At 43.1% G+C, this 144,179-nt stretch overlaps 2 protein-coding genes across 2 annotated transcripts; both read right to left on the bottom strand.

Moving 5' to 3' along the window:
* Positions 1–59,303: 59,303 nt before the first annotated feature.
* SPAG6 (sperm associated antigen 6) lies at positions 59,304–119,007 on the bottom strand. The gene is made up of 11 exons (XM_065399434.1): positions 118,983–119,007; positions 118,773–118,868; positions 100,847–101,013; positions 92,593–92,776; positions 85,942–86,147; positions 84,802–84,975; positions 82,195–82,347; positions 80,265–80,456; positions 79,056–79,172; positions 62,901–63,046; positions 59,304–59,370 (listed from the first exon to the last, which is right to left on the bottom strand). Exons 1-11 carry the CDS (start codon positions 119,005–119,007, stop codon positions 59,304–59,306), a joined length of 1,527 nt encoding a protein of 508 aa, XP_065255506.1.
* Positions 119,008–136,244: 17,237 nt separating this feature from the next.
* On the bottom strand, positions 136,245–139,982 carry BMI1 (BMI1 proto-oncogene, polycomb ring finger). Its single transcript, XM_065397748.1, has 9 exons — positions 139,871–139,982; positions 139,406–139,502; positions 138,612–138,667; positions 138,462–138,512; positions 138,074–138,182; positions 137,942–137,987; positions 137,253–137,351; positions 136,660–136,740; positions 136,245–136,574 (listed from the first exon to the last, which is right to left on the bottom strand). The coding sequence occupies exons 1-9, from the start codon at positions 139,980–139,982 to the stop codon at positions 136,245–136,247; spliced, it is 981 nt and encodes a 326-aa protein (XP_065253820.1).
* Between the last annotated feature and the right edge of the window lie 4,197 nt (positions 139,983–144,179).

Raw genomic sequence — 144,179 nt, 5'->3', positions numbered from 1 at the left:
TCCCGGAAGTGGACCAAACCCGGCTGTCTTTGCTCACCCAGTGATAGTCCCACTGACATCACTTGTGAGTAAAAGTGCCTGTGCAGTACCTATGCACTATTTAAGTCCCACTGAAGCTCTCAAAATAGGCAAGTAAGATGTTTCTTACAGCTACTGAGACAAAGGAGCGCATACTAAAAGTAGCATGAGAAATTCTGTCTCCCAAAGTTCCTTTATTTCAGAGTATTTTCCTTTCTGCACAAAGTATTCTGGCCCAGGATCGTTCTTTTTTATACATCTTGGGTACTCCCACCCATTAAAAAAAAAAAAGAGTAAACAGGAGCCTCTCCCTCAAATTCTGAGTGAGCTGGGTGTTTACCAAATCCTATTGCATAACATTTTCCTTTATCCAAGCACAAAAACAAATGCTATGTTCCAGGATGTCAGAATAAGTTCTATTCCTAACATGATATGGGGCTTCTTGACAGACCTCACCTCACCTCACTGTCAGTTGCATAGGTGGCGGTGGAGCTGCCTCAAAGTTTACCACCAAGCTTGGTTGCTGAGAGCCTGCACTGTGCTGGTTATATATGCTGTCTGTTTGTGAAAACTATTCCATACTTCAAGACCCACTGCAGAGGTAAAGTTGCTAGCATGCCTACAGCCATACCACCTTGTCCTGACAAGTCTTCCATGCCACCAGAAGTAGTGATGATAATTTAGTAAGTAGCATTCTTCTCTCTACACGTTGATATGGAACTAATGCACCAGTCAGATATTAAGGAGCATTGTGCTTTTATAGGGATGAGATGTAAAACAGAGGATCTGACTGCTTGCTGTCATCAAGGATCCCAAGGTAGTTTTTGCAAAAGTAGGTTTGTTAACAGTGTTTTTATGTAAAACTTGAGAAATGACATTCTGCCTCCTGCAATTTCAGTTGGATACAGGATTCCTCTGTGTCCTGTTCTAAACTGTTGTTTAGTGTTGCTATGCTCTGGTAAACAGCTGCTGTTTTCCACCCCAGAGAAAGATGCACTTCTGCCTAGCTGGTAAAGTGCTAGGCTCTGGGGATGAGTGAGGTACAATTGCTTAGACAGACAGAATCTCCTACCTACCCCATTAGTTAGTGGTTGCACAGCTTTTTGAGGTCCTCTGGTGAAAGTTGTTATATGCTCAGCACTGATATTTGTGGGGAAATTTGAGAATCGGGGAATGGAGTTCCCTTCACTAGGAGGCTCATTCTCAACCTTCAGCTGCTGAGGTGGTAACATGAGCAAGGAGGCACCATGAATTATTGCATAGTTTGCACGCTTTTAGGAATGGCTCTGGCTACTACAGAAGCACTATTATCACTGTTCTCATTTCTTCAAATCAAGTTTACTCACCAAATTTTGGGCTAGTTGGAATCTTCTTAGCAGTTTGGCATTATGGCAAGGGACGTTACCCTCACACATCAAGGTGTTGTCTAATCAGGTGTATTTTATTAGTACAGTACATCTGCAACTCAATAGACAATATAGTGTTATAAGAACTCAAACTCCCACAGCAAATCCCTTCTTTGTACAGTAAGACACATATTTACAACTGTAAATTAAACGATTATCACAAGGCAAAATGGCAAAGGTAAATAATATTTCACAAAGAACGTGTCTTCAGCATTACCTAGAATTACATTTATGCCAGCTGCACTGACTAGAACTGTTATCAAAGATCACAATGCACTTTCTTAAGATTTAGTTCTACACTGCTACCAAACTTCCCTGCTAAACAAAATACCATTCTTTACATAACAGTAGCAAAAATCATTCTGGGTACTAAGCTAAGTCAGAATGTTTCCCCATGTGCTGCAGTTTTCTGATGAGACCAACAAATATTCAGTTTCCCAGTCACAATCTGTGACTATCACATCTGTAATTCATATTTAAACTTTATAACAAAGAATGTTTATCTAAAAGGGTCACAATATCTGCAAACTCAAAGAAACAGTTCCCTATGGAAGTATTACAGAAAGCCCAAACACCAGAGCAAAGCACTTCCTGCTGACCAAAGCTGAACTGACCTTGGCTCAATTTAAAGAGACAAGAAGGTGAAATTCTAGAGCTCTGGGGGTGAATTCCTGACTATTGCAGTAAATGGTACTTGACTTTAATAGGACCAAATTTCACCCTTAGCGTTTTACCCAGCTTTGAACAACCCTGGCTTCTTCTCTTTCAAAAAAATAGGCAACATTTACATTGAAAGAATATTACAGTGTGCAGTATCAGTTTTGAGTGCTACAGGAAGTCTAGCATTGCTGGTGCCTTTCAAAGCACCCTCCTGGCTTTCAATCAATGGAGAGCTTGAGGACTGCAGCAAAGAATGAGGAAACATTCCGCTGTTCTTCACTCCTGTGCAGTTATTTTAAGAAAAGAACTTCTGGTTTTATGTTTAAATGCAGATTCTCCAACCTTCTCTGGACATTGAATTAATAATTTCCTGATGGGCTATTCTATGGTGCTCTCATTTTGGTACCATAATTCTTTATAACCATTAATGAAATTATTTTCACAACACCCCTGGGAGGGGAGGTAGGGTTACGATCCCCATGTTAAACATGGGGAACTGAGTCACAGAGATTAAAGCCAAAATTGTCTAACAGTTTTGGGTGCCCAATTTGAGCAGCGGAGGGCCTCATTTTTCAGAGTACTTAACATTTTATAGCACTTCAGATGTGCAAATCCCAGCTCCCCTTGACTTCAATTGCACATATGAGAGCTCAGCAATTCTGTAAATCAGACCCCAGGGTTAGGTGCCCAGAAAATGAAAAACACACACTGACCATCTGTGAGGAGTTTGGTTTAAGTGATTTTTATTGCATGCTCTGCAGCAGAGGCAACGATAAAATTTTTCTCCAAGGCAGCATTCAACTGCCTAAGTCAAAAGACCCTCCTTTCTTTTCCTATCCATGGATGGGGCTTACCATTGCTGCGGGAGGTAGAGGCTGGAGCCCTCCCCCATGGTCCATCCACTCCACTACCAACAGTGAAGACCACCTGTAGACTGCCTCTACTTGCTTGCCTCCACCCAGCCACCCTTGGAGTGCAGCAGCAGCACCAGCACCAGCAGAGACTCTAATTGCAAGCACATGTGAGAGCACATGTTCCCCCACCCCCTTGGACTTTCCTTATCTGCTCCCCTCAGTTTGCAGTGGGCCGCCACCACTGCCTTCCCACTAGTCCCCCCACCCCCTTGCGGCTTGTTCCCTTTGCTACTTGTCCTGCTCAGTCCCATGCTTTGCTACTTGCTGCCTGTCCTAACAGTCCTGCCCAGGCCCCTTTCATTGTTTGTAACCTGCCCAGCCCCCTCCCCCCTTTGTGTTTGTTACCTGCCTCCCTTATACCCATCAAACCCCTTGTTGTTTGTTTCCTTGCCTCTCCTGCCCCACCCAGTCCTTCTCACTTCACTGTTCCCCACACCGCCCAGGGCCACCTTGCAGTTTTTCCATGCCCCACATGCCGCATATACCTGTGCTTTCCCATCTCACCATTTTCTTTTACCCCCTGCTTACTGCACCACCTCACACCTACTGCTGACCCTCATCCAGTGCAGCTGGAGGAGCTGGTGCCCTGCATCCTTCCCTAATTTTATTACTCCCCTCATGCTATAGTTTGCACTCTCCTCCCCCACACATAGCTTAGTGGGGAGATGGGATTAACCTCCATTTTTCCCTGCCCCCACCCTTCCCTTTCTTATTTCTATCCCCCCACCTGTCCGGTGACTCTTCTCATCCTCTGCCCTCAATGGTGGACCCCTGATTTCGCCACACACAAGACTTCAGCTGCAGGAGCTTTGCCTATGAGGGAACTGAAGGAGGAGGATGCTGGCCACCATTGTTGCCCAGCCTCTATTCTTGCCCCCATCCATCCCAATGGCAACCACCACCAACAGCACTGCCAATACCATCAGTGCCCCCTCCGGGGCAGTGGCAGCAGGCACAGGCTGGGACCTTGTGGCCAAACCTCCTGACACCACCAACGGAGCCCCTGTGGTCGGCAGAAAGGGCCGGGGAAAGAAAAAGTCTAAGACCTGCCCAAAAGGCTTCTTCTGCAGCAGCTGTTACTACTGCCATGGCCCCAGCATCGGCCATGGCTCCCCCTCTCCTGCCATCCTTCCACCAGCTCTGGGGGCACTCACTCCTCAGCAGCCAGAGTGTTCACCCGGGGGGCCGTGGCTCCTCCACCCACCCCTGCCTCCTGGCAAGGCTCCTTCCCCCACCCTGACCAGGGGCTCGGTGTCTGTTTGTAAGGGGGCTGTTCTCCCCTTACTGAAACTTAGTGGGTTTTTTGGTTAGCCCTCTCCCGAGAAAGGGGAAGGGCTAAAGAAAAATCAGGATCCCAAGACTGACAGTCCTCTGGGCCAATGGGGAGATGGCAGTGCTCCAAATCAGCCAGATTGACAGGGCAGGCAGGCCAATGAGGGCATCAAGAGCCCAAGGCCTGTCCTCCGTGTGAGCTTGAGCAGTGCAGACCAGCTATGCTGAAGGGAAGCCGGGGCTGAGCTATAGTGGGGAACTGTGGGGCCAGAGCCTGCATGGCGGATGTGGCTGTGCCACAAGTAACCCCGAGGCCGGGATGGCAGATTCCCACTGGGCCACAAGTAACACCGGGACCAGGATGGCAGACGCCTGCTGTGCCATGAGTAACACTGGAGCCAAGTGTGGCGAGTGGCTGGGGAAAGAGAGGTGAGGCCCTGGCAGCAAGGCCCTGGCATACAGAGACATTACCAGACAATAGGGCCTTGAAGGCCAGACTTAGGGGGGAACACGACTCAGATGGAAGGGCTGATATTGGGGAGAACAGTCCCACCACCTAGAGCCTACGTTTTTTAAAACTAAAAATACAAAAAGTTCATCTTGTCGAAACATATTGCCCCCACCCTATCGGTCGGCAGTAGAGATGAGATCTTTAGATCCACCTCACGGTTCTGTACCAGTTGAGCTAACAGAGTAACTGGTAGCAAAAGGATGCTGTTATCTTCTGCGTAGACCTGCCAATCCAGGAGGATGAAAGCACATTTTGTTAGGGGGCATCACACCTAGCAGCAAGACAACAAAGGAATGTTGAAACTCAGGAACAATGGGTTCAATTTCAGATTCTGCAGGAAGTGCGCTCCAGTGCAGTGCATCTCAACAGGCAGGCTGAAAGGCAATTGGGCACAAGGCCGGCGCTTCCATTTAGGTGACCTAGGTGGTCACCTAGGGCGCCAGGATTTGGGGGGGCGGCATTTTGCCGCCATTGGCGGCAATTTGGCGGCGGGGGGTCCTTCCGCGCTCCAGGTCTTTGGCGGCAATTCTGCAGCGGGTCCTTCACTCGCTCTGGGACCCGCCACCGAAGTGCCCTGAAGACCGGGAGCACGGAAGGACCCCCCCACCACAGAATTGACAACGACGACCGGGAGCGCGGAAGGACCCCCGCCTAGGGCGCCAAAAACCCTGGCGCTGCTCCTGATTGGGCACAGGGCATTTAAAATTTTATTATAGTCTGAAGTAAGGAAAATCTTGCTCTCTCGCTCTCTCTCCCCCCACAAACCCCTACCTGCAATGGCAAGTATTCTCTGTCAGTCTCTCAACACACACACACACACACACACACAATTTTGTAGGCTTTATTGTGAACTTGATGCATTTTCCCTCTTATTTTTATAATAAAAGTGAGGGGATCACACAATTTTTTGATTTCTCTGCCTTCCCTGTCCCTTCCCCTCCCTCTCCCCTGTCAGCTTCTGCCCCAACCCCATTTTCCTTTCCCTGCTCATGATCTCTCCCTCCGCAGTTCCTGCCCTCCCCCTCCCACTGGTTCTATCTTTTCCTTCCCCCCTCATGTCTGCTGCCCACTCTGCTCCTGGCCCTAACCCACCCCCCGCTCCTGCTCCTGTCCCCTACCACTTTGCTTCTCATCCTTCTGCATGCAAGTGAGGCTGCCTTCTCCTTCCCCTCCAGGAGTCAGCAGGGGGAAGCATGAATTTGAGCACACAGGAAAGCCAGTCTCCCTACTCTCAGTGTCTGTGCCCCACCCCACAGCAGCAGCTGCTGCATGCCAGGAGGAGCAATTGTAGGAAAAGTCCTGCTCAAGGCCTGCAGCTCCAGGCTGGGACGTACTCAATGCAGAGTGAACTTTTGAAGAATTTAGCTGTCAAACTCTAACGAGCAAGTGCAAATGGAGATTTTTCAGAGGCTTATAAATTGGTCAGATTGGGTGAATTTTCACAGTCATGGCAAAATGCACATCTCTGACAATAGGGCAACCACGCTGCCAAATTTCAAGTTCCTACTCCAAAGCGTGGAAGCACCAAGTTTCTCAAAGTTTATAAGAATTTTTAACATGAGCAAAATCAATGTATTCTCCCCTAACCTTGTTCTTGGAAATAGCTGAACTATTTTTAGCTAAAACTTCCCCTCCCAAAAATAACCCTGAAGCAGACCCCAGGCTTAGAAAATTTCAGCCCAAGTGGTGTAAGTTTGGCAAACTTATACACAATTGAAAACGGGGTCTTACAATGGACATGGAATCTTACCTATAAGTAAGGTTTCTGCTGGGGAGTATTAATTTCAGTTTTCTGGTTTTATTTTTTGAAATGTTTGAGTTTTATTTAGATGTCCAAAAACTGGTGTGGTTTGGGGCTTTCTCTGTGTATATATTGTAATGAATAATATATATGATATACATTAGTCATTATGATAGTATATACTGTAATGAGTAGCTCTTTATAATGTTCCCTAGTGCACTTTAATGTAGTACTGTTTCAAAGAGACTACATCAAAGCTCACTAAGGAATCTTTAGTGCACACCAGCAGGGTCTACACAGACCAATTAATGCATAACACATTAGTATGCTATCATCACACCCATCATCCATCTTACTGTTTCAGGTATACAAGTTACAATGTCTGGTGTGTTTGAGGGATAAACACAGATTTCATTTTTATTTATTAATTTTATTTTATATTGGGGGAGGTGTTGTATTGGTGTTTACTGGTTAAACCCTAACTATAGGCTATATATAATATGTTTAACATGATGGTGTCCTTTTTAAACATCAGGTCAGCAATGCCCCCAACATGAACCAACTTCGCATACATGGGCCTCAAAATACAAGCCATGGAGATGTTAATAATTTCCAAACATTTACTTAAGATGCCATAAACTTACGTATTTTATAGTTAATCATCTGATGTTCTTAACAGGTTGATTGATAGTGGATGTAGATAGGCTCCTTCATAGTTTGCTTTTGGGACATGATTGCAGTCGTATTAGACCTCGATAGGTTTGGCAGATATGTGATTGTAGGTAATGGCTAGTGAATTTAGGACTCGCGCTGGGAAGAGGCTAAGAGAGAAAATGAACCACACTTGGCAGGTGTTTATCACATTGCTTAAAGCACTATTGGAAAGTGCTCAGATATTATGATGAAGGTGGCATTACAACCTATGTAGAATAAAACTAGATGATGCTAAAACGAACCTCCCTTCCAATTAAAAAAAAATGCTGTTTTTTTTTCCGTTTCACTCTTTGTGACTTTATAGGCACAACTAAGCTTATGTGCTTTTCGTTTGTGCCCCAGTGGATGTAAAAGAGCCTGGATTTTAGCGGCCAAGCCTGTTAGGGACTAGCTCCCACTTCCTGCTTGTGTTGTTATTCCCGAGGAGCGGAGGGTATTACTTGGGCTATATGCTGAGAGCATGTATTTCACAAATATTCAGTGATGTTGGGGGGAATGGGTAGGGAAGTCAAATGATAGCGATGCTGTGCGGGAAATGCCATCCATTGTTTATTAGAGTGAAATCAAACTAGAGGGGCTTCTGGAAGCTGGACAGTAATCACGAAGGGGAGGTTTAAGCTCACTGACCCTTGTGGGAAAGATGGGGCGGGAGGGAGTCGTTGGTTATAGAGCAATTTGTTGGGCGACTCTGCAGTAGAAGAAGCTCCTGGAGCAAAAGCCCCGCTCGGGTCCATGACCGAGAAATCGGCGGGCGGAGCAGGAAGGCGAGTCTGCGGAGTCAGTGCCAGCATCATGGAGCTAGCTCGGTTAGACAAAGGGAAGCGCAGAAGCCAGCCCTGCCGAACCCGACAGAAGGCTGAGCCACAAGCCAGTGCGGTTTTTACGGCGCATTCTCACTGATCGGTTTCACCGACCCCGGCCTTGCCCAGGCAGCGGTGGAAAGCACCAGCGGGGCACGGGGGGCGGACACCGGAGTGTCCTTACTCCTTGTTCCGGAAGGAGGGGTCCCGGCGGCGCCTGGCTGCACTTCAGCTCTGTGCAGCCTGCAGCTCACAAGGGACCAACACACATTCCCAGCAAACGCCGGGGCCCGATCCTGCGACCAAAACCGTCCATCTGATTCCGCCTTTTGTGAGCAAGGAAAGTGTCGCATCGGGCCCTAGATTCGGACTCCTTTCAGCCTTAGACACACCAGGACCGGACCCTTAAAGGGTAACGGAGGATGCTGGGGCGGGGGAGGGGAGGCTCGGACTCTGGATTTGTCCGCGAAGGAGAGTCCCAGAGCCCCAACCGCACACCCATCGGGAACATCTACACTGCAATTAAACAGCCCAGCCCCGCCAGCTCGAGTCAGCTGGCAGGGGCCAGAAACGGGGGTCTAATTGCGGTGTAGACACACCCCGAGTCAGGAGAGAAAAACATGCAGCCGCAGGTAAGTATAGTATTAAAGGAAAGTATCAGAGGGGTAGCCCTGTTAGTCTGAATCTGCAAAAAGCAACAGAGGGTCCTGTGGCACCTTTAAGACTAACAGAAGTATTGGGAGCATAAGCTTTCGTGGGTAAGAACCTCACTTCTTCAGATGCTTCTTGCAATGCCCCGCTTAGTCTTAAAGGTGCCACAGGACCCTCTGTTGCTTTTTAAAGGAAAGTTCTCTGGCAGCCCCGGGTGCCTCACAGGCTATCCGCCACCCACGTGGGGATGTAAATAGCTTTTGCTGATCCTTCCCCCGCAGCCGGAGCTGGCAGAGAGGAAACTCCACGCGTGGGCGCCCTGCCGCGGTAATAGGTGCCCTCCCAGCAGGACTGGTCTGTGCGGGGGATGCCACCGCAGCGGGGCTGCTGGCGAAGGGCCGGCGTGCAGCGGCTGGGGGCGTTTACAGTAGTCACAGGGCTGAGTTCGGAGTGAGTCCCAGTTCGACGGCCACGGGGCTTGGCTCCCCCCGCTGGCTGTTCCTGCCCGGCCGCCTGGGCCGCGCTCTGCTCTCTGCTTACAAAGCGCCCCGCCGGAGTCGCCATCTCTCAGTTGGAGCCAGGCAGCTGAGCTGGCAAACCCGCGGGCCCGATCGTGCGCGGCTAGGGCTGGGGAAGCGACCCGCCGCCGGCTCGCCTGAGCAGCCCGCGGTTAAACGCTGCTGGTGGCGTCGGGCAAATCTTTACGCGCCGCGCCGCGGAATTGGTCTGGGCAGGCTCCGCCCCGGTCCATCTCGCTGCCCCCGCGGGGGGTGGGTTGCCTGAGAGAGGCCGGTCACGGCGCAGATCCGCCTTCCACGAAACCTTCCCGAGCCGCTTACTTTGCCCGCGGCTCTCCTGGGACACTCCCACTCCGCACAGCTCCTCCCGGTTCCAAACTCCTCTGACCCTCGGAGCCAGAGATCGTCCTTGTAAATGACATTCTTACTGGGAGGCTTTTGCTCAACCACTCACTTCCCGGGATGCCCTGCGGGCGGTGGTGTTGTAATCTGCTCAATGTTCGTTGTCTACGAATTTGATGGTGAGAGCACAAGGCTGATAAGTTATCCCCCATCCTGGACCTCGAAGTATCTGCTTTGAAACGGCTCTGCGCTCTAGCCAACAGGGTTATTTACATCAACTAGTCAATCTCTAGATGATTCCCGGGGAATCTACAGCTGAGCCAAAGGGAGCAAATGCTCCCAACCCTTCCCCGCACCTCCCTCTCCCATTCCCAGTGTATCTCCATCCCTGCCCTCAGCACGTACCTTTAGCAGGAGCAGAGCTCCCCTATCTTGTGTCGGAGTTTGAGGCAGAATAACACCGCATATTGCACTGTTGAGTGCAAGGAATGACATGTAGTCAGGGGATTTGCCTGACATCAACACCTAATTACAATAATTTAGAGATGTGTGAATGACAGCAAGCTCCATTTTTGGTTGAATTGCAATTAAGGGGAGATAATTATGCCCTGCGCAGTACAATGTATTAATATTTATGGCGTGGCGAAGACCTGGAGGTTTCTTTCGATGGGAGGATGGAGCATGCCAGAGGTTTTCAGCACAGTGTTATGTGGGACGGGAAAGTTTGCAGTACGCATAAAGCGGGAGATCGCGGCTGGGTTTGATACAGTTGAGGGAATCCAGATCAAGCAGCTGGGGTGGGAAAGGATTATATATAGAGAGCCAGATGTCTGAATTTTTCCTTATAAACAGTTTATTCTTCATCAACCACTTCCCTCACCACAAGCCGGGCTCCCCTTTATTCGTTTTTTCCTCTCTGATCACTGGGGGTTTCCACGCCTCGTTAACAGATTGAAGCCTAAATGGGTCGAATTAATTTCTAAACGCCATTAATTTACTTTATTAACTACACAAATGCGCTCTTGCCGAGCGTTTGTGTCCAGCTCCCTAGGCACACGATATGTTAGGAAGTAGTTATTCACATCAAGGTGGGAGGAGGCTGCGATGTGGCTTGTGCTCCTAATTTTATACCTTCCAAATTCTCCTCTTTTCTGTTTTGCGCTCCCATTCTGGCCAGAATCTCCAATCAGCTGCTCACCCATGCATGGGCGGTCAGCTGCCAACGCCTTTTAAAGGCAATTTACTAGCCATTTGCAATGCCTGCCCAACGCTGATCTAAATAACACACGGAGGGAGAAACCTGGCGCTGTGGGAAGCTGGAATTTCACAACAACTTGGAGCACTTTTTTCAAAAAGAGGGGAGGAAGCTAAAAAAATAAATCAAACTACGTAAATCCCCACTCCCTCCGCGAAAAACAATCCCAAATCATTAAAAATCCCGCTTTGACGCAACGCCTTGAAACGCAAATCTGCCGCCGCCGCAGCTGCTGCTGCTACATGGGGTGTTTTTTACTGCGGCCCCGAGTGTCCCTTCCCACGCTCAGAGCAGCAGCACCAGCAGCAGCAGCGCCTGGTGCTGATCAATTCTGATGTAATAAAATAAACCAGTGAGTCCTCTGGGACTCTCGGAACGCGGCTCCCATGGCAACAGGGACTATATAACCTGTGTCTAGCTGCTGCAGGCTTAAGCGGGGGCTGCTGCGATCCATCGGTCTCCAGGGAGCTGTGATCGCCGCACACTAAGCACAGGGAGAAGCCATCCAGCACCGTGCTGTTGTACCAGAGAGATCTAGGGCCGAATTAACCAAACCCCATAAAGGAATCACTCAGGAAGGAACCTAGCTAATACAGAAGCTCATTGGTAAATTATCCCCGGCTCTGAAAGGTTGAAGGGCACTATACACCACTTGTCTCCTGAGTTAGTGCTTAAATACAGGACTTGATCTCCTGGCTCTTTCTAGATATACACACTAGTAAAAATAGTGGCCCTGCGTAGATTTATTTTATATTATTGGAATATAAAAATATGATGCTCTAGATGCATATAAATATCCATATACACAGAGGCAACCTTAGCTAAACTCTTTAGGGCAGGCACTATGGCTTTGTGTGTTTTGACAACCCCGGCTGACATATTCCGAGTGTCCTGAAAAGCACCTCCACTTGCATTTGTATAGTTAAGTATATTATATATATTGAGATACCTGAAAAAATATATTTATATAAACATAGTAAGATATATCATTACTTCATAAAGTAATATCATACAGTAATTTTGATATATATTATATTTGTGATCATAGAGCAAGGTACATATTTCCTCTAAGGCAGTTTCTGATTATTGAAATAGGGAATTGGGGGCCAGGACTTCTAGTGTTTTTTCCCCCTTGGCCTTCCACTCACTTGGTATGTAATCTTTATGCAGTCATTTAACTCTCTCTGTCTTAATTTACCCAGCTCTAAAATGGGTAAAACCATATTTATTTACCTACAGTGCTCACAAAGATGCTGTGAGACTTGATTAATTTATGTTTGCAATAGGCTCTGTAAGTACAAAGTGTTATTATTTATTGTAAGCAGAGAAAAAATATGTAACCACAATGTGAAATGCAATATACATTTTATTTTCATGAGTTAGGGATGACTAATAAGGTGTAGAGAGAAGTAAAGCTATGAGTGGGTGGTGCTTTATCATTTATAATGAATGAAAATCAAAAGTGCATTACGCTGTCCACTTATTCTCTTTCTATAGTCTGTCTCCTTCTCTTTGCCTTATCATTTATTTCGTTAGTTAATGTGGTCCAGTTAAGAATAAAAACAATATGCAGAACAGTTTAACTTTGGACTGGAAGGAGAATATCTATGCTGAGTAAATGTGCAAACATATTGTATTGTTAGTAGAAATGGCTATGCCATTGGAATGGTTTGTACCAATGGAATGATTTATTAATGGAGTTTGTATGACATTTCCCTGCACAGCCTGCAGGCTGTCATCAAGACATCTTTGTAATATCATCAGTGCTGCATGGGAAGCACAGGATCCTGAAATAAGAACTCAGCAGAAAACTGAGGACCTCCCTTGGAAATATTTGATTAAAAATGGATTAATACTGAGACAATTCCTGCTCCCCTTACATATAGGAGGTGAAATTCACCCCATATAGAGGGCTAGCAAGAGGCCTATGGACCACTCAAGCCTTATTTTGAGAATTTAAGTGGGGCTTGAGTGACACATATGCCTTGTGCTGGTCCCTCTGCACAGAGGTTGGGTGAATTTCACCCATGACTAATCCTATTGACTTCAAAGGGGCTACTTGCCTGAGTAAATAATCTGATACTTATTTAAGTGAGATCTTAAATAGGTGTTTTTAAAATTTGCAGTTTACTGTTTAGGCCTTAAACTGCTTTGGTTCTATTCCTCAGAAAGTTAAATATTTAATCTCTCCATAATCTGAAGTAATTATCTTTATACAGAGGTTCTATTTGTTGGGTAATTGTTAAGTATAAATACTTTATGCAGTTGAGGGCCCTCTTAAAAGTGAAATATGGCACAATCTGGTATAGAAGAAATCTGAGAGACCTATAGACAAAGTATATGATTTTGTTTAAAGTTATCTTATAAGTGGAGATAGCTGTATACTGAATTATTTAATCAGTGTGATGTTTGAAATTTATTGGGATACATAACAACAAAAATAAAACTCAGGAAGAGAAATATTAACTCTTTGTAACCCTCTTCCTCTTTCTTTTTTCTGAATGTTGTTTTAAAGAAAATCTCTAACCCTCGCTCTTTTCTTTGCACTTCATGCTGCTTCTAATGATTTGGGGCCTAATCCAAGTTCCATTAAAGTAATAGAAAGTCTCACATTGATATCAGTAGAAGTTAGATCAGGCCTTTGATGTCTGTTCTCTTCTTGTAAATTCAATATTTTGGTCTCAAGCAGGATCATCAGATGTTGATTTTTTTTTAGCACTTTATTGCAATATCATTTTGTTACTCTGACCCAGCTTTTTGGATCAAATGTGCTATGTAAGGGCCAGATGCTGCCACCTTATTCACGTTGAGTAGTAACTTGCTCTGTGAATTTACAGGCCTACTCACTGAATAAGATATTCCTCAATGTGAGTAAGAGTGGCAGAAGTGGACCATCAAGAAATATAAAGTAATGATATAATATTCTGTTAGTATTACATCCCTTAAATGTGAGCTATCCCTTAGGGATGGAGTCAACAGCTTTGCCACCATTGCAAAAGGCAGGCATGATGTGTGGAACTGCAAATAAAAATACTTCCTCCTTCAAGGGAAACATCTTTCATTGTCTATGGATAGTAGAAGGTGGGTTTTTTTTGTTTTTTTTTAAGGCAAGTGGACAAGAAGGTAAATTAACCTGCAGACTTTATCTGATGAATGCTGCTTTCATATGAATCCTGTTTGGTCTTTATCTATCAAACAGAGATTGACTTCAATTGCAGTTAATATAAAGATTTATTGGCCTGAGAAGTAAATATTGACCAAGGTAAAGCCAAGGTCACTGTTTACCTAAAGGGATAATAAGTCTTGATAGTCACCTAAATATGAAGTCAGTGAGCCAAATTTTGCTCTCTTTTCAGTATAAATGCAAAGTAACAGCAGTGAGGTGAATAGATTTACACTGGTATCACTAAGTACAGAATTTGTCCAATATAATGTATGTATCAATAGTATCACCACTATGAACATAAGCTTCCAAAATGTAACTGATTTTGCTTAGAAACTAAACTTCTAAAGCAGAGATAAAACTAGAGGGTTAGAAAATTATTCCCTGAAAGTGAAGAATAGTTTCACTGCATACTGCTGCTGGCTGTTGTTGATTTTTTTCATTTACAACCTGATTGGTACATGTTGCTCCAGACTTTAATACTATAAACTACTAAGGAAATTAAAACAGAAACTTACTGATTTGAAACATCTATATTCAAAGGATCATGAGCCTGGATTATTTTTCTTCCATGTAGTACAACATAATTGCAAGCACCTTAGTCAGAATGCTAGGACTGTGTCCGATAGACATTCATTTATTTGTGTGGTTTATGTAAAACAGCTATAACAGTAAAAAGCAACAGAGGGTCCTGTGGCACCTTTAAGACTAACAGAAGTATTGGGAGCATAAGCTTTCGTGGGTAAGAACCTCACTTCTTCAGATGCAAGAAGAAGTGAGGTTCTTACCCACGAAAGCTTATGCTCCCAATACTTCTGTTAGTCTTAAAGGTGCCACAGGACCCTCTGTTGCTTTTTACAGATTCAGACTAACACGGCTACCCCTCTGATACTTGACAGCTATAACAGTATCATTCATTGAATCTGATAGCCTTCATTTCTATAGTGCCTCTTTAAATAATCTTGACACTATAAAGGCTATGTGTTCATGTCTTTATAAAAATTAGATGTGAATCCATATGGCTGTCGTATTTTATTGGTCCTTATAGATTTAGCTGCCTACCTTATTTCATAAGGAGTTATTGGGGCCTTTAACTTATGACAGAATGCCCAGAAATCACCGGTCTCTTGGACTACTTTTCAATATTCTCCTATATTCTGTTCTCTACATGACTGAGAAGAATATAGCTTTTATAAACCTCTCAGGATGCTTCATGAATTTTGTCAGAATTGGTATAAATGCCTTTCTCCTTTGTTATCTCCTTAATAGATTTTTTTTTTTCCTGGGCTCCCTGTCTCAGTTGTCTGGTGGAAATGCTGCTTTCTCTGTTCTCAGGAACAAAGAAATGGCTCCTGTTTAACTTAATCAAATACTCTGGTCTCTTTCTGATAGAAAGAATAGTGGCCAATTTACCTCTACCACTATTAAGTCCCCAACAGTTTTCCTGTGTGTGGGTTTCTATATGTTCCTTCAGTGAAACCTTTATTTTTTTCCTGGGCTATTTCCTTCTGCCACATTCTCTTTAAGAAGGCTGACACAAAAAAGTATCTTACCATTCATGTATTTTTGTTGAAGATCATGGTGTTTCATTAAATTATTTCTTGTCATTCATTTGCAATTAAATGATTTTTACTCACTGCACATACCAGGGCTTCTGTAGAGGAAAATTATTAGTGCTCTCAGAGCCAAACCCTGCAGGCTTTATTCAGCCCTTCTGCAGCCAGAATTCCCAGTGCCATTAATGAAAGAGTATTTCTGACTTTAAGAGGAGTTTTGCCTGAGTAAGAAATGACTCTTACTAAATGTCTCCTGGATCATATTTCACAATCAGACTTTCATATGGTCTCCGCTAACATTAGGTTTTCATCCTCAAATTTTAGCTACATTTTCCATCCATCACACAAAATAATTGACCCTAGAATATGAACTTATGCTGGATGAAACAGTAAAACTAGCATTCAGCCTCTGTTGCTCACTTTACTCATGTAACAGGACCCATTGAGTCAATGGGATCACTCTCAGGAGAGTAAGGCAAGCAGGATATGTCTCGGAGCAGCTACCCCAGGCTGTACATAAACAGAACAGCTGTGTCTTGCTGTATCTATATTAAAATGATGTGGCTAAGACTGAAATCCAAATTACAAAAGAAAACTAACTTTAAAAAATAAGTTTCTGATTTTATTTAAACGAAAATCTGAGCTTTTAAACTCTAGCCCTTCACTGATAAGTGTGGTTAGGGGCTGGCTTTTGCATACAGGCAAATTAGACAGTTGTCTGGGATAACATTTACTACCCTTAATATTTTGCTAAGTGGCTGGCTCTTGTGTGAGTCTGCATCTGTGGGAGCCAATTCGAACATTTTCAAATTTTCTCAGGCTAGCAAATGAACTGGGGAGCAAGCACATTCTGCTGTAATAAAACGGATGAAAGTAAAAAATGCTGCAGTGGATGGAACGGTACTGCAGAGCTAGGTGAACACTGCAAAAACATTTCCAGGCATATTTGTTAAAACATTTAAATGAATTTGTTTTGACTCTGTTTGTGTCCCTTTTGTGTTTGCCATCTGCAAGTATTCTAGCAAGTTAGTTTTTTGTCAGGGACATTCACTGAAACAGCTAATTTTAATTGGATGTAGGAGAATATTCACAGCATGTGTATTTGGAATTAACAGTTGTGAGTATTTGCACTTAACTCTGATTCTAAGACTTCAGTTCTGGGCACAGAAACATACCATGGGACTGATGAGTCCAATCAAAACAGCTCAAATTTCAAATATTCATACTGCACTCCTTGTGAACAAACTACAGAACAAGAGTTACTTGCACAAAATTATTTAGCTAATAATTCTGAATAACGAATAAATAACAATCTTTTCAAGTCTATTCACAGGCAATTTACAAATAAAAAAAAAAAGAGGTGAATTTTGTTAATTATTTGCCCTCTCTGTTGTAATGAAAGTCATGGCTACAGTGACAATTGTTAGCTCCCTTAGGTCCAGGTCCTGCAAAGGCTTACTTTTGAGTTTCACTTTAAACATGGATTACTCACAGGGGCAATGTTCAGCAAATGTAAGACTCTATAGAATCACAGTGTTGATCACACTGATGTGACTATGTATGTAATACCTCTAATTTTTACTGTGTCATTATAGTTAAATACTTTTGGTGAACTAAACAGTGTGGGTGAAGCGTCAATTAAACTCTTAGCTGTGCCAATGCCAATGAGTTGTCATCAACAGGCGTTGAGGGCACTCAGTACTTGGTGGAATTGTGGTTGACTCTGAAGCTGTTTGTGGTTGGGCTCTGAAGCAGATGTTTTACATTTTATTTTTGAGTTTTAAAAATTCCTTTTTAATAGTAATTCAACTGTATGAATGGTGAGGGGGAAATATCCTATTGACATAAGTGGGAGTTTAGGTGCACTAGGGATGCAGATCTAAGTCTCTAAAGATTAAATATCATCATACTGTACATTTAGTGGTGGCACACAGCTGCACAATCACGGTTGTGTTATGAAGAGAGGAGAAACCCTAGACAATACTGGCTGGTTCAGAAGAACATTAGGTATACTTTTAATGGGAGAGGGAACTGACAGATGATTTGAGAAAGGGAGTCAGTAACTTTCTCCTGAGTGGCTACCTTTCTGGAATTTGGGGAAAGAGTTCATTCAAATGTAACTAGGAAATAGAATAAATGTAATTGTTTTTCTGTATGTATGAGTAAATTACAAATTCTCATTGTTTGCTATAGAGAGATGGTGCCCTTTTAAAAGCATGCTGCATGTGATGTATTTGTTGGCTCTTTCTTTCTTCCTGTTATCACTCAATTTGTAATTAAAATTTAAGCAACAATTCTCCCTTATTTTGTATCTTTGTCTGTGTTGCTTGCAAAATATAAAATACATTTAAAAAAAATTGTTAATGCCAAAATGCAATCCTGACTAAGCACTCCCAAAGGGAAATAATTAAACACTCCGTTCTTTGCAGGTGAAACCTGATCATTTAAATCACTTTTTTATTTCCCTTATTGTGCCCCTATTTAGGATCAAAAATCTGAATGAATTAATTTAATCTGCATTGAAAAGTAATTATAAGTTATTGCTCAGGAGGTAATATTCACAACATTTACCAAGCAGAAATGCTATTCTTAGTTAGCAGGTAGCTATTTGGCTTGAAGTAGTTTGTGGTGTTGATAAAGGATTGACTTTAAACTATACAGCAACAGCATGCTATTAATGGAATATCTGCTTCTACTCAATACAAACTTCTCTGTCAAATCTCAATATGAAAGAGAAAAAAGTGAAATATTCACAGCTAGAAACACTCATAGGTTTTAGGCTAAAATTCAACAATTTCAGCAGTAGGGAACATCCTTCCTGTTTTTGCAATAAAGTACATGCCGAATACCGTTACTTTCATTATCTAAGCAAAAATGCAAGCGGAGCTTCTGTGGCTAAAGAGGCGTATGTCCAGCAAAGTGACTAGGCATTTTAGTACATCTCGTTATTTCAGTACACAACACAGAATACATCCCTTTGTTTCCCCTCCGTGAAATCATGTTCATGTAAACACAATAAATGCAGAGTTAATGGAATGGAAAAACACAGACAACCTCATATTCCTGATTTACACACAATGAATGTAGTAGTTTCCATAGATTTCTATAATGAAGTGCCTTCTTTTTATTAAAATCAAGTCAGTTCTAACATTTTGTTTGTTTGACCGTGTTATCAGTACAGGTGGGAGGATGATGCATATCACAATTTGCTCAGCCCATGATAGTGCTTATGGGCCAAACCTTCCAAACTGCACAAAAATGAGTACTTGCAACATAGTTACAAATGTCCCAGTGCATGTGCAAGTCCGGCTTTGCACAAACCTATGTGCACATGCAAACCTGCTTTGTGAACACACATTGGACTATGGCAAACTCCTGTTATTCATGCACATTTTTGTACATTTGGCCTACAGTGTCAACAGCAATGTCAGCATAACACAGACTAGTTGTCATCACCTTTTATTATCATAGGTTTTCTTGGGCTCTTTTTCTCTTCTGTCTTGTTTACAATGTTGAACAAATTAATTGTTAACATTCCCTACTCAGAGACTGAATTATCCAATAAATACCTGCCTAAAGTGAATTACATAAAGTGTGGAAGTTGCATTATTTTTAGTACAAATGATTTGACCCAGGAGATTTGCTCACATTAACCAGGTACCAGAGTTGAAAAATATTTGAATATATTCACTAATGTTGTAACTCCTGTACTCCCAGGTTCCCATTTCCCCCCCCCCCCCCCCATACTCTTCATTTCAGCCATCTTCACTTGTTCTGATATGTCCAATCTTAAACTGGGTCAGAGACCATGTTGTTTGGTTTAATGCACATCTAAATATTTAATAAGAGTAGATAGCCTTATACATAAAGCAACATGTTGGAAACAAATATAGATCTTTTAGATCTTATTTTTCTCTTCAGAGTGTTAATTCCCCCTTCATCTTATTTTGCTGATAACACATCTAAATAATGGAAAACTGATGGAGAATAACCACAACAACATTTGACATTTCCATAGCATCTGCTATCTGAGCCTCTCTGATGTTAATTACCACTCACAATAACCTTGCGAGGCAGGAATTATTATTCTCATTTTATAGATGGGGAAATTGGGGCACAAAGAGGGTAAATGATTTGTCTAGGGTTGCACAAAGAGCCCTGACTCAGGAAAGCATCCCTATTCAGGATAGCACTTAAGCAGTATACCTTAGTTATATGAAAAAAGAACCCTTTTTGGCAAAGCAAAGACAGCAGCAGATTTATATAGCTTTGAGGTTGCATCTTGCTGCTGCTGAGTAGCCTGTCACCAGTTTTCCACAGGCCAAATGGAAAGGCATTATACTTTACAAACCATGTGAAAAGTTATCATCCCATCCCAGAAGCGTTCACAGCCTAATTCAGCAGAACAGTGACCTGATGCTGTCCTCAACCAGGTTGAAGAGGAACCAAACAGCTGTCAAATTATAATGCCGTTCAGCTATTCTAACTTGGGCTAGATTTAAACCAGTGACCTCAAAGGGAAGGGCTCTGTATCCTTTTACCACGTCCCTATGCAATATAGTTCCACTGGCAGAATGTTTTAATCCAGACAACCTCCTGGAACGTTGCAGGGGCTGTGTGCCTGTGGATATGCTATCACACTTGAGGTCTTGTCTAGTCATCAGGCCCTTCCAGACTGAAAACCATTCACACGTTACATGTCTTAATTCCAAGGGGAATGCTAACTCCTTCCCTTTTTCAGTTGGGATTCCTGGAAGGATCATCCCAAACCACCAGCCTGGCCTTTAATTATTTTTCTTTATTAGAAACTGCACTGGAAAGCCATTTCTGCCTGAACACGTTCAGGGCAGCAGGTGTGGGAGGCAGACACTTGGTCTCCAAGGGAGTTACCTGAAGCATAAGGTAAGCTACTTAAGCCACATTTGGGACCCATTTTTCAATTACTATATTCACAGCCTTAGACCTGACCTACACCCTGGGAGACAGAAGCTTGTTTAATTGGTTGTTGTTGACATTCCTTCAGGGATGTCAGAAGAGGTAGCTCAGAGAGAGAATATTATATGTTAGTCCAGCGTTGTGCATGGATCTGACTGACACTTTCCTTATTCCTTCTTATGTACCATTACTACTCTGTCTTACAATGTGTTTTATGGTCTACTGTATTTCCCTTGACTTAATAAATACAAAGAGAAATGAGGGACGGTAGGACGATCTCATAAAAATAGTGGTTCAATCACCCTGGTAAAGATATCAGATTTTTTTAAAAGAAAGAAATGCTGTTGCTGCAGCAGCAGCCAACATCACAGCATTTTAATTATGAGTCTAATATTTGTAGCACAAAACCTGGCAATTTTAATGACAAAGTACTGTGATTGCACAAAGCATTTTTAGAACTAATAAATCTCTACAGAATACTTGCATGAAACATATTAAGATTCAATTCCTGCATTCATTAGTAAAATCAAATAGCATGTGGTGGAGATGGTTATTTGAAAAATGCATTCAGTGTAAATTGATTTTGTATTGTCAGGAATAATATTGAGAGTGGCTCTCCAGTACCTTAACACTTCAACCATTGCACTGCCAGCTGCACCTTATGCCTGTAGTTGTGGGAGATTTATGGAGCATTTTAATTTTCACTCTTAGTGGTGTTAACCAGTGGAGAGGTACTTCGTGTACTCGACATTAATCCCAAATTCATGCACTAACAGTAGCAAAAATAAGGTGCTAATAAAAGCCAGAAGTCAACCAGGGCTCAGTTAAAATATTTATGTGTCAATATTAATCATGTCTTCCAGTCCATGTACTTTCTTATATTGGGGTGCCCATTACCATAGTGGCATCTGAGCACCTCCCAAGAGCAAGAGGGACAGCAATGAACTTTCTCTCGCTTTCTTCCTTCACTCCCAGCAAGAGGCAGGCTTAGGGTTTTGCTTTTTGGGTTATTGCCGAGTGTATGAGAGCAGAAGTACTGGAGTAAGTAAGGGTGATGTTACAAGAAAGCTTGACTGAAGGGGCAGTGTTCGTACTGAGTTCTGAATGCTATGACGTTACCAGTCCTGTGTCATTAACCCACAGAGGTAAGAAAATTCATTCCTATCATTAAAATTAGACATCTCTGTCCATACAGGATATCCAGTGTCTGAATTGTTTTGTATGTCTGCTTTGACTGTAAGCTCCTCGCACCAAGGGCTCAATTTCCTCCGATTTGTATAGGGCTGAGCTGACAGAGCTGAACTAATAATAATAATGATAATAATATTTATTCAGCATAAAAATAGGGCAGGGGACTAAGATAGGCACCGTGAAGAGCAACATAGTCAAGTAATAAATATCTGTCGGGGGGGAAATAAAACCAAAGCCACATATATTGGGCAAACTGAGCCAAAAAGATAAATGGGATGTGAGCATGAGCAGAGGGCTGTTGGCACTATTTCTAGGTGTCAAGATCAGAAACTCCACCCCAGGGTTAATAGGAGACCAGCATTCACTGATGCAGTGTGAGCAAAGAGGAAATTAAGGAGCACTACTTATCCAAATAGCAGCAGGGTTAATTTCATTATTCAGTTTCTTAATGATGCAATATTCCTTGAGTGTAGTGCATTGGTGAACCAGAAGGGGTCAGCTGCTTCATATGGAAATAGAATGGTATAGAGAAGGGCCTTTAAGGAAGAGAACTTCTACAGAGCTTGTTCTGTGTTGAGTCACCTGAGACTAGATCCACAAAGGGATTTATTCACCTAACTGCCACTTTAGGCACCTAAATCCAAAATTTAGATCCCCCAAAATTTTGCTCAGCTGCTGACTAAACCTGTCGGTGGCTAAATTCCCTAGGCACCTAAGTTTCCATGGATAAAGTCCCCCAGGCACCTAAAAATCTGCCAATGAGCATGCGGCCATAACCTGGCCTTAACTTGGTGGTGGTGGGGATTGAAGGTTGGGGGCGGAGCGCTTGGTGGATAGTCCTGGAACTGTGTTCTGCCGCATTCCGACTCCACTCCAACACTGCGGTGGGTCACTCTCAATCTCTCCTGTTGAAGCTGTTCTACTCTGTATCAATACTTCATTTAAATAAATATTTACATGAATAAATATTCACAGGGACAGGGGAAGACTGAGAGTGATTCCCTAAGTGAGTGGTCAAGCCACTCATGTGGGAGACCCAAGTTCAGTTCCCTGTTCTAATGACTATTTGGAATCCTGAATGCGGGGAAGCAGATCCCTCTGGCCTGGGTTTAAGTATCTAATTCCAACAGAGGTGTGTGGAACTTAGACCAGACTCCTCTCCTGGGCATTTTCTATTGGCTAGCTTAAGTGGCTCCTCACTCAGCTTGCTGGCTTTTGTGGATCCCATTCTTGGGTGCTAACTTTCCCAATGTATTGTATAGAGAGCCTGGGCAGCTAACTCAAGGCTATAGATTGCACTAGGTAGCAGGGCGCGCAAACATTAGGCACTGCAACACAGGGTATGTCTATTCTATCCGCTGGATCGGCGTGTAGTGTTTGATGTATTGGGGATCGATTTATCGCGTCTCGTCTAGACATGATAAATCGATCCCCGAATCGACGCCCGTACTTCACCTCAGCAGGAGGAGTAAGCGGAATCGACGGGGGAGCCGCGGCGGTCGACTCACCACTGTGAGGACGGCCAGGTAAGTCGAATTAAGATACTTCGACTTCAGCTACATGAATAGCGTAGCTGAAGTTGCGTATCTTAGTTTGAACCCCCCCCCACCCCCCCGCTAGTGTAGCCCAGACCACAGAGTCTAATTCCCCTTTGTGGATCTAGCCCCTGGGATTCTTGATCCTCATGTATCTATGAGGAGCCCCTTTGCCAATGCTGGTAAGTTGGGAAAACTAGATATTAAGCTTCGGGATATTACCAACATGTGCTACAAGAATGAACGAATTGGCATAATTGATATGTGCAGATAAACGCAAAATCTATTAATTAGAGGTCCTGGGCAGGCATATGAGTGGTATCTGATTCAAAGGCTGAGTTTACAGCAGAGTAGTTGGGTCTGTTTCTCCAGTATCTTGTATCTTGTGCAGTCATTTACACCTGTGCAAAGGGGGTGTAAAATGCTACCGTGTCAGAATGGCTGCCGTTCTACACCCACTTTGCACAGGTGTAAATGACACAAAGTGCAAGGCAGTGGAGAACCAGGCCCAGCATTTTACCGTGCATCTCCCCTGAGAGAGACTTGACAGGGCCCCACCAATTCTGAAGTCTTGTTTGAGTATGATCTAAGGATTATAGTTTGAAATTTTAAATGAAATAATCACCCCTACGTTTATAAACATTTCTAGGTATCCTAAATGAAAAATTAGGGTCTGGCCTATCTTGTGTCCACAGACAATTTATTTAGCCATCTGAGATCGTGCAAGTATGGAGTGTAATGGGGCTTTAGAGCAGTCTCTAGATTCAATAGCTAAAACAAGGATATCTGAACTGAAGGAGATTTTATTGTCTCCTTTTTTTTATCCTGCTGTCTTTCTCAGATCTGTCCTATGCATATCTGCATTCGCCCATGAACAAATAGTGCTGAGGGGCCAATCATCAGAAGCCAGGGCAATTTGGCCTTGGTTCACAGAGAAGCAATCAAAAAAATCAAACAATTGGTAATCACCATGGTAAGTAGTAAGGCCTATAATAAACATACATATTTGATAAATTCCATCTCAGCCTCCATTGAAGTTCTCAGAGACAACACACGTGAACTCCCACTCCATTTGATCAAAAGCATTTTTGGTAGCCAGTGAGCAAAAGAAAGAGTTTGCAAGAACCACTTGCTAGTTACACAAGATTAATCAATTACCTGAAACTGATAAAAGAATTTACCCCTGTAATGAAACACATCTGCCTGGGCCTTGACTAATTTATGACTGTTTGCAGATCATTAATATGTTGAACCAAGTTTTGGGAGTCAGATTTGGTAAGTGAAATTGGCCCATTTACAAACAAAGCTCAGCTCTTTTTAGCTTGGGGCCAACATGTTATTTTTTTGCGTCATTGTCAGATGGCACCTACACGGTGCCTCCAAATGCCCTAACATTTGCAGTAGATGACAGGAGAGCAAAAGAGATCATTTCACTAAAATATGCAGTGAGCCAGTCAGGTTCTAAAGGCTTCATAATACAGTTTGGCTAGTTACTCCCTTTGCTTATTGCTGAACTACAAACCTACTTCAACAAAGCAGCAAAAGCAGGTGACAATTCAGGCAGGTTAAATAAACACTAAAAGAAGCGTTCTTCTGTTCGGTCCCATTGTTGCAAAACTATTTGTAACCTGATTTGGAGGCCTTTCCAATTTCCTTGATTTGTAGTGACTCTAGACACTTTGTAGTTTATCTGCCCCTCTGCTATGCCACACCATGAAACCAGATGCTGCTAGGAGAGGCCCAGCAGGAAAAGATTAATAAGATCATTATTTGGCATGTAGCCAAGATACCTTGCAGTTGGGATAGCTTACCTCCTGGCAATCAGAATAGTTTCATTTCGTCGGCACTAGCCCAGGTTAGTACAGCTTTAAGTAGGCAACAGCAAAACTTTGCTTCAGTTCTTCTTTTACACAAAATCCTAGAGAAAGAAGAAGAAAAAGGAAAACCACACTGAGCTAGTGTGAAAGCACGTACAAACAAGAAATTAACTTAATATGTGATTTCAGAAAGAATGGACTGATTTGATTTAGGCATAGTTCCATCTTGACTGTTTGAGGCTTTCGGAGATTAAGCAATAAAAAAGAAAATTCTCTGTATTCTCTCTGAATATTAAAGATCACATATACCTTTCATGAGTGCAAGGATTTGCTTGAGTCCTGGCCAATGCCCTCCATGCCATCCCACTGTAGCATGAGGTAAACCAGTCCTGTTCTTCCACCTCAGGGTGGCTGTATTTCACGGATGTCATGTGCATGAGAGTGTAAATGGTCTGACTCTGAGAAATGCTAAGCACCTCTGATTATCAATTCCAAAGAACCTTGGGATAAGAGGCACTATAAAAAAGTAAATTATCATTATAAGCATATTCAGTAGACTTCCCCAATCATGTGAAAATGGAAAGCTCATTTAATAACATTCCAATTTTAGCTCCAGATAATGAAACCGACTATACATTTCTTAATGTGGTTGTGTGTGAGGCAGTATGTTATTAATTAATGGTACTTGTTAACAGTATCTTTAATTTGTTGTGCATTTTTATCAGGGGAACCTTTCCATGTATGCAGTTTATGCTCTAATAAATTTGTTAGTCTCTAAGGTGCCACAAGTACTCCTGTTATTTTTGCAGTTGTCAGTGATATTTAGGGGCTAGTGGAGCCATCTAGTGGTAATGTCCTGCACTGCTATGTGGGATAACCAGATTGAGCCTGGTTCTCTTACTCCCCACATAGGTAGGGGCTGGGAGTGCCGCACAGAAAGCATGTCCAGCCATGGGAGGCTGGCATTACTCAATAGCTGCAGACCAATTTAAGGATCAGCCTTCATAGGCTCACACAGCAACATAGTGAGGCGAGGCAAATGATGGGGGCGCTAGTGAAAGAAGAGGTTCTCAGGGATTATACTTCACCTTCACTCCAACTGCACTAGGGATGGTTGTCACTCGTTACCAGATGACAGTTCCATTTAGGAGGTGTCAGCTAACGTTGGTGTCTCTAGGAGGGCTGCTCAGCCCTCTCTCTATTGCTTCAGTTATCACTCAGCTGAAGAGACTCCAGTACCCACATAAGAAGATTGGGGGAGATATCCCTGATGTCATTCCCCTGTATCCCTGATGCCAGGAAAGAAAGAGGTCAGAGTCTCAGACTCTGCCCCTGGGCAGGGGGCTGAGGCTGAACGGTCCTGTAACAATTCTGCCAGGGGTGCTCCCCCCGGCTCCTCCCAGGCCCTTCCCCACCCCGCCCCGACTCTTTCCCACCTCTTCTCACCCCCGCCCCGCCTCTTCCCCGCCCTGTTCCACCCCCTCCTCAGGATTGCATAGATATGAGGGCTGTCTGGTCTGTAGAGCTCTGACCAGCTCCACACCTATGGAGCAGCAGAGCCAGGTTTTGACTAACAGTTTGTATATCAACTTGTGAAGCACTTTGGGATCCATCAGGGTGACCAGAGCTATATAAAATGTCATTATCGCTAGTGATGTTAGAAAAAATAGGGAGAGTAATGAAAAATACTCAAAATTCCTCAGACGTAGTTTTCTGGGCAGGGGGTAATTCAAAACTTTGACCAAAAAAATCAAAATGTCAATATTTTGATCAGCCCTAAGTACAGTATCACTAGTTGAAAGTTGTAATATTTTTAAACGGCATCTGAAGATTGCCTTTAAGGAATCTAGAAGCTGAAATGGAGCAAAAATTGTGAGACAGGAGTAGCCAACTGTTTATTAGGTAATAACAATGTACTTGATAGGAAGATAGCTCTTTAATGATTTTGTCCAGTTAAACCTCAGCAGAGGAACTGTTGCCCTGCACTGCTTATTTACCACATCAACAATCTGGATATTTAAATGCTAATGAATGTTTTTTTTTCCTGTTGATTCTCTAATAAAAACAAAGTGCTAAGTATGTTGCTGAATCATTTCTGAATCAGTAATATATATTAGGCAGATAAGAATGTGACCACCAGAGACGGAGAACAGGAGGAATGCCTCACAGCTAGAAATATGCACTCATTATCAGGTTCTCAGCATGGAAATTGCAGAAAAGGTCTCTGAAAATCCAGGTGGTTAAATGGAACAGAAAGCTGGATGGGACATACCTGAGTATGGTTGCACAGCTGCTCAACCTGCAAGATTCTCAAGCGTGCCCACAAAGATCTCCAACCATCCAAAAGAGAGAGATGATCCTTATCAGAGACTGTATGCTAAGAAGAATGTGTAAGCAGGATCTGAATGAGCTCTCCCTGGACATCTAGTGATGAACGGGGGCCGAAGACTTCAGGAACCGACCTTCTTTGCATAGACTTGCCCACTCTGCCTAGGTGCACAGCATGATGGAGCTGCTTTGCCCAAATTATCACTTTTGGCTAGTGTTGGATTGAAAGTCACTTTGCTATTGGGTGCAGGAGTAATAAAGCATCATCCTTGTTTTGTGAATAAAGGTCAGCCGAACTGTGCTTGGCATGCCCTGATTGAGGGTTTCACACGCTACAGAACTGCACTCGCTGAGCAGAGGGTAGGAGTGCCAAAGCCCAGTGGAGATGGGGGGATGGGGAAATAGGTGTTTGTGCCTGGTGGTGTGGGCTCTGCCTAAGAGGTCCTGCAGGAATCACTTTTTGGTCCTATGCTATTTAAGAAAGAAAACATAAAATCTCATTATTTATACATTTTGCCAATGACACAAAGACTGAAAGAGTAGTAAATAATGAAGAGAACATGTAATTGATACAGAGTGATCTGGATCACTTGGTAATTTGGCCACACTTGAACAATCTGAGTTTCAATATGGCCAAATGTTAGGTCATCCATCTAGGAACAAAGAACATAGGACATAGTTACAAGCTGGGGGGCTCTATCCTAGGAAACAGGGACTTTGAAAAAGAGTTGGGGGTCATGGTAGATAATCAACTGAACATGAGCTCTCAGTGCGATGCTATCACTAAAGGGGCATGAATGTATGAAAAGGGAAGTAGGGAGGTTATACTAACTCCATTTTTGGCACCGGTGCAACTGCTACTGGAATACTGCGAGACAAGGTGGGTGAAAGAAACCTATATAACACTTTCAAAAGAGGAGCCTAGGAATTTAAATTCGTTACTCTGCTAGACAGCAAAAATCATGGACTGAACAGAGACATTGGATTTATGGCTTAGTACAACAATCTGTAACCCACTAACCCCCTCTTTTTGTCCTATGACTGCAGAGCTGTTAATGGGCTATTCTATCTCATAGGTGCCGAGTTTCTAACCTGCCAGAGGTGCTCCCCCCCGGCTCCTCCCAGGCCCTGCCCCCACCCCGCCCCGTCTCTTTCCCGTCTCTTCTCATCCCCGCCCCGCCTCTTCCCCACCCTGTTCCACCCCCTCCCCCAAGCATGCTGTGCCCTCGCTCCTCCCCCCCCCCCCAGCGCCTCCAGATGCCATGAAACAGCTGATCCATGGCAGGCAGTAGGAGCTGGGAGGGAGGGGGAGGTGCTGATTGGTGAGGCCTGCCAGCAGGCAGGAAACACTGGGGGGCGGGAGAGGCGTTGATGAGGGGCTGCTGGTGGGTGCTAAGCACCCACCATTTATTTCCTGTGGGTGCTCCAGCCCCAGAGCACCCATGGAGTCGGTGCCTATGCTCTATCTTGAATGGTCCCTTACAATATGTGCTAACTACAAACGCTAAACAATCTGTTCCACCTTGTATTTTGCTGTGTCGCTCGGAGTCACTTTCCCAGACCGGAGGAAGAGCTCTGTGTGGCTTGAAAGCTTCTCTCTCTCTCACCAACAGAAGTTGGTCCAATAAAAGATATTACATCACCCATGTTCTCTCTCTAATATCCTGGGACCGACATGGCTACAACTAAACGGCAAAACTGTGTCCAGTTCTGGTGTCCTCACTTTAGAAGGACATTGAAAATTTGGGGGTTCTAGAATAGAACCATGAGAATGATAAAGGACTGGAAAAACATGCCTTCTAGGGAGACTCAAAGAGCTCAATCTATTTAGTTTATCAAAGGGAAGGTTAAAAAGTGACTTGTTCACAATCTGAAGGTACCTACCTGGAGAACAGAAATTTGATAATAGAGGGCTCTTCAATCTACCAGACAAAATTACTTACAAAGTTGACTACTGACACCTCCCAATTGTCAGTAAAGCAAAAACAAGCTGCTTCACAGCAAGCGTTACATCACTGATGTAGCTACAATTGCACTTTTACAAACAGATGGGGAAAAAATGCATCATCCTCAAATCAAATTAGGCTTGACAGATTAGCCAAAAGCAGATTTAACACATATATATGGAGTCATTTGCAGGAGGATTTTTTTTACCATCGTCAACTTTTGTTTTCAGTTGAGAAATTGTATTTAGAAGTTTCTCAAAATTTGAAGAAATATAAAACTTTCTTCATGTTATTGGACAACAATCACTGTTAGATGCTGGCTAAATTCCAGGTTTTCTTGACGCAAGAGACCCATGTCAGAGTTGCCACACCTTGTTTAACCTTAAAGATAATAAACTCACTGGTGAAAACCTACAGTTTGACTTACAGACTTTGTCTGTGCAGAAGTACAGGACAAAGTTAGAAAATGCTCTTTTATCATTTTGAAAAGAGTTGTACATAACATACAGATTAATGCTATATTTAACTTCTGTTTAGTCTGGAAATATATTGTGACAAAGAATAAACCACTGCATCTTGGTCTGTGAATAGACCAAGATGCAGTGGTTAATTTTTGCCCCAGCCAGAACTATGTCAGTTAAGGGTGGGATTTTTTTTAATCGATATAGTTATACTAGTACAATCTCTATATCAGTATTAATACTGGTATAGCTGTAAAGAAATAAGCTATACCAGTATAAGCCCAGTTATCCCAATATAACATGGGGGAGTTGTATTGCTTTAACTATCCCAGTATTGTTAAAGCAATACTATTGTGTGTACAGACAAGGCTTTTGGAGGTTATGCAGTGATGATGTTCTGAAGATATTAACTCAATGTTGCAAATATTTTTAGGAGCTAATTGCATTAGGAAAAAATAGTTTAAAAGTCTGGGAATTAGTAGGATGTGGGTACAGGAGTGGATGAGAGTTGGATAAGGGAAAATCTGAGGTTAAAAAATAAGCTGAAAGTTCTTCCTGAGCAACTTAAAATGCCAAGGGTAAAAGAGAGGCATCGAAGAGTACAACAAACAGGTGCCTGTTTTACAGCAGTATTAACCTAATGAGTCCTTTTCTCAACAAAATTACATTTGAACTCCTTTGTAACCATTTTGGGCTCTCAAATAGTACTTTGTGTTACCAACAAAGCTAGTGAACTGCTGTTTATAATTTAAGTTCTTTGTTTTTTATGGAGCCAGCCAACCTCAGTAGAACACTAAGTGTTTTTTAAAGTTCTTAAAATGAATTTTTCAAGGAAGATAGGCAAACAACCCCACAGTGTAATTAGCAAGACATTTTTAAAGTTTGAGGTATCAGCATTAAAACCTGCTGTTTGGCATTGGAATGAAGGAAAGATCTTGACAGGAAAATGGCAGACAAAAGAGCGGTGGAAAATATCATGGCGATATGCTAACGTTCATAAAAAAGTTTGTTGAACACTCCTCCAAGCCATAGTTTTCTGATCACACGTTGCCTGAGCAATCAGAGGTCTTCAGGAGGCCAGACACTGAGGTGATGGAAAATACAAGAATAATGGTGTGAGAACGGCCGATTCTCCATGTCAAACAGAACAGGTGTCAGTCACTGCCCAAAGGGAAACTTATATGTGATTCTTGAACTCCAATAATGAAAAAGAATAATATTTAGTGCTTAAATAAAGCTTTTCATCTTCATAGTCTTTTACAAACATTAGGCTTGATTCAGCCCTGTGTTATACTAGCTTCCACTAAAACAAAGATGAGGGGCTTGGCCCCTCACAAGATACCCATAACCCTCACTCTGCTGGGAAGCTTACAAAGTTGTCATTTACTGGCTAGGGCTAGACATAGGGCATGCATTGATTCAACATATCTCTCAGACAACTTGTGCTGGCAGGAATCCCTGTGGTGTCTTGATATAAATTTATAGCCGCCCTCCCCCAGCAGAACGCCTTAGGGAGGGTGGAGATGCACACACTGTGTGTTTTCCCTTGTAGATAAATCCCTCCTGAGTTCAGCACCCCCCTAAGTACACAGATGGGCATGCACACATGGGCATGCACACAGACAATTTGCATCTTTCCGCTAAAGAAGTAGAATGTTGTTATAACAAAGGTCCTATTTTTTTTCATGAAGGTCACTATTTTAAAATGATACAGCCTGTGATCAAATTCAATCAACAATTCACCAAAAGCCTGGTGGCCTCTTCACTGATTGTAGCAAGATACCTAGCTTTATCTTAACGAACTCATGATTTCATTTGAGATGGCAATATGGGTGTAATTCCCATCACTCTAACGAACGCTAACATGAACATGACTTCATTCACTTTAGCCTATCTGAATTGCTCTCAAGATCTCTCCTTCATCTCAGTGCTAAATAGCAGGTTGCTGCCTGATCAAGTGGACTGTATGAAATATTCACCCAGTTACTGGAACATGTTTCACAATTCATATTCTGAAGCCTTTGTCAGATTGGTAGATTACTTTTTGCTTTTAGAGGCTCAGGGTCCAACCCTGCAAACTGTTATCTTCATGTAGAAGCAGTTCATGGGCTAATATAGCTAAGTAAAGGTCCAATCCTTATTCATTGGAGTTGTCCTTACTCATTCATGTAGTAAGGGTTATAGAATCAGGCCCTTAAATGAGCTGCTGCTTCTAAACAAAGACAATAAGTAAGAGTTTAACTTTCATTTACTCTAGAATTTGGCCATGCTACAGGAAAAGAAAAGAAACATTTAAGGATGAAAAATGACAATGGAATATAAAATCCCTAAATTGCAAAACTCCATTATTTGTACTGGGTCTCCTAGTCATTAGTGCACATTTGTAAGGTTCTAACTGTGTTGGTTCAGAATAGGTCAATTTAGAACAGAAATAATAATTGGAGACTGTGGACTATGTATCTGTAATTCTGTTTTCTGGTACTGCAATTTTAAATGCTAGAAGTCTGCCTGCCTGTCTGCTGTGAGAAGACTGAAGATAGAGGATCCTATACCAGGAGAGAGACACTGTTTTCTGCCATGGAGATTTTCTATGTTTTTCTTTCCTTGTTGTTTTCCTGTACAGAGGGAAAGTGCACATTTTGCTCTTTGTGTATAGAAAATATAAAGAAAACTGGCCACCAGGATGAGATTGTAAAAAAAACATAACAAAGAAAAGAACAAATATAAGAGAGAAAACAGAGCATGTCTCTCTTCCATCTTGAATCCTCACAACCCTAGCAGACAGACATGATGCTTCTTACATTTAAAGGCTCAGTGCACAGAATCATAGCTACGCCACAGAGAAAATAAGTCTCTGTGCAGTGCAAAGGTGGATCTGGAAGTGAAAATCCAAGAGCACCAACTTATATCTCCCATAACACTGTGTCTAAGGTTTTATCTGCATTTTTATTAAGTACAGAACATAATGTCACAAACTGACTAACTGTAGCATGATACTGATTCTCAAACTGTGATTCAAAAACCTTTGCTCTTAGTGTAGAAATTAGCTTAGAGAACTAATATATTGCGCTGATGGAGCTGAATTAAGAGGCTTTTGCTCATGTTCATTAAATCTTTTGCTTCAGCAATCTGAAACCTAGTTTGCTGTGTGTGCTGATAGGAACTGGGAAAGATTTAATAATGTAAGTCTGTTGCAGAGTTGATGGCTGGTTTCAGCTACAGACTTTCAGCTCCAGAGGATATAAAGAAAGTATACAAGCCAGCAAAGTGACTTAGGGTCAAAGAGGCAGCAGTATGTTGCTTTGCTAAAAATATTTTAATTCCTAGATTTTTCACCTTTTCTGAACTCTCCCCTTAGAATGTCAGTGCAAGTGCCAATTCTGCAGGGGCATGTTATGGTCTTAATTTTCCTCTTAGTCAGAGGTGGATGCCATGCCATTTTGTTGACTTGGGGGAAAGGGAGTACTTTTCTCTCCTCTGGAACAGTTTAATCTCAGGTGTATTATAAAGTTCAAAAAACGTTTCAATTGTGCATTTGATGACAAGTTACATGCTTGGCTTCTCATATAGGTCACATCAGCTTACTCAAGATATGCTCAACATACTCCACCAGAACATTCTGCCCTTTGGACTAAGCATGCTCAGCCATCTGTGGCTTTATCATCAGTAATGCTAGGTGTGGCTAAGCTCATCAGCTGGTCATGTACTTTACAATATAGTTACTCTTTTCTTGACAAAACCCTTTACCCGATCTAATTTGTTAATATTACCTAATATTCCCCCATCACATGATGTCCCCAAGAAGATTTTGGTTACCTTCACAGGTGAAAGGTGACACGTGCAAGTCACCCATCGTAGTGACATTTGAGTTCCATTCCTATTGCATTGTTTGTTGATTATTGTTCAGACTGACGTAAGCCGTTTAAAGAATTTTAGGGGCATGTTAGTACTTTACCCATGTGATTCCTGAAATTATTTTAAACATAACTTTGAGAATATGCTGTAACCGTGCCACTGTGGGTCACAACTGAGGATGCCAAATTCAGGACGAACTGCAGAGAAATAGGGGAAACACAACCCAAAATTAGTGGTTATTCTTTCATAAGATATACCAAACCAGCCACAAAAGTAAACTCCTGTTTCACCACACTGGCTAACAAGAAGTCATAAAAGCAGTTTCCTTGGGCATTCCAGGGCTTATATCACCACCAAAAACACTGGATTCCGAGATGAGTAATTCTTTACAACTAGTCTCATCAAATGAAAGGTTCTTCTGATCCCAAAGGACCGGCCACACACCCAGGTCAATATCCACAAGGGTGTCATTTGAAGCAGTACAGAACATTTGGGATGGGGAATGTAGTTATGAAAATTGGCCAGCTTAAAAAGATGTGTACTTAGCTAGTATGTCCTCACTCTATTCATTCTCCATTCTCTCCACATTGTACACTGCAGAAAGCTGGGCTACAGCAAGAAAGATGATGCAAAAATCAGTGAGTAGCTCAATACAACAAGGATAGTAATATGCTTTTAATTATATAAATTGAAAGACAAGTGGAGAAAAGCATATTAAAAAATGGTCAGATCCCTGAGAAGAGTAAAGACATGAAACAGCAATGAATTTGGAAGAAAGGACACTGGACTAAACATCAAATGGAGACCTCAAGGTGGGAAACATACAGAAAAAGAGGAAGCAGTGGGAAAATGTGCTAAATAAATTCTGTGATGGAAACAGCTGGATTATACTCTCTCGGGACTGAGAAAAAGAGAAACAGAATGGAGAGATCATCTTCATCTGTCAGTGCTTATAATGATGACAGATCTACCATCCAAGCATTCTCATCATTCTGTAGTACTTCATCTCATTCCATAACAAAGGTATCTGTGTAGTCACTTGTAATCTATTGAAAGACTAGCCTCTTTTTACAGTTACTCACTGCATTTTTATTTGTTGTCCATTGTTAGTTTATGTTTCTATCTTTTAATGTTCTTTGTCAGCTTGATTACGAAGAGGAGTCAGCCTTATCTAGAAAAAAAAGCCTTGCTGTAAAGTTTGGTGGTTTCTAGCCCCTTTACAGTCATGACGTTTTCATGCAGTTCAAGAGTCTATTCAGTGGGTCTCCTGTTTAGCAGTATTCTTCACTCAGCAGAAATCCCGCATGAGAACAGTAGACTGTGATTTAGATCTATTTAACAGATGATTCAGAAACTTTTCATTCTCATTCTCCAGTCACAGAAGTCTGTAGTAGATGCCTATTTGGGGTTGGGGTTGTTCTCTTAACTTCTAATATATAATATTTTCTTTTTGTTTTCTTTTCATATTGCACTTGGCTGCTTGATAAATGCTGTTCTTACAGAGTCCACTACTCCTCCAGTTCATTGAGGCTGAGGGAACTGGGCTTATTTAGTCTGCAGAAGAGAAGAGTGAGGGGGGATTTGATAGCAGCCTTCAACTATCTGAAGGGGGGTTCCAAAGAAGATGGAGCTCGGCTGTTCTCAGTGGTGGAGGATGACAGAACAAGGAGCAATGGTCTCAAGTTGCAGTGGGGGAGGTCTAGGTTGGATATTAGGAAAAACTATTTCACTAGGAGGGTAGTGAAGCACTGGAATGGGTTACCTAGGGAGGTGGTGGAATCTTCATCCTTAGAGATTTTTAAGGCCCGCCTTGACAAAGCCCTGGCTGGGATGATTTAGTTGGGGTTGGTCCTGCTTTGAGCAGGGGGTTGGTCTAGATGCCCTCCTGAGGTCTCTTCCAACCCTAATCTTCTATGTTTCTATGATTATTCTGGTTTGTCTCTCTCTTCTTTTACTGATTGCAGCTACCAACATAAATATTCCAGTTGTACTGTAGGAATCAGCTCACCAACTTTCAATTATGTACACATCAGAAATAACAACAATTAGTAATATAAATGTTTTGTGATAATATCTCTATGCATCTTCTCTGCAGTGTTTCAAAAGATTTCAGGATGAACCACCTAAACACGTGAAATGCCCTGTCCCTATGGAGGGGATGAGAGAGGAGAGAGGAATATGTGAGTAACAGAACACACATCTGAGAAGCTGAACTGAATTGTATTGCTATAAGAAATAGCCACAGTAACTTCTCCTGGTGGTTCCTTCCTTTCCCTGGGCAGGGCTCTCCTTTATGTACAGAGGACTTACCAATCTCTATTTGCACTTTAACCCCCTTTGAACTGGGTTTCTCTGACCATCCAACAGTTGACTCAATAAAAGGGGAACATCTCCCAGTCATGTTGAGGGGCCCAGTCATCCCCTCACACTCTGACCAGCCCCTGCATCTAATTCCCTCCATTTTCTTCTGAGGTTAGCTTTCCTGCCTCCACCTAATCTTGGCTTTTCCGGAGTGCCACTGCTGGGCTTCCAGACAGGAGCCACACTGAACAGTTCCCCCAACGGTCCATTTTGGAACTCAACCTCCCATCTGAACTTCCTCCCCTTTGGACGAACCAGACAATTGAACAATGCATTAAATGTGCCTCTGGGATATGAATCTCACTCAGTGCTACACCAATACTGAAAATATTGCGGTTACAGTGCTGGCTGAGTTCCCACTAGTGGACAGACACCAGCCTGCTGTATTGGGTTCAGCCTTTGTATCCCATGCACTGCTTAGCCAGCTGGGGCTGAGCAGTGTCCATGTTTTCAACTCTTACGATTTTTGGACGAGTGACAGGATTTCAGCTGGAGCTGGAGCCCCTCTTGCAATGACATGAGAAGCTCCAACCCAGCCCACTCACAAATTTGAGCACTGCCTGGGGAGAAAACTCCCTCTGATTGGCTGCCTTCTCCACTTGTCCACCTCCTGGCACTGAGCAACCAATCAGAGCTGCTACAGGAAGCGTTCTCTCCCCCATCCCCTCAGAATCCCCCAGCCATTCTCACAGGAGGGGATCAGGAGGTAAAAGAGTCCAGCAGCTTAGGGAGGCTTCACTCTCGCCTCCCTTCCTGTGAGCAACTAGACAGCTCCTCTGAGAAATGGGGGGGGAACATCTGGAGCTGCTCTCCCCACCATGGAAGGTGGAGAGGGACTCCACCCGCCCCCTCTCCCAGGCCTGGGGGGGGGGCTACAGTGAAGAACCCCAGGAGGAGCAGAGGTGAGGTGGGGGGTATAAACTTGGGGGGGAGGCAGAATTGATGCAGGAGCTGGGGGACAGGATTGAGTAGGATGTTGTGGGGAGCAGAATTAATTGCTGGGCAGAGGATGGGCAGATGAGGGAGTGACAGCTGCTGCAGCAGGAGCCAAAAATACCTCTCCCGATCAATGTTGGAGTCTGGGTAGCACTAATTGTCACACACCGGGGGTGGGCAGGGGGAGTCCAGCAATCCTAAAACAGACCAAACACACAATATAGGTTTTTTTAAATCTCAAGATTTTTTCAGGCCAATCCCACCGTTTTGGGGGATGTGGCTCATGATTTTTGATCTCTTGAGATTGGCAATACTGAGACACAGTCTCTTGTTCTGACCCCTTCTTGGAATGCGGGACCCTGTGGTCAGGCTGCCCTAGGTTCCAAGAGCAGTGCTGAACTCCCAAGTCTCCCCAGTAGACTATGCAAGCTCCCTTAGATCATCACCCTCATGGGCACTTCAATTTACAGTTTAACTCTTTGGGGACCATGTGACAGTTAAAGCAAGAAACACCGAGCTCCTTTGCAAAGGAACATGAAATTCAGCGTTGCTAAATGCGAAGTGTTACACATTGGAAAACATAATCCCAACTATACATACAAAATGATGGGGCTGAAATTAGCTGTTACCACTCAAGAAGAGATCTTGGAGTTATCGTGGATAGCTCTCTGAAAACATCTGCTCAATCTGCAGCAGCAGTCAAAAAAGCTAACAGAATGTTAGGAACCATTAGAAAAGGGACAGACAATAAGACAGAAAATATCATAGTGCCACTATAAATCCAAGGCGTGCCCACACCTTGAATACTACATGCCCCATCTTAAAAAAGATATATTAGAATTGCAAAAAGTACAGAGGAAGGCAACAGAAATTATTAGGGGTATGGAACAGCTTCCATAAGAGGAGAAATTTAAAAGACTGGGACTTTTAAGCTTAACAAGAGAATACCAAGGGGGGATATGATAGAGGTCTATAAAATCATGAATGATATGGAGAAAGTACATAGGGAAGAGTTATTTTCCACTTCACACAACACAAGAACCAGGGGTCAGCCAATTAAATTAATAGGCAGCAGGTTTAAACAAACACAATAAATATCTTCTTCACACAACACACAGTCACCCTGTGGAACTGGTTGCCAAGGGATGTTGTGAAGGCCAAAAGCATAACTGAGTTCAAAATAGAATTAGATAAGTTCATAGAGGATAGATCATCCATGGCTGTTAGCAACTACATCCTCTGAGTGTCCCTAAACCTCTGACTGCCAGATGCTGGTACTGGACAACAGTGGATGGATCATGGTAAATTTCCCTATTCTGTTCATTCCCACTGAAACACCTGGCACTGACCACTATTGGAAGACAGGATAGTGGGCTAGATCAACCATTGGTCTGACCCAGTATTGCCATACTTACATTCTTATGTTCAAGAAACAGAGAAGCTCCTTTGCAATGGAACTTATTAAACACACACACTTTACTCACAGAAAGCAGAAGAGATTTACAGATCTATGGAAAACAACAAGCACCTGAATATAATTCCCTCCTTCAGATCAGTCACCACTCTTTGGAATCCTTTGGGGTTTGGTCAATGTCCTTGAGGGGAGCCAGGTCCATCCTGGCCTCCGTCCTTCTGCTCAGTCTTCTGGCTCTAGCGATGGTCTACTACCCTGTGACAGAGTACTGGGTGCTAACAGGTGACTCTGCACTCTGATACCAAGTAGTTCCCCCAGGAGAAGGCTGACTGGGGTAATTGAAGTTAATTATCTAATCAGCTGGGGGGGACTGGCTGAGCTAACAAGCCAATTAGCCCATCAGCTCAAAACTGATAAGATGGGCACAGGAAGGAAGTCAAGGAGAGAGGAACAGGGCTAGCTGAGCCCAGTCTGACAGAGATCTCCGAAAAGGGAGACCTATGGTCCTCTCGGGCCATGGGGAAGGGGCTGAAAGTACAGAGGGCACTCTAAACAGCATTGTTGCATAGAACTGTAAAGGTGTAGGTGGAAGGAACATAAGTAAATAGCACGGTGTGGATACCCAGCCAGTGGAGTTGCCGTGGTTTCTGTGGTCCTAAAAGGCAGGAGCAGAGCATATCCTGCTACACCCCCTCTTGCTACAGAGCTAGTTCCTTTTAAAAGTAAGGTCTGATGACACCTCTTCCTGCTTCTCTTCTCACACTGGGATTTTCCGTTCTCCCTGCCTGTGAGTGGGGTTGCTGGCTGAGGGTCATTCAAAGTCACTGGCTCAGCTGTCTGTCTTCTGTCATAAAATGGAAGTTTTAACCAGCACTGAAAGTCATAGTCACACAGAGTTCATGAAATCAAATGGAATTCATAAGCTTATGGACAGATCCCCCCCACTGTCACAATCACTTTGTTATTTCACAGCCCTACAAAGACAAGGCCCCTGGCTCCAAGAGCTTGCACACTGACTATACAGAATAGACAGGAAGAAAGGGGGGAGAGGATGCAACAAAAAAGCAGCTTGTCTTGTGTGTGGTGGCATCTTGTTAGTTCCATGTTGTTAAGTCTCTGTGTTACTAGGTAAGGGGGTAAATTCCTTGCTTCTTCCAACTGCTCTGCTTCCTTTTTGTTTGATTTGTGTAATTAACCCCTCTCTGTCTGCACTCCCCTTTGCTAATGCCCACGTGCACTTTCTGTCAGACTCCACTACAGGGTCATTTTGTCAGGGGGAAACCTGATGAGCCAAGACCAGAGAAAAACCCCTGTTACCACTTTAAAGAGAAGCATCCCATTTACTCTTCCCCCCACTTTCAGCAATCCTGCAGTATCATCCATGTAGCATCTGGAAGCAACCTGTAATTGGGAAGGAAAGTCTCTGCCATTTATAGGCCCATCTCTACAAGGAAGCGTTGGTGAGTGTGATGGTCACCAGCAGCTACAGCCTTTATTCTACTGATGCTTCCGCTCAGCAATAAACCAAGAACTAATGGGGAAAAGATGGTGAGATAGAGATGGAGGGAGGCTGAGTCCGAGAGTTTAAGGCCAGAAGGGAACACCAGATCATGTAGTCCAGTGGTTTTCAAACTTTTTTTTTTTGGTGACCCAGTTGAAGAAAATTGTTGATGCTCATGACCCAACAGAGCTGGGGATGAGGGATTTGGTGTGTGGGAGGGGCTCTGGGCTGGGATAGGGGGTTGGGGTAAGGGAGGGGGTCAGGGCTCTGGGCTCAGGGTGCAGGCTCTGGGGTGGGGCCAGGGATGAGGGGTTTGAGGTGCATGAGGGGGCTCTGGGTTTGGGGGGGCTCAGGGCTCTGGCAGGAGGTTGGGGTACAGGAGGGGGTCAGGGCTCTGGGTTGTGGGTGCAGGTTCTGGGGTGGGGCTGGGGATGAGGGGTTTGGGGTGCAGGAAGGGGCTCTGGGTTTGTGGAGGCTCAGGGCTGGGGCAGGGGATTGGGGCACAGGGTTGGGGCACGGTCTTACCTCGGGTGGCTCCCAGTCAGTGGCGCAGCAGGGGTGCAGAGGCAGGCTTCCTGCCTGTCCTGGCACCATGGACTTTGCTGCACCCCAGAAGCAGCCAGCAGCAGGTCCGGCTCCTAGGCGGAGGTGCACAAGCAGCTCCGCACGGCTTTCACCCACAGGCACCGCCCCCCCAGCTCCCATTGGCTGGTTACCAGCCAATGGGAGTGTGGAAGCCAGTGCTCGGGGCGGGAGCAGTGTGTGGAGCCCCATGGCCCCCCCCACCTAGGAGACGGAGCTGCTGCTGGCCGCTTCCGGGGTACAGCATGGTGTCAGAACAGGTAGGGACTAGCTGCCTTAGCAGGGCAGCACCGCCGACAGGATGGTGACTGTGACCCAGTACTGGGTCGCGACCTGCAGTTTGTAAACCACTAATGTAGTCTGACAGCCTGTATATCACAGGCCATCAATACCACCCAGCACCCGCACACCAAACCCCCCAACCAAAACTGAGGGAGGAGAAAGAGAGAGAGAAGTTGCCTAATACTCTGAGCAACTTGAAAGCAAACAAGCCCTTATGGAATTAAGGAATGTGTACAATAGACAGGATCTGGGGTTTGGTTTGATGTTATGAGGAGTCTGTTTATTTGAAGCAATGACTGTGCTCTGCACTTTAATAAGGCCAGCAAGGAAAGTGCAGCTGCATTTTGTCCATGTACTGTCTACTGGGACATAAAATAATTCAAGCATTGGAGGTCCGCTCCATTCCTCACTCTGCACTTGCATTGCTTCATATGCACCTATCATCCTGTGCATCATACAGTCTTCAGCTCCTCTTGTTGCCCCTCATTGCAGGAAGTTGTCTATTAGCCATTAACACAAGAGCTCATTAAAAAAGATTGTGTGGCTCATCAAGCTTTCTGCACAGCACCTTAGGGATGTTGTATTTGCAATAAATTGCTTCATTTCTTAGTGATGTTTCATGCATACCTTAATTTACAGAAAACATTGTGAGAAACTGGTTTTGCATATGTTCACCTTTGCCTTCACCAACCCTGTAGTACAAAGAAATGCTTCAATTTACACTGTTCAGCTGGTCACTAAAATTACTATATCATATGCAGTCATAATTAAATTCTAGTATGCTTGTTTCTAAGGAAGACATCCGACCATTTTCACTGGTTATTTTTGTGATAATATATCAATTCTGCCAAGAAAATGTAACTATTACCCCAACAAGTAAAGTCAATTGAAAGGAGAATAAACTATGACAGGCGATATGTAAAATGGAAACTAGGAGGGTTAAGAGGAGATATGAAGCGCAAATAGCCAAAGATACAGAAACAACAAAACAATAATTCCTTAAGTACATAAGAAGCAGGAAGCCTGCAAGAGAATCAGTGGGCTTGTGGGCTCATAAGGTGGAAGGGGGCAATTAAGGAGAATAAGGACATTGCAAAGGAGCTAAACGAGATCTTTTGCATCAGTCTCCTGCACCGAGGATGTTGAGGAGATAGTTAACCTCAACCTAAAGATGAGGGACTGTCAGAGACTAAAGTGTCAAAGAAGTAGTGTTGGAAAAAATTAAAAAGCAACGTCACCCAGACCGGATGATATAACCATTCAAGAATTTTGAAGGAACGTAACTCTTTGGGTTGGGTGAAGCAGCGTTGAGGCTTGAGGGCTGTGGCCACTCCCCTGCATTTTACATAGTCGTGCAAGATGGTTAAGCAGCCTTGCACCTAAAACAAAGGCATATATGAGTAGGCCCAGGAATCTGAACCATGTGAGCACATTGTTTTGGGTAAGGGTGCATGCGTGGAAAAAAGAGAAGCAGGAGACAGCACAGACAGAGAGATACACAGCTTGGACACGCACGGTGTGTAACCCTGGGAGAAGCCTCATGAGAGGACTTTTGAGTCTGGTGCTTGCTAAAGAGGCTTGGGCTTGAAGCAAATAAAGTAGCTCCTGTAGTTTGGTTCCTCCTGTGTTTGGAGAAACAAGACTTTGTACATTCCTTGTAAATAAACAAGATTGTAACAAAGAAAAGACCTGATTGTATCATCAATCTCCCCTCATAACTGAAACAACCCACAATACGCTGAATTTGCCTAACTGATGAGGTTAAAAGGATAACAGTAAGAATGAAGTGACTGAGCCACCATCTCATTAAAATCCTGTTTATAATGGAGGGGGAACAAATCTTGAACCTATCTTTTAAACAGGCAGGAGTGGCAATTTTGGGAAATGTAGACCAGTAAGCCTAACGTCAGTATCAGGTAAATGGGCTGAAATAATAGAATGACAAAAACCCTACAGCAGGGGTCTGCAACCTTTCAGAAGTGGTGTGCCGAGTCTTCATTTATTCACTCTAATTTAAGGTTTCGCATGCCAGTAATACATTTTAACATTTTTAGAAGGTCTCTTTCTATAAGTCTCAGAGTTGCAGCCGTGTTAGTCTGTATCCTCAAAATGAACAGGAGTACTTGTGGTACCTTAGAGACTAACACATTTATTTGAGCATAAGCTTTCGTGGGCTACATCATCCAATGAAGTGGGCTGTAGCCCACAAAAGCTTATGCTCAAATAAATTTGTTAGTCTCTAAGGTGCCACAAATACTCCTGTTCTTTTTTCTATAAGTCTATAATATATAACTAAACTATTGTTGTATGTAAAGTAAATAAGATTTTTAATAAGGTTTAAGAAGCTTCATTTAAAATTAAATTAAAATGCAGAGCCCCCCGGACCGGTGGCCAGGACCCGGGCAGTGTGAGTACCACTGAAAATCAGCTCGCGTGCCGCCTTCGGCACCCGTACCATAGGTTGGTTACCCCTGCCCTACAGAAATATGATGTGACAGGGACAAACACCTTTCTGTAAAGGAAAACCATTCCTGTCTAATCTTCCAGAATTCATTGAGCATGTCAGCAAAATAATAGTAAAAGAGAACTAGCTGAGATAATTTATCTGGATTTTCAAAACGCCTTTCACAACATTCCTCACAAGAGGCTAATAAGAACACAGTAACTATGGAGTGTGGTGTAAAATAGTGTCTTGGATTAGAAACTGGCTAAGAGACAGAAAGCAAAAACTAGGAATAAGTGGCCAACTTTCATCATGGCAAAATGTTACCATGAGGTGTCCGAAGAATCTGTATCTGGACTAGTATTTAACATATCAATTAATTGATCTGCAAAAGGGAGTGGACAGCATGGTGTCAAAATTGGTAGGTGAAACAAAAGATTTTTAACTAGTCAAGTTGAGAGAAGACTGTGAAGCACTTCAGAGAGACCTAATAAAGCCAGGTGAATGACACAGATTAAATTAAATGTTGACAAATGCAAAGTGATGCACATTGGAAGGAATAATTTGAACTGCTCACACATTGCAGGGGTCTAAATTAACTGTAGCTACTCATGAAAAGTCCTAGATACTGTGGACAGCTCAATTAAAACTTCTGCTTAACGTAAAGTGGTGAGCAAAATGCAAACAAAACGATGAGCTATATAAAGAAGAGAGAGAAAATAATATATAAATCAACAAAACACCCTCAAATTCAGCTCTGGTCGCCCTATCTCAAAAAAAAGATACAGCAGAATTAGAAGCGGATCAGAGATGAACAATTAAAATGATTTGAAGCATGCAACTGGTATAGTAATTCCTATGTTGTTATATTCTATTGCCTGACCTACTTTATCCAGGTAGGTGGGCCATGTGCATTCAGTCCTCATCCTCAGCTTGTTCAGGGATCATCAGAGTCATGTGCACTAATAGTTTGAGCCTCTTAAAACCTCATGTAGTAATTATTACCTGGATTGGTAAGTGATCCTGCTAGGGATTTCATGTCCTATTTGGGCATCAGCTGTAGAGGGTTAGCTCTTCCACCAACCTCTCTAATCTTTCACCTCCGTTTGCAACTCATTCTTCCTGGGAGCCATTATGTAATGGGGAAATATTTCTCTACGGCGAGTTTCCTTGTCATTCACTACAGAAGCTCTCTCTGCACCAGTGGCTGTGAACTTTCCTCACCCATGCACTCCATCATGCTTTCTGGTGGTCTAATTTATTTGTGTAAGTGGGGATACCCCATGTCTATTCCCCCACCCCTCACCTTTTTGGCCATTGCAGAAGGATGGGGACTTCTGCCCATATGGGCCATTAGAAACCAACCCTACTGTATCAGCAGGGCCGGCTCCAGCATTTCTGCCGCCCCAAGCAAAAAAAAAAAAAAAAAAGCCGCGATCGCGATCGGTGGCGGCGGCAATTGAAAAAAAAAAAAAAAAAAAGCCGCGATCGGCGGTGACAGTTCAGCGGCAGGTCCTTTGCTCCTAGAGGGAGTGAGGGACCTGCCGCCTCCGAATTGCCGCAGGTGCCGCCCCTCTCCCTTGGCCGCCTCAAGCACCTGCTTGTTAAGCTGGTGCCTGGAGCCGGCCCTGTGTATCAGCGTTAACTGTCAAGGTGTCTCCCTGGCAGCCATGGTTTCTCATTGTGACCCTGGTTTCTCTTGGGGTTGGTATGCTATCCCATACTTGCAAAAGTGGTTCAGCAGCTCCTATTGATTTTCAAGTCCCTCCCACCCCAGAGATCTTCCTCAGAAAGGGAAGCCTTCTGCTTGCTCCTCTTAGTAAGTGCAGGGACATATTCAGACCTCTGATGAGTGGTCGAGTTAGGGTAGAGTCACCTAGGAATTCTCTCCCCTGCAGCCTACTGGTATTCAGATAGGGGCTAGATCCAGCTCTCCTACTGCTGCAGCAAAGCCTTGATGGCAGAGATGGGAACTTTTTGAAATGTTTGAGAAACAGCTACTGCCCCAAGTTTCTTGTCCACGGTAGTTATAATCATAGAATCATAGAACTGGAAGGGATTGCAAGAGGTCATCTAGTCCAGTCCCCTGCACTCAAGGCAGGACTACGTATTATCCCTGTCAGGTGTTTGTCCAACCTGCTCTTAAAAATCCCCAATGATGGAGATTCCGCAACCTCCCTAGGCAATTTATTCCAGTGTTTAACCAGTCTGACAGTTAGGAAGTTTTTCCTAATGTCCAACCTAAACCACCTTTGCTACAATTTAAGCCCATTGCTTCTTGTCCTATCCTCAGAGGTTAAGAAGAACAATTTTTCTCCCTCCTCCTTGTAACATCCTTTTATGTACTTGAAAACTGTTATCATGTCCCCTCTCAGTCTTCTCTTCTTCAGACTAAACAAACCCAATGTTTTTAATCTTCCCTCAGAGGTCATGTTTTCTACACCTTTAATCATTTTTGTTGTTCTTCTCTGGACTTTCTCCAGTTTGTCCACATCTTTCCTGAAATGTGGCACCCAGAACTGGACACAATACTCCAGTTGAGGCCTAATCAAGTGGAAGAATTACTTCTCGTGTCTTGCTTACAATACTCCTGCTAATACATCCCAGAATGATGTTTGCTTTTTTTGCAACAGCGTTACACTGTTGACTCATATTTAGCTTGCGATCCACTATGACCCGCAGATCCCTTTCTGCAGTACTCCTTCCTAAGCAGTCATTTCCCATTTTGTATGTGTGCAGCCTATTTGTTCCTTCCTAAGTGGAGTACTTTGCATTTGTCCTTATTGAATTTCATCCTATTTACTTCAGACCATTTCTCCAGTTTGTCCAGATCATTTTGAATTTTAATCCTATCCTCCAAAGCACTTGCAACCTCTCCCAGCGTGGTATCGTCCGCAAACTTTATAAGTGTACTCTCTGTGCCATTATCTAAATCATTGATGAAAATATTGAACAGAATGGGATCCAGAACCTATCCCTGAGGGACCCCACTCGTTATGCCCTTCCAGCATCACTGTGAACCACTGATAACTATTCTCTGGGAACAATTTTCCAACCAGTTATGCACCCACCTTATAGTAGCTCCATCTAGGTTGTATTTCCCTAGTTTGTTTATGAGAAGGTCATGCAAGACAGTATCAAAAGTCTTACTAAAGTCAAGATATATCACATCTACCGCTTCCCCCCCCCATCCACAAGTCTTGTTATCCTGTCAAAGAAAGCTATCAGGTCGGTTTGACACGATTTGTTCTTGACAAATCCCTGCTGACTGTTATTTATCACCTTATTATCTTCTAGGTGTTTGCAAATTGATTGCTGAATTATTTGCTCCATTATCTTTCCGGGTACAGAAGTTAAGCTGACTGGTCTGTAATTACCCGGGTTGTCCTTATTTCCCTTTGTATGGATGGACACTATATTTGCCCTTTTCCAGTCTTACGGAATGTCTCCCATCTTCCATGACTTTTCAAAGATAATTGCTAATGGCTCAGATAATCTGGCATGTTATGGCCTAGAACTACTTTGCATTATGGTGGGTTCATGCTCCATCGCTTCTGGAGTTGAAGCCTGCGCAGTAGCATTTTTCAGCTGAGGAGGAGGAAGAAAATCTAGCTCTTGCATTTCCAGGGAGTGTAATATAGCCAGACCTGTGGGATTCATGGAGAGACATGGTGGTGGTTGTGCATACCGGTGTTAAAGGGCCACTTGCAATGTCACTGCTGTGCTTTTGGGGACAAAGATGAATTTACAATAAGGAGCCTCTGTGTCGTGTCATAAAATTACATCAAATTTTTCAATTGTCTAATGGTTTCTTCCTTCACCTAGCTGGCTAATCTGTAGTAGTAAAACTGACCATCCTGAAACAGGATAGAATTTATACCAGGCTTAAAATGTTTACTTGCTACATATCTCCTCGCCCATGCATGATGGTTTTAAATTCTATCAGAGCATTGTTAAAATGCCTTGCCTTGGCCATGTAACTATTTCAGAAATTCAGATGTGCTGCATTTTTGTAACTTTTGCAATGTGCACAAGCCTACAAAGCCTTCATAATGTGTGTATTCCTACTAAAACAGTGGGGCTGCTCAGCTGAATAAGGGTTTGCAGGATCAGGTCTATTCATTAACATTATGGGTCATTTACAGGGTTGCACAACGTCTAATATAGTTCATCTGATAGTTATCTTTTATGTATTTTAATGCATCTACCACCATCGTACTGAAGTACTGTAGTATCCAGGTTACATTTGCATGCAACAGATTGTGTTGAAGTTAAATTAGTCTGTTTATAAATAAAATAATTTTACTTCTGTATGTCCCTCAAGTCACTGTCTACTGATTCTTGTTTTCGACATCCATCCTGTGAAAACGGGACACTACCGCTAGTGTTTTTCACATTGAAATTGTCAGATTGCTTGGAGGTAGGTGCAAGGATTACAGCTTTCCCAGAAGGTGTGTAAACACTACTCAGATCTAAGAGCCCTATTCCCCTCCTCCCCCTCAGGATACAAAATAATTTTCACTGCAGTCATTGGGAGTTACTTGTATCCTGTAGGGGAAGGGGAATGTTGGGGGTAGGGGGGGAATCTAATCTAGATTTTGGGTTGCTGCTATAGCTCTGTGAGCTCCTCTTTAGAGGGGTAATATGCATCTCTGTTTAATTTCACATGGAAGGAATTTAGTTTATTACAAATCCAAACAAGAGGGGGAAAGAATCTCATTTTCTTCGTGCATGGTCAGTGAACAAGTACCAATAAAACCAGAGTGCATTCTGCCCCTGTGTAAATTGTGCACAGGAACTCAAACTGTTTATAAATCAGTTTCAAAGACAGTTTAAAAAAATAAACAATGAAGGGTGACTAGATGAGAGGAAAATCCTTGACCTTTGTCACCTTTTAAATTAGTTTCTAATCTCCTAATAAGAGGTAATTAAGTTCACATTAGTTCAAATTGTTATTGGGGCATTCTAACTTTTATTCCTAATGATACCCAGCTTTACAAAACACCCCATTCGGTGGCACACACTTGCATTACAAATGTATAGGATTTTTTAAAACTTTTCGGGTAGTTGGCAGGGTGGGTTGTTTGTTTCTTTTATCAGAAGTAGAGAGGGCGTGATTCTACTCTCATTGAAGTCAATGGCAAAACTCCCATTCGAGCTGCAGGGTCATGCCCTAAACAAATTATATTGCTAGGCAGATAAATAAATATAGCAAAAAAAAATCCCTCCACCACTGCACCAAATGAAAGTCAGGTTTCATGGCCCTGTTGTCATAACATGCCTATAACTCATGTGTGATGCTGTAAGTGTGAGGAAATAACATTTTTGTAAACCGTGGAGAAAATGAACAATTTTGATGGCTTTTTAACTAACAGAATTGCCACCTGAAAACAGATTAACGGTCAGCTGTGCATTGATCAGTTCAGTAAATAGCAATAATGCTTAGTACTCATATGGCAGTTTTCATCTTCAAAGCACTAATGAATCCTCACACAAAACCCATGGGAAATGCTTAGGAGTAAATCCTCTTCCGTATGCCAAGCCAAGTAAATGAGGTTGCTGCAGGTTGCTGCGTGGGGATAGTGGGGGTGGGGAGGGTTAAGGGAATCCTATAGTAGCCCCCATATGTACTCCCCTCCAGGGCAGGAATGGGTGTTGGAGCACTGAAGTTAGGATGGGGAGTCTCCTTAACTCCATCACCTCTTATACCTCTTATACAGCACAAGGGGGCTGAAAGGACAAGGGTTAGCCATGGCTGTGGACCTATTTATAGAATAGTTGAAGGAAACCTTTCATTTCCCCAAAAATAATAATAAAAATATTCACTCCTAATAATTCCCACATTAGCTTGAGCTAAGGAACAAGTGCCCAGGTTAATTTAAGTGTTTTGGTATTTTATTTGCTTGTGTCACCAACATTTTTTTTTTAAATCCCAAAGCTTTTGTTCTAACTAAAACCAAAGTTCTCATTAACATCCTGTCAAAGTCAGTGACAAAACTCCAAGCAATAAAAGGGAAGTTTTCATTCTTTATGACAGACTAACAATCTCAAATTTTTGTCAAATATTTTTATATTTCACACTGAGATAGTGTGCTTTTATATGCACATGCATTTTAAATCAGATGCGAGGTTTAAGGCCAATATAAACCTGTTAAACATGTTTGGGATTCCTACCAACACCTCACCTCCTGTGGTACAATGCTACTCTAATGATCTGTTACAGCCCATTATTAAAGAATGGTAAAATAATAATCCACAACATGGATGTCTGATGAAATTGCAGTAACCAGAAGAATGCAGCTCTCCACTGGTGTGAGCTGGTGCTAGACCCCGAGATGGGTTTGTAGCCTTGTTCAGTTTTGCTGTGTTATTTTGCATACAGTATTGGTCGCACCCAATTTAACAGGAAAAACACTTGATGAAAATAAAGTACTGTTACTACAGTAACCCTGTGCAGATGTGCAGCAGATCTCAGATTCACTAATCCCGAAGGTATGGGCCCTAACAATGAAAATCTGGGAAGGAGTGCAAGCTACAAATGTATGAGAGTGAATGTGTGCAAAGAAGGAATGCACTAGGCACAGAGAAGTTAAATTTATAGAACTAGAGGAATACAGAACCTTTGTTTTGAAAACATCACTCCTGGCTGTTGGCTGTGTTGCCATATTAAGTCCTTCAGCACTCTCATGCTCTCTCTCACAAGCGCGCACACAGCTCTATCAGGCAAGAAATGGCTGTAATGCTTTTCCTCTTTGCATTCACAAGCTTCTCACCACCACAATATCCTTAACTCATGATGGCTAGAGGAGAGCTGGTTTTCATGGTCCTGATTCTCTGCCCAGTTATACTAGTGCATCGTCACTGAAGTCAATGGAATGATGTGATTTACACCTGTGTGCAAGGTGAATCAGGCCACGTATCTCCATTTCCTGTGTCCTTTGTACCATCAGCCAGCAACTTCACTTCATTCAGGACATAAGGCTGTGTTTGTGAGGTTACCCTAGCTTCCTATTCCCAGCAATGTTTATAAAGGGGGAAGGGGCAGAGTAACACCCACTAAAATTTTAGGAATTCTATCACCATCGAAATGCAGGATAGCCTGCCCAGGTGAGTAATGTCTGATATACAAACATGGAGACGATGCTGGATAGGGGCTAGAACCGGGAAAACATGTGGACCAAAGCGTGAAGTTGCTGTACAATGAAGCATAACTGGGACTGAGTGTTTTTGGAACACGTAGAGTTAAAGTGTATGCTCGACTGAGCAGTACCAGTATTTCTTTTGTTTTTATGTTTGCCTTTTTGTTATCTCCCATTTTCGGTTTGTGGCTGGTCTTTGCTTCTCCCTCTGTTTTCATGCATATATGCTAGGCTCTTGGTATGATCTAGTACAGTGGTTCTCAACCTTTTTTTCCTTTATGGGCCCCTAAAAAATTTCAAATGGAGGGGCAGACACCTTTGGAAATCTCAGACAGTCTGCAGACTCCCAGGGGTCCATGGATCACAGGTTGAAAATCACTGATCTATGGTAACTACAACCTTCGGTGGACCCTTTAGACATAGTCTCCGAATCTCCAGGAGTCCACAGACCACAGGATGAGAACCACTGACCTATCACACATCTTAGGATATGCTCATGGTGGAAGTGTTTGCTTCTGATTACTGAATAAAAAGTTTTTGGGGAAAATGAACAATCCCTCTTGAGATACAACAACAATATCAAATTGTCCCCACTAAGAACTCGCTGATGCAAGATGTCAGGCACTGTTAATTCCCTTTGAAGGCAGTGTGAGCTGAGGACCCTCCGCACTTCACTGAGCCAGTCAGATATTCCCAGGAGCAGGCCTTTGGTGTCAGAGAACAGTAATTGACTAATACATTTAACTCATGGGAAAGGAGTTGCTTGTGATATGCAGCACAATATAATGGAAGTTTTCTTGCTGTAAGCATATAAGGCAATAATTTTAGCCACCAAAACATGCTTTGCTAATGTACAGTTCCTAATTTGATTTTTTTCTGCAGTACATATAACTACAGTACAGTGGTGATCGTATAATTAGTATTCACACTAACTCAAATTATAGGGTTGATTGCAGAATGTGGTTTCTTCTAGTAACACGAGTAATAACACTTCAGTATTAGAAAAAAAAAGATGACACTATGACATTTAATACAACAGTGAGAAAGGGACTGTTGTCACTGGAATTAGTTCTGGATATTTTTCTCTTTCTTTTAAGAAGATTCCTTCAAATTGTGTAAGAAAGAATTGAGAAAAATGCACAGAATCCATAAGTATTTAGTGCAACTAAAATTCTAAAAGAATAACCTTCCTTTCCTAATCAGAATTTTAGTTCTATTAGTCAGGATTTCAATCCATAATTCTTTACACACATCTGTGAATTAGGACTCCTGCAATGAAGTATTATAACCCACATGTTTACAGATGAGACATAGAGTAATGGACTTACCCAAGGTCACAGATGAAATCTATGGCAGAGCAAGGAACAGAACCTAGAGTTCCTGATTTACAGTCTGGGGCTTTAACCAGGCCATCCTCTCTTCCTTCCACTCTGCCCCTCCCAATGGTCAAGTCCATTGGTTTAACAAAACAGGACATTGGCTTCCAAGCAGCCACAGAAGACTATATATGGTCAGACATACTTTCAGACAGATATGCAACCATCTCACCTTCGTTTTGGACAGCAATTCACTGGATCACAGTCAACTGCTTCTATGTGCTAGAATCCCATTTACTATTCCATGGTGCTCAGAGCTCCAGTTGGCCAACTTGATCCACAAATCTAGTAAACCAATTGCAGATAGATGCTGAGGATTTAAACCCAGTTTTTTTCTGTCACTACTGTAACACAATGTCTTACTCCAGAAAAAAAGAGAGAGAAATGGTCCTTGAATCTCCCAGTGGCCTGTTAGATTCAGGGCTCTGCAGCTAAACACCTGAAAAAATAGGACTTAACTTCTCCCAGAACCAGGGCCGGCTCCAGGCACCAACCGACCAAGCACGTGCTTGGGGCGGCACCTTGGGCCGGGGCGGCGCTTAGGTTTTTATTTATTTATTTATTTATTGGTTCGTCGGGGCAGCGCTGGAGGGGTTTTTTTGTTTGTTTCTGCGGCACGGTGCTCAGGGGGCGGGGCTTCGGGCGGCACGGTGCTCAGAGGGGGCGGGGCTTCATGCGTCACGATGCTCGGGAGGGCGGGGGCTTGGCGCGGCGCTGGGGGGGCGGGGGCTGGCGGGCACGGCGCTCGGAGGGGGCAGGGGCTTGGCGCTTGGAAGGGGGCTGGGGGCTGGCGCGGCGCTCGGAGCGGGGCTGGGGCTTGGCGCGGCATGGCGCTCGGAGGGGGACGGGGGTTGGCGTGGCGCTGGGAGGGGGGGCGGGGGCTGGCGCGGCGCGGCGCTGGGAGGGGGGCTGGGGCTTGGCGTGGTGCTCGGAGGGGGGCGGGGGCTTGGCGCTTGGAGGAGGGACGGGGGTTGGCGCTGTGCTCGGAGGGGGGACGGGTGCTGGTGCTGGCGCGGCGCTCGGAGGGGGGGCGGGGGCTTCGGGCGGCATGGCGCTTAGAGGGGGTGTGGCTTCGGGCGGCGTGGCGCTCTGGGGGGCGGGGCTTTGGGTGGTGTGGTGCTGGGGGGGCGGGGATTTCGGCAGCGCTGGGGGGGGGGTACGGCAGCGCAGCGCTCGGGGGGGGGGGCGGCACTCTTCTTTTTTGCCTGGGGTGGCAAAAAAGTTAGAGCCGGCCCTGCCCAGAACAGAAGATAGTATCATAGAACCATGGGGTTAGAAGGGATTGCAAGGGTCAACTAGTCTAATCCCCTGCCAAGATGCAGGATTTGTTGTGTCTAAACCATCCAAGACAGATGACTATCCAGCCTCCTTTTGAAAACCTCCAGTGAAGGAGCTTCCACAACCTCCTCAGGCAGTTTGTTCCATTGTCCTACTGTTCTTACAGTTAGGAAGCTTTCCTGAGATTAATGTAAATCTGCTGTGCTGTAGAATCATAGAATCATAGGGTTGGAAGGGATCAAAAAGGTCATCTAGTCTAACCCCCTGCCAAGATGGATGGTTTAGACACAAATCCTACAAAACAGATGGCTATCCAGACTCCTTTTGAAAACCTCCAGTGAAGAAGTGCCCACAATCTCCTGAGGCAGTCTGTTCCATTGTCCTACTGTTCTTACAGGTAAGAACTTTTTTCTAAGATTTAATCGAAATCTGCTATGCTGTAGTTTGAACCCATTGTGTCTTGTCCTGCCCTCTGTGGCGAAATGAGAACAACTTTTCTCCATCTTTTTTATGGCAGCCTGTGATGGGGTAGCTGCCCCTCACTGGCAGAAAAGGAGTTAAAAGCAGCCCTAGGGAGGCTGCACCAGAGGCAGCCAATTACAAAGGGGCTGAGAGTAGAAGCTAATCATGGCCCGGCAGGGTCATCTAAGAAGGGCTGCAGGGCACAGCAGAGTTCAGTAGCTGACGGGAGCTTGAGGGGAGAAGACCAGACTCCTAATAGGAGGAAGGAGCCCCTGCACCTGGGATAATTCAGTGCTGCAAGCAGGGACCAGGGGAACTAGACAGAGCTCCTGGCGGGCTGCTAGGGCCAGCAGGTTGAGGCCCTGAGGTAAGGGCAGAAAAGGATGCTGGAGCCACGTGGGAAATGGCCCCAGGACAAAGGACTGTAATTGCCACTGAGGGAGTGGCTGGATGGAGATTGCAGGTCCCCCGGAAGGGGACAACATAGAGTCCAGCACAGCCAGAGGGCAGTGTCACTGAAGATGATGCTGCAGTCCTGGGAGTGACGCAGGTCCTGGAACGAAAGTGACATTGGCGAGGCACCACCAGAGGGCACCCTGGCAAACATAGTTAACTCTCATGACAGCCAGCAGGAGGTGCCAGAGTGGTGAGTCCCACCCCGTCTCACAATTTTTCAAGTATTTGAAGACCACTATCATGTCCCGTCCCCCCGCCACTCTCCTCTTTTCCAAACTAAACATACCCAGTTCCTTCAGCCTTTGCTCATGTGGCTTGCATTCCATCCCTTTGATCATCTAAGTCACTTGCCTCTGGATCCTTTCCAGTTTCTCTGCATCCTTTCTATATATTGGTGACCAAAATTGGACACAGTACTCCAGCTGAGGCCTAACCAGCGCCGAGTAAAGTAGTACTATCACTTCCCATGATTTGCATGCTATACCTCTGTTAATGCAACCTAAAATTGCATTTGCTTTTTTAGCAACAGCATTGCATTGCTGACTCATGTTGAAGTTGTGATCCACCACAACTTCCAGATCATTCTCAGCAGTGCTGCTGCCAAGACAGTTTTCCCCCATTCTGTATTTGTGCATTTGGTTTTCTTCCCTAAGTGTAGCACCTTATAATTGTCTTTGTTGAATTTTGTTTTGTCTATAGCCCAGTTCTCCAATTTATCAAGATCCCTCTGATTTTAGCGCTCTCCTCCAAAGTGTTGACATCATCTCCCCTAGCTTTGTGTCATCTGCAAACTTGATCAGTATGATCTCTATTTCTACATCCAGGTCATTAATAAAGACATGAAACACCACCAGATCCAGAACAGATCCCTGTAGAAGTTTGAGACCTCTCTCCAATCCGACATCATTCCATTAATAGTTACTCTTTGTTCGCAGCTGTTTAACCAATTATGCATCCACTTAATGGTAGTTCTGCGGAGCCCACATTTCTCCAGCTTATCAGAATGTTATGTGCGACTGTGTCACAAATCTTGCTGAAGTGCAGGTATATTATGTCCACCGCATTCCCCCTACCCACCAAATCAGTTACCCTATCAAAGAAGGAAATCAAGCAATTTGTCATGATTTGTTCTTGGTAAATCCATGGTGGCTGCTAGAGATCACCCCTTCATCCTCCAGGTATCCACAAATCGAATGTTTTATACATTGCTCTAATACCTTTCCAGGTATCAAAGTCAGGCTGACTAGTCTATAGTTCCCAGGCTCCTCCTTTATCCCCTTTTTAAAGATGGACTCTACGTTAGCCCTTCTCCAGTATTCCAGGATCAATCCCGTCCTCCATGAGTTTGTAAATATTATTGCCAGTGGCTCCGAGGTTTATTCAGCTAATTCCTTCAGTAACCATGAATAGCATTAGGCCCCGGTGATTTGAATTCATTCAAATTAGTCAGAAGATCTCTGACGTGTTCTTTACTTATCCTGATCTGCATCCCTTCCCCTTTATTGTCTATGGTAACTTCGCTAGTCCTCTGGTCACATTATTTTTTCTGAGAAGACTGAAGCAAAGTAGGCATTGAGCAGCTCTGCCTTCCTATCATCTTCTGTTACCAGCTCACCTTCACCATTGAGCAGCGGGACCCACAGCGTCCTTGATCTTTTTTGTCTGACATATTTGAAGAACCCCATCTTGTTGTCTCTAACATTTCTTGCCTGCTGTAACTCATTCATTGCCTTGGCTTTCCTGATTTTGTCCCTACACGCTCATGATATTCCCATGTATACTTCCTTGGTGACATGCCCCTCCTTCCATTTCCTGTATGTGTCTCTTTTGGTTTTTAGATAGTTAAAAAGCAGCTTGTGCAGCCACATTGGCCTCCTATGGCTCTTCTTATCTTTCCTCTGTGTCAGAATAGCGTGATTTTGAGCCTCTGTTATTACATCTTTTAAGAACTACCAGCTCCCTTCAACTTCTGTTCTTCCTAATTGGTCTTTCCAGTGGACCTTGTCTACTATTTCTCTGAGTTGGTTGAAATCTGCCTTGAATCATATGTGTGAGAGTAGAGTTTATCTGTGTACGCTTCCCTTTGCAGATCCTATTGATCCCAGAGTGGCTAGATGAAAAAGGTAGTTTTTGTGGACAAGTCAATCCTGCTGCTAAAAGGATTAAAGTTCTGAACATCCCTGCAATGTTTCAAGGCCCTAGCCTGTGCTGAGTCACATGACAACTGCAGAAGCGGTGCTTCCAGTAAGCAGAAGCCTGCTCAAATGGAAAGGTGAGCCCAGTCTGGGTTCTTTGTACCAGACCATCCTGCAAGGCTCTCCTGTGGTAAAACCAGGATTGTGGGAGCCTGGGGGAAGCCTGCCAGGATTCAATCGCAGCCCCTAGGAGGAGAGCTGTGAAGAACCTTCAACTAAGAGCCACAAGGACTTGAACTGAGAAGCCCTGATAGTAAGGCAAAGAATTACCTGAGCCCAAAGAAGGGCTAAAGGAGCTGTGAGTTTAAAGGAACGTAACTACTTGTGCCTGGAAGGGTAAAAGGGACAGCTTATATTTATTTTGTGTTATGGGTTAATAAACCAGTCCCCACAAGTTGGAATTATATTTGAAATACATACATAGGTGCATGAGATTTCAGAGGGAGATATAGAAGCACTGCTCCAGAGGTAAACTGAGGCAGCAGCTGACCCTTGCACAATCGGCCTGTTCATCAAGCCAACTTCCATGAGTTTGTTTGGGAGATGATGCCATTAAATCAGTACAAAAACAGGATTTCTACAGTGAATTAGAATGCAAACATCTATATTTTATTACATGGAACTCAGACAAAAGATACCACTCGACAGTTGCCACAGTAGTGGCTATAAACATTAACATAGGTACAGATATTATTTAAGCCAAGAGAGAGAAGGCTGAAGTGCTATAAAACATAGCTATTGAAGCACTACAAAAATAGTAGTCATTGAGCTAGTGAATTTGAAAATGCAAATAAGTCCTAGTGCTGTTTAAGACCTAAATCCTGCCCTGTGCAGCATCAGTGTCCATGGGGAGTCCTCCAGCCACAGGTGGAGGGGGTGCAACCCAGTGAAGGAGCCTGTTCAACTGCAGGAAACCAGCACAAGATTCTGCAGCATCTACACTCCCCTGACTGCAGCAGCGTGGCAGGATCTGGCAGGATCCTTGGATTATTACTACAGCAGTTAGAGGCCAAATGATTTTATTTGCCTAAGAAAAAATGTATAATTGTCTTAAATAATAATTCCCCAATATTGGGTCAGCTTCTGCCAGGCACCAAGCACCCTCCTTTCACACTGTTTTGTCCACAAAGGTGGAGTTCATCCCTTTGGATGATCTGGTCTACTGTGAGAAAATTAGAAAAAGATTTAGAGGTCGGGGTACGATATGGTGTTTACTTTCCGTTAGGGAAGATAGATATTTTGGTTGCTAAGGAAGGAACCCACCTGGTATGGTCTATGAATATCTCAGTATCAGAATTCATGAAGCCTCTCAGCTTCCACTTCAATTAGGGCTAGATACTGCAAGGTGCTGTGCACCCTCTACTCCCTCTAAAAAACGTGGAAGCTGATAGCACTCACACCTCACAGCAGGGACTCAGCCCTTCGTAGAATTAGTCCTTTAGTCAAGATAACCCATCAATATTTTTGTAAACTGCTGAAAATGATGCTGACAAGAATAAAAGAAAATAGAAATTTAGAATTTGGCCAAGGTACCCACTCTAAATCATTTCCAACTACATTGAAGCATTGCTCCTGTTATACAGAGTTAATAGAGGAGACTATTCCTGTTTTATAAACTTTAATTTTTCTACTTTCTTAAAAAAATGTATTTGACACATTTTATTGTATGTCAAAAGTGTTCTCTTTAATGCGGGGTTTTCAAACGTCTCTCCCCACACTGAACACTCCACTGCAGAAACAAAATTTTTATTATTCTTTGAAAGAAAATGCTACATACTAGAGGGAGAAAAATTGTCAGTAGTTCAAAGGGAATGACAAATGACTATGCCAGGTAAGCTAGTGAATACTCAGGGCTACATCCTGTCCTGTGCTGCACTGGTACCCAAGAGGGATAAGAGGAATTTAAGAGTCTTATTACACCACATAAGAGGGAAAAATCTCTCCATAGTGCTCCAGCAAGCACTAAGAAAGCCAACAGCTAATATATGCAACATACCTGTGTGGGCATGATCTACGGATGAGGGACTCTCTTTAGGCTCCCAACTTGTTTGGACCCAATTCTGCAGGGTGCCAATTGTCTCCTGACAAATGCTGAGCAACCTCAAGTTCCATTCAAGTCACTGGGAGTAAAGTGCCCTCAAGTCACTGAAGAGGCTCAGTACTTTGCAGGCATTGTTCTGAGGGCCCATTATGTGAGCTGTTGAGTACTTTCTGCTAGATGCTGCGTACTTTCAACCAGAGTTGAAGGTGCTCTGAATCTGACAGGACCTTACAGGATCTGGCCCCTATGCACATACAGAAAGCTCAGTTTGGGTGCTCACACTCTGTTCCTGATCAGAGGGGCAGAGAAGTGTGCTGCCCCTTCCCATCATGAGAAATCTTGCCTCGAGCAGCAGGACTCCTGCAGAGGATGCACTGGCCAGGATTCCTGGTCCACCATTCTGCACCAGCCAAGGTAGGATTTGGTCCTCATATCACTGTCAGACCCTGACAGCTTGTCTATTTTATACCTACTTCAGCCCCTAGAGACCAAAATCGTACCTAATAAGTCAGTCTCTTGCTTTCCATCAAGGAGGGGTTGGAAATGTTTCAGAGGAAAACTGATTGCATAATAAAAAAGAGTTACGATTCTCTTGGACCTGGGGAGCTCTAACCTATATATAAAGGTACAAACAGGGAAATGGTTATAATACTGGGAAAGCCAAAGCCTGGGCCCAGGTCAGATAACCACTAGCTTTCCGTGAGGAAATAAAGAATAAGGACTGATTCTACAAAGAGTTTCTCCATCACAAATCCTTGCTCTCACATGGAGTTTTAGTGAAACATGAGGTAATAACTACTTGTAGGATCAGGCAGAAAAATCAGAAAAGGAGGAGCAAAACTTCAAAAACTAATTATATACAGAACAAAATATAACTTGCTGGAGACACTGAACTCCTTCAACTTCCATTGAGTGCAGTGGGAGTTGAAGAGGGCTCCCAAGTACATCCAGGCAGTGCTCAGCGCCCTGCAGCATGAGTGACTTTTGAGAAACATGAACTCCTGACATTTGAGAATCCCTGTTCTCAATGTGAGCTTACACAAACACTACAGCACACACACACAAAATCAAGGTTATTTCTTCAAACTGACAAAGGATTAATAATGGTGATTAATAGTTCAGAAAATAGGAGAAAGATAAATATTTCAGAATTCAGCAAGAGTTTCTGGCTATACTGTACTGTATTTTCCTGCTCATCATAAAAGAACATATGAGAAATAGAGTATTTTAACAGAAAAATCGAAGCATTTATAAAACTGGTTGATAATTTTCCACCCTTTCCAGAAGTGCATCAGAATATCCAGGAGAATAATACCTGAAAAAGAAACATTTTGTCTGTGTATTAGATAATGGAATATATATTATGCTAAATATTTAAATTATATTAATATCTAGTGCATTTATTAGAAAATTGCTAGACTCAAACTTTGGTTATAGCTCAAGAAGATCAGTAATTATCCGCCTGTAATCCTTTAAGAGACTGTTTCTGTACTACCTTGCATATTGTGTCGTCATTTACCCCTGAGCAAAATGACTGTAAAATGCCAGCATTCAGACCTATAAGTCTAGCTTTTCAGAATTGCTCAGTATTCAATTGGAGTCAGATTTTCAAAAAGAGCTCAGCTCCCAATTAGGCACTTAAAGGAAGTGGCCAGTTTTCAAGAGAGCTCAGCATCCAACAACACTCTTCTCAATGGGAGCTGCTGGGTGCTGAGCTCATGAGAAACTCTGGCCCTTAATGCAAAGCATGAGTTTCCACAGAATGGCTGTCACAGCATAATGGTTTACGGCTGCCAGAGAAATGCAAGTGCACGTGTCGAAAACTAATGCAGAGGCAAAAAGTTGATTAATGTACAATGTTAGTAACAGTGATCTTGTAACAATGTTTTATGGCAATGATCTTATTTCTGTAATACCAAGTGACTGATGGAGATTATATTATTCAAGAGATTTTTATTAGAGTAGAAATTCACTGTGACTTTATTGACCTACTGCATTCTGACTGGCTTTGAGAACAGCCCAGTTGTGTGCCTCAAGTAATCAGAGGCCAGCATTTTTTTTTTTTTTTTAAGTAGACTGCCCTTTTCTGAATAAGCTTGCTGCTGACTGGTTGAAGGCTTTTTGTTTTTGCTTTTTTAACTGAACTATACCATTTACCTAAAGGTTCACTGGTGAAAATTCACAAAATCCTTCCAACCCTGCAGGTCTCAAGCATATTACAGTGTAGTTCATGGTTTGACATAGATGCTAGAATTTTGTCTGCACTGAGATTTCCAGTAAATATGCTTAGACTTCATAGAAGCTAAATTTTAAAATCTGTGCACATTTTTATGTACACCTGGATCTGATGTAAATCCACACATGCCCCAGTGTATGTGCAAGTCAGTGCTTATGCCCATACCCAGCTATGTATGCAAAATCTCACCTATGTGCATAAGGATATTTGCATGTCTAAGTCAGATGAGCACTTTTATGCTCACTTGTTTGTAAATTAAGCCCTATTTTTATGACCTACAAAAACTGAAAACTACAAAGGATCATTGACTTGGTAAATCATTCATGGAATTTTTAAAAACCTATATCTGTGGGGTGAAATCTCCTAAAGACACCTAAAGTAATTATTAATTCTGTTAACCTATAGGGTCCAAGGGAGAATTTTATCCTTTATTTACCCACAAATAAAAAGTCCTAACAAAGGCTTTTGAAAGTCCATTGCATACTGATTTTTTTATGCTGGACTAGTTTGTTTCTATTCCAATGTGGCAAGATAAGACCAAGAAAAACGACATTAAATTTTTCCAATGTTTTGCTTAGAAACAACCATGGTCAAAGTCTCTCTCCCTTGAGAAATTTCTGGAGAATTTCCTTTGTCAGTGTGATTCTTTGAAGACTTTGCATTGAGGAATTTACAACACTCAAGTTGCTCCCTTTTTTACAAGCCACCAAAGCTTACAAAAACCACGTCCTGCGTTCTTGATGTTATATGAATATCAGACTTAAGAGAGGTGGATGAAGTTTCAAAATCAACAATAGGAATAGCTGTACATACCTCAAAACTTCCAAATCATATTATCCGAGAACAACAAATAAGGTTTGAATACAGACATTATCAATTTATGCCCAATAGGCTAGCTATATTTATTCTTAATTCTAAAAGTTATTAAGAGTGGAGGCATGCACACTAGTTGTATAAGCAAAATCACTTCAGTGCTATACCAGAAAGAGCCTTCAATCTACATAATACTGAAGTCTTGCACTGCTAGCTATCTGTCTAGGTTTTTATACCATACCCATCAGCATAATATATGAGACTTGTATTACTGTGCATGTTCCTAAGAAAACACAGTAATACTGTATGTCTAAAGATCCGTACAGAGCCATTGTTGCAGATGTATGCTGCACATCTCAGAACACTGAAAGTCTTAACTACAAGGAGACAGGAGTAAGGTTTGTTATAACTGAAACGTGTTCAATGAGAAATCCCAAATGCTAGCACAGAGGGGGTTAATAATGCATAGAATTTCTGTTTGCTCCATTCTCCTCACTGATTTTTCTACAGAATTTTAAATTTGATATAGTTGTTTTGTAAATCCATTATTAGCTTTTGTGAAAATAACTTTCCAAATGCAAACTAATGCAGTTGTCTTCCTGAATCTGCAGACAGACAGCCTGAAACAGCAGCTTTACAGGACAAATCCAGCCCTGACCTCTGGAGCAGCAGAAGTGCCCCAGGCAGTGGAACCAGCATAGTTCTACTGCACAAAGAGACAGGGGGAGGAACTTAAAGGGCACATTTTCTTCATTACACCAATGGCATGTTTCTTTGCTTCCCCTAACAAAAAAAGTAGTTTGTAGCAAAAGCAAACATGAAGTACAGCCAAAAAATGTAAACAAATGTCTTTTTAAAATTCTGTACCGTTACTCTTCATAGCTTGAAAATGTCTTGACGATTCTTCACCCCTTTGACAGTCACTGAGTTTTCCCTTGCAGAAGCAAACAGGATGATGCTGATGCAAAGAACCAGTACGGAGAGTGCAACAGTACAACATCCCCATGAGTGTATTGCTGAAGTGAAGAATTGGTAAATGGATATCTAGAATTCAGGAGGAGATTTCCCTCCTTATTATAAGTTGAGGTTGGTGACATTTTAAGTGCCAGCTATTTAACAGTATTTCTGTATTCATTAAGAGCAAAACTCACTTTGGTGCAGACATGGTCCTTTATATAACACTTAAGCCTCATGAGGAGGTTCAGGGAAGGAGCAGTTGTGGCTGGAGCAAGAGATCAGGAGGCTCTCTGCACCCTGGTACACTGCAGGAAGTTTCAGTGAAGCCTCGGAACACGTTAGCTCAGAGAACGGTGTTGGGGAAACCAAGGGGAAGTTAGAGGAGGCACCAAAAGATACATTACCTGGATTCCATGGCCTGAATACCCCATGTATGGGGCAGAGACTGCTACTGCAGCTTACAAATTGACATGGCATCCAGAAGGGTGGTGTTGCAGCCCCAGAGCCTGCCAGGTGGATTTGGGAGTTAATTCTATTCCCCAACTCCCACTTAGTTCCCTGCAAAAGGGCAATCTTGGGCTTTGTTTAGCAAGAGGTAAATTTGAACCTGAGAAGCAATTTTAAAAAGATAATAATAAAGCATTCAGAAAGACAAGAAAGTATCTGTCTAATTCTGTGTTCGTCCAACTACTCTTTCGGGCTGATAACCAAAGATGGCCATTAATTTTAAAAGGGCATTCACACAGACCTTAAATTATATTTTAAATCTCTCATTTTGTGCTTTGAAGACAATCTAACAATGTAACAACTATGAATTGCTAGGACTCCAATTTCCTCACCTTACTATTTCCTCTGGGTAACAGTTGTTAATAGTGTTGATGTACTCTTGAAGAAGTGACCCCGGCTCTGCTTTTATCTCTTGAACTTTTTTAAGTCCACCACTTGTTACAAAGAGACGTCGTGCTTTGCTATCATGCGGCAGCACCTACAAAAAATGAAGTACATAATGAGTGTTAAACTTTCCTTTAAAAGAGCCTTCTACATTGGTAAGCTTTAATATTAAAAAAAAAAAAATCGGAGAACCTACACAGAGAATAAGATAAAACAGAATTGCAAGCAACATTCAGAGATGTAGCACCTCCTGTAATAAAGGTTTTATTTTAACTTGTTGGTTAACTAGGAACAATTAAATCTTGAGCCACCTCCACTAGGCTGCAACATAATTTGACCTGTTCATTTAATATACACCACTGTAAATCATAAAAATGCTTATGACAGCTTTATGCAATTAATATTAATTGTTTCTACAAAACAACATGCCTGCAAAGATTAAACAAACAGAAAACTAACATGGAATGATAATTGCACCTGTCCCATTACCACTGACTCGGGGTATGTCTACACTACGAGAGTAGTTCGATTTTACTTAAATCGAATATGTGGAATCGATATTACAAAGTCGAACGTGTGTGTCCACACTAAGGACTGTAATTCGACTTTGTGAGTCCACACTAACGGGGCAAGCGTCGACATTGGAAGCGGTGCACTGTGGGCAGCTATCCCACAGTTCCTGCAGTCCCCGCTGCCCATTGGAATTCTGGGTCGAGCCCCCAATGCCTTCTGGGGAAAAAAATGTGTCGAGGGTGGTTTTGGGTAACTGTCGTCATCGAGCCGTCACTCCCGCCCTCCCTCCCTGAAAGCGCCGGCGGGAAATCAGTTCGCGCACTTTTCTGATCAGTGACAGCGCGGACGCCACAGCACTGCGAGCATGGAGCCCGCTGCGACCATCGCTGCAGTTATGGCCGTTATCAACACCTCGCACCTTATCATCCACCTTTCCCAGAGGCAGATGCTGAGAAATCGGGCGAGGAGGCTACGGCAGCGCGGTGAGGACCTCAAGTCTGAGAGTGGCACAGACCTGTCACAAAGCACAGGACCCCGCACCGAGGACATCATGGTGGCAATGGGTCATGTTGATGTTGTGGAACGGCGATTCTGGGCCCGGGAAACAAGCACGGACTGGTGGGACCGCATAGTGCTGCAAGTCTGGGATGAATCCCAGTGGCTGCGAAACTTTTGCATGCAGAAGGGGACTTTCCTGGAACTTTGTGAGTTGCTGTCCCCTGCCCTGAAGCACAAGGACACCCGGATGCGAGCAGCCCTGACTGTCCAGAAGCGAGTGGCCATAGCCCTCTGGAAGCTTGCAACGCCGGACAGCTACCGGTCAGTCGCGAACCACTTTGGCGTGGGCAAATCTACCGTGGGGGTTGTTGTGATGCAAGTAGCCAACGCAATCGTTGAGCTACTGCTCTCAAAGGTAGTGACCCTGGGAAACGTGGAGGTCATCATAGATGGCTTCGCCGCGATGGGATTCCCAAACTGCGGTGGGGCTATAGATGGAACTCACATCCCTATCCTGGGACCGGACCACCAGGCCAGCCAGTACATTAACCGAAAGGGCTACTTTTCAATGGTGCTGCAAGCACTGGTGGACCATAGGGGACGTTTTACAAACATCAACGTCGGATGGCCGGGCAAGGTTCATGACGCTCGTGTTTTCAGGAACTCTGGTCTGTTTAGATGGCTGCAGGAAGGTATTTACTTCCCGGACCACAAAATAACTGTTGGGGATGTGGAGATGCCTATAGTGATCCTCGGGGACCCAGCCTACCCGCTAATGCCCTGGCTCATGAAGCCCTATACAGGCGCCCTGGACACTGAAAAAGAACTCTTCAACTACCGGCTGAGCAAGTGCAGAATGGTGGTGGAGTGTGCTTTTGGACGTCTCAAGGGGAGATGGAGAACCTTACTGACTCGCTCTGATCTCAGCGAAACCAATATCCCCATTGTTATTGCAGCTTGCTGTGTGCTCCACAATCTGTGTGAGAGCAAGGGGGAGACCTTTATGGCGGGGTGGGAGGTTGAGGCAAATAGCCTGGCTGCTGATTACGCCCAGCCAGACAGCCGTGTGATTAGAAGAGCCCAGCGGGACGCGCTGTGCATCCGGGAGGCTTTGAAAGCTAGGTTCCTCAGTGAGCAGGGTAACCTGTGACTATTAAGTTTGTTTACAGAGAAGCTGAACCTGCCCCCGTTTCTTTACCCAGTAAATGTTCACTATCCTCTCCAGTTACATACCCCGTTCACCCCCTTCCAACACACGTTTAAAAATAAAATCACTTGAAATTTGTTAATGAACACCGTTTTCTTTATTACAGTTTTCGCGGGAAAGTGTTGAACCTGGGACGCAGACTGTGGTGGGGAGCGGGTGTAGTGTAGTGATGCAAAGGACGCTTCTAAACTCCAGGAATGACAGGCTCCGCACTGGTAGACTGGTTGTTTCAACGGAGCCTGCCACCCCTCCTGTTCGGGACTCTATGTGTGGGGGCTATGTGACTTTGTGGCAGGGGGAGGACGGTTACAGATCCCCTGCTGCGTGGCTCTGTGATCCAGGATAAGGACCGCTGCATAAGATCTCTAACCGCCCTCCCCCGCCACAAACTCACATAGCCCCCCCCACACACAGAACATGAAAACCACCTCCCAGACTGACCAGGGTAACTAGTGAATGCAATGTGTGTGTGCCCTGCTGCTGAACCTGCCCCCGCGTCTGTACCCTGGTAAAGGTGACTGTCCTCTCCAATTACCAACCCCCTTCCCCCCCTTCAAACAGACTCTCCTCTAAAAGAACATGATGGAAACAGTAATTAACAGAAAGGTATTTTTTATTAGCAACTACACATGAAACTGGGGGATGAAACTGGGACGGGGGCTTGGGTGAGGCGGGAAGGAAAGGACTTATCAAATTTTGGGGAATGAGAGCCTTCTGGTACTTGAGCAGTCTGCAGGGGTGGAGTGAGAGTTTTCACGGACTCTGCCGCCCCTCCTTCTTGGGACTTTGGGTGAGGGGGGTATGGGACTTTGTGGCAGGGGAGGGCGGTTAGAGATAGACTGCAGCGGGGCTCTGTCCTCCTGCCTCCGGTCCTGCAGAACATCCACAAGGCGCCGGAGCGTGTCCGTTTGCTCCCTCATTAGTCCAAGCAGCGTTTAAGTCGCCTGCTGGTCTTCCTGCCGCCACCTCTCCTCCCGTTCCATGTGTGATCGGTGCATTTGGGACAAGTTCTCCCTCCACTGGGTCTGCTGGGCTGCCTGGGCTCGGGAGCAGCCCATAAGTTCCGAGAACATGTCCTCCCGTGTCCTCTTCTTCCTACGCCTAATCTGCGCTAGCCTCTGGGAGTGTGATGCCAGGGTAGTTCGGGAGACAGTCGCAGCTGTGGGATGGGAAAAAGGGAGTGAATTCCTCAGAAAGATAAATTTTTGGGTGAACAAAGAACATAGTCTTTCTCTGTGAACAAGACCATGCACAGCACCTATCACATGCGCACTCAGGACAAGGTCGAATTTTCGGCCTTCGCATTCAGTGCCTGGGGTCTTGCAGTGCAGATCACACAAGTGGGACAGGACAGCGGAATTTGGGTAACAGGCTGACATGGTAAGCCATAGACTTGTGGCTGCTTAAAACTTTAATAATAGCACTGGCCTCCTTTCACGTTCAAAGCAATGCCAGTCCCTGCTGCCAGCAATCCGGCAAGCATGAACTCTGCCCCTGTCCCACCCCCTCGCGGCTGTCCCAGGGAAAGATTCCTGTATGCTGCTCCTCTCCCGCCTCCACCGCGTGGCTCTAAACCGCCGGTTACAGTTCTGTAAAGGAACAGGCAAGCAGTCCCAATACTAACATTCCCCTACCTAATTCAAAGCAGGTCACCATGAGCGACATCACTCTGATGAGGATTTCAGAGACGGAGAAAGAACGGATGCTTCGGGAAAGCCTGCAAAGACCAGGGCCGTATGCCGCCATGCTCTGCAAGGCAATGATACCCGAGTACTTGATTGTCTCCTGGCGCGGAAACGTTTCCTACCATGGAGGACCCAATAAGGCCGCTCTCCCCAGGAACCTGATGCAAAGGCTTTCCAATTACCTCCAGGAGAGCTTCGTGGAGATGTCCCAGGAGGATTTCTGCTCTATCCCCGGACATATAGACCGGATTTTACTGTAGCTGCACTGGCAGGGACTAAACAGTAGAGCGCCTAGGGCAAAACAATCATGCTAAACCGGACATTGTTACATTTTTTTTTTCAGTAGTTGCACTGCCAAGGACTGAAACGTTAAGCGCCTAAGGCAAAGTAATCATGAAAAACCCATTGTTAATATTGTTAATATTCCTGTTCTGTTAAAAATAAATGTTTACATGTTTAAAATACTTACCGACTGATCCTTCCCCTGATTCTGTGTCCGGGTTAACGCCTGGGGACGGTTGGTAGGGGATCTCTGTAAGGGTGATGAAGAGATCCTGGCTGTCGGGGAAATCAGCGTTGTAAGCGCTGTCGACTGCCTCGTCCTCCTCATCTCCTTCCTCATCTTCCCCGTCCGCTAACATGTCCGAGGAACCGGCCGTCGACAATATCCCATCCTCAGAGTCCATGGTCAGTGGTGGGGTAGTGGTGGCGGCCGCACCTAGGATGGAATGCAGTGCCTCGTAGAAACGGGATGTCTGGGGCTGGGATCCGGAGCGTCCGTTTGCCTCTTTGGTCTTCTGGTAGCCTTGTCTCAGCTCCTTGATTTTCACGCGGCACTGCGTTGCATCCCGGCTGTATCCTCTCTCTGCCATGGCTTTAGAGATCTTCTCGTAGATCTTTGCATTCCGTCTTTTCGATCGCAGCTCGGAAAGCACGGACTCATCGCCCCACACAGCGATCAGATCCAAGACTTCCCGATCAGTCCATGCTGGGGCCCTCTTTCTATTCTGAGATTGCATGGCCATCTCTGCTGGAGAGCTCTGCATCGTTGCCAGTGCTGCTGAGCTCTCCACGCTGTCCAAACAGGAAATGAGATTCAAACTGCCCAGACAGGAAAAGGAATTCAAATTTTCCCGGGGCTTTTCCTGTGTGGCTGGTCAGAGCATCCGAGCTCGGACTGCTGTCCAGAGCGTCAACAGAGTGGTGCACTGTGGGATAGCTCCCGGAGCTATTACCATCGATTTCCATCCACACCTAGCCTAATTCGACATGGCCATGTCGAATTTAGCGCTACTCCCCTCGTTGGGGAGGAGTACAGAAGTCGAATTTAAGAGACCTCTATGTCGAACTAAATAGCTTCGTGGTGTGGACGGGTGCAGAGTTAATCCGATGTAATGGTGCTAAATTCGACAAACTCCTAGTGTAGACCAGGCCTTAGTTAAGTCTTTTATATTGATTCACTCAGTTTATTTGTATAGCAGATTTTCATATCATTCTTATGATCTAATATGGATTGTTACTATCACCTCAAGTTCCTGGATATTAAAAACCATGGATCAAATCCCGCAGTCCGTCTGTGTAGCCATGGGATGGCCCCTACAGATAGCAAAAATGCAATGTTTCTGCTGCACAAAGGAGATGGAAAGCAGAAGTGGTAAGTAAAGGGATTTTGCAGCCCCCCGAATGATGCTGATATGCAGCTCTCTCCAGAGGAGGAGGAGGGCTGTGGGCAGGCAAAGAAGAATGGCAGTAGTTGGCCAGTGGATCTACTAGGCCAGAATGGTATGTAGAGTGAAACAATGAGCTGTCAGCTACATCTACGTCACAAAAATAGCCATGATTGATTAAACATGGTTGTACCCAACCCTGCAGGTTAAACCCTACATGGGCAAAAGCACTTTATAACTTGATCTGGCCCCATTCTTATTGGCTGGGCAAACCAAGTTTTAAATTTGGTTGTGTTTCAGTTGTTAACTAGCACCTTGGAAAAAAAGAGCAACTATGCTAAAAGAGTGGGGAAAAGGAATGAGACACGTTCCCCATCAGGTAGATGAGCTAACAATTTAAGCAGACAAACTTCATTTCTCTAGTTCCTTTTGTACCATATAAAACACCCCCAGAAGAATTAAACAACAGACTCTCCTGGCCCTCAGGTAGAGAGGGCAAAGGGAGGAAGCAAGGAGCTTGTCCCCATTACCACTTCATGCAAGGGCCAGGAACAATTACAATCCCTTCACTGTGGAACTGCTGCATCCAGGGGCACAAACTACCTAAAAGGGGATAATAAGGGGGTAAGCCATGCCCCTTCCTCCCTCCATACTGGCTCCCAAAGCTGGCTGCGGGGAGCAGGATGCACCCTCCCCTTGAGGGAGAGAGATCTTAGGGAGGGACTGTGTGTCTCAGAGAGGCACAGTACCTCCCTCAACCCCCACTGAGACAGTGTGGTGATGCACAAACCTGTACTCAGGGCATTGCTCAAATGGCCATAGCTTCCCCACAGTGAAGTGCACTTTAGACAATAAAGCTTTTACTTGGCTATAAGTGAGCTGATGGAAGCAATCTCCCTAATGTCCAAGGACAGAGAATTTCAGAGTTATGGTGCAAGAGAAACACTTTTACTGCAAAGAACTTCATATAAATGTATACATTATACATAAACCACCCAAACATAGTTTGTTTAATGCAATGGGTGAGGAGAAGCATAAAAAACCAACATGTCATCCAATATAAACTGTGTCCGTCCAAGCCATTTACAACATTAGAAACAGCAAAAATCCATACAATGGGCAACTAGCTACTAAGAGCTCCCCTTATTACTCGCTGTGGTCAGCAGAGCTGGTTGGGAATTTTCTGACAAAATATTTTTTCATCAAAAAATGCTGATTTGTTGAAACCATTCATGGGGAAGAGTCAGTTTCAACAATTTTTTTCAACTTGAAAAACTAAGTTTCGAAATTGTCAAAACGTTTTGTTTTAACATTTTTTTAAATGAAAAAAATCCATTTTTCCCGGTTGAAACTGCTTTTCCTTTTGAAATGCAAGTTAGTTATAGTAAGAAAGAAAAAAAAAAAAAAAAGAGAGAGAGAGAGAGTTACTCACTTGTGCAGTAACTGAAGTTCTTTGAGATGTGTGTCCCTGTGGGTGCTCCGCTTCAGGTGCTGGTATGTCCGAGCACCATTGATTGGAGATTTTCGGTAGCAGTGTTCGGTCGGGACACGCGTGCACAGTAGCTGTCTCACTGCACTGTTGGAGTCTCATCTAGCGCGCACACAGCCCGACCCCTTTAGTTCCTTCTCTACTATAGAGTCCTTGTATCAAACTCCAAAGTAGAGGGGAGGAGGGTGGGTAGTGAAGCACCCACAGGGACACACATCTCGAAGAACCTCAGTTACTGCATCAGGTGAGTAACCCTCTCTTCTTCTTCGAGTGCTGTCCTTGTGGGTGCTCCACTTCAGGTGATTGTAGAACAGTGTCCACTATGGTTGGGGGGACTTTGGAGTTACATGCCTAGTGGAGGAGAGGACTGTTAGACCCAGCATGGCATCAGCTCGTGAGTCCTGTGTAATTGTTTACTAGTAAATGAACGTATGTTCTGAGGCCCATGTAGCAGCTCTGCAGATCTCTGAGATATGTGATGGGTTGGACCCCCTTTTCGGGGTGCCACTGGATGTGCTGAGATCCCACCTAGCCCGCCTGTCCCACCAGCCTGGGCTCCCCCTATCCTGTGCTGTTGTGACAGGTTCTCAAGCTCCTTTCCAGCACACACACAAGTAGGGACACACCCAACTCTAGAATCACACCCCCAGAGTCTGCAATCAGCTCTGTGTGGGAGGACTCAGCTAGGGGATTGCCCAGCACTCCTGTGCACACACCCTTTGGTATGTAAACCCAAAATTATATTGTATTGCACTTTATAGAGATCTATATAGCGAAAGCTCATGAAAATCGCCCCCTCCCTCACTGTGGAGGAAGATATACACAGCTCTTTGCCATCCCTCCCACCCCCCCGAAGTTATGAATTGCACAAACTGGGTTTTAGAAAACAAAACAAGTTTATTAACTACAAAGGATGAATTTTAAGTGATTATAAGGGATAGCAAACAGAACAAAGCAGATCACTGAGCAAAATAAACAAACACACATCCTAAGCTTAATTCAGAAAGAAACTGGTTACAAATAGTAATTTCTCACCCTAAATGTTGTTTTAGGCTATAAGTGAGTTGATGGAAGCAATCTCCCTAATGTCCAAAGACAGAGAATTTCAGAGTTATGGTGCAAGAGATACACTTTTACTGCAAAGAACTTCATGCAGAGTTTCTGCAGCTTCGAGTTTCAGGTATTTCTCTTCATAGGCTAGACCCATGAATCAGCCTGGGTCCCAGTCCTTTCTCCCCAGATCAGTCTTAGGTGTTTACAGCAGTCATCCTGGACGGGGATTCAGTGAAGAACCGGCAATCTTGATTAACTCACTCTCCAGCCTTAAACAGGATTTACATATGGCGTGAAACTTTTATTTCCCTGTTTGCCCCCCCCCCTTCAGTGGAAAAATACCAGCTCAGGATGGTGTCCTGTACCAGGTGACATGATCACATGACCTTACAGTGTCAAAGCAACCATGAGACAAGGTTTATTTGTAATATCCACAGGAAGGAACTCCAGGAAGATGGGAAGTCAGCATTTTCAAAGACCCATTGGCTTTCCTAATGGCCCATTCAGGCTGATTGCATTCTGTCTGGTGGGCGTTCCCCAAGTACACACACAGTTGTAATTGTTACATAGTCAATATTCCTAACTTCAGATACATAAATGATACATGCATACAAATTGGATAATCAGATTCAGTAAATTTTCCAATGATATTTCACAAGACCCATCTTGCATCAAATAAATCTTAGTTATGCCATATTCATATCATAAGCATGTTTCTATAAAGAATATGGGGTGTAACATCACAGTACATTGTTCAGAAATGGTATAGATGCTGCCATGGAACACACAGAATGGGACCTGATCCCCATTGGTGGCTCTGTCTTATCTGTTTGATAACATAGTTGGATGCAGCTCAAGATCCACTTAGATAGTCTCTGAGAGGATATAGCGGAGCCCTTGGATTGTTCTGTTGTCAAGAAGAAGAGTCTTGGGGATTTGCGGAAAGATTTTGTTCTATTCTGGTCAAACATCTAGAGTGTGTAACATGGCTCCTGTGTGTTTCTGTGCAGTTTGGGGTACAATGTGGTGAGATGAATAGGTTGGTTGATCTGGAAACTTGAAGCTATTTTGGGGAGGAACTTTGGGTGAGGTTGCAATGTGATCTTGTCTTTAAAGAAGACAGTGTATGGTGGATTAGCCATTAATGCAACAATCTCACTCACTCGTCTAGCGGAGGTGATAGCCACCAAGAATGCCACCTTAACATCCCAGGAACAAGTGGCCAGCAGCTCAAAGGATGGTCTAGTAAGGCCTTTGAGAACTGGGTTTAAGTCCCAAGTGGTGTGGGTTGGTATACTTCTGGGTAGAGATTCTGTATGCCAGTGAGAAACTGCTTGGTGGTCAGGTGTGCAAATACCGAGAATCCATCGATTTTATGATGAAAAGTGGTGATCACCGTGAGATGTACTTTACTAGAACTTGTGGACAGTCCTGAGTTCTTTAGTTCTAAGAGATATTCTAGCACTAGCGACAGTGGTGTAGTATTGTTTGTTCTGACTCCATATGGAGAATCTTTTCAATTTATGCAAGTATGTATTGCGTGTGGATATACATCTGCTGTTCAATAACGTGTTTGACTTGTTCCAAACAGGCTAATTCGTGCTGCTGGAACCATGAAGGGGCTTTCAGATGGAGTTTCTCCAGGTTCAGATGGAGGATCTGACCATTGGCTTGAGAGAGAAGATTCGGTCTCAGTGGGAGAGTTCGTGGAGCGCAAACCGTCATGTGCATCAGGTAAGGATAGCAGGTCTGCCTGGGCCACGGTAGGGCTATCAATATGATTTTGGCATTGTTGTCCTGTATTTTGTGTAAGACCCAGGGGATTAGGGGGATTGGCAGGAATGCATATAGGAGTGCTGTCCCCCATGTGAGGAGGAAAGCATCCCCTACGGATCGAGGTCCTAATCCCGCTCTCGAACAGACTAGCGGACATTTGTGATTCTGAGATGTAGCAAATAGGTCAATGGTGGGTAACCCCCATCGTTGGAATATATGTTGTAAGTAGAGCCCTCCATGGATACAAATTTATATCCACGGATTCAGATACCACGGGTATAAATCGGTTTCCGTGGAACTGCAGGGCCCTCCCAGGAACTGCAGTGGTGGAAAGAGCAGAATGTTGGGCTGCCACTCCTAGGAGCCAGCACCCCACGCAGGCAGCTTCCCCAGTGCAGCTGTACCATCCACAGGCCCGCCCCCAGCCCTGCCCCCGTCCCTTCCACACAGCTGTCTGTGTCTCCTGTCTGGGGGTGTGCGCACTGCTTGAACACAAGAGCATGACCAGAGATAGCTGCCAGTGAGCCTGCCCGCCCCAGTGGGCGGGGCTGTAGGCGGTACAGCCATGCCAGAGGAGCTGCTGGCGTTGGATGCTGGCTCCTGGGAGCAGCGGCCCCACATTCTGCTCCTTTTGCTGCTGTGGTTCCCGGGAGAGCCCTGCGGTTCTGCAGATACTGATTTATATCCGCGAATATCCGCATCCATGGATATAAATTTGTATCCACACAGGGCTCTAGTTGTAAGACTGAGGGATTCATTTCCCATTTGTGTTCCTGTGAGAACCATCTGCTTAGAGTGTCTGCTGTGGTATTTTGACATCCAGGGAGGTAGGAGGCTGAGATGTCAATGTGATGATGAATACACCAGTTTCAGAGTTTTATGACCTAAGTACATAGGGAGTGGGATCGTGCGCCCCCTTGTCGGTTGATGTAGAACATGCATGCAATATTGTCTGTCATCACCCATACCGTCTCGTTCCTTATGAGCGGAAGGAAATGGAGGCAAGCATTCCGTCCCGCTATTAGTTCCAGTATGCTGATATGGAGCTGTGTTTCCGCTGGTGACCACCTGCCGTGGATTGTCTGATGATCCAGGTGTGCATCCCAACCTATCAAGGAGGCATCTGTTGTGATCAGAATTGAGGGTGGTTCCTGGTAAAAGGGAATCCCTGAGCAGAGATTTTCCTGTTTTGTCCAACACTGAAGGGGTTCTAGTACTCTGGGAGGTGGTGTTACGATCTTGTTCAAACTGTGTTTGATGGGTTTGTATACGGAACTCAGCCAACCCTGTAGGCAGCACATGTGTAGTCTCGCACGTTTTACCATGAATGTGGTGGCTGCATGTGTCCTAGCAGTTGTAGACAGGTTTTTGCTGTGATTTGTGGACTGATGAAAACTGTCTCTATGAGCTTTTTTATTGCCAGAAATCTGGTTTGCGGTAGAGATGCTCTGGCTTGAACTGAATCGAGGTGTGCTCCAATGAAGTCTAGTTGTTGTGTGGGTATCAATGTCGACTTTTGTATGTTCAATTGCAGCCAAGTGTTTGGAAGAGGGCAGTAGTCGGTTGGGCAATTTCTGTCGTCACTATCCAATTGGGGTCTTTCAGGAAGCAGTCATCTAGATACGGGAAAAACACGATTCCCTGCTTGCACAGGTGTGCAGCGACAACCGCAAGGGTTTTGGAGAAGACCCTTGGTGCAGTGGACAGTCTGAATGGAAGCACTATGTACTGGTAGTGCTCGTGTCCTAATAATGTGAATCGGAGGAATCGCCTGTGAGCTGGGTGAATGGTAATGTGGAAATATGTGTCTTGTACGTCAAGGGCTGAAAACCAGTCCCCCTGTTCCAGCGCTGGGATCACAGTGCCTAATGTGACCATTCTGAATTTCTGGGAGCGGACAAACTTGTTAAGTTTTTGTAGATCCAACAGGGGTCGCCATCCTCCATTTTTCTTCTGGGTCAGAAATAATGGGAATAAAAGCCCTTCCCTCTGTATTGCATAGGTACTAGTTCCATGGCACCTAGTTGCAGTAGATGATGTAGGTCCTGCCTTAAGAGGTGCTTGTGAGAAGGGTCCCTGAAGAGGGACGGGGAAGGAGGTAGGGTAGGTGGGCAAAAAATAAAGTGGATGGCATAACCTGATCATATGATCTCTAGGACCAGTGGTCCTTGTTATGAATTCCCATGTTTGATAAAAAGGTCTCAGTCGATGGCCAAATGGGCAAAGTGGCGCTGTCTTGAGTGGGAGGTCATTCAGACCCTTGACCAACAGTTCAAAATTGTTGCTTAGTAGATGACAGTTGTGACACTGCTGGTTGTGGTTAAGATGGTTGGTGTCTTTGTGGTTGGTTTCTCTGCCTGTTGGTGTTTTAAGGTCTGGTATTCTGGCAACTACATCGTGTGTCTTGAGAATGGTGGTAAGATTGGTAAGGCTTTCTTTTAGCTAGTGATGTGTAAATGCCCAGCGTGCGGAGTGTTGCACCAGGAAGGTGACCCTACATTGCAAAGTGGACTAGGTGTATACCTTCCTTCCTAGGAGGTCCAGCCGTTTGTGGTCCTTATCATGAGGTGTGGATTTAAAATGTTTAGATTGATGGTTTGCCACCTCGACAACCAGTGAGTTTGGTGACGGATGAGAAAAGAGGAAATCCATGCCTTTGGCCAGCACATAATATTTTCTATCGGCCCTTTTGCATGTTGGTGGAATGGTGGCTGGCATCTGCCACACCGTTTCAGCAGGTTCCAGGATGGCGTTGTTTATTGGTAGTACAATTTTTGAGGACGATGAGGTTTGCAAAATTTGGAGCAATTTATGCTGATTTTCTTGGACTTCTTCCAAAGGTGTGTCCTGGCTCAGTGCAATTCTCAAAGAGTTCTTGAAACTGTTTAAAATTGTCTGCCATTGTAGGTTGAGGTGGCATAATGGCCTTGTGAGGAGAGGAAGAATTGTGAGGTGGTGACACGTTTTCCTGACCTGTTTATTCTTCGAGCTTCTCTGTTATATCCTCTGGGACTATGGATGTTGTAGCCACTGGGGACAGTGAAGGAGACCTAAGTTCACCTCTGGGTGGTGATGAGGTTTTGGCATAGTGGGCTCTATATGCTGCCCACAGGTCCCATGTTGGCCATTGCATGGGAAACGCCATGGGAGGACACATCCATGGTTGTCCATACCATGGGTGCGTGGGCTGTTTATGATGATTTTTTGGCCCTCAGACTTTTCCTCCAAGTGGTCTGTGTTGAGGAGGCGAGGAGTGTTGTGGGGAGAAGACCCCCTCATCCTGTTCCTCATTCTCGCTGTCGCTTGGTACTGATGGTGTCATGGGAGAAGTGGGCTGCATAATGCTTCTTGGGGGAAATCCGTCAGTGCCAAAATGTGGTGATTGGGGCACCGAAGACATTTATATATCCCTCTGCATTAGGAATTGCTGTGGTACCGATGGAGGCGGTGCCAAGGATTTTGTAGGAGCTGAATGGTGTGCAGCTGTCTTGTGGCTTGCCTTTGTCGGTGCCGGTGGACCCATCATGGCGATATCAGTCAGGGCCAATGGAGGCATCGGTGCTAAGGTCGTTGTCAGTGCTGAAGGTGGCAGCAGGCTTGGTGCCGTAACCACTTCCCATACCAACGTGGTCAGTGCCGTGGAGGAGGCATGGCTATGCCTATATCTCGACTCCATTACTGCTTTGGGCATGGGTGGCGGCTGACTTGCCGGCTTGGGGAGGATGCGCACACACTCGCCCCCAAGCTCTGGGTGGGTGGTGCGCGGCCCCCCCACCAGCATGAAGCAGGCAGCCCCCCACACCCCTCACAATGGGTAGCGGCCCCAGCGCCCGGGGGCCCCCCACTGCTGGGCAGCTCCAGCCACCCCAAGGCCCAACCGCAGCCACCCTAGCCCTCGTCCCAGCTCCAGCATGCTTGCCTGAAGAGGAGCAGCCAGCCTGCCTGGGGCCAAGGGAGAAGGGCAAGCAGGAGGGGGCATTCCAGGTGGATTGTGGGTGGGCCACGCTGGGCTGTTTGGGGAGGCATAGCCTCCCCCAGCCTACAATATGCACCACCCATGGCTTTGGGCTCAACGGTACAGCCTGTGCTGGAGGTGCTGAGTGAGTCATAGGCACTGACTTGAGAGGCAGTCAGCACTGAAGGTAATGACCTCACAGGGGACCATTTCTTTTTGTGTGGTTTCCTCTGAGGAGAGGTTGACTCTTGCTTCCTCTTTTCTTTAGAGGACAGAGCTGTGCTCTTCCTTGGTTCCAACCTGGTCAGAGAGCCCTTAGCAACATGTTTTGGGAGATCCATTTTTGGGCTCACCTGCAGCAATTTCTCCATTAGGATCAACTTGAGGCAGAGGTCCCAGTCGCGCCAGGCTCTTGCCTTCAGGTTGTTACAGTGAACGCACTTTTGGGGTATGTGTGATTCACTGAGACATCTCACACAGAGAGAGGGGTCTGTCAGATATCGGCATCGCTTCCCAGCAGGAGCTGCATCTTTTAAAGCCTGGGGAACCAGGCATGTTCCAGACAGTGCTCCGAAAGGAACAGGGAATGGGAAAATAAACTTTTCTTTTTAAACAAACTACTAGCTAAGCTAACAATGAATTAGAACGAACTTATCTAAGGTATCTAGCTAATATTTTTCTTTTTTCTCTACCTTCAGGGGAAGAAGCTGACACACTGCCCCAAGTTCCGTCTTCAGCCGAGGATGGTTGAGAAGGAACTGAAGGGGTCAGGTCATGCGCACGCTAGATGAGACTCCAATGGTGCAGCGAGACAGCTACTGCACACGTGCATCCTATACAAAACACTGCTATAGAAAATCTCTGATCAACAGCACCAGGATGCACCAACACCTGAAGTGGAGCACCCATAGGGACAGCACTCGAAGAAGAATATAAACATTTCAAATGGTCAAAATCAAAATGTAATGTTTCAAATGAGCTGAACCAAGAATTTTTTCAGATTTTCAGTTCACAAACATTTTTGAGATTGACTTTTCATCCCAATGTTGAATGGGGAAAACTTTTCAATACCTCAAAATTTTTTGCAGGATAGGAAAATGGTTTCCTGGCCAGCTCCAGTGGTCAACACACATAAGCAACATGGCACTGGTATTTTGAACAAATGTGCAATCCTTATTGATTTAGCCAGATGTATAAACAGCAGCATTTCCAAGCCTGTGAAATGTAGTACTAGATAATATCAGAGAATTTTATTTTGGCATTTCCAGCAAAGAACACCAGAGCAGGACAATCTGGCACTCTCTACTAAAGGATTATGCAGTATTGTATTTGAAAGAAGAAAGGGCTATAGTGGAGTGGGATTCCCTAACAGCTGGTCACCATGGCAGAAACTCAAAATACCTAAAATCCATGACAGTTATTCACAGTTTAAATAAAATATTTTAATTACATTAATTTTTACCTTTATATTTTGCTCAAATCTGTTATTTAAGTAACAGACATAATTGCACATTTTAAAGAGTTTGGAAGAAGAGTTTGTATTTTTCCACCTAGTCCAGGACTGGAGTCAAAAGATAAAACACAGAACTGGAGAACCTTTTACTTTTAAAACAATTTTTCTAATAATTGATTCAATTCACCCCTGTGCAGAGAGCTTGCACTAGACCTAAAACATGGCTTCAGTGGGACTTAAGCGATGCACTGACCTAGTTGGGTTCTCTGCATAAGGGCTAATTTTCTACTTTGGCAGAGGAGGAAGACAGTGTCTTGCTTATGAGTAAGGCTAAGATTTTCTGACTGTTATTTTTAGTAGTCACAGACAGGTCACCAGCAACAAACAAAAATTCACGAACCCATGACTTTTACGAAAAATAACCGTACAAGCCGCAGCAGAGGTGACAGCCCCAGCTGCAGCCCTCACCGCGGGGCAGAGGCGCATGGCCCCGGCAGTGGCCACCGGTGGAAGCCACAGGGCTATGTGGGGAGCATAGCCCCGACTCCAGCCCCAGCCACGGCTTCAGCTGGTGACAGATAATATATTTTATTGGACCAACTTCCGTTGGTGAAAGAGACAGAGCTCTGTGTAGTTCAAAAGCTTGTCTCTTTCTCCAAGAGAAGGTGGTAGTAAAAGATATTACCTCACCCAACCCCCTTGTCTCTCTAATATCCTGGGACCAACAAAGCTACAACAACACTGCAAACATGCTGTTTAGGTAACAGATGGTTAATCTATCATTCACCAAGAAGAGCCTTTTCTTACCTTACTGAACTGCCCAACTATGTGTTTCAGAATATTGGGAGGCGCATCATGCAGCAAGGGTTCAAGTGCTGGCAGATATGTGCATTTCTGCAAGATGTTCTTTAGGGCCTTTTTAGTCTATTGAAATGCAAAACAAAATGTCTATAGTAAGACATCAATGAAACAACAATGTTAATTTATGTTCCACATTCCCGATGTTTGAAGTCTGGTCAATTTGCTTTTTTGGTCAGAATTATTTCAGAAGGGCAATTTTCTGAATCAAAACTACACAATCCATCAATTAATTTAATAAAGAATCAATTTTCGGCTCATCTTATCAAACTGCAAAACAAACCTTCAGTGCATCATATTCCTATTAAGTTATCTAGTCAAAGTAATGGCAATTTTCCTCGGAGTACAATGGGAAAGGGAGCAGGCCCCCTAAGTAAATATAAATTAAAGTACTGTAATACAATAAAAAAGTTAAATTAAAAATATGTTTTTAAAAGATTGTATTTGAGCAGTAGTTTATTAGGAGACCCTGCCAGTCTGGACCTGCACCTTGCACTGCCACCTCTGCAAAGGGAAGTGAGTGTATATCAGTGTTTGGGTCCTAAAGCAGAGAAAATAGAGAAAGTAATGACCCAATTGTGTAGGACTGCAGGTTCAGAGAATGTTGGCGTGTGTGTGTGAGAGAGTGTGTGTGAGAGAGTGTGTGTGAGAGAGTGTGTGTGAGAGAGAGAGAGAGACCGACCATTGGCCTTAAAACTCTGAAAATGGCTATATAAAGGTGGGGTCTTCTTACTCAACAGATTTGGGGCTGGTCATTCTCTGGTAGCCTTCAAAATGGCATGACATGATATGATAAGATATATATCATATATTATATGATCACATCATTTCCTGTAATGTCACACAAAAATCTATTTCAACAAAGGCTAATAGGCAGACAGTAACTGGCCCCCTTGTAAATGTGTAATGATGGCCCTAAATATGGACTATCCTTTACCCAAGAGTGTTTTTTTTAAGCCAGCAAAAACACATTTCATACTGACAGCACTTATAAAATTGTAAGAAAGGCTTATGTGTACAAAAAATAAAAATACACCATTAGACATCACTCACTGATTGGTAGCATGATAATATTAAATAACAATTAACACTCTAATTTTGAAGGGCTTAAATCTGGTGATTAACAGCAATGCATAGTATTTCAGACACTGCACCTACTTTCACTTGAAGATCTTCTGAGCTTTCTGTTTCCATATACAGGGAAAGCAGCACTGGTAACACATTTGTTACAGCAACAGCACGTGCATGCTCTGGAGTATGTCTTCCAATCTGTCCCAAGGCCCAAGCAGCCGCTGCCTTAATATGATCTTCTCGTTCCTCTGACAAGCAGATAGACAGCTGTGGCACCCCCTGTAGTATTCATTAAAAACACAAACATTATGAATCTAGGGCAGGACTAGACACTGGAACAGATTATTACAAAAAGCTTGTTTCTTCTATTTCTATTTTTCTGGCTTGAATACATTGCAGACGAACATAGGATGGAGCTGTCATTTTTCAAGTCAACTATGTGGCCAGAAAGAATTTAAAAAAAAGAAACTATACAAGTCTAACTGGAGAGAGAATATTAAATATGCCAGTTTCTCTGAGTTTGAGGGCAGTTTTAGTGAACACGTCAGCTACTCCAAAGGTTTCAAAGAGCAGATGCCACAATTCAGGCTGCAGCTGAAAGCAAAGCCACCATTTTTGTCAGACACTGATATTCCAAGGTCTCTAGTATTTCTGTATTCACTTTATATTTTTTTTATGAATAGGAATCTTTCATATTATCATTTTTTCCTTTTTCATGGGACACAATTAATCTAAGAATGACTAATATGTTATTACATAGGGAGATGTTGACCCATACTCACATGAGCTGGGACCTTCATCAGTTAGATTGCTCCCTTAGTCATGCCCAGTTTATAATTAGAATTATGTATTTTGATAATGCATAATATTTATTCAACTATCCATTGGCCTTAACACACATCAAAATGTTATGTTAGATACAATTATATTTAACAAATTGTAAACCCTCTTATTGCCTTTTGCATATATGGTACAGTAATTCACCTCCCCCCTACATTACTATCAAACATATTCATTTAAAACTGAAAAATCTACAAACATCAAACTTATTAAATGCAAAGTATCATATGCATAGCTGAATCAAACTATATAATGCATTTCAGGGACCAAGATTGTGTGTAAGCATGATGATTATTGTTGTAAATTTATTATAGTAGTAGCAGTGCAGTCATAGTGTGCCATCACAAATTCTTGTTTCAAAAAGCATTATAATGTGGCCACACATATTTGTTTTAACAAGAAACAGGCTATAGAAAGTCACACCTCTTCTTTTCTTTGTGTGTGCAAATGCAACTCAGCATAATTTTACATTTCAACAGATGCTTTTTCTAGTAAACCAATCCATACCAACATAGCACAAAAGCAGCAACTCATTAAGGACCTTACTTTTCCAGACTGTCCCATCATTCTGAACTTTGAGTAATATTACAGAAGATGCACTCATATCACTAGGTATGTCATCTTGTATCAAAACTATACATGTTGTTAAAAACTGTAATATGGTTAAGTTGTTTATTTAATAAAGGCACACATAAATTATAATTCCTATACTGAATAATTTAACCTAAAAATTATATACAACTGCCTAGTTGCATTATTGAAAAAAATGGATATGTTTTATCAGCAATTTAAGTGCACTGTTACTGCCAAGTGTGAAATGTAATACTGGTGTAGTTTTACTCTTTCCTTAATAGTTATCTGTAAGTACATGACTGAAAACCAGGGCCCTGATCCTACACTTATACATGTACTTAACTTTAAGCGCTTGAGTAATTTCACTGATTTCAATGGAGCTACTCAACTGCTGAAAGTTAAACATGTGATTAAGTATTTGCAGGATCAGAACCTAAGGGACATACAAAACAGAAAAATATGCTGGTACTTTTTCTATGATGTGCGTTACTAAACAAATCAGTAAACCACTCCACCCAATCATCTGTGGGACTATATTCTTCTACCTCTTCTTCTCAGAAACTCACTGTAATGGCTATAGGAAGACAATGAAACAGGAGCTAACCTTGGAGATGATCACTGCCATTGCCAGGTTCTCAGAATGAGCTGCTACGTAGCCAAGCATCATGATGCCAGGCAGCCTGACATTTCCTTTGCAGTTGCCAATACAATCAATCACAGCAGCAACTCCTCCTGCATTGACTATAAGTTGTGAAAGCTGTAAGAAGATAAACTAGAGAAATTAGATACTGTAGCGTATCTATAACCATAATGCAGTATACTCAGGTGATCCTTAACTATTTCACTCCTGTTTTTTAAAAAGTGTAACTCTATCATTGACAATCAAGTCACACTGGAGTAAAATTGGAGTAATGGAATAATGAAGCAGATTCATTCTTTGGACTTATGAGTGCTCATAATGTAGCAAAACATTTATATTGCGATGAACGTCTCTGTTTTCTATTAACTTTACTGCAAGGCAAGATGGACATTGAATGCTATGGACTTGCCTAATCCAAAAATCTATTTAGTAAGTATTTACTGATGAATTACGCAGACGAAAATTCAACATGCTAATGACTTGTAGAAATATACATATTGAGCCAGATGCTCATTTACACTAAGGCCCAATTACACCACTCTGAGTGTGTGAAGGGTCCTTAAAGCAAGTGCATGTGTAATTTGTTCTAAGAAGCCTTGGTGCAAAGAATAATCAGGACTGGGGGGTCTTTAATGCCCGCTAAACTGTGGCTTATATTTTTCCAAGTGATGTCACCTCTAACATCACTTAGACAGCAGCATTTGAGTGGTTTAGGACATCACCAGCATTTAGAGATTATATTAATTTCATATTATTATGGAGGATTTTTCCACCTATACTGATGGATATTTTCAGTTTTATCTAAAATTCCCAAAGCATTTTAGGAACAGGACTATTTTATTAATGCACCAGCTTGGTTAGAAGATACTTAACTTTTAAAGCGGTCACTTTAAAAATATAAATACTCTCTACATGGCTGTTGACTGCAGTCACTTAGGGTCAAATCTTGTATCAGTGCACAGCCCCAGAAAACAGAAGGGAAATCCAAGAGAAAGGGGAAGGAATCCTCCCCCTCAGGCTGTAGAACAGCTGCAAAGCCATTCCATGACTACTACTGCAGCCTCCAGACCTACCAGCCCCACTCCCCCCTCCACTGTCTCCTCAAATATGTATAGGGAAGCAGAGCCGCCCTCCCCCGAGCGCCTCGCCGGGCTGGCCAAACCCCCAGAGCGCCTCGCCGGGCCAGCCAAAACCCCCCCACACCCCGAGCGCCGGGCCGGGCCGCCCAAACTCCCGGAGCGCCGCACTGCCCAAACCCCCAAGCGCCACGCCGCGCCTCGCCGGGCCAGCCAAACCCCTGGAGCGCCTCGCTGGGCCGGCCAAGCACCGCGCCTCCCCACCAAGCACCACGCCTCACCTCGCCGGGCCGGACAAACCCCCACCCCCGCCCCCCATGCAGCCCAAACCCCTGGAGCACCGGGCCACGCCACCGAATCCCCCGCCCCCCACCAGGGCCGTGCCACCGAAACACCCCCCGCGCTGCCCGGCCGAAACAAAAAAAACAAAAACAAAAAAAAAGCCTCGAGCGACGCCCCGCCGAACAAAAACAAAAACAAAAAAAACAAAAAAAATCCACACCGCGAGCGCCCCCCGCCACCCCAACATTGGCCGCCCCTTCTAAGGTGCCGCCCCAATCACGTGCTTGGTCGGCTGGTGCCTGGAGCCGGCCCTGTAGGGAAGTCCAGTAGAGATGTGTTCCACAGCACAGAGCGGGTGTGGACCACTGCACGAGCTCTCCAAATCCTGCTGCCGAACTAGTTCCCTTGTGTTTGCAGAAGGAGGCCAAGGGGACAATTTCCAGAATGTTCATATAACTGATATATCTGACTAGTTTAGAAAAGTCCTGGGGCCAGAGTCAGCTCTAGTGTAGCACAAATTCCTTCAGTTGATTTACAGCAGGGATGATTTTGGTCCAATAGCTATCAGTCTAAAGTCAAGCTTATGGATTAGAACTTTCCAGTATCAATGAGAGTCATTAGGATTCTATCTAAAGCCTGGTTAGGGCACAACTATTGCAAATATTCACAGACCATCGTTGCCAACTCTTGGGTTTTTATCTTGAGTCTTATGATATTTAATCTTTAGCTTCAAGCCTCCGATTCCTGTAGTTCAGAAGCCCAGCTTTCATTTCTTTTTAAAAGCAAGTTTTTATGGCTGTGGAAAAAACCTGAAAATGTGACTCAAGTATCACCTAAAGGCTCAACAACCAGAAGGAAAAGAAAAAAATCCCAGCATTTTAAAATATCTCATGATGTTTAAGCCAAACTCATGATTGGAGGGATAAGGGGGTATCTTGGCTGGCAATATTATTAGTGCACTCCCCATTCCCTGCACTGACACCTACTGGTAAGGAAAAGCTAATTATATACATTATTCCTAGTTTCCTAATCCAATTCATATTCAATACACATCTCAGAACACCAACAAAAACATTTCCATATTTTTCTACTGGAAATTACATAGAGCCTTTTGCCCTCCCTTTTTAAAAGCAAATGACCGAATAATATGGCATTGTATTTAAAATGTAAAATCTAATGATGCGACCTTGTATTTGCATTTTCAAGGTGTTACCTCAGGCGTGTGCTTTGCTATCTCTCTAATTAAAGTTGCAGCATTTTTCTTGACATATTCATCTGAGTCCTTCAGGCATGTAAGTACAACTGGGAAAATTTCTGCTTCAACCCCCATTTCTGCAAGATCCACAGAATGTTTTGCTATTTGGCTGAGAGCTGAAAGCACCTGACGCTGGTAAACAGAAATTGTTTTATAAATTATTATTATACAAACACCCCACAACACACACAGAGTGTCATCATATACACATCTGCTCCATCAAAAAACAAAGCAACACAGAGCAAACAACAACAGCTATTATATAATTCATTAAGTCAATTCATATGCAAGTCTAATAGCTGAGAGTATTTACTAGTATCTAATAAAAGTTTCTCCTTAGGTTTACCTCTTAAAATATGCTATATAACAGAAACACAAATACAATAAGTCACAATTTAACACTATATCTTAAAAGAAAATATAGAAACCTATAGTAATTGTTTTTGCTTGCAAAGCATAAGATTGAGTCCACAGATCTTATATTTAAAATATTCCATGTAAGTATTTAGCTATATTATTTTTAATAATGATATTTTATTATTTATTTATAGCTGTAAGAATAAGACAGTAAAACTGTACACAGGAATGGAACTATATTTTCTATAAACTAAACTATAAATGACAACTTAAGAGCTATTGAAACAAATATTCAATGTATTCCAAAAACAAATACATTATTGTATTTAAATATTAAACTAAAACGTTTTTATAACACAACCAGAAATGTGTAACTCTACTTGCCTGTAACCGGGTTGTACACATAATACCTATTAAATCCATCTAACAGCTTTTAAAGTTTAGGGCTTGGATTTTACATTTAACACCAAATCTGTTTCTTAGATATTACTACGTAAATCTCTTTGTGCACTCCTGGCCTAGAACACAAACACTATTCACTTGAAAGACTAGTTTCACTGTTCCTTATTGAAGAGCTATTGAACACACAAACATAATCAGAACTCTGTTATCAACTGTGTAGTTATGCTTTTTTTGTTAGACATTTCAATAAGATCTTGCTAAATAAAGATGGATATCAATGTCCTCAGTTTAGTAACAAATAATGCCTAGTGTAATTTAGAAAAAAAAAATTAAAAGTACCTTCAGTTTAGCATCAGGGTTCAGGATCATCTGAGCTAAGTGAGCAATGGCCCCCGCATCCACTACTGTCTGAGCTAACTCTGGAGAATGCTTTGAAATATCACTGAGGGCTGAGGCAGCAATCCTTTTCAAAGCAATTTCTGGCTCCTGGATACAGAGTACTAAAAGAGGAACAGCTCCTGCATCCACCACAGCTTGTGACAGTTCTGTAGGTCCAAGAAAAGTAATTAAGTGAGTATGGGTGACTGACCCTTGTGCAAGCCATTTTTCACCCTGACAGATAGAGCAAAGAAAAAAAGGGAGGGTGTACTTCACTGTCTCGACATCTGCATTTCAAATCAGCCCTCCTGGTTTCATAAACCATGTGGACCAATCCACAACTGAAAAGAATACAGGTCAATAGATGGACCCCCATTTACATGCACACATTTGAGGTAGATTAAGCTGAAATGGTTTGTTATTCTGTGTTAAAAAAAAAAAAAGAGTAAGCAGATGTCAGCTGTTTAAGCCCTGGCTATTCTGCACTGATCAATAGGCAAGCATTTTATGCATGGCTAACAACAGAGAAAGCTAAAGTACCAAAATTTTACCAACCACCCTAATTAGACAACATTTTGTCCGTTTAAATTATAAGCAGATATTAATATGGATCATGTACCAAATACAGCAATACTATTTAAAAAACAAACAAACATATATTTTACACTGTTCATTGAAAAAAAATGCACCTTGTTTTGTAACACAACCCAACAAGGAGTTGCCACAGTCCATTTAAAAGACATTTTGATGGCACTAAAATATAAATTCTACCACATATATTTAGTTAAATGAGATGTATTGTCATTGTGAGATTATGCATTTGAGTTTAGCACAACATCCTTAGCTAACTTCATCTTAATTAAAAAAACCACACGTAATTAGCTGACTTATTCAAGAACTGCAGTATTAGAAATTCATTAGCTCTTTCCCTATATTTGGCATTAATCACAGTACTGAAATAAGAAATTATTAGATAATGAGGTGCAAAAACTACATGATAGCCATTTTAAGATGTTGAGGAATGAATACAAAATACATTAGTTTCAAATAACCTGTTAGCTTCTTAAATAAGGTTTTGCTACGTTCTATCCTTGTTATGCACATCCAGTCTTATCTTTAACATTTAACTTGGCTTACAGTACCATGGCAACATATGGCTATTGTATTTCAAGGACCTAGCTTAGTTTTTCATTTACAGTCCATCGATCAAGGCTTTCCATATTAAGAAATTATGTATATATATATATATATATATATATTATATATATATATATATATATATATATATATATACATACATATACACACACATACATATACACACACATACATATACACACACATACACACACACACAGTTTACACACAATCTTTCATTATGTATAGTTATGCAGTCATTATGCAGCTTGTATTTTGTTAGTACCCAAATCATCTTTATGACTATATGTGTTTTTTGAATTAGTAGACCACAGATGCCCACCCTGACATGCACTGAACACACAAGTTTTTACACTGTATTTAGGATTTTACATGGTTAAAATAATTGTTTTTATGAAGCAATATTTATATTATACATACAGGAATTTTTAAAAGATTATTACAATTAATCTTCCAGGGTTCACTTTCAAATAACTATTTTATTGAAAATTAGGGGTTTGCGTATATACGCAAGGCATATGCGTCTAATACAAGCTCACACAGCAGATCTCTCTCTCCCTAAAAGCTAAAGAGATACATGTATATACAAAGCCCAGGATTTCAACAAAACCCTGTGTTAGAGTGTGCATCTATGATTCAATACTTCAAAACTAAATTTAGTAAAGAAGGTTATTTGAGCACAAAGATATTGAATGCACGTGACAAACTGTTGCATTTTATGTATTTTTAATGAAAAATGTGCAAAGTAATACTTGCCTCCCACCAAAAATATGTTTTGGTATTGTATACTAATTGATATAGACACATGATTTACTCCTAATCAAAAGGTCAGTTAAAGAAAGAGAATATCCAGAAAAATAAAAACAGACAGTCCAGCTGAGCAGCCTACTAATGTAACAGCCTCTTTAGAGGCAACTTCAAAGACACCATCTCAATTGCCTGAAGACTGCCAAGGAGATGATGCCAAGGAAATCACATCAAGGAGATAGGTGATGATGCTGGAAAAATATATTTCGTGGCTTACTGTCAGGATATTGTCATCACCTTTCATAAAGAGAGAGGAGGAAGAGGAGAAGTTCTATAATGTCTTAAGGTCACCGCTAAGCCCTAACACTTTTTTTTTTTTTTAAATTAATGATCCACAAAATTTAAAAAGGAACATAAACTAAGTATGATTTAGTATAAATCTTTTCTGAAGGTCTAGGAGTCTGATGACATTTAAATACTTATTTAAACATGACCAATATGAACCATGAGTATCTGCTTTTCTGATATTGTTTGTAAGATGCATCTGTTTGCATGGCTAAAGACATAAATTAATGTAGGCTCCCAATTGCACCCCTAAGATCCACAAAGGGTAGGGGGGCAGGTGGGCTGGCAGAAGAGTGAGCAGGTTGAGATAGGGCTGCAGGGAAACACATATCATTCCCATCCCCCCCACTAGTGCCTAGCATAGCCCAAGACAGAAATGTAACATGGCCTGGGGCATAACACTGATGGGAAAATTTCCATTTAAAGGGTGCCTTCTTGGCATGGCTTTGTTGGAGCTATGCTGCCAAAGAGTATGGTCAGAGATAGACAGCCAATGACGAATTCAGTGTCCCTGGCTTATCTCTGATTCCCCAAGATTCATAAGCTTTGTGTGTGGTCCCTGGGGCCTGTTCTTTAGGGGGCGATGGGACAAATTCTTCCCGCAACAGAAAAATTGCAGAGAAATCTCTGTGATGTTCACCACAAGGTTTTAATTCCTTTAGCCCTCTCCTATAAGCTTTCCTATAGCACAGGGGAGGGGATCAGGCCCCATATTTGCTCATGTCAGTGTTTACGGAGAGACGCAAGATTCTAACCGTTCATTTCCCCCAATCTTTTTACCTATTCTCACTGCCATACCCCACCCCATCATTTCCCTTGCTCTCCGTGTCCACAATCCCAAATGCACTTCCCATATGCTGTCATTAGGTCTGTGTTCTCTCTCTCCACTAGTGGCCAAATGATTTTTTCCATCCATACATTCTTTGAGTCGACGCAGCCCATTTTGAGCCCTGCCAACATGCAGCAAGAAAGAGCAGTGGTCAAAGAAACACTCATCTGTTTTCAGACACTTTCTCATTTGTTTGTGTTTATTTGCAAAGTGCACATGTAAAACCAAATTTATTTTTCTCAAAAAGAGATTCAATATAGCTTCACTTTCTATGGTGTTTTTCATTCAAATGATACCCTCCAAGACACTTTAGAGCAGGGGTTGGCAACCTTTCAGAAGTGGTGTGCCGAGTCTTCATTTATTCACTCTAATTTAAAGTTTTGCATGCCAGTAATACATTTTACCGTTTTTAGAAGGTCTCTTTCTATAAGTCTATAATATATAACTAAACTATTGTTGTATGTAAAGTAAATAAGGTTTTTAAAATGTTTAAGAAGCTTAATTTAAAATTAAATTAAAATGCAGAGCCCCCCGGACCGGTGGCCAGGACCCAGGCAGTGTGAGTGCCACTGAAAATCAGCTTGCGTGCATGCCATAGGTTGCCTACCCCTGCTTTAGAGAGTTAAATTATACAACTGCAAAGTTTCTCTCTCTCTCTCACGCACCCGCGCACACAAAGGAATGGAGAAAAAAATATTTTTTCAGATGAAGTTTGAAAGCAGATGGAGAGACCAAGAAAGATAGGGAAGCTGATCCGGATGGAAGGAGATGCAATAAAAGCATCTTCATCACAAAAAGTGTAAAGATTATGTGGAGAGTCTGAGAGGAGGCCAGTGCCTAATGAACAGAGGGAGGAGAAGCAGAGAGTTGAGAGGTTCCTGAGGCAGTCTGGAGCTGGTCCTTGAAAGATTTTAGAAAACAAGAAGGGTAGTTTTGAAATGGAACCTGAAATGGGGAACAAGGGGAATTGTCTGGTCACATGGATGATGTGGCAGTTCTTCTCTGTCCACAAGAGAACGCAGTGTATTTTTCACTCCATGCCTCTGATGAAGTGGGTTATAGCCCACAAAAGCTTATGTCCAAACACATTTGTTAGTCTCTAAGGTGCCACAAGGACTTCTCCTTGTTTCAACCATAAGGGTAAAGGCTACACTGAAGACACAAACTGGACTGGATTCAAACTGGTGCAAAGCTCTATCTCATACCAACGCCCTGAGACATGCTAGTGTTACACCTTCAAGAATGTGGCTTGTTTTCGTATAATCATAGAAATGTAGGGCTGGAAAGGTCCTTGAGAGGTCATCAAGTCTAGCTCCCTGTGCTGAAGCAGGACCAAGTAAACCTAGACTATCCTTGACAGGTGTTTGTCCAACCTGTTCTTAAAAGCCTCCAATGATGGGGATTCCACAACGCCCCTTGGAAGCTTATTCCAGAACTTAACTACCTTTATCATTAGAAAGTTTTTCCTAATATCGAACCTAAATCTCCCTGAAATTAAGCCCATTACTTCTTGTCCTGCCTTCACTGGACATGGAGAACAACTGACAACCTCCTCTTTGTAACAGCCCTTAACGTATCTGTTATCAGGTCCTCACCTCCTGTCTTCTTTTCTCAAGACTAAACATGCCTAGTTATTTTAATCTTTCCTCATAGGGCAGGTTTACTAAACCTGCCATCATTTTTGTTGCACTCCTCTGGACTGTTTCCAATTTATCCACATCTTTCCTAAAGCGTGGAGCCCAGAATTGCAGTCAGTGCTTCAGCTGAGGCCTCACCAGTGCAGAGTGGAATGGGACAATTACCTCCCGTGTCTTATACACGACGCTCTTGACAAAATACCCCAGAATTACATTAGACTTTTTCGCACCTGCATCACATTGTTGACTCATATTCAATTTGTGATCCACTATAACCCCCCAGATCCTTTTCATCAGTACTATCACCTAGCCAATTATCTAAGTGGACCTGATGGGACAAGATCACACATTCACTGAAGCAGTCTGAAATTGGGGCCAATTACTCAGACAATACTTGAAATCACCTGAAAAAGAACTGCAATTCTAGAACTTCCAAGTTTGGGGGTGATGTTGGGAATCAGAACCAGCAGAAGCTATTTCCTATTAATTACACTTGGATCTTTTTATATGTGTGCATAGGAAATTAAAGTGTTTTCTTTTCCACCTTTCTTCCCAGATTTCTTTCTCCAGCTTGTGGACCATGCCTGACCCTTTTTAATGAGACAGTTACCCCTATGGCTCAAATCATCTCACAACGTGGTATCATAATGTTCAAAGTAGCAGTGTCGGACTGGAAGAGCTGGCACTGTGATTCACTAAAAGAAACCAGGATGGGAAGAGGGCTGGACAGGAACGAAAAGTCAAATTTTATCAAAAATTTAGCTGCTCCATCAAGAAGAGGTAGGAGCTTGGTCTACCTGGATAGAAGTTCTGGAAAGATGACTTTATTAAGTCAAGTGCTGACCTTTTTTGGAGCTTACACAAGCAAGGTCTCCTACTCTCTGGACATATAAGAAAGATCTCCCACAATCTATAATCAAGTGCCCACCCACATAAAAACAAAAGACAACATTCAAATTCATACTAAATACAATGTTTTAGAATATAAAATCATTTCAACAGCTACAATTATTCCAGGGTCAACACACTAAGCTCTTTCATCCAAATAAACACCAGCTATTTCCCCCCCAAATACAAGTGGTCAGGGGAGTTTGACCTCACAACCCTTAACTCCACAGCACAACCCTCTACCACTTGAACTAAAGGAACAGCTGGTAGAAGTAAGCTATTACCCTGGATCAGCCCTTAAATAGGAACATGATATACACATTACAAGTAACATTACACAACTATACGTGAGAGAGTAGTGGACTGTTGGGTACCAGATTCCTGGGATCTGTTCCTGGCTCTGGGAGAAGAACGTGGTCTAGAGGTTAAGAACAATGATTACAAACAGCATAGTCAAGCCAATAGATTTGGCACGTTTGTTCTGAAAGGCAGTGCAGCCAAGCAGATGAGATTTGGTTCTGTGATGTTAGGTGACATCAGTTCTATTCCAAGTTTTCCCAGAAGTGATGTTGCACAACCTCTCAGTTATGCTATTTGTTAAATTAAGGGAATGAATGCTGGAGGAGTTAGGAGTCCTTGTTCAGGAATAAGGGTTGTGAAGTGCCCAGAAATATTAAAACCACTCAGTAAAAGAGGCGAAGTCAGAATCTGTGGTTTGCTGGCCCCCACCCTAATGCATCTCCTCCTAAGTCAAAGGGCATTTCATGGGGGAATGCCTCTCTCTCATGTTGCCAGGCATTAAGGGCTGCCAAATATGCAGTGTTACGCAAGATCTGAGACTTGGTGGATTGGTAAAATAGAGTAGAATTCAGTTCCAAATGTAAGATTTAATGTCAGGGGAAATCATTTTCTGAGTTATAAATTACAATAAATCAATTTATCACAATGTGTAATCACTTTTAAACAAACAATATTATGGTGTAAGATAGCACACACAAAACCTATTACCTGCATTATGTCTGGCAATATACCCAAGTGCCCAGGCTGCAGCTTCCTTTACTCCAGGATCAAAATCTTCCAAGCAAATCACAAGTGTATCCAGTGCTCCACAATCAACTATCGCTTGAGCTAGCTGAGGAGAATGTTTACCAACCGCTCTTAACACAAATGCAGCTGCTTTCTTGTAGAAACGCTACACAAATTGGAAACAAAACATACATTTTTACTAATATCAATTACTTCAAAAATCAAAAAGATCAGAACAAATACTAAAAGAAGTATTTTATTATTACTATTGATTAATTCCTATTGCAGTAGCACATAAGTACCCAAATTAAGGATGAAGGCTCCATTGTACAAGACACCGGACAAACAATTAACACATACAGACCCTGCCCTAGTCAGCTCACAATCTAAGATGCTGACAGTATGCAATAGGTAAACAAACAGACAAAATGGGAGGGTTGAGGAGGTGTGACTAAAAGATAACAGGAAAGATACATATATTTGCATAAATGAATGCTCACAAGAGCTAGACAAATACAATAAATCTGACCTGTTGGATCCGACTGTGTATGATTTGCACCAATCTGCCCCCAGCGCAGGGCAAGTTCCAGGACAGATTCTGTCTATGGTATTTATATGGCCTCCAATACTGTAGAATGTATTTATCCTCACAAGCCCAATAATATTACTTCCATTTTATAGATGAGGAACACACAGACTAATGGCCAGATTTTCAAGAGTATTTAGGCACCTAATGATGCAGATAGATGCCTAATAAGATTTTCAAAAGTTCCTAAGTGAGTTGGGTGCCTAAGTTTCAATGAAGTCAATGAGAATTAGTCACCTAGCCTGCTTCATGTGCTGTTATAAATCCCTCTGGCTGCCTATGTGCATCATTAAGTACCTACATACCATTAAAACGCTGGCCCTAAGGGTATGTCTACACTACGGGATTAATCCGAATTTATATAATTCGAATTTGGGAAACAGATTGTATAAATTCGATTGTATGCGGCCACACTAAGCACATTCATTCGGCGGTGTGCGTCCATGTACCGGGGCTAGCGTCGATTTCTGGAGCGTTGCACTGTGGGTAGCTATCCCATAGCTATCCCATAGTTCCCGCAGTCTCCTCCGCCCATTGGAATTCTGGGTTGAGATCCCAATGCATGATGGGGCCAAAAACATTGTCGCGGGTGGTTCTGGGTATATCCTCCCCCCTCTCCAGGAAGCAACGGCAGACAACCGTTTCGCGCCTTTTTCCTGGGTGAACAGTGCAGACGCCATACCACGGCAAGCATGGAGCCCGCTCAGCTCAAGACAGCAGTCATGAACATTGTAAATACCTCGCGCCTTATCGTGCAGTTTATGCTGAACAAGAACCTGGAAAACCAGGCGGCGAGGAACAGGCTACAGCAGCGCGGCGACGAGAGTGATGAGGATATAGACATGGAATTCTATCGAACCGCGGGACCCGGTGCTTTGGAGATCATGCTGTTAATGGGGCAGGTTATAGGCATGGAACGCCGATTCTGGGCCCGGGAAACAAGCACAGACTGGTGGGACCGCATAGTGTTGCAGGTGTGGGACGATTCCCAGTGGCTGCGGAACTTTCGCATGCGTAAGGGCACTTTCATGGAACTTTGTGACTTGCTTTCCCCGCCCTGAAGCGCCAGAATACCAGGATGAGAGCAGCCCTCACAGTTGAGAAGCGAGTGGCAATAGCCCTGTGGAAGCTTGCAACGCCAGACAGCTACCGGTCAGTCGGGAATCAATTTGGAGTGGACAAATCTACTGTGGGGGCTGCTGTGATGCAAGTAGCCAAAGCAATCACTGAGGTGCTGCTACACAAGCTAGTGACTCTGGGAGATGTGCAGGTCATAGTGGATGGCTTTGCTGCAATGGGATTCCCTAACTGTGGTGGGGCGATAGATGGAACCCACATCCCTATCTTGGCACCGGAGCACCAGGGTACCCAGTACATAAACCGCAAGGAGTACTTTTCAATGGTGCTGCAAGCACTTGTGGATCACAAGGGACGTTTCACCAACATCAACGCGGGCTGGCCGGGAAGGGTTCATGATGCTTGCGTCTTCAGGAACACTACTCTGTTTAAAGGGCTGCAGCAAGAGACTTACTTCCCGGACCAGAAAATAACCTTTGGGGATGTTGAAATGCCAATAGTTATTCTTGGGGACCCAGCCTACCCCCTAATGCCATGGCTCATGAAGCCATACACAGGCAGCCTGGACAGGAGTCAGGAGCTGTTTAACTACAGGCTGAGCAAGTGCAGAATGGTGGTTGAATGTGCATTTGGCCATTTAAAAGGTCGCTGGCGATCGCTACTAACTCGCTCTGACCTCACCCAAAGAAATCTCCCCATTGTTATTTCTGCTTGCTGTGTGCTCCACAATCTCTGTGAAAGTAAGGGGGAGACCTTTATGGCAGGGTGGGAGGCTGAGGCAAATCGCCTGGCTGCTGATTACGCGCAGCCAGACACCAGGGCGATTAGAAGAACACACCAGGAAGCACTGTGCATCAGAGAAGCTTTGAAAACCAGTTTCATGACTGGCCAGGCTACAGTGTGAAATTTCTGTTTGTTTCTCCCTTCATGAAAACCAGCCCCCTTTATTGACTCATTCATTCTCTGTAAGCAACCCACCCTCCCCCTTCCCCCAGCTTTCTTTCAAAGGAAATAAAGTCACTATCGTTTAAAAATCATGTATTCTTTATTAAGTGATCATAAACATAGGGAGAGAACGAAGAAGGTAATCTGGGTGAGGTTTGGGAGGAGGGTAGGAGGGAAGTAAAAGGCCACTGAACAAATTCAATATAATGACAGCCTTTTGGTTGGGCTGTCCACTGGGGTGGAGTGGGAGGGTGCACGGAGCCTCCTCCCCCCGCGTTCTTACACGTCTGGGTGAGGGGGATATGGAACATGGTGAGGGGGGAGGGAGGTTATACAGCGGCTGCAGCGGCACTCTGTCATCCTGCTGCCGTTCCTGAAGCTCCACCAGATGCCGGAGCATGTCCGTTTGCTCACGCAGCAGCCCCAGCGTTGCAGCCTGCCAGCTCTCATCTCGAGCGTCCCTCAAGACCTCACGTTCACTGGCATCTTTCCTAAATTTAGATACGGTGTCCTTCCACTCATTCAAATGAGCTCTTTCATTGCGGGTGGATTCCATTATTTCTGTGAACATGTCGTCTTGCGTCCTCTTTCTACGCCGCCTTATCTGAGATAGCCTTCGGGACGGAGGAGGGAGGCTTGAAAAATTTGCAGCTGCTGGAGGGAGGGTTGAAAGAAAGGAGAGAAGTTTTTAAACTGATACATTTTACAGAACAATGCTTATACTCTTTCATGGTGAAAAACACTATTCACATTACATAGCACATGTGATTTCAGTACAAGGTCGCATTTTCCATCTTAATATTGAGTGCCTGTGGCTTTGGTGTTAGAGATCACAGACGCAGGTCCGGGCAACAGAATTCAGCTTGCAGGCAGCCATGGTAAGCCATTGTCTTTCGGCTTCTGCGCCTCCTTTCCCACATACCAAGCAAAGCCTGTTGACTGCTGCGGTTTTCCTGTTAACCTTCAGCAGCAGAAAACAAACTAACCCCCCCACCATCCAATTCTCTGGGATGATTGCTTTATCCCTCCCCCCACCGCGTGGCAGGTATCAGGGAAGATCCCTGCAGAAACCAAACTAACCCCCCCGCTCCCCCCTCCCGCCATGAATTCCCTGGGATGATCAATGTACCCCTCCCCCGACCGCGTGGCAGGTATCAGGGAAGATCCCTGCAGAAACCAAACTAACCCCCCCGCCCCCCCCCCACGCCATGAATTCCCTGGGATGATCAATGTACCCCTCCCCCGACCGCGTGGCTGGTAACAGGGAAGATCCCTGCTAGCCAAACGCGAAAAGCTCAGGGCCAATTCCGCCCCCCCCCCCCCCGTGCTTGGCTAACTGCAGGGAAGGATTTCTTTTCAGCCACAGGCAAACAGCCCAGTAGGAACGGCCACCTCTGTCCCCTTAATTAAGTTCCCGTATTTCAACCAGGTTACCATGAGCGATATCACTCTCCTGAGGATTACACAGCAAGATAAAGAACGGATGTTGCTTGAATGCCAGCAAACACCGGGACCATACGCTGCCAGGCTTTGTCAGGCAATGATACCAGATTACTTGCTGCAAGCATGGCGTGGTCAAGTGTCCTACCATGGAGGACGGAATAAGGCTGCACTGCCCAGAAACCTTGTGGCAAGGCTTTTGGAGTACCTCCAGGAGAGCTTCATGGAGATGTCCCTGGAGGATTTCCGCTCCATCCCCAGACACGTTAACAGACTTTTCCAGTAGCTGTACTGGCCGCGAATGCATCCCAAGTCCTCAGGGCAAATTAATCATTAAAAAACGCTTGCTTTTGAACCATGTTTTATATTTTAAAAGGTAAACTCACCTGAGGTCCCTTCCATGGGGTCATGGTCTTGGCTACTGGCTTGGGAGGGTACTTCAGTCAGGCTGAGAAAAAGATCCTGGCTGTTGGGGAGAACGGAGTGCTGGGTGCTCTCTGCAAGCTCGTCCTCCTCCTCCTCCTCCTCTTCCCCATCCGCAGAATCCTCAGGTGTAGCTGATGAGACTATCCCCGACCCGGAATCCACGGTCACAGGTGGGGTAGTGGTGGCGGCCCCCCCTAGAATTGCATGCAGCTCGGCGTAGAAGCGGCATGTCCACGGCTCTGACCCGGAGCGACCGCTTGCCTCCTTTGTTTTTTGATAGGCTTGTCTGAGCTCCTTGACTTTCACGCGGCACTGATCTGAGTCCCTATTGTGGCCTCTCTCCATCATGCCCTTGCAGATTTTTTCAAAAGTTTTGGCATTTCGTCTTTTCAAACGAAGTTCTGCTAGCACTGAATCCTCTCCCCATATAGCGATCAGATCCAGTACCTCCCGTGCGGTCCATGCTGGTGCTCTTTTTCGATTATCAGCCTGCATGGTTACCTGTGCTGATGAGCTGAGGTATCTGTGGTATCTGTCGTCACCTGTGCTCTCCACGCTGGGCAAACAGGAAATGAAATTCAAATTTTCCTGGGGCTTTTCCTGTCTACCTGGCCAGTGCATGCGAGTTCAGATTGCTGTCCAGAGCGGTCACAATGGTGCACTCTGGGACAGCTCCCGGAGGCCAATACCATCGAACTGCGGCCACACTAACCCTAATTCGAATTGACAAAATCGATTTTGGCGCTACTCCGCTCGTCGGGGTGGAGTACAGAAATCGATTTTAAGAGCCCTTTATTTCGAAATAAATGGCTCCGCTGTGTGGACGGGTGCAGGGTTAATTCGATTTAACGCTGCTAAATCCGAATTAAAGTCATAGTGTAGACCAGGCCTAAATGACCTGCTCAATGTCTCTCAAGTCCCAAGCTAGTATCCTAAACACTGGATCACCCTTCCTCTCTAACTCTCTTAGGACAGCATAGCATGCTCCCCTTTGTGCACCTGGCCATCTCTCTTCCCTACCCCCTTTGGGTTCCTTGTGCCCCTGTAGGCACTAGAAGGGAGCAGTCCTTGTGCTTTCTCTGAGCAGATACCAAGATTGTGCCTTGGCTTTGTGTGGGGACTGCACAGGTGACTGTGAAGCATCCATGGGCCAACACCTCCTACATGCCTATTGTCATGGGCTTTACAGACCCCTCACTAAGACTAAAGGAGCAAGACCAAGCCAAGAAGGCCCCGCCCCTCAGCAGCTGCAGAATATGCTCCAAATGGAGGACCTGCTTAAAATGGGACCCTGGCAATCAAGCTGTGGCGAGAGTGAAGGAAAGGCTGTCTGCAAGAAGGAAGCCAGTTCGGAGAAGGACCTGGACAGTGGGTAAGGCCTTACTGGGCAGCCAGGGGCCTGACCGCTTTTTCTTTCCCCTTCTGTCTGACAAGGGGGAAAACATTGGACATCGCAATTTGGAAACCCCAGCTGACTACCTGAATCACTGAGACTGCTTGAACAACCTTCTGTGAGGAGGGAACCAGAGGGCTGTGACCATGCCCCAAACTGAAAAGAGCACTGGGAAGGTAGGAAGTGGCCCAAGGGAGGCTGATCTGGGGTATCAGTTAGTGGGGATGGAAGCATCCCCACCCCCATCCTCCTTTTGGTCCCAGGCCCAGGATCCAGTCGAGAAGGAGGGCCCAACTCTCCCTATCCTTCCCTCTGCCCCAGCCCAACTGAGGGCAACCCAGAGAAGGACAGACTGTAACTTGGCTACCATGCCCCCAGACTGCCTGACAAGGCCCCCTCCCTCAGGACTTTGGAAATTGATGAGCTGTGGCCAACCTACTAGGCAATTCCCTAATTGAACTGTGCTACACCTATAAAAATGAGCCAGGCAAAATCTAGTCTTCATGTAGTTAATGTGCAAATTGACAGAGGTTAGCCTAAGGGCCTGATCCCAATGAAGTTAAAATGGCAGAACTCCCCAGGACTTCAGTGGCAGAAGGACCTGGTTCTAAAATAGAAAAATGGGTTGCTTTTAATGAAAAAGATATTTTGAATAAAAATAATAACCCTAAAAAATATGTCTCTCTGCCCAAAGCATAATTTAATAGGAATAATATATCCATGATAGGGCAGATCCTCAGCTGATGTAAACTGGCATAGCTCCATTGACTTCAATGGCGCTATGCCAATTTACACCAGCTGAGGATCTGCCCCAATATACACCCTCCTATGTGTGCATGTGCATTATTCCTTTTATACTGCGGGAAAGACACTTTTTAGGGTTTATTCTTATTCACAATATGTTGTTTTTTAAATAAAACACATTCACAAAAACATTTAGAATGTGCTATAAAACCTTTTTTATTTTCACTCAGTTTATATGACAAAACACTGATCAGATGCTTGATCCTGTAAGTCCTGCACATGTACAAGTCAATGGAAGTTCCACTATGGAGTGCTCACAAGATCTGATCCTTTTTGATACTGATGCATAAAATGAATGGAACAGGAATGCATATGGAATTGCCCATAGGAACTAACAAATTACTTGCATGTCTTGCTAAACTCTGTATGAACTGGATAATTAGTTTCCTTCACTTGCCCTCAGTTACTAAAGCACGGTAGGCCTTCTGTGACCTCACACTAATCTTGCTGATGCCCCAAGTGATTTTGAATCACAGCTGTCTCCTGGATGCATTGACAGTATAGACACTAAAATGGAAAAGATAAGTCAAGGTATCTATGCTAACTTTGTATAGTTTCTCCTATCAAATAAATGGTGTAACATCAAATAAACAACAAAGACCATAATTTTCTCTCTTTAAAATAAAGTTATAAATAATTTGGTTATTTAACTGTGTCTAAGTCCTACTTTGTTCCATACTATATACATATTTTAGAATGAATGGGTGAGTCCCTTCAATAATAATATGTAATTTTTATTATGACTGTAGAAGTATTAATCAGATAGCAACAATGAAAATAATATTTGATTAGTGATTACTTCTGAATTCTCAAAAGATGAAAAACTATGTAATTTCATTTCAGTGATAAGCATTGATATCTGAATTCCTCTAAATCTAAAACAACAAAACTACAATCTAAATGCAGTTAAATAAATTGGAATTGTAGCCATATTATAACTTTCAAATTTCTGTATTTTCCAAGGAACCATGTTTGAAAATATTGCTGTTAACCTAAGTTAGGATCCTAAAATTGGAATCCATCCAAAAACTGTAGGAAAAGTGGAGGAGAGCCTGTCAGATATATTTGCGCTATATCATATGATATTTTATTTGACAAACAAGCAGATTAAACCCTTTTAATGTATTGTACTGTGTCTGTGCCAATAATTAGATTTTATATTCCTCATGCTATACAAGTTTCCAAATGTTCATGTTTGGAGATGTTAACTACAGGATAACTGCAGTTCAATTTATGTGCATTTTATAAGCATTCAGAATTAAAGACAAATTCTAACCAATTATCTGTACAGCATTTCTGATTATTTGAAAAAAAAACAAAACAGCCTTCTACAAATCCTTTCATTAACACTTCAGAAAAATAAAGCTTCCATTAATATATTACAGATAATACAGAATAAGAATTTTTAAATGTCTCATTGAGTTACAATTCTGACTAACCAGGAGACCAATGCATATGCTGTATGTAACTTCAGTACATGTATTACTGCACTAAGAGTCAAGACAGTTCATTAAGTTTTTTTTTCATTGGCAGTTAAATTGTTTAAGAAAATGAAAATTCCTTACATTCTGTTCAGCCAATGAATATACAAGCTGTGGAAGAATGTCTCCCTTAACAACCGCCTCTGCCAGGTCATCGTTATAATTGGCAAGTCTCCCAAGAGCCAAAGCAGCAGTCTGTTGAATAGTTGGGACCACATCCAACAGAAGAGGCCTCAGCAAAGACATTACACCTGAGTTGCATTAGGAAGAAGAAGAAGAAAGAGGCAATACTATAAGCAAAGATTTATCTAAACAGACTTTTTTTTTTCATAAAAACAAATTAAATAGACTCTTACAAGTAGCAGAAACTTGTGATAAATTCACAAATGTTCCATTGAAAATTAATCAAATATTTGCCTGTTCCTGCTAATGTCTATAACATTCCCACCTGCTTTCCAGCAAGTAAAGATGTGTTTGCAGCACATGGGTGGGCAATGTATTATATCTAGGTACTGATTTGCCCCTCCTCTCCTCCCAGCACTTGAATTAATGTCTGTAAAGTTCTCGGATACTTATTTATCACCACAACATCCCTATGTAGTAGGGAAGTATTGTTATCCCTATTATTCATATGAAGAAGCAAGTCTCATTCCCAGTCCAGCACAATAATCACAAAACCATCTTTCCACTCCTCTCCTGATAGTCCATCTGGCATAAAACAATATACATAAGCAGTTGAGTATTTTGGGGCAAATCTTGAGAAAACAAGCAAAATCTTTTTATTTCAGCTTTGCTCTACATGAAGTCATCCTGACCCCAACAGGCCAGGACATCTGGACAGAGGCTATAGCTCCTATAGCAGATTATGGGAAGAGTAGCAGGTCTGCTTTGCCAGACACAGATTTTTTCACCCACAACATTTATAGATCTACCAGCTATACCCTTGTCCCTCTTATGGGGCTAATCTACATTCTCTTCCTCCATAGTGAGCTGCAAAGATCTGCTGGGCATACAGGAATGTGGAATTTTCTTTTGCAACATCTCTGCTGATTTTACCCCCTTGTAGTCCCCACAATCAGCTTTTAAAGTGCTTCTGGGACTTAGATGCCCATAGGGCACTCCCGGATTTGGTCCTCTCTTAGAAACACAGTTTAGAGATAATTAACCATCCTCCAGTCTCACTTTTGAAAATTCTAAGAGCAAACATAAAAGTTAAAATACTCATAGGACATCACAATAGTATTAATAATTTTTTCAAATATAAAACTATAAACAGAAACCTTTACAAATGGAAGCAGTTTAAACTCTTATTTAAAAAAACAACAAATATGCTACCAAGGAAATGCAAATATGCACAAGAAATTCCATCTTGGGCTTCTAGTGATGAAATATTAGGATGTTCCTCTTGATTTATGCTGCCACCACAACCTATTGACGGAATTACACCAGATTACATTACATACATTATAGTGACTAATTTGGGGAGCAAGAGCTGTAATATATTGCTCTCCAGATAGAAGAGTTATTCATATTTCATTATTATTATTGTAATAATTATTTATTATGTATTTAAGGTAGTGCCCACAACATGCTAGCCAATCATAAAAAAAGAAAACTCCCTAACCTAAGGAGCTTACATAATGGATGTACCCTGCTGAATTGAGAGTTTGGGTACATTGTTCCTCACATAATTAAACTATGCAGAGAGATAAAACAATTTAATCAAGAGCAGTTTTGAACCACATTTTATTTTTGACATAAAATACCCTATAAAGCAGAGCCAAATCTAATATAACCTAAAGAACAAACACAAAACAAAAGTTAGGCGATACGTGCGTGTCTGCATAAAGAACACAATTTGTAGAGGAGGGAAGGTTACTTATTATACTAACTGTGGCTCTTTGAAAGTGTTGCCTCCATATGCTAAAACCTGGTGGATGTGCTACCTCAGTTGTAAAGCAGTGGTTGCAATGGGCACAAGAGCCCTGCATCACAGCCTCGAATGTTCAGAGCTATGGTAATTATACTCCATTTGTCTCTGTTTTTTCCAACGACACCAGTTTGCATCAGCTGATCTAGCCCACTGTCTGTAGTGACAAATGGAACAGAGGGGGTTCTCCCAAGGGCTCAGTGAGACCATCAACTTTGCCAGCGCCAGGTTGAGGGCCCATGATGGAACAAGTTATTTTTATGAGTCTTGTGATGGTGAGTGACTGAAAAAATTTAGAACTGTCCACTGGCAAATTATACATTGGCGTTTCAGACAGACGCACCTGGATGGAAGACAAGGAGAGGATGAGAGACCAAGTACAAGAAATAATCCAGAATAGATTATGGGGCTGCATAATGTGGAGATGAATTATTACCAACTTTGTGCCAAGTTACTTAGCCCATCACCAATGAAAGACTTGCACAGAGGGGCTCTGTAGGAGGCAAAATCAGGCTTGGCATCAGTGAAGTTCTGGCACAGAACACTGCTGAGATTCTCACTGCCAGTGAGGCCTCTGTGCCTAAAAAAGTTTTAGGCACTACAGCCACAGATCTCAATCTGTCTGGTACTAATTTCTTTGGTGCCGGTGTCATCTGACTTGGCTGGTTTGAAGCTGAAAGTGGCAGATTCTGTCCAATCACAGGAATAAATGGTTAATCTGATGATGTCAGATCCATGGCCAGGCTTGTAAATTGTCCTCAGCGAGGCAGGCACAGAGCCTCGCCTGCCTAATTGTGCATATTCAAGGTGGAAAGGCCCTATACACCAAGCAACAAATCAGGAAATAAGCTTCCCCCAAACAGAACAGCCAGCAAGAATGCTGGTCCGCCTCTGGGAACATGAAAGAGCACAAAATACACCACTTGATTCCACCCTCATTATTTAGTTCTCAGAGGCCTGATCGGTCATGACTAAAATACCTAAGGGCCTAGGTCCATTATAAAGTTTAATGTACACAGCTACCTGACACTTACTAGCTATCTGACTAAATTAATAACATACTGAAATGAAGAGCTTTATGATCACGAGAAAAAAACTCTGTTCCTGGCCAGGAGAGAATGAGCCTACATCTGTAACTGGCTGTGAAAAGAAAGTAACGGAACCATCTAGGCACACACAGACCCTTTAAAAATCTCATCTCAGAACATCAAGTGCTGCGAGAGTGCAACCCTGGTGGGCACTACTTCCCAGAAAATTCCTAAAGCCCTGTGCTACAAATCAGAATATGCAGAGGCCCCCTCAATGAGGGAAAGCCAAAATTAAACTCTAAATACATGCACAGCATTATGAAAGCACTGATAGTAGCTCTGAAGTTAACAATGAACCAGGATTTTTCTTTTAATGGTAACTTTGAAATCTTCTAGTTATTTATCATTGGACCATATTCCAAAGAAAGGCAACACTGGGCCCTATATAAATATTTCTTTGGTCATGGAGGTACATTTGGGGCATATTCTGCTGAAGCCAATGAGACTAAGAGGTGGTCTTTGGAGTCTCGACAGTGATCAAGGGCCTGATCCTCCCATATGCCTTCCGATATGATATCAATGGGAGTTCATGCAACACTTTGCAGGAGACACTTATTATCCCAGAGAATTGGCCACTAAATTATTATCCACCCACGCTGTGAGATGAAAGGAGTTTATCATTATTAATAAATTATTTATACATCACTTTGAAATATGCTAGGTACTTTACAGAGTATGTAAAAAGATAAGGCCTGGTGCCAACTCCAAAAATTTTGTTATCAATTTTTATAATCTCATCCTTTGATAAACCATCAACCTCCCATTCATGAGATGTTACTGCTTTTGCAGCCAATAATTTCTTATCTTGCCTTTTACAATGACAGGTTGCATGCTCAATCCTCCATTCTTGACACAATGCAAAATGCTCACTGAAGATCCATCCGGTTGAGCACAGAGCGATCAGGCACTCTAGTAGTAGTATGAACACACAGACTAATGGCCAGATTTTCAAGAGTATTTAGGCACTCCATACTATATAGAATTCAGTAGACAAGAACAGTGCTACTTTTACACTGACTATGATGGGTTTTCTGCTTTTAATGTATGTTAAATTTGTGGCACTCAACTTCCCTTGTCAGAGCAGGAAGCACAGGTCCCTCTTTTTAAGGTCATTTTATAAAATGTTCTAAGTTGCCAACAGAGCAGAAGGAAATAAACATTCTACATGTTTTGTTTCCAAGCTTTATCCAAACCTGCATTTCTATGAACATCTGTGGGTGGGCTTGAGAGTCAACAAACCTTTTTAACATTTTGAGTGGCTCAAACTTTGAATGCAACAGAGACTGAAGCAGTCTAGATCTGAGGGGTCCAAGTGCCAGATCCACACTAGATGACATTTTTGGCCTGCATGACCTATCCAGATTCTGCAAATTTTAAGCTTTCATTTCTCAGAAATATACTTCTAGCCCTTGTGGTTGTGAAAACATAATTGATTAAGCTTTCAAGACTATATGGTGCAGATTTGTCTTTGAGACAATGCAGACAGCCTGAGCCTGAAACAATTGTGCTGATGGGGGAAACTCTCCTGCTGGCTAATAATTTCATTTGAGTATTAAAGCTGAATTACAGGGTATGTCTACACTTTGAGGTGGGGGTGTGATTCCCAGCTCAAGGAGACCTACTCATGCAGCTCTCACTGAGGTACCACACTAAAAAGAGAGTATAGCTACAGCAATGCCAGTGACAGGATGGGCTAGCCATCCCAAGTACAGGCACAGGGTCTTGGATGGGCATGTACTGGGGGCGGCTAGCCTGTTCCAGAGCTCACACTACCACATCTACACTCTATTTTTAGTCCGCTAGCTCAATGAGACTAGCACTTGTAAGTCTCCTCGAGATGGGACTCACCCCCCCACCTTGAAGTGTAGATATACCCTTAGTGACACCACTTTGAATGTTAGCGTTAAATATTTCACCGATGATCATTTTAGCTGATGCAATAGGAAAGGGATTTAGTGTGAAAACCATTGAATGGAGCGGGGAGGAAATATGCAATGGGAAGAAAGGAGAAGGATGGGAAAGGTTGAGAAACAGAGTAGTAATAGTGGTGATCATAGAATCATAGAATATCAGGGTTGGAAGGGACCTCAGGAGGTCATCTAGTCCAACCCCCTGCTCAAAGCAGGACCAATTCCCAACTAAATCATCCCAGCCAGGGCTTTGTCAAGCCTGACCTTAAAAACCTCTAAGGAAGGAGATTCCACCACCTCCCTAGATACCCATTCCAGTGCTTCACCACCCTCCTAGTGAAAAAGTTTTTCCTAATATCCAACCTAAACCTCCCCAACTGCAACTTGAGACCATTACTCCTTGTTCTGTCATCAGGTACCACTGAGAACAGTCTAGATCCATCCTCTTTGAAACCCCCCTTCAGGTAGTTGAAAGCAGCTATCAAATCCCCCCTCATTCTTCTCTTCTGCAGACTAAACAATCCCAGTTCCCTGATCATAGAGGAGAACATATTTTCCCAGAGCGATACCTCAATGAGACAAAAGGTATTGAACAAAAGTTTTGTTGTTGTTCGAACTAAAAGCAGCCATATTCTATTCTTGATCTACGTGTAAACCTTGTATTGACATCAGTGGGAGATTCACTAAGGACGGTATATGGTTCTAAAGCTATACTATACCCACAGGCTATGGTTAAAAGCAAAAGCTGGACCCTTCCACACAATGAGTTTGATTCTCCGAGTCTAGATCCTATCAGCCCCCTCTTAAAAATCCACTCCTCAAAAAAAGTCCCCCCACATCCCATGATTTCTCATTTACTGTGTGCCAGAGCATTTCTCTGACTAGCACTTGTGAAATAGTTTTATACTTTCCATATATATGATTCAACTTGGTTACTTAGAGGTTGTAAATTCTCCTCTGAAGTGCAAGTTTTAACCTCAATCTTGGCTGTAAGAAGAGCAAAGGCATCCACCTCCCTTTCCACAGCTTTTGCTGATGACAGCTGTCTGCAAAGGGCAGATCAGCCTGCCACAAAGGGAGACTTTCCTTTTGGGGGTGGGCTCAACCCTGTTCCCACGTCGATGGGAGTTTTTCCAATGACTTCAATGGGAGCAGTAAAAGGTCCTTGGAGACCAATTTTGCAACCGTTATTCACTCAAGCAATCCTTACTCATGCAAGCAGCCCCACTAAAATCAAAAGACCCATTGTACATGCTCCTTCCCTTAACATGCCAGTACTTAGCAGCAACTCCAACTCCAACAGTCTCCTGATTTCTCCCCTCCCAACAGCTCCTGTTTCCCTTGGCATCCACATCTACAGCAAAGTCCACACCCTCTATCTCCCAAAAATGTTCCAACCAGCACCCCATGGGAATTTATAAAATTTGAATCAAAATACTTGTAATATTAATTTTAAAAAGCAAAGCAGAAAATTAGAACAGCAGTACAACATTTAGACATCAGAAACTCCCAACTACCTCTTCATTTTACGGAATATATGGAGACACATATTAGGCTATCCAGCCCAACAGTAAGAATTCTTTAGGTTTGGTTTGCTTTTTTAAACATCAGTAAGAACTTTTACATTAATTTAAAAAACAAAAAGGCTGTAGCTATTCTCCCTGTAAGACCAGAATAGCAGCTCTCTCAGTATTAGCTTCAAGGCCCTGCTAGCCCTCTTATAAAAGGTCTATATATTCTAGCTGGCTCCTGCTTCTCACACAATCTAGGGCCCTGATTTTGCAAACACTTACGCACATGAGTAACTTTACACATGTGTAGTCTCATGCAATTCAATGGAACCATGCACAAGCATAAGCATGTGAAGGATCAGGAACTTTGTACGTGAGGGAACAAGTTGTCACCACCACTCCTGCCCCTCCTCATCCAGGTTTGTACACCAGATACATACCTCCACACAAGCCAATTTCCATTCCCTCCCTTCCCACATTGAAACCAATAGCTACCAATAGGGGAAGGGAAAAAATAGTTTAAAAAAAAAAGTTTAGCTACAATATTAGAGCAACTGAGATCCGACATTGCCCCAGTAATATAAGCAATCACCCCAGCACAGCAGAGAGAAGAGACCATGTACTGGAGTTATAGTATCAGTTCTGCTGCAGTTTTAGCTAGGTCCTGTCCAACAAACAACAAAACAAAGATTTGTGCTTACCTGCTAGGGGAACCTATCATAAGATTTAAAATGTTTTATATAACATAAAATACTACACATTTTAACAAGTCCGTGCCTTTAAGAGAAGAAAGGCTACTAATCCTACTCCAACACAACTCACATTGCCCATGTTTTTTAACCCCAGTACATCCTCCACTGCTTTTCTGCACGCTCTCCCTTTTTGTTACGCCATCTACGACATTACTACTGCCCACTTAGGAACTATCCCACAGCATGCTCAGCAGGCCTTGGTGACTACACAATCTATTTACCTCTTCAAAGCAAGTGCATTGGGTAATTTTTGGCACAAACATTGCTAACAGGGATGTCAATCAACAATGCTCAGCACATTCTAGTCAAAATGCAAAACTTTCTTCTTCACCCTTACTTTCCTGCTAAGCAACACATAGCACACAACAGATACTAGTCTTCTTTCTTCTGGAAGGTACTCAGATACCATGATGATGGGCTCAACATAAGAACCTGAATAGAACAGAAGCAAAACCAAATCCTTCTGAGAGAAGATTCAATCTATTTCAAATTGCTGTAGTTTGGCTCACTGGGACAGGGAAGGTTCTTCCCTAGATGATTACTGAGGGAACAAGTATAAAAGGACCGTATCACCTGACTGAGCTCCAAAATAGAACTCAACCATGGAAAGGAAGTAGCCTGAAGAACATTACCTCCTTGCCCCACAAATACAAATGACCAGAGATGGAAAGGAAGCCATCTTATAGGGGTCTGCCATCACTACACCCAAGTATGTGGAACTGAACAAGAAAAATGTACTGGATAGAGGGGGGCATAATGTTTCGGCACACAGTCAAATAAGCATAGGGAGCTCTTTGTTTCACCACTACCACCCATTTAGGGGATAGCTGAACTAATTCCTATGGAGAAACAGAAGGAGCAGACTGAGAACTGGGAGTAGCAGTGCCCTACTATAGAGCTTTGATGGGGGGTTGCTTTTTGGTCTTGCTGTAGAGAAGTCTCTTGTTACAGAGGCAGGAAAATTTTACTCACAAATTCCCTAACTTTTGTTTGCATGCAGCAATGTAGAAAGTAAAGAACAACAACAAAGTATGCTACTTATACCAACAGACTAGATTTGTCTTTGAAGAGATCCTATTAGCTATTCAGAGATGGAGTAAAAAAGAACAGTATACAAATATTCTCCTTTACATAACCTCCCAGTGACTGACCTTGGACAGGGAATGATTCCCCTTTCTATCCACAGTTTCTAATTCATCATTTTTGTTTCAAAGAAACCTTACAGCCTTTATAACCTGAATCACCTTTAACTCACACATTTCAAGTAGTGGTGTTGTGCAAAAGCCTGATTTATCTCACTTCAGCAGACAAGTTTTGGCTGCTGCCTAACTTTATCAGGGAAAAACCTTCAGGGTAGCTACAGGTTCCAGGTTTTTCTTTCCAAGACTCTGTAGCCAAACAAAGAGTAATCTGCCACAGACAGCAGCCTTTGTTTGGTTCTTTCTACTGCTTGGGGGAGAACACCTGAAACTCAAAAAGAAAAAAATAGTGTAACTGGACACAAAGAGAAGATTCTTCTATGTCACCCATTATGCTTCGAACTCTCTCAGTCTGCACCTGATAATCACCTTATTTTCATTCAAAGCCCTCCTTAAAAACAGATTTCTTCCACAAAAACTTTAAAAAACCCTCCACACCACTTTGTGACCCACCAGTGTATTTTGTATCTGAATTGTGCTGTCCATCTATTGTACTCTATATTTTGTACAGTGCCCAGAATATGTGGAGGACATTCAATAAGTTAATAATGATAATATTCAAGCAATTGTCATGTAACCTTGAGTTTTCAGGAATCTTGATTCCCAAATCCAGACCCAAGACCAACTAACAGGGGAAGCCTTAGGGAGTCTGGAGAAAGTGGAAATAGAATAGTATCCTAGATTATCTCAAATCCTCCCCCCTAGAAACAGTGTAGCAGCAAGACTTAACTAGAGGAGGTTGGAAGAAGTTTCCCTGAAGCTTAATGAGAAAGGGAGCCTTCACCCACTTGTCTCAAGACATTCCCTCTCAGAGAACCCCTTAAATAGAAATCCTCAGCCCCATATTCATTTCTCTGAGAGAGCATTCCTACCACCACCAATCCTCTGCTTGAGTATAGCTAGGATTCTCCAGATATTAATGGGGATACTGAATATGTTTCAATAACTGATGTTTTGGATAACTGGGCAATTTTCAATGTAATTAACAGATGGTGGAGAACATGACAAATACTAATTTTGTCAGCAGAGGATCCAGAAGCAGCCAGGAGTAGCAAGTGCCACTTCCTTTTAAGACCTTCCCAGCTATTTCATAGGCCTCTCTTCCATATGGGCTGGAGGCAGAAGGGATCCAGGAGAATTGGATCTCCTAAAATGCCCTTCTTGTGGCTAATCAGCAACCTCCAGCAGGATCTCCCACCCAAATCCCGTACAGGCTTCCTCCACATAGGCATGGAGCAACAAAATCAAGGAACCCAAAAGGAGTTGCTCCCTTTTACTGGCCACTTCAGAAGCCAACCAGCAGCTGCCAACAGGATCTCTACCACCCTACACTACCTGTGGGCTTCATCCACAGAGGCCGGACACAAAAGAGACAGAGGATCCAGGAGCAACAAATCCCTTTCAAAGCCTACTTTCTGAGCCCTGGTGATGATTCCTCTTTCCCCCTCATGATATCTCTGGTACTTTCATTAACACACTTCCTTCTTTCCTTCAATGGACAGCTCCAAATCACAAAACCCCAAGAAAGCAACTTCCCTACTTTATTTTCCGACCATGACTCCAGTGATTATCTCTTGGCTTTGATCTCCATTCTCCCCTTCACATGCTTCTCGCCCAGCTTTTACCAGATCAGTTATTCCCCTTCCCCACTCACTTCTCCTCTCACAAACTCCTAGTCACCTCAACAGCATTCTTTACCTTCTGTCTTCCACTGAAGTTGGTCAATTGGAGTTGAGGAAATTCAGCACCTCATAGGATTGGGCTCATACATCCAGATCCTACAACTGGATCCATATGAGCACAGGAGTCTGTCCACGCAGAATCACTTGCAGGATCCAGCTCTTAGAATGTAGATTCCCTAGAGCAGGTTACATGTCTTATTCTATGCATCTGATCCTCAAGCCCTTATTAGTGCGAGTCCAGTGGCATCAACAGGATGTTTGCAAAGCGCTTTGCAAGTTTATGGAATAAAGAAGAGTAGATTCTTTTACATTTTGTTAAATGTGGGGCAAAACCCTGAAGTCCTTAGTCAGAGCCTGATCCTGTAGGCCCTACTCAGGCAATGCTCCCAGTTGAGTCAGAGTTTTGCTTTAATAAGGGTCAGACTTTTAAAGACATTTAGGCACCTACCAATGTAGTAGGTGCCTGGTAGGATTTTCAAAAGTTCCTATCTGTATCTTTTGCCACCTAAATACCTTTAAAAATCTGGCCCTAAGTACTAAATCATCCATCCAAATGTGTCCTAGAAGAGGAGGAAACTGTGGAAATACAGGCTAGTCCATGCACATGTGGAGCAAGATGAACCTGAGCACCATCTCCTCAAAGTAAAAGCATGCTGAAGCACCTCTGAAAATTTGGAACTGCAGGTTTTGAAAGGCTGTGGACCTCAGGGTAGAGCTGAAGCCAGCAGTGAATATTCTGCATTACATTATCCCATCTCCTAAACAGAATGTACAATGTCAGATTAAAATTTCTGGCAGAAAATTTCAGTAGACCCCACTCCATGTCCTACTCTTTAGCAGCTCCACTTACTCCATTCCAATATCCTACTTGTCTCAGCTTTCAGGAATCTCCATTTTCACTAGCACCCATTTGCTACATCATTCCACAGGATCATGGTTTTGGTCTCTCGGAAGCTTAACTATTATTAATAAGCATTGTCATTATGCTTATCATCCTTGTACCTGAGAGCCTCACAGACAGACATGGATCTAACCTTACAACACTGTTTTGAGGTAAAAGTAGTATAATTATTCCTATTTTACATGAACTAAAGTACACAGGAAGCTTGAATGGTTTACTCAAAGCCACATAGGAAGCTCATAGCAGACCTGAGATAGAGTCAAGATCTCCTGAGTTCCAGTCCACTATCTTAACAAAAAGGCCATCCTCCTTTCTATGCACTCTATGTCCTCACTACCCTTTTATGGCCATGCACTCAGCCCTCTCTAGAAAAACCACCCTACCAATAGAGAGCTAGAAATGTTTCATATTTGTACTACAATAGTGCCTAGAAGCCTCAACTGACATCAAGCCCCTCCGCCCCCTCCCCCATCATACTTGGCACTGTACAAACAGATAAGACACAGCCCCTGTCCTGAAGAGCTTGCAGTCTGTCTGAATAGACATGACAGAGGCACAGAGAGGTAAAGTGACTTGCACAGGTCACCCAGCAGGTCACCAGCAGGTCTCCCAATTCCTTATCCAGTTCTCTATCTACTGGACTACACTGCCTCTCAAATTCCATTTTTCAAATTCTCAAATTCCATCCTCAGTTTTCTACCCAACTCCTTGCCACCCCATTCGGAAGGGCATGATCCAGCCATGGGAAAAGGATGGCAAGAGTTGTTCCTTAGTCTGTTGGCTTTGAGGCCATTTCAATCAGAGAAATAAAACTGATTCTTAATTCCAACTGGATGTCTAACTTCATAATTAAAAGCAACAATCCTCATCAGTGCAAGCTCCACTGAAAGAAAATGTATTATAGCTTAAATTCTCACTCAAGCTGAAGGTGAGAGTACAGAACTGGTTTCCAGAAACTAAGAAACCGCTAAACTCACAGAACCTGATTCCACTGTACTTATTCTTATTAAATAGCAAACTGCCCAGCAAGTAATCCCATTCATTCCAGTGGCACTACTTGCAGAATATTCTACTTCTAAGGATGAATGAGGATGGCAGAATTAGGCTCACAGTGAATAAGATTTTCACTAGTAGAAATGGGCCTATGCCAAAAGTTCAGACTTGATTCCAAACTATCCCAAAGTTCAAGGCAGGTGGAAGTTTTGATCACACAGGGAGGAGGGGTTGATTCAAGTCCATATTTAATTATTGTTGAAAATATGCAATTTCTAATATTTAAAATCATTGTTTTTCTTTTAATAATTAATTCTGATACCAACATTCATAGGCTGTGCCTGCCAATGGAACAGATTTATTTTTAAAAGAAATGTGTAAAACTACTAACATCAAAATAGATTTCTTCCATAAATCCCAGCCCACTAGAATGAAATTTGATAAGTGAATTGTTTTTCAGTGTCTCAGTTACACATTTACCAGTTGACGCAGGTTTTCTGTGGGAGGATTTTTTTTTCCTTTCCAGAGATTTGCATTAATTATGAATTAAGAGGCCCAATTCTGCAACATTTACTCATCTTTGAGTAATGAGTAGCACTTACTCATGTGAGTAGACTCATTCACAAAAACATCCAAGGCAGGAACAATGGCCAGCAAGAAAGCACACATACAGGAAGGAGCTCTAGGGGAGGAAATCTCTGTGAAGGTTCTCTCGCAATGATCTCTCATGTCCCATGATGGGAATTGCTCCCCCATGGAAGAAGCCATAGGGTAGGCTCCAAACTTGCACACTCTGCACCAAATGTGGGTATCAGAGGAAAGCCAGAGCCACCTGAATGAAGCATTACCTGCAATGACCCCTAGCTCCCAGGTCAATTGTAGCTACAGGATTGGGGGCGGGGGCTCTGCAGACAGAATAATGCAGCCTGGGGCTATATTATCTTTACTGAGGATTCGACACAAAGTCCAGGAGGTGTGTGTGTATTTGGGGTGGGAAGATGTGTATCTTCCCTTCAGCCCTCCCTGGGTATGTGTAGGCTGCAGCTGACAGCAAACTTCCCACTGCGGATAGACAGTAGTGTGCTAAAAATAGCAGTGTGGATGATGCCGCTTGGGCTCTCAAGCCCACCTGACCCCATACATCTGAGCTTGGGTGACTAGCCCAAGTCTCCACCAGAGCCACAACATCCACACTGCTATTTTTAACGCACTAGGTTGAGCCCTGCTATCACGAGTCTGTCTACCCAGGCTGAGAGGTTCACTCCAAGTTGCAGCATAGACAGATCCCCAGTCTCCACTAGCACGGAGCCCAGACCATGCCGAAAGGCCTCCACAGGGTCTGAAAGGGGAAAATGGTGCTGCTAAGGGAGTTGAACAGTGTTTAATTTAAGCCAGGGCTGAGCCCTGGCACCTCCTAGGTTTGGTGTGTCAGCAATGAAAGTAAACGAATTGCTTGAGTCCCGACACCTCTTTCATTACAAAGTAAGCACTGATGGTGACCCTGTTCTGGTGCAAAAGGTGGTGGAGATCTGTGTGCGCAGATCTAGGAGTGCAATCTGATCCATTATATTTTAAATTCAATTACACTATTAGTATTATTATCTATCTACTACAGTTGCCACTGATATTGCATATATTGTTACTCACTATTGGTTCACATGCCTCCTCAAATGGCATCTATTATGATATTAGATAAGTGGTGCTTAAAGTGTAATCAAAATTTTTAAAAATAACATCTCCAGCTTGGATGCTTTTGATCAAGGACACTGTTTAATAAACAGCAAGAGCCCTCTCAAACTCTATTTCATTTTTGAAACGACATTAGGAATTTTCATGTATTTATTGCTAAGGATTTCTACACTGACTGATGTAAAGTAAGTGATTTAAAGGCCCAATGCTGCTCAAATTTAATTCAATGGCAAAATTGCCATTTATTTCACTGGGAGCAAGATCAGGCCTGACAGTCCTTTAAATCCACAATAGGGGCCCTCTCCTGTAAGGTGATAAGCACCCTCAACTCCTGTTACAGTCAATGGACGTTTAGGCAGTAAGCATCTTTCAGGATCAAGTGCTACATATTCTTAAAACAGTTCTCTGCTTAATAAATAATGAGCTTTCTTTATAAGGATAAGCAAAGAGACAACCTTTAAGTGTATATAGAATGGTTTCATTCTTATGTAATAAAGGACCCCCCTCCTTGTTTCATTAGAAACAGCTTCATATAGTAGGACCACCACAAAAGACAGGACAGTTGTTTGCTAGACAAAAATGCCTCAAAATATGGTTCTTGGGGGGGGTTTTGTTGTTTTTTTTTAAAGCAATTAACCACATTCAGTTTTAGAAATTGTGCATTTGACACATCTGCTGAAGTATTTCGAAACTAACAGCTGTTGTTACAATCACGTGATTATGAATTGGTTTTCAAGGAGGGATTCAGGTTTCATTTTTAATGTCTGAACGTCAGCAGTTAAAAAAATTATACAAAAACTATCATTGCAAATATTTTTCTTATCTAAAAATTTGAGAGAAAATTTAAAACTTATGAAACAGGAGTAGCAGGACTAAACTGAAACATGTCTGGCAGGCAAATATTGTGCATTGCTGTTCCAATACACCAGTAGGCTGGGGCCTGATCCTGCATTCCTTGTCCATCCAAAACTCAGTAGGAATTCTGGCTGCACAACAAATACAGTATCAGGTCCCTCATAGGTTCCATGGCCAGAAGAGACCATTGTGATCATCTAGTCTGACCTCCTGTATAACACAGGCCATAGGACTTCCCCAAAATAATTCCTAGAACACATATTTTAGAAAAACAGAACTGGAATCCTGAACTGGAATACTTCAGATATCCCAGTCCTGGGTCTCTTTTGAACAGAAACTGTCAACAGGCTGAATCATGCCAATTTACTTGATGGTTTTATGATGCGCACAAGTGGAAACTAGGATAAAACTATCAAACTCATCCCCCAGTCCTGCTTCCACTGATGTCAGTGGATGCAGTATTGAGGCCTTGTTCTCACTTGTAAGCTAGTCCAGACTTTCTCAAATGCGGCCACTGTGGCCGCATGCGGCCACCAGGGGCTCTTCTTCCAGCCACAGCCTCCTGGGTAGTGACTTGAGGGGCAAAGCAATGGCCCCTACTCCAGGGTCTCCAGCAGGGGTTGGACCCTGCCACCTTCTGGAGCCACAAACACTGTAGGAGCAGGCAACCAGTGTGAGTTCCCCACTTTCCTGGGGGCGATGGGGCTTGGGCTTTGGCTTCAGCCCTGGGGTGTGGTAGGCAGCAGGCTCTGTCCCTGCGGCAGCAGGCTCTGTCCCCCAGCCACAGGGCTTCAGGCTCTGGCCATGGGCTCACCCTCTTCACTTCACCACTGGCACCCGCTGTCTCCAGCCCCCAGGACCCGAGGTTCCAGCCCCGGACTCACACACCTCCATTGCTCTGACCCCGCTGCCTCCTCCATCCTCCCATCCAGTCCCCCATCACCCCTGGCCCTCCTGCCTCCTTACCCACCTCCCCATCCAGGGTTTAATTTGTCCCCCAGCTTGGATGAGTGAGTCTGCTGTGCAAAGTGATATTAACAACTATACAAATATCACTTTTCACAATAGCAGACATATTAGCGATCAAGTCTAAAAAAAAAAAAAAAATCAACCAAAAAATAGCAAAACATGCAAAGCACCTTATTTGTGTTTCTATTCTATTTAGGTCCAGTAAAGAATAGGGACAACTGTACATTATTGTTATTATTGAGTCTGCAAAAAAACCCTACATAAATAAATTACAATGATTTGGACATGTATATGTGCATATTTATTTGTTTTTCGTAAAGTTAATTAAGTATTTTAAGAAAAAAATGTCATAGCAGCCACCAGCAAGAGTTGGTGGCTGCTCTCTGAGGCCACCAAAAAATTTGTTGTGAGAACCCCTGAGCTAGTCTACTATTTGATCTCAGGACATTGGGGTGAAATGCTAGTTGGTGCATTAAACACATTTCCTATTTTTAAAATTAGTTATCGTTCATCTAAACCACATCATTGTTTTCATTTTACTTAAGTTCATAAAAGTCTATTTTTATATTTTCTTTTTCTAATTGTTAGGTAGTTGTAGAGACATTGCACTTCTTCCTTCAGGTTTGTAAAGTGATCAGAATTTCAACTAACCAAATAGCTTTATACTAAGTTAATCAACCACAAATGTTTTAAAATAATAAAGTAAAGTACAACTGTGCTTGGAGGTTAGGGGTGTTTTGTTTGGTTGGTGGGTTTGATTTGGTTGATTAGTTGGGTTTTTTTGTTCACTCTCTGAAAACAATAACCTTCTTTAGGCATTTTTTTAAATAGCAAATATAAGGCCTGATCTTGACTTGAATAGTTTGCAGAACTGTTTCCAAAAGAAATGCAATTTGTTAAAATATTCGTCCCCATCCCAAATCCCTTAATCATGAGTAGTTCATATTCAACCAAACAGTCCTGTTTCACAAATGAGGACAAATTGCATCAGTAAGGACACCAAGATCAGTTTGTGTATACCCTGGTTTTGTGGAAGATGAAATCAAGAAGTATACACAGGCATATAATACTATAAAAGACTTACTTAATGGGTGTTCCGTTCATGGATCATTTGCACAATCAAGCTCAACATTTCTTTAACAAGAACTTATGTATAGTGGCATAGTTTGGTTCAAAATTTATTAATAGAGTTGTACATGTTTTCTTTGTGTCTATTGCATTTCAGGAAAACTACCACCAGTTTAACAGACTTGGAAAACAAGTATTTAAAACAAAATGCTTACAGTATTCTAATTAGTTCATCAATATCATAAAGTAAGTAAAGTCAGGTTGTATTATTCATCAGTTCACATGCCTGACAATTCTTATTTTGGTTTATTAAATTCCATAATAGCAATAAGTCTGAATTTCTAGGTGGTGGCAGAACACATGAGAAGGCTGCACGCATTCAACAATTTATAAACAACTATCACAATATATACCTGCTTACCTTTTGAGTAGGATTTTGCTTTACAATATTAGCCTCATTTAATAGTCCATTTATTAATGATTCCTCATGCTTCCAAATACAATTTTATTTACAAAATAAAAAATGTTCATTTATACTGCCCAATTTTCCTTTAAATACAAATAAATTGGAATTTGTAGGAGAGCGTATCAAAGGTATCCATAGTCTTAAAAAAATTAGAAATAAAACTGCAGTCGAGCAAGACAATATGTGTGTGCAATCCGAGGGTATTGTTAAACTTCCAAATTTCACCCAGGAAGATACAACAGACAGGGTGCCCAAATATGATTGCAATGAGAACTATACAGTATCTACATATTGACTAGGTGAAAGCCTAAGCAACAGGTAAAACAAAAACAAAACAAAAAGTCTTGCGCGGTCTCTAGAAGAATTCCACAGATAAATGCTGAATATTAAAAAATTGCAGATATTTTATTTTCTCATTCAGCACACTGTGCCTAAAATACTTGTAGCTTTTGTGAACTTAACAGGAACCATTTATATTTTAAAGTCTTTCTGTAAAGCTGTAAAGTTTTTCTCTTCACCTCTATCAATGAGATCAATATTTCTACTCCAACATTGTGAGACACCATTATAATGGCAAAGTAAAATGCGGTCCTTCTACCATCAATAGTTTAAACACACAAATTAGATAGTAGCAGACTGTAAACCCTAGCATTTGTTCTTTAACTGTAACACCTGCGTTATTTTTCTCCTTCATAAAACTGCAGTGGGGGAGGGAGGGAAGTAAAAAAGGTTAACTACAGACTCGTTCCTGGGAGAGGGGGGGGGGGTTATGATCCTCCTTTCCTCTCTTTTCCTGGCATAGCGACTATGAAACGAATCGTGCAACTACATCTCTTTCGCTGTGAACATGTCAGTTCGATAAGCAAATGCAGACTGGCCTTAAGGTGCAAATACTTTAAGTACAGACTAGTAAGAGTCACCCTGGGCATGTGTTGTGGTCTGGTGCCTGCACAAGAGGGCTGTGGCCCCGATCGGCGGAAGAAGGGAAGCGCTTTACCTGCATTCTGGAGGGTCTCGATGTTCTGTGGCCTAGTAGCAAGTTCAGCAACCGTTTGAACAAACTGAGTTCGGGCTTTTTGATACTGCTCGAAAACTGCAGGTGGGAGAGGGGGACAGAGTTAGCATGAGAAGAGATCCCGAGCCGGGCCAGTCCCTCCCGCCCCGCACACGGCTGGAGCCCATGGTGGCAACTCCGATAAGTAAATACCTTGTAAGACCTGCCTCTGGCTCATGGCTCCGGGTGGTGGAGAAGCTCCCGAGTCAATGGGAGGGGCTGAGGGGGCACCTGGCGCTCTCTACTTGGGCTACCAGCGCGGCGCGCGAATCCTCTCACGCTGACTCCCGGGCCGAGCAGGGCCGCGCCGGACCAGGCAGCTGCTGCTTCGCGCTCAGCCTGGCCCGCGCCGCGCTGCGCTGCAGTGTGTATCTTCTCCTAGGTAACCAAACGGAAGCCGGGCGCCGGCGGGGGGAGGAGCCGCCTCCGCCGGATTGTGACATCAGGTGGCTGACCCCGCAGCCGAGCGCGCGGAGTTGCTCCCCCCGGGACACGTCGCGCACGCGGGCGGGGGCAGCCCCGGCCATGGACACAGAGCGTGCGGGTGTTTGGGTGCTCGAACCTGCTACGCAGATCCGTTGGGGGCTGTTAGCAGCGTATGTACATAGTGGGGAAAGTGCAATGAACGTGCTGGCTGCTTAGTCTGTTACGAGGTATAGACGGTCTATACACTGCGCTGTGCATAAAGTTAAACAAGTGCGTAAGTGCAGGATCCGGCTGTCCTAGCGGACACATTACATATCCAACATAAAATGTATGGCATGTCTTTCTACTATAATGACATATACACCACATCGTTATATTGTGCTTTTATTTATTTCATTGCCTTTTTTCTCCCTAGAAGAAAAGCTGTCTCCCCATTACCTGTTTGCCTTTGTGTGTTTTGTGGAACACGCACATTAATTAACATAAGAATGGTCATAGTGAGTCAGATCAATGGTCCATCTAGCCCGTATACTGTCTTTTGACAGTGGCCAGTCCCAGATCCTTCAGAGGAAATGAACAGAACAGGGAAATTAACCCAGTGATCTATCCCCAATCCCCTGGTTCCAGCTTCTAGCAGTCAGAGGTTTAGGGACACCCAGAGCATGGGATTGTGTCTCTGACCATCTTGGCTAATAGCCATTGATGGATCTATCCTTCATGAGCCTATTTAATTCTATTTTGAACCTTTATACTTTTGGCCTTCACAATATCCCCTGGCAAGATTTCCACAGGTTGACTGTGTCTTGTGTGAAAAAATACTTTGTTTGTTTTAAACCTGCTGCCTATTAATTTCATTGGGTGACCCCGATACGTGTGTTATATGAAGAGATAAAGAACACTTCCCTATTCACTTTCTCCACACCATTCATGATTTTATAGACCTCTGTCATATCTCACTCAATTGTCTCTTTTCTAAGATGAACTGTCCCAGTCTTTTTAATCTCTCCTCACATGGAGCTGTTCCATACCCCTAATTATTTTTGTTGCCCTTCCCTTTACTTTTTTCCCTTTTCTTATATATCTGATTTGAGATTGGGAAACCAGAATTGCATGCAGTATTCAAGGTGTGGTCATACCATGGATTTATATAATGTCATTATGATATTTACTGTCTTATTATTTATCCCTTTCCTAATGGTACCTAATTCTCTGTTAGTTTTTTTGACTGCTGCTGCACATTGAGCAGATGTTTTCAGGGAATTTATCCATGATGACTCCAAGATCTCTTTCTTGAGTGTTAACAGCTAATTTAGACCTCTCCATTTTGTATGCATAGTTGGGATTATGCTTTCCAGTGTGCATTACTTTGCATTTATCAACACTGAATTTCATCTGCCATTTTCTTGCCCAGGCACTCAGTTTTTGTGAGATCTCTTTATATCTCTTTGCAGTCAGCTTTGGGCTTAATTACCCTATCTTGAGTAATTTTGTATGGCCTGCAAACTTTTCCACTTCACTGTTTACTCCCTTTCCCAGATCATTTATGAATATGTTGAAAAGCGCAGGTACCAGTACATATTCTTGGGGGACCTCACTATTTACCTCCCTTTACTGTGAAAACTGACCATTTTTTATTCCTTCCCTTTGTTTCCTATCTTTTAACCAGTTATTGATCAGTGAGAGGACCTTCCTTTTTCTCCCATGACTGCCTACTTTGCTTAAGAACTTTTGGTGAGGGATCTTGTCAAAGTCTTTCTGAAAGTCCACTGGATCACACTTGTCCACGTGTTTGTTGACATGCTCAAAGGATTCTAAGATTGGTGAGGCATGATTTCTCTTTACAAAAGCCATGTGACTCTTCTCCAATAAATCGTTCATCTAGGTGTCTGATAATTCTGTTCTTTACAATAGTTTCAACCAGTTTACCTAGTACTGGCTTATTGGCCTTATTACCAGGACACCTTTTTAAAAAATTGGTGTCACATTATAGTTATCCACCAGTCATCTGGTACAGAGGCTGATTTAAGATAAATTACATACCACAGTTAGTAGTTCTGCAATTTCATATTTGAGTTCCTTTAAAACTCCTGGGTGAATACTATCTGATCCTGGTGAAGTATTACTGTTTATTTTATCAGTTTGTTCCAAAATCTCCTCTAACAACACTGCAATCTGGGACAATTCCTCAGATTTGTCACCTAAAATTTGCTATCTATCTATCTATCTATCTATCGAATCACCTATATTTCAACTATGTATTTAAGTGGCAAATTTTAGGTTTTATATATATATTCAGAGAGCGAGAGAGTCATTCTAAGTCATTGTAGTATATGTAAAATAATACAGACATTTCTATCTTCTATACATACACACACACTCAAGGGGTCCGATTTTAAGAGGTGCTTAAGACCCTCAGCTTCATTTGAAATTTACTGTGCTCATGACCTACAAGGAAAACATCTCCACTGTTTCTGCTTGTGCTAGGCTCCAGAGAAGAAAGATTTCATAAAGTTATGAGATTTTAAGTGCTTCCGTGAAAGCCACAGCAAAATCCTTCCTCCCCCGAGGGAAAGCCTTTAAATGCTGCTTTAAATTTAATCTCAAATGAAGGGATCTCTCACCCCCTCAACTGAGTGAGATTTAGCAGGTCTACTTTTGTGTTTTAATTTAAAACCCTGTTTGCTTTCATTACTTCTGGGTTTTCCCTCCGCTTTATTAATTGGAGGGGATGAAAACGTAATGTGTTTAGTGAAAATCAATATCTCACAAGAACTCGAATGGCATTTTAACAAAGCCCAGCTGGGTCTCCTGCAACTGTTTAAGGTCTTCACAAAAAAGATTTAAGCATCGGAAACAATTTGCCTTTGCCCCTCCTTTCTCTGTAACTGGATTAAAGAATTAATCCAGTTTTAAAACATTTACTTTTTAAAAAGGAAATCGGCAGCCTCTGCGTTTGCACGCTGCTCTCCGCCAAGCAGCCGGGAGTTGAAGCCATAGCCCCAAGCCGGAGGAGAGAAGTCCCCTTGGACAAGCAGGGAGGAACGGAACTGAGCTGTTCGAGGCGCCAGGCGGGCGCAGCTACCCACCCCCACGCATCGCCTCCCCCAGAGTTCGAGGCTTTCTGGAGCCCTGGCAAAGCGGCGGGAGTTTGGGGAGGACCGAAAGGCGGGGGCGGCTCTGCAGTAGGCAACGTATAGACCTGGCTCTTGTTGCTCACAAGAGCTGCACCCCACGGGCCCGATCCTGCGGACGTTCCCTGGAGACTCTCCCCTGCCTAAGGTCTATAGCTCTGGTTACCCTCGGGGGTTTCCGCGGCACTGCGCGCAGCAGCAAGCACTGCACTACGCGGGGGTAGTGCATGTTTCCAGGCTCGGGCTCTCCTCCTTTCACTTCGCTGCCCGAGCAACGTCTGTATTACGAGGAGCGTCCTATCTCGTGGTGATTCCCTATGGAGACAAACAAACTGCCGGTGCAGCGCCTACTGAATCCTCAGCTCAGCGGCAACCTTGGCCCCAGGGGGGTGTGGCGGGGCGGGGGGGGGGGTGACTTCTGCATGCCGACGCTGCTGAGGACTCTGCTGCAGGCAGCGACCCAGCCCGTACGCGGCTGCTGCTAGTTTTGGTGACCTCGCTAATCCCACGTTTGGGGTTGGCAGGAGACCTGCTGCCAACCACTTGGCTGGAAAAGCAGCCGCTGCTCCATTGAGTGTCTTGTATAGAAAATAAATCTCCATCGCGGCGACTCTTGGCTGACTGCTCAGCAAGGAACAACTTCGGGTGACTTCCAAGTGCTGCTGCTAAGCCGCTGGGGAAACGCCTTTTCTGTTTGTTGGGAAAGCGGGGGGGATGTTTATCGTTATAGTGAAACCGCTTGTTGTGTGTCACCCACTGGTAGCCGCTGGCGGAGGGGGAAGCAGGGGAATTATTATTTTTTTGCACCCCAGGACAACTTGTACTTCAAACAGATCAGTCATAGTCATAACGCTCGCCCTTTACGGGCACCGGGACTCCCCCCGCCCTGCGCTCTCGGTCATGTCACTGGAAACATCAGGCATTTGCTCCATTTGCGCAGGCTAAGAAGCTCCGACCAACCCTCAGGGGCGGGGGAAGGAGCCGGAGCCTCTCCCCGGCACCGAGCCCTTTTCGTCAACTTGAGGTTGCTCAGCAGCACGCGCAGCTTGTCCCAGCGCGCCGCGGGCAGGCTGCTCCTTGCCCCAAGCTCCGGCGGGGAGAGACCAGATCGGCTCCGCCAGCCCCGGCACAGGCAGGAACGGAGCGTGAGCAGCCGCCTCGGAGCACAGCCGACAGGCGCACACCGCGCGGCTTGCTCCGGAGTCGTTTCTCCCCTCCCCTCGTCGCCAGATCGATGAGCTAGGCAGAGCCCTTCGCCATCAGGCACTGCGCGGGCACTTTGTTCTGTTTCCTTTACAAGAATCGCAGTGAGATTAAAATCACCCAAACCCCCGCAGCAGCAGCAGCGCGCAGCCGGCTGATGAGACAGGGGCAAGTGTCGACGCTGAGCCGGCAATGGGTCTGCGCCGCGCATCGCGCATGTGCAGCCGAGAAATAAATTTTGTTTTTGACTCGCTTCCTTATGATAATGCAATATGTGTACACAGCACACAGTTGTCTGGGCACACGTACACGTACACAGACTTGAGGGCTGATGTCTTAATTAATAAAGAATAATCGATTGTAATTTCGAATAAAAGCTATTGCCTTTTTCAGGCGCAAGTTAAGTAAGGGGGGCGCCCACGTGGCTTCTGCCGTTCAAAACTGGGGTTATGAGAAAATTCCATTTCTTCCCCTCTAAAAGAGCGGGAGTTATTTACTGCATATGTCTGGAGAAAGTTCGTTCCAAGCTCATGAGGCTGTCAGTGTGAGAGCTTAATGCGGTGCATATTGTACGCGATAGAGTTGTCTCTCTGATAGCTTTTGGTAATTTCTAATGCAGTATCCAGGACTAAAACCAATAAGAAAGGTTGTATTTGTTGGTGACAATGGAGTAATGTACAGATGCCAGTGGGATGTAAGCAACAACTTTCTGTCTTCATCAGGTATGCTGCTTATCTTTGCGGTTTACAACATTCATATTTTTTTCAAAAAAGACTCCTTGCCTGAGGAGGCTGTGAAGGCTAGGACTATAACAGCGTTTAAAAGAGAACTGGATAAATTCATGGAGGTTAAGTCCGTTAATGGATATTAGCCAGGATGGGTAAGGAATGGTGTCCCTAGCCTCTGTTTGTCAGAGGGTGGAGATGGGTGGCAGGAGAGAGCTCACTTGATCATTGCCTGTTGGGTTCACTCCCTCTGGGGCACCTGGCATTGGCCACTGTCGGTAGACAGGATACTGGGCTAGATGGACCTTTGGTCTGACCCAGTACGGCCGTTCTTATGACTCCAGATATCAAATTATTAGATAACCTAGTCACTGCATTGGACTCTTAGGATATTAAAACTCCAGTACTAGAAGGATACGATGTTTGTGAATTACTCTCTTTAATGAGCTCCATGCCAAGTATCATAATTACTTTACAAATTTGGAGTCTGGCTTTATAATTGATCTCGCAGAACTAAGATTATATTTATAAATAAATATAACCCCGGAGGTCATCATTATAGCATCTAAAGTAAACAGTAGGATTGAAATGTGAAATTAAGATTGACAGAGTTTGAACATACCTAGGTTGCACACCCTGCTCCAGATTCCTTTGATGGTGATTCTAAATAAGTTGAATATCTGTGAACAAAACTTCTTACTTATATAGTATTTAACCCAAATATTGGCCAAGTTACTCTATGTCCGATGTATTTCAAATTCTAATGGATAGTAGAAAGCTATACAGCTCAAAATGTAAAACAAAATCTCATCATGATTTTGGAAACTGTTTCTGTTTGTTTGTTTGTTATTCTTTAAGGCTTTAAATGTAACAACTACGATGAAAAATATTACTTATGACACGAACGTGTTATCTGATAAGTAATAAGAAAGGTTTTTGAATACCTTGCAGTTGAAAGAAGTTATTCTTTCAACCCCATTTAAAAGTTTAGCAAAGTTTACCCAGGTTTCAAGAAAGTTATTTTACGTTAATAAATAATCCGTGAAATCTGTTCAATTGCAAATAAAATGGACTGAAACTAACAGCATTATCCACCACAATCAACTGTTTCAATGTATATTTAGTTCAAAAACTTCTACTTAAAAAAAAGTGGCTGTATGTTTCGCTCCAAAAATAAATAGGACTCGTCAAATGAGACTGTCAAAGAGGTCATTTGCAACAGAAAATATTTTGGGAAATTGTCACCACGTGTATTTGACAAAGGCAACAGCTGTTAAACACATTTCTGTCATTCTAATTTCGGGTTCTTAAGTTAAATTACAAAAATAAACAAACACTAATGATTTATGTTCAACGTTTTTTAAAGAAGTAAAGGTGTTAATTACAGATATAATTGATTTGGCTGGCTAAACAAGTCAAGTGTTCATAGATATTAAGAAGCCAAAATTATAATAATAAACATATCCAAATATTCCTGCTCTATTTCGTTCCTGTACGTTGTGATGGTCTACTTACATAGATAGTAATAAACTATGAAAAATCGTATAGAAACTCAGTCTAGAGACATCATTGATTCTTGCAAAAGTGCTCCAGACAGAAAGTCATTTATGGAAATGACGTGGTTGTCAGACCTAATTGCTTGGCTTGTGAGTGCTTATAATGGAAAACCTGTAGCCTTAGGCATGTTAACGTGATAGCTGATGCATTACTGGTTTCAAGTTTAAAATAAAACAAGAAACCCAACCAGTATTCAAGTGAATCGCGCCAATTCACATTAATATGGATGGTCTTTAATCTTGTCCCTTGATTCATTAGAAGATGCAGTTCTCATGAGAAAATGAGATGATATTCACTTCAACTCAGTGCACAGCACAGCTGTTGTTGGCCTGGGCTTTTTTGAAACACTGAAGAAAAAAACTTTTCACACGCTTTACTTGCTTATTTGTGTCAGTGAGGATGCATTGCAACAGGTTGTTCAGTTCCCTGTATGAGATCAGGTAAGTATTTCTTATATCCTCTTATCGCTTCAATTGTGTTTAAATTGTGCGAAGTTTGGAGGTAACTTTTTTTTCCCGGAAGGAGTCTAAGATCATCACACATATATGGTTCATTTAAATGGCATAATTGCTTTGGACTATAGAGGTAATTATATATTCACAAAGAATGAGAAATATATCAAGACGGCTTGAAATCGAGTTACATTTAGTTGATGGGTTTATGTATTATATTGTCCTGGATTTGTATTATCACCTAAATGCAACAGTCTTAAGGACTCCTGTTTACGACTTCAAGCCAATCCGTTAATGCTTCCAGTGTCTGAGAAGGATTTAAAAGTTGATGGCAGAACTTGCAGCTCCTAAATCACATTTTCTATGTTCCTTAGAATTATGTAAAGTTACAATAATATAGCAGAATTCCTGCTACTCATTAGTCTTGTGTAGTATTTATTTGCTTGCATTATACTTACAACTTATCTTGGCAACCAGACTTGTTTAAGTTTGTTAATAACTGCTTTGAATATTCAGATAGGTCCGCAAAATGACGTTTTAGTTGCCTAGTGTCGCCATCACTTAAGTCTTAGCAGGTCTGAGGCTTTGGTGGAAAGAGTGATGCAGAGAGCTCACTGGATTTCCTCTGTGGCTTAGAGGTTAACGCTGTTAACTTCAGCTGATAACTTTTCCCCAGCGAAGTGAATTATTATTGGTATTTAGGGTGTCCGGAAAACTAAATACTTTCTTAGAGAAGAATATATTGGTCTTGGGGATCGTCATGGCATAGTGTTTCCTATATTAAAATGTAGTCAACGAGTCGTTTTAGTTCATTAATTAACTTTAACATTGGCTTGGCCCCCGAGTTAATTTTACAGAGACTCAATAAGAGAAGTACAATTAGAACAATATAATATTCCATTTTTCCTATGTTGAGCTATACCTAAATAGAATAATTTTGTGGGTCCTCTTCTCAGATTTTTGTCGATCAGTTTAATTTACAAAATCTTTTAAAATACATATCTTTTTAAAATAATTTTGTTGACTGATGCCAGAAACCTAAAGAAATGTCAAACACGTTAGAAATTAGTCATTCCTTTCTCATGACTTGAAAAAGCAACATTGGCATTTTAACAGAGGTTTGTAAATGGTATTGAATCGTGTACATTTGCTTTGTGGAAGTTAGTACCCGGTCACCGTACTAATTCAGAGAAAGGATAAGAATAACGACGTAACAAAATAAATATAACTAAATTAAAAGGAAGGTAAAACAATACAAGTCAGTTTACATAAATGAAACCAGCAAATATAACCTCGTAGTCCTGAATACTTTATTCAGACAGAGGCAGACACGTGTGTATAGTTACATCACTGGTTTCCTGTAGAACCTTCAGAGCTTGGGCAGACACAGAGAAGAACATGTTGTGTTCCAAAACTGAAAGAAGCCTTAAATTACTTTGAGGATCTGAAACCAATTAGGTCTTTTTTTGTGTGTCTATTAATATGTGTGAGTGTATAATTTGAGTTACGGCTGAAGACTGTTCGTGTCTATCTAGATAGAGACACAGAACATGCACAGAGAGAGCTGAGATATATCCGCACGTTGGTAATGTAAAACAATGCTCCCAGACAATGCGAAGTAAACGGAGTCTGTGCTAATAAGGCGTAGAGGTTGGCACGCCAATATTGAAATCTTGACCGCGAAGATCAGCTTTGTGTGTTACCTAGCGAAGACACAAAAGCACACACACGTTATTCCTTCAATTGCTGCGTGTAAGGGTGGGGGCAAATAAATGCCGCGCCGACAGGATAAGATGCCCCTGTCTGCGAGAGAAAAGGGAGGTGTAACAAGAGGCACCAGCAGCAGAGCGGGCTGGAAATCGCTGTCGTGTGGTTGCTATTAGCAACAAATCAGCTGAACAGCTTGCGAGCTCTAAGCACCTAGCAGGGAGGTGGCAAGGAAAGCGCCGGGAATAGAGAGGCCACCGCTTGTTGGGCTCACTGGAGTCACCTAGAGAGCACGGAGAAGGGGACTACGCCTGGGAACCCCGCGAGGCAGCTGCCAAGGGAGGGGAGGAAGGTACTCCTACGACTGGCCCCGTGTTACTGGGTGCACACACTTCCAAGAAAGGAAAAGCCAATCCACTTAAAGACAGACAAGATGGCAGATCCCCTCACTGCATAAGTGGATTGTATACCTTCCTGCATGGGAGCTGTGGTCACAGTCAACGCAAAGGAGATACGACTTCAGTGCTTACAATGTGAGGTTATCTATCCGCCCCTCAGGGCACAGAGGGCAAAGTTATATACACCCCACTCCGAGGATAAAGAGTGAAGTTATATATATCCCTCCCTACCCATGTCAGGAGGGTGAGGTATTATACACCCCTCTCTGAGCACGGAAGGTGGGTTGCATACACGCCTCTCCATTTGTAGAGGGTGACTTGTACACACCTTTCAGAGCACAGAGTGGGAGGTTATCTATTCCCCTTCCAGTGTCCGTAGGGGATGGCATACTTAATCCTGTTAGGATCAGGTTATAGACACCCTTCTCCGTACGTATGTGATTAGGTTATATGCAGCCCTCTTCATACTCGTTTGTCATCGCATTTCCGTGTCCTTACAACAACCTCTTCCCCCCCCCCCCCAGGGTGACCCACTGCGAAAATGCAACTCTGTATTTCCGCGCCCGGCGATTGAGGCCCCAAGGCTCAGCCACAAACTGGGTCACCTGGGAATTTCCCAAACTGCCACCTATGTGCAATCAAAACCCCTAATGACTTAATTCCAGCACGAGCTGCGGCCTCACTAGCACCAAAAACCACCCCTTGCTAGAAAGCAGACGTCCTCCTCACCCACTCGCATGCACAGTCCAAGAGCAGCAGAAATAATGTTACCAAGAGAATTATTTTATTTTAAGAAGAAACACATCTGAGCCGAGGGAGTTGCTTTATGTTTGCTTGCTGAGGCTACACGAGAGGCAGAGATTGTATTGGATAGGTTTCAACAGGCGCCCTGATGACATTTTTCTCTGATCATTCGAACATCTCCACCTGAAAGCAAGTCCTACGTTCTGTCAGTCTCTGAGGCCTCCACTGCAGCAGCAGCTTCAGAGATTGTGTATTCTCTTTTCTAGTCGATCAAAAAGTGCATGGGTAGAGAAGGTTCCTGGCGATCATTTTCACCGATTCAGAATTGAAGAGTTAAAAATGTCAGTGCTGAGGAAAATGTCAATGATCGTTATTCTCAGCAAAAGGTCAGAACAAGACAGAAAGAGCATTTCCAACTAATCTGGGATTTGAGTCACTCTGTAATTTCACCACTGTCGCTGGGAAATAGCACCAGAGGAAACTTTTTAGGGGGTAGTTTTTATTTTCTTGTATTATTATTAGCTGTGCGATTTTAAATGCTTCTGTATCATCAAGGAGATTTCATTGAGCTTCTTTGTGCGAAATAGTCGCTACGGGGAAGCCACACTGCAGTGGAAAATGTAAATAGCATCAAGGTGGTCAGGGGGGAAAAGAATTTGCATTTTTTTTTACAGCGATCAAAAATACAGCCCTTTGTCTCTGTATCTGAGGTGCGATATTCAGCAACGTGCCATTAAAATACAAGCACCAAATGGCATCTACAGTCACCTTCGTTTATTGGGGGGAGGCCTGGATTTCTTCAAATGGCCCCTGCCTTACCTTTGGTCTGCTGGAGCTTTGTTTCCTATTTTTGCCGCTGGATGCAGGCAGAATTTGGAGGGACCTCCCTGTAAGCCAAATATTTCGCGTTCGAAGCAAGTCCCATGGAGAACTGAGACTGCTGGAGCTGCGGGGGTTGCTCTAAACCAGCCAATGATCATTGCCACCCCCCGCCCCACCCATTCACCTTGTGATCAGGAGTTCACTTTCCCTCAAAACAGGATCCTCTTTAGGGCTCCCAGTAGCATCGTAAGGAAACACGTGTGAGTGTGAGTGGGGACTCCGTGATTCACAGACTCTGGGACCTGCGTGTCAGTGGGTCACGGCTTCTCTGTCTGTGACTTGGTTGCATTGCACTAGTGTCCCGGCTTGGAGTTATGTGTGTGTGTGGACGGCGATCCGTGCCTGAGGGATTCGTGTCCTCCACACAGTGTCACCACAGGAGAACAGAAGAGGAGCAGCTTTTTCTTCTTTCCCTTCTCCAGCAATGCCCAGAGAAATATGGGGTTAGTTGATCTGCATAGCCTTGGTTGGAAAGAATGCTTCTTTCGCAGAATGAGCAGGGACCTGCAGCTGGGAATGGCTCTCGTTCTGGACATGGTTATAGCTGGCCAACATTGTTTATTTGCTAACGGTGGCCGCTGGGAATTATTGCTTGTATGGCAAATATCGCTGCTTTGGCAATGGCTGTTAATTTGCCCAGGATCGCTACTGCAATGGGTGCTTGCTTTGGGTACAGTTACCGGGGAGAAAGATGGCAACTGGCAATGGTTGATTCTTTGTTAAGGGATGAATTTGGCTGTGGCTGCTCGTTGGGCAAAGGGTTACAGCGGGCAGTGGTTGCTACGTGGCGACCGCTCATGATCGCAACTGGCAAACTGGCAATGATGATTTTCAAACTACTTGTAAAAAGGGTGGGTGCTTTTCTCTTGCTTTCGTTTCCCCGTTAGCTCTCCGGCTTGCGATGGCTGTGCAAGGAGCATGTGTCTTTCTGTGGCCTGGCGGCTGATCAGAAGAAACGTCAGGGCTCCCCGCAGCGTCTCCGCTTCCCGATTGCTCCGTCGCTCTCTGCCTTGTGCGCGGCCTGAAAATTCCCATTTGAATTTGGCGGTAGAGAAGTGGGAAGTTCACCCAGAGAGCGGAGCTGCGCAGGCGCAAGATGGCCTCTTCCCCGGGTATGAGCCGCCGCAGCGAGGAGCCTTGTACGCTTCAGTGGAGGCATTGAGCAAACCCGCAGCGGACGGAGTGGGTGGGGGGAATTTGCAGATGCCACATATTTTCTTTGACGCTCACTGCTCCAAATGAAGAAGCCAATGTGGTTATTTTCACATAACCGCGCGTTAATGCGGGAAAATAATACCCCCAGGTAACGGCAGGGCTGCATTTCACTCCCTGCACCCTCCAAAAAGCGCAAAACAATTCATTTTCGGCGCTTAACACCGCTAGTTTCGCTTCCTCCAAATTCGAGAAGGAAAATATGTGCCAGTCACCACATGGAGGTACGGGCATCAGTTTCAGTGCGATGTGCTGATGAGATAGAGAGAGAGAGAGAGAGAGAGAACTAAAAAAGGCGCCTGCTGCATGGCTCCTATTAACATCTGTAGCGAGGCACACAGGAACTGAAAGGAGAACGTCGTATCCCTAATTCGGTATCCAGGCTTAAGCACCAAAATCGCCTCCGTGGCTCTCTTCATGGTTTCAAGACATTTGCATGCTGCAGCCCAGCTTCAAAGCGATAGCACAGAATGCAAGTTTTCTTTCTTCTCTTCGAGAAACGAGCCCCAAATGTATTCGTGGGTCCTTTTTTTTAGCCACGCGTTTGACATTTTTAAATGCATACAATTAATCGGTGCATTAATAAATATAGGTATTCAAATCCAGTAAGCACTGAGATGACACCCGAGACTCTGGAAGGTGTTAGGGTTTGATCTTTTGTCTTTCTGTGACTCTTCTGTTTGGTTGCAGAAAAGGGAATGCAAGAAGCAAATCTGGAAAACTACGATATCAGAATTTGAATTCATACGGCACTAAAACAGCTGTCCCGTTGGGGTTTCCTGACATGGTAACGATTTTAAGATCGGAACACTTAATGTCTTCAGCCCCTTAGATACGCCTATAAATAATTGCAAAGGCATTCCTTGTATAGGACCTATTAAGAAAAGGCGAAGAAAAAGAAACTGCCTATACAGTACTAAAATAAAGGAAATCCGTTTCAAGTACCCAGAGTAGAAGCAAGGACATTAAAAATTAACAGCGGAAACAGGAAACGCTTATCTACGTAAACATTGTCTCAGAGTATTTTGACAATATCAAAATTAGGAAGGCAGAAGGTGCTTGCACGGAGGAAAACTATCAGAGTCCTGCCCAGGTAACTCACAGTGTAGGTGGCCTTTGCTTTTCTCTGTCTAGCTAGAAAACGGGAGCCCGTTGTACTGTACATGTGCATCTAGAAGCACCCGATCTTTGTGAATCTGTTTGGTGGTAAAGGTCGGAACTGCAAGAGCTCACTTGTGATGTTTTGAAAGGTAATAACCAGCTATATATTAGGAGAGGATACGTACAATAGATTCAGGGCCAGGGTCAATATGAAGGATCGCTTGCAAGTCATAGAGCTGTAAAAAAACTAGAGTGTTCACGCTTCCCCCTTCAGTATTAATCCGCGAGAGCCTTGCAAAGAGTCGTTGTGGCTTCTCACTGGAAATTCCTAACGAAACAGGTCGATTCTTTGGCAGAAGTGAGGGTGGGGAATGGAGTGACATGCTTGACAGTGTTGGAGAATGAAAGAAAGAAATTTACCTGCACTTTACATACATGTTTATCTTACGCTTAAATTTTCTCTGCCTTTGAATTTGAAACATCAGAGTCTCAATGCCCCCATTCATTTCCAAAGAACTGAAGAAAAGCTTCTTTGAACCAAGTTATCTAAAAAGATGCCTTTTTTCTCAGGCACCTTGGCATGTGAATGAAAGAAGCTTCTTGCTCTCCTGTCTAATAACGTGACGCCAAAGGCTCCTTGGAGTTCACCTTGGAACTGCAATAAGCTACACGCTGATACTGGCCTATTGAAAGACAATGAAATGGGTTGTTTTAAGCATTACTTCGTAACTCAGGGGACACAATTCTGCCTGTGGGGAAAAAGTTCTTAAATACTTTTCAAAAGAGTGGATCGAGTGGGCCATTAAATTCGCATGCACCATTCTGGGTGGACACAAGTTATGCGTGGAGCAATTGTCAGCTGAACCGGAACGGAATTTTGGAGCAACGAGCAATGAAAAACGTAGTGTTCCTATGCATACAAAATAAACCTGCCTTAAACTTTATCCACGTATAGGATAGATTTGATTGATGAACATGTTTTTACAGCAAATGCAGTTGGACATCGCACACTTTGGCTTATTTTCCCGATAAAAATAATCTTTAAGATGAATCCGAGTATGAGGAATTTCTTGTATTATCACATTAAATGTCCATTTCATCTTCACGGGCTATAAAGAACCATTTAAAGACTTACCCATTCTTCCCCTGACAACAGTGCATTTTACTTGCTAAGACAATCTCGTGAAACCAGGAGAATGATTGAACTGCTTTGATGTAAGCATCAAGATGCTATCTTGTATTTTTTCCCAAATAAATGTAGCAATATATGTGCATTACAGTAACAAAACAGCACGTAGCAAAACATTTTCTAGTGTAGAACAGACGTACTACATCTCCGTTAGATCGTTAGAGGGGCGTATCATTTTTAGAAGGACTGGATGAAGTGAAGTCCAGTGTACCATATAAATTTTATAAGTTCTGAAGGGAACTATGCACCTCACATTTCATTGCACTTATTCTTGACGGAAAGGTTGTGTATACCAATATTAACTCCGTTTTTATTGCAACATTTATCATTATTGAACTGGCTCCAAAATAAAGAAGCTTAGTTTGATTTATGTGCAATCCAGTGTTTTGGGCTCAATGCCGGCCTTTGTTGTGAATTAATTCATATTTTATATAGGATAGGGAACCAGGCCAAGACAATTCTCCGTGCTATTGAACTATCTTTAGTTTTAAAAAATGTTTTGTTCCATTGAAGTTTTTAAAAAGGTAATCTAGAGATGGAGAGACACAGTCTCTACTCCCCCTAGCCCCACCATTCCTAAAGTGTGGGTAGGACGGATATGAAGAAAAATAAATCTCCTTTGTCAACATTTGAGAATTAACTACTTAGTCCCAAGAACTATTCAGGTGAAATAAAGAACTCTGCTTGTTTACTATGCATGCATCTGAAATAAATCAGCACTCTTCAGACAATTGTGTTGTTTTCATTCTATGGTGACCTGTTCTATTTACCGAAACCTGTCACACACACACACACACAGAGTATTTCAGTAACAACACTCTATTTGTCCTTTCATATCACATGATTAACAAAGCTTATTTGCTATTTATTGAATGAAGTATCCCTTTTATTTGTTTGATCAATTATAAATGAAAGATATTCCTGTATATAAAACTGAACGTTTTAACTGCTGAAATGGAACTGTACATGTTTACTACAGGAAAAAATATCAAATCTCGTTTAACAAGACATTATACATCAATAATCCCTGTGGTGGATTTGCAGTCACCTGATCTATAAAAACAAGCAGGACAAGTAACAGCAATTTATATGCAAAAGTAATGATTTAATGACTATAAGCAAGACAAAGCAATAGAATTGTGCTTCTGTTGCAGACTGGAGACAATGAAATGTTTAACTACAATTTTCCCGTACAAACATGAAACAATATCCATATAGAATAAACACCCTCACAAATGTATAAATGGTGGGTGATGAACACACATGAAGTTCGACCAAAGCAAAGCACAAACTGAAAAGTGTTCGGGGCTATTCATATTTTAAGTTAAAAGTGTTCCTTCTAGTTCAAAAATAAGACCTTTGGAAGCCTCTGATAAAATGCTCCTATTGGCAGAACATTAAAGAGGAGGCGTTCTCCACAGTTTATTGGAAATATTAAAGTACCTGTTAAATGTTAATGAAGTTAGTACTGTACCATATACATATATATTAAAACAAATTTAGATAAAATGCCTTCATCCAGCAACCTGCTGGTTCCTTAAAATTTATACCACATATTTTATGGCTTCTATAATGATTCCATGTGCTTTTAAAAAACACAATTCCATCACACCAAATAATAAAACTAACCAAACAGGTAAATCACTTCCATGTTCCTTAATTTTTCTTCACTGCACCATTTAAACTATTAGTATAGTTGGGTAAAAGTAAAAATATATCACTTGAAACAAGATAAAGCCCATAAAATCCTATTAAGATTGCCAATTGCTTTCACGTTAACAGAGATTTGTGATAGCTCTCAAAGACTGAAGCTTTCACACACATACAAAGTCTTCTCTGCAATATCAGCAAAATTCAAACAGGTGGCATCTGCAAGGGTCGAACCAGTTTGGAAATTTAACAACCATATCATGAGTGCATGAAACACAATATTTTCTTTATAGTATTTATAAATATATCATACAATACTGTTTCCTGTTATGTCATATACCAATATGGCATTGTACAACAAGCATAATGCCATCTGATTCTTACAAAAGCGAATCATTTAAACAAAGTCAGTAAATAAAACGGTAATACCCGCTTTTAGGCATACAAATTGTAAAACTGAAGTTTACTTTCATTTTGATCGGTTCTGCGCAGCAACAGAAAAGTAAGGATGCAACATAAGAATCAAAATGGCTAATACGCAAGAAATAGTTATTCACAGTGACATGGCTACATATATGCATTATTCTATGCATATTCTTTCCGTTTTGTTGCATTTCAAGATGAAAAAGCAGTTGCTTTCTACAGGTTCACAAAACAGCATAATAACAATAACAATTGAAGAGAATGTAATGTAGGAGTTAGTCTGGATTAACAAACTACATCCCAAGGTTTATATCCACTTCCGGAGCTTCCCACGTCTAAATGATGGGGACAGAAATCACTCCACCTCTTTCCTAACACATCATGGTATACTTCTGTTTGCTTCCCAGTCCTTTGAAAATAATTCTTTACAGAACAATCTTTCGTTGTAATTAACGTCCATATAAACAGTCACCTAGTCCATCTTTCATAGCCAAGTTCGGTGTCACTACAAAAGAAAGCGATTTGGACGATAGTCACGTGTATTAGCATCTATAAAGCTGTAATGGCATGAAGAGATCTATATAAATCAGGGTTTTCGGCAGTCTCATTGAGGTGTCAGCCCGACGAAGTTGCTGAAGAGCCATTTATTGATGTTTTCCGCGCTCTGTTGGTAAAGGAGGATTGGTGGTTACTGGTGGGGCTGCTGCTGGTTCCATTCATAGTACTAGAGATATGAGGAAATTGAGGATGGGGAGACTGCACTGGAGTGCTGGGGCTGGGCAAACAAGATGAAGTAGAGGGGATGCCTCCTGCTGGGCTGCTTGCCTTGTCACTCCCAGAGTCACTTTCTAATTCTCCGCTATTATTTAAGCCTTCTCTCTGGTGGCTGATCTTCATTCTTTTGCAAGTCGGTCGAACTCGATACTTCAGAGGAAGAGGTCCATTCTGCAAAACAAAGAGAAGGCACTATAAGCACACTCTCTGCACCAGTAAAGATTACAGCGTGAGAAGAGGAACGGCAGGTATTTACCCTTCTCCAAGTGTAAATATAGGCAATATCCATTAGTGTATAGTAGTCCTTCAAAGGTTCCTCTTCATACATCACATCGATCTATTTTTAAGACATTAACCCTTCAATTAATAAGTATCAGAATAGAATAACTTAAAGCATAATATATTTTTCTTCCAGGGAAAAGTGATCTGAAAGCAATATTATCAATGGCACTTCAAAACCTTTTACTCCAAAACTGCCTGGCAAAGGAGAACTTTTGATACGTACTATTTATCTGGCATATATGAAAAGAGTATTTAATTTTTTTAAAAGTCTATGCAAAATAAATTCCTCAGTATTTAGAGGGCAGAAATACATTTGAAAAAATTACAGCACAAACACAAATGCTTCTGTGGGATTTTAAAGTATTTTCTTATTTCTTACAAAATATTACATTATACATTTTAAATATGGTTAGTTCTTATTATTTTCTGGTTCTGAGTTAAACAACTAATTAGAAACCCACTTTAAAATAAAATAAATAAACAACAATACAGCTAACCAGCTCTGGAAGGTTTAGAATAAAAGGACTGTTAAACAAAACAAAACAAAACAAAAAAATATCCAGGTACCTGAAAAGTATTAGGTATGTCCATTTTACTTCGGAGAAACTTTCTTAGATGCATCACTGTCATTGCTGCTGGGCAGCGTAAATATCTTTTGTCATTCACCTAACAGTATATTTGGAAAAAGTCAGTCCATGTACTGAGAACAAACAGCACATTTTAACTGTTTAATTTAGGATGACACAGTATAATTGAATAAAAGCATACAAACTTTATAAAACGACCAACTACAGTTTTAAGATTGCTATTGAGAATTCCTTATGAATAAAATTGGAAATAGGCACTAAATACTAAAAAAAATTGCAGAGCAAAATCAAATACTATATAAGTAATTGTATATGTAAGGGGGCCGAAACAGATGAAACATCTCTACTAATAATATTTTTAAAAAGTGATTATATTTTTAAAATTCAAATGGTCTTTCTTCTAATAAAGGACATTTAAAAAATAAAAGTAAACTACTTCAGTTTCCATTTTAAAAGTATTAACTCAGCTTCTATTTTGTCTACCAAAGTAATTTCTTTCTATCTATAACAGTAAGAGGTTGCAAACCTCTGTTTAATATCTTTTTATGGGGGTTGTTTCTTCTGGCAGATAGATGTAATTATTTATTTAGCTCACCCACCAAACTGTCCAAAAAGTAATTTTTGTTTTTCTGTCTAAGCTTTTGTCTCGAGTAAAGATAGATTATTTACCTCATCCTTTGATTTCTCTCTCTCTTTATTTCCTTTCCGTTCCAATCTGGAGAAAACAATGAAACAATTACAACAAATAATAGATAGAGCTGTTAATATTGATAAACATAAAATATTGCCCACAGAACTTGCCTATTCTGGTCAAAGAATTCAATGGATAAGCTTATTATCTCGTCATCTGTTATAATTCTTTTGTCTTCGTCTGCAACTTCTCCCCTGTCTTCATTAGAGCCATTGGCAGCTGCACAGAAATTTCCACAATAGTTTATATTTTTAAATTAAAATCAGACAGAATGGCAATTCTCAGTAACAGGGAAAACCTCAATACTAAGATAATGTATTAGTATTTAAGTAGCCATTATTATATCTTTAATCAGAAACCTGAATCTAGGGTGTCTTAAATGTATTTATGGTTAAATAATTTGTAAATTAAAGAGAAAATATGAAGATGTTTTAGCTAAAGTATAAGGTCCAGTCTGTGTTATTTTTACCAAAGGTTTAATAAACTAGAAAGTTTTACCATCAGCTGATGGATGAGCTGCATAAAAATCTCTTCTCCTTTTCATTTCATCTGGATGGGAAAGCATATATATTTCATTTAGTTTACTCTGTACTAGAGGTAAAAAAGCAGCATAGTAGTTATGTATTGTTATTTGATTTAACTACTTACTTTTGAAAAGGCCTGGTACTAGTTTGTACACAATATCTTGGAGAGTTTTATCTGACCTAAAAAAACAACAACCCCAAAACACAAATAAGCAAATGCAGCAGCACTTGAATAAGTTGCAGCTCTTCATTTACAATCAATCCCGTAGCAATGAGGGATCATCTACAAAAATAAAATGCTCAGCTATATTAAAATTAACCCACAAGACTTTACAAACAAATTGACGTTATTAAAATACATTTTAACTCTTTTGCAATTTATCTGACTGAAAATATTTTCTGTCCACTAGCAATCTATCTCGTACAGTGTTCACTCAGTCTGAATGAAGGCCTTTTAAAAACCTATAACCACCAACCAAAATGAGCAGATAAACATCACAAAGGAGCAATGAAGGATCCTGCTGAAGGATGAGGACTTTTTTTTAAAGTTTAACTTTTCCTTTTAAGTTTCATAAATATTTTTGATGTTTCTGAAGAACAGTTAAGAGGTTGCACTGCAGGATGTCTGTGTGAAATGGAACATGGAGATGCAAAAAATGGGATTGTGATAAATAAGGAGAGGGAAAAGGACATTGTTCAAGCGGCTAGTGTATTACAAAAAATACAAAAACTTTCTGTCTCGCATCCAGTCAAGTCTTCGATTTCAATCCGTGACAAGACTCCAAAGAGAAGCACATAGGCAAACGTTAGCATGTAAATTGACAACTCCTCTCAGATTTAAATTGTAGATGAAGAGATAACATCAAAATATTCACAGCTATACCCCTTTTATAAAGTAAAATTACACTTTTCTCCTACCTTATATTCAAAAGCGGTCTGGTTTTGTGAACTTGGACATCACATATAGGACAATACTTGCTTGTCTCCAAGTAACGTACGATACACGTCTTACAGACTATAAGTAAAAACACGTAAGGCTTTTAGTAATATTATTAGGTAATACTCAAATATGGACAGAGGTGCGATTTTTACACTATGCAAGCTAATAAATGGTCCACTGTCAGAAATGCGCTGCTTAAGCTAAACAAGTTCTCTAATTAGCTGCAATTAACGTGAAACTGAGACGCTCGGTGTGTATATAGATATATAGATATACACACTACGTTAACAAAGACTAAGGCTTTTGTCAAATGAAATGTGAACAAATCATCTTTCGCACAAATCTGCATATTGGATGTTCTAGCTAATAGCTCCGTTTTTCCGGTTGCACGGGAAAGGTGCGAAGCAGCACAGGGACAATGCGAAGAGCCTTACTGTACTTACAGGAGTGTAGACACTCTATGATGGTTGTTGCATCAATGAAGTACCCGCCACAGAGCACACACATGAGATGGGGGTTTAGCTCGGTTATTTTGATTCTGGTTGTTCGGTGCATTTTTGCTTAAGAAAAGGCGGCTCTGAAAGACACACACAGAGGACCATTGACTAGGGGACGAGCTCAGTGTCCCAGGGACAGAGATCCCGCGTTTCCCCACCCACGCTGAAGTTGCATCCCCAAAAGGCAGGGAAATATGGAAGGAGACCGGAGGGGGAGAAGTGGCCAGACAGGGAATTGCGGGAGGGCGCGATGCCCGGGTGACACAGCCCAGGGAAATGTCCCGGCCAGAGGTGCCTGCAGCCCCGCGTTGGGGGCCGGGGTCCAAGCCCTCTGCCAGCTCCGGGAGGGCGAGCCTGCTGCACAGCACCTACCCGCTCCCCCGCGGGTTCTGCGGTTACTCGCTGGCCCAGATCCCCTCGGCGCGGCTGGAGCCCGCAGCCCGGGGTGCGGAGGGAGCCGGGTCCCCTCTCCGTGGGGCGGGCCGGGCACGGGGCTGCAGGGGAGCCACACAAAGGGGAACCGGCGTCTCCCGCTGCGCCCGCCCTGGCATTTCCGGAGAGCCAGGGGTGGGGATGGGGGACACGCACCTCGGAGCTGCTCCGGCCGGCCCCGTGGGCTGCCCGCTGCCCACCCGGCCGGGGCTGGGGTCCGGGCGGCGGCCGCTCCCCCCTCGCGCCGCGCTCGGTGCAGGCTCGGGACTGCTCAGCTATCCGAGGGGGTTGCTATAGCAACTTACACTTACACTTGGCATCCTGCCACCGCTGGGAACACACGAGAGCCAGGCGGGGGGGAGCCGGGGAGAGGATGCGGGCCGGGGGAAGCCGGGCCGGGGAGGGGGCGCGGCCCGGCCAGGCTGCGGGTGTCTGCGAAGCGGCGCCGGGCAGAGCCTGGGCCTGAAGGAACCTAGGCTGGGGCTAGGGTGCAGCTGCGGGAGGTGGTGTCCGGCGCGGAGGGGGCTGGTGGAGCCGGGCTCAGCAGAGCGGCCGCACGATCCCGCAGGGTGCAAAGGGAGCGGAGCCGGATTTGGAAGGGAAGGATGGGGGTGGGGGTGGGGGCTGAAAGCGGAGCTGGTGGTGGGAGGGGTCTCGGGCGGCCAGAGAGCTGCGCCGAGCCGGTGTTGGGGTCTTAGACTAGTGGAGGCAAATGCAAGAGGCTCCTCCCGAGTCTCGGCCATTTCGGATCCTCTCAGGGGCCTCTATCCACGTCGACTCGGTGCAAGGAGCTTGTCTGAGACCGTTCCTCTTCCTCTCTGCTCCCTCCCTCTCCCAGCCCAGCCCAGCCGAACCGCATTCCCAGGCAGATCCCCCTAGCTCGCCAGCTGTAGACTTCGCCCCAGCTCCCTGCGATCGCATTACCGAGATGTTTATTTAACTGGGTCTCGTTTTAACGCTTTTTGGGATCTAAAATGAAATTCTCCCGCGGCTCGGACAGGAACGGTGCAAAGTTTTGCTAAGGTGAAAAGAGATTTGCAATAAGGGGGTGAGGTGTCCGTTTGGGAGGAAGCCGGTGTGCAAATCTTAGACTGTTTGAACAAATCACCTTTTGAGCAATAAAAGCTACTTTAAACAGTGCGGGAGTGACAATATGCAAAGAACCACGTGACCCGACCATTCCTAAAGCTAAATCAACACCTTGTCAACGCTGTGCAGCGACAGGAGTGAAAAACAAATGTCATTTTCCCAACCCGCAGCCTACAAACCCCCATCGGCTGCAACAACACTAACAAAAATCATATATAGGAAAGAATAAGAGGGAAAAGAATAAACTCCAAGGAGGAAAAAAAAATCGCCAGCTGCGCCAATTGTACAGTAAATTATTTGCTTTCAACTAGAACCTGAACAGTGTGACATAACAATGCTGCTCAAATGCATGCCAGTCACCTCCCCATTCCAGTGCTCCCACTCCACGGACCAAGTTTCCTGATCTCACCCTTCCTGGGACAAAGTCTAGAAGCTACCCTCGACTGAAATGTCTGAGTTTATGAAACTCACTGTTAGTGCTTGAGATTCTCCCCAGATCCTCGCAAGCTTCGATACCAAGCAGTGAAACCCAACGATACCAACCAGGTTCCGAAACGCTGTGAATGTCAGTCAAACTGGCCAGGTGAGGGATACAACATTTCTGAGAAAGTGTCCACAGCGCCCACGAGCGACCTGAGCAAGAAAACTTCACTTGCTGCTACATGTGACTCTCTGAACGAGCTACGTACAGTAGACAAACTCTCCAATATGAAATGATTGCGAGCCATGAGCAAAGGGCTATGGTGAGGTGATATCCCCAAGGCTGAGTGTGGCACCGCGCAGGGAGTCAAGACACAAATGTCACTGTATTCTGATTCCAAAGATCGCCTCAACAGTCTCCAACCTGCCACTCTTTTTTATTGATATCGACAGCATGTTTTTGTACGAGAGGATAAATGCAAGGCGGCTTTACTTCAGTCTCTGAAGTATATTACTGCAATGCCATTGACCTGGGGTACATTACTCAAATATGAATAGGCTGCTGCTTTCACTGTTCTGTGTTTTATTTGTTAAACCCAACACCGTGTAAATCATACACATCTATATTGCAAAATAAACCGTGGCAGAGGTCACATAGGACGGTTGGTTTAGAATTCTTCCCAAGCCCTGATATACCAGGGCAGCCCTTCAAAAGATATTAACACATGTTTTATTTCACGCAAGCGTAGCCTCTTCCTAAATGGAGAATTTAATTCAACCGTGATCCTTGTTTAGTCGCAGCATCCCCTACCGCATATTATTTATAGCCTAAAGTTAACTCTTTTTCTGCTAATCGCATACTATGAGCTGTCTTTGAAATCTGTGATGTCATGCAGCAAACTGAATCAAACACCCAAATACTCACTACAAGTCACCTGGTACACACACACTTCTCTAGATGTGTGTGTCCATTATACACACACACTATATATTTTACTACAGCAAAACCTGACCATCATATTTTGGTTAGAGGAAAATCCTTTCAGGTTTTTCTACTGGTATTAACGTTAAGAATCCATAGACTCACCACAGCCAACACAAACTGTCCCTTAACATGAATATATATATATAGTTACACACACAACCAAAAAAACCTCAACTAAATGTAACAGTACATGATGGTAAAACTTGCTAGCGGTAAACAGTGACAGCCAACTGACTGTTTAGAGGCCTTACATGGGTTATGTCAAAATGAAGAAAAACAGAAGCACGTTCTTGTGGTTATAATCAGCTAGACTATGAAAAAAATCTGAGTGCAATAAACTATCTAATTCGGTTTTCCAGGTGTGTAACAAAGTATACCTAAAATATAGGTAACTTCATTCAGACGGTTTTGCGTACTTTGCACCTATATCCACTCGAAGAACTGGCTGTTCAGTAATAACAAGCCTGTCATCTAAAGCCTTATTATCTTTAGGAATAAGAGCCACTTTTACTATGAATACTATTATTGTCCCTTCACTAAAGAATGTCCACATATGTTTTAAAGGAGCTGTAAGGATAGTATTTTCCCAAAGAACGTCTTTGCACAGCATATTGTAGTAAAAGAAAGAACTGAAGAATGGCAGCAGAGGGTAAAAATCCCCCAGCCTTTAAAATCAGGCTCATAAATTTAACTACTTGAAGTACCCAATCAGTCTACCTAAATAAACTAACATGTGAATTTGTAGGTATCGCCATGATCTGGTATAGATCAATAGTTTGTATCTCTGGTAAATTGCCACAAAAGTCTGTCTTAGTTTACGGGATGTATTGTAAATAGCGCCTCTAAGCATTTTTAGTGGATTACATTTCCAGAATCTCTCTAATCTTTAAGAGTCCTGTAAAATAAAGAAACACTGGCTACTATAAACTATGCAGAAAACTATTGAATGCTATACTTGGCGTTGGGTATATATGTCTACATTTTCCTAAACTTTATGGAGAGCGGGGTACGACGCTTAGTTTTTAGATTCTGGAAAATGACGATTTTCCTTTTATATAAATTGATTTTTTCTGCTTCTCTTTTCTTGTTTACTTCCAAATATTAACAATAAATGGCTAGGAAAGCGCCAAGTTGTGTATTGTCAAGGCCACACAAAATTACATAAACATATACAATCAACTTTCTAGTGCCACCCATAAACAGCACGAGGAGTAAATCCACGGCACCTTAAAGACTTTACCAAGAAGTTCATGTTAATTTACCCTTCCCGGGCTTAGAAGGAAAATACCAGTTAAAGAAAAAAAAGTCATTCAAAAAAACCCATTATGT

Source organism: Emys orbicularis, chromosome 2 (genome assembly GCF_028017835.1).
Source record: "Emys orbicularis isolate rEmyOrb1 chromosome 2, rEmyOrb1.hap1, whole genome shotgun sequence".
NCBI lineage: Eukaryota > Metazoa > Chordata > Testudines > Emydidae > Emys > Emys orbicularis.
The sequence above is the reverse complement of the archived record's forward strand: the minus strand, read 5'-3'. Positions and strand labels throughout refer to the sequence as shown.

What these genes read in the sequence shown, in the direction of transcription:
- SPAG6 (XM_065399434.1), bottom strand. Translation starts at nt 119,007, where the DNA reads ATGAGCCAGAGGCAGGTCTTACAAG. An exon ending in ACCCTGATGCTAAACTGAAG is followed by an intron (nt 84,976 to 85,941) that starts GTACTTTTAATT and finishes TCTGTTTACCAG; the next exon opens with CGTCAGGTGCTTTCAGCTCT. An exon ending in CAGAAGATCTTCAAGTGAAA is followed by an intron (nt 79,173 to 80,264) that starts GTAGGTGCAGTG and finishes GCATTTCAATAG; the next exon opens with ACTAAAAAGGCCCTAAAGAA.
- BMI1 (XM_065397748.1), bottom strand. Translation starts at nt 139,982, where the DNA reads ATGCACCGAACAACCAGAATCAAAATAACCGAGCTAAACCCCCATCTC. An exon ending in CATAGAGTGTCTACACTCCT is followed by an intron (nt 139,503 to 139,870) that starts GTAAGTACAGTA and finishes TTTTACTTATAG; the next exon opens with TCTGTAAGACGTGTATCGTA. An exon ending in AGCTCATCCATCAGCTGATG is followed by an intron (nt 138,183 to 138,461) that starts GTAAAACTTTCT and finishes ATTTCTGTGCAG; the next exon opens with CTGCCAATGGCTCTAATGAA.